The 140,966-nt window shown below is 39.0% G+C and overlaps 3 protein-coding genes across 3 annotated transcripts; 1 reads left to right on the top strand and 2 right to left on the bottom strand.

The window, feature by feature from the left end:
* Positions 1–27,094: 27,094 nt before the first annotated feature.
* On the bottom strand, positions 27,095–48,862 carry LOC149956613 (transcription initiation factor IIB-like). The gene is made up of 8 exons (XM_090164717.1): positions 48,711–48,862; positions 42,659–42,775; positions 39,916–39,991; positions 37,399–37,503; positions 34,612–34,698; positions 31,538–31,777; positions 30,387–30,481; positions 27,095–27,415 (listed from the first exon to the last, which is right to left on the bottom strand). The coding sequence occupies exons 1-8, from the start codon at positions 48,731–48,733 to the stop codon at positions 27,205–27,207; spliced, it is 954 nt and encodes a 317-aa protein (XP_090020843.1). The 5' UTR covers positions 48,734–48,862; the 3' UTR covers positions 27,095–27,204.
* Positions 48,863–50,882: 2,020 nt separating this feature from the next.
* On the bottom strand, positions 50,883–100,646 carry LOC149956611 (cathepsin O-like). The gene is made up of 10 exons (XM_090164716.1): positions 100,270–100,646; positions 74,503–74,614; positions 72,686–72,788; positions 69,908–69,964; positions 68,107–68,260; positions 66,606–66,676; positions 65,295–65,339; positions 62,003–62,169; positions 57,247–57,339; positions 50,883–51,028 (listed from the first exon to the last, which is right to left on the bottom strand). The coding sequence occupies exons 1-10, from the start codon at positions 100,420–100,422 to the stop codon at positions 50,955–50,957; spliced, it is 1,029 nt and encodes a 342-aa protein (XP_090020842.1). The 5' UTR covers positions 100,423–100,646; the 3' UTR covers positions 50,883–50,954.
* LOC149956612 (uncharacterized) lies at positions 76,742–92,474 on the top strand. The gene is made up of 6 exons (XM_090164715.1): positions 76,742–76,815; positions 76,888–77,077; positions 82,906–84,552; positions 86,284–86,490; positions 90,851–91,066; positions 92,314–92,474. Exons 2-6 carry the CDS (start codon positions 77,005–77,007, stop codon positions 92,388–92,390), a joined length of 2,220 nt encoding a protein of 739 aa, XP_090020841.1. The 5' UTR covers positions 76,742–76,815; positions 76,888–77,004; the 3' UTR covers positions 92,391–92,474.
* Positions 100,647–140,966: the final 40,320 nt, after the last annotated feature.

Here is a 140,966-nt window from a genome sequence, read left to right as displayed (position 1 = left end):
AACTTTGCGCAATCATTGTAAGTCTGAAACATAGAAATCTCATAGGTAACTAGAATGCTGCCGTGTAACTGGCAAATGGGCCAAATGCCGTGGCAGACGATAGCCAAATCTCAGCCAATCAGAGCTCAAAGAGTGGTTCTGCCAAGAATTTAATGTCACCAGAGAGAATGACGTCACCTATCTCCCGCTATAGTAGCGGATCCAAGGAGGATTATTATCCTCCTTGGCGGAACCACTCTACGGCCTCTCATTGGCTGAAGGTTGAAGGCGAACTGGCGTCAAGCTCGGCCATAGGCGACAGCATTCTAGTTACCTATGAGATTTCTATGGTCTGAAATACCACAAATCATCACAGTTTAACTAAATTTTAATTATTTCAGTGTGGTTTAAAATATGCCTACATGAGATTCCAAAATCTTGGTTTCAGTGTCTTTTAAACCATAGAAATCTCATAGGTAACTAGAATGCTGCCGTGTAACTGGAAAATGGGCCAAACGCCGTGGCAGACGATAGCCAGATCTCACCAATCAGAGCTCAAAGAGTGGTTCTGCCAAGAATTTAATGTCACCAGAGAGAATGACGTCTCCTATCTCCCGCTATAGTAGCGGATCCAAGGAGGATTATTATCCTCCTTGGCGGAACCTCTCTACGGCCTCTCATTGGCTGAAGGTTCAAGGCGAACTGACGTCAAGCTCGGCCGTAGGCGGCAGCATTCTAGTTACCTATGAGATTTCTATGTTTTAAACTATCATCAGTATTATTCAAGTCAAATTGAGTGGTTTCCGGTAGTTCACTTTTTCCGTAAGTTTTCGGAAATAACCTCTGATAAATAGAGAAACTAAATAACAATAGTTGATTTTATAAAATAAAAAGTGGTCTTGCCCAACTTGTTAAAATGTTGCTCTTACGTCACGAGACCCAGCTTTATTAGTGTATTCTTCGCACGAGCGATTTGTACGCGCGCTAGAAAAAGTTATTCTCCTCGCGACTCTAGCGCGCGCTAGTAGGCTTGTGAAAGTAAGAGACTGTGACGTAAGAGCAACATTTAAACAAGAAGGCCACGTTACTTTATAAAAAGATCTATTACTAAAATCAATAAATTGGCATACTCTAGAAGATGTAAATATGCTTTGTTCTGGAATAGATATTTTGGGAGCTCTTTCAAATTCTGGTTTTAATAAAGAAATTATACATATTTCAGTTAGTTTTTTATTTCAGAATGTATAGGGTAATTTTTACTTGTGTAGGTACAGCATTTGCTTTCAAATGGTGCCTTCCATTTTGAAAGTAAATTTCTTCCGGCAGAAAATGTTTACTACACACAAAGTCATATGAAGTAATTGAAGATGGAGTCCAATTTTCGCGATTTACCGCTAAAACCCATTTTCCTAGTAATTCAGCATTTCTCAGAGGAAATCTTAGTGAAAAAAAAATATCTTATTCCAAGATTATTATAAATTATTTACTATAATATTACATACTTATGAAATGAAAATTTTATTTCTTTCCCAGATCTCTCTTTACAATGTGAAAAAGCGCAGTTTTTAACCATTTTTGCGCATATTCTTTTAGACGCAAAAATTTAAACACGAAAAGATCGCCGCTGCGCACGACGTGATGCGCAGTGGATCGCCTTTTTTTTCCTCTTCGAAATTCGCGTCGTAGCCATGGCGACAATGTCTAATGCGTTTGTCAGATGGCGCGTACATGGCGATTCCACCCTTATGTCAGCCTTCTAGCTCGCCTGTTTCCCTTGGGATTGGCGGAAAGGGCAGTGCTTCTAGTCTAATTTCTATTTCTATGGCTGCAGCAGCCCTGCCGTGCAAAGCACAAAAGCATTAACGACCAAATTTTCGATTTACAGATTTTGGTTTTATTTCTCCGTATTTTATACGGTAAATTAAATTTTGAACTAATTTTCGAATTTAAAATTTTTGTTCTTAGAGAAATGACTTGTTACAAAACGCATTATTTTAAGTTTTTGCATTATTTTCAAACCAAAAACGCATGGTTTTAATGATATTTCTGAAATATCGTTTGGCCTGTAAATTGTTTAGTACCAGAATATAATTTGAGTTGAAAAATCCAAGTCTTCTATATAACTTGAAAGAAGTAAGTTGGGGTATCTTAAGGCAAAGAAAGTTTGAATTTCGCGGGTTTTCTCCATATTTTGGTTTTGGTCGGTAATGCTTTTGTGCTTTGCACGGAAAAGCCGGAGTGCCGAACTGAATTTTATTTTTTCGAAAAAATGGTGTTAGTTAGAGTCCTTAGACACCAAAACGCACATAACAACTTTAGAGTTAAAAGCGAAGGTAGTAAAAGACAGTAGTATACGAACAAAAAGTTCAAATAAAGAAATGTAAAACGACACAAAGACAGCCGGACTGATTATCTAATTTTCAACATGGGCAATTACTGTGATGCCTATAAAACAAAAAACGGTTTGTTTATGTAACAACCAAAGAAATAGAAACGAGGCCAGAACCACGATCGGATTGAGGGGAGATGTACCAGCTAGAAGGCCACCAGACTCACCATTAGAGTGGAATCGCGCATATGCGCGCCATCTAATAAAACAAATTGAAACTAAATATGATCATAACGTCGTAGGCAACGTCTTCTGGTTTGATTATGTTTTTCGAACGGTTTTCGTTGTAGAGTTGTAAAAAAAACAGATTTATTATTTCAACGACATTAAGTTATTTAAACAACTATGAAAAACATTCGTTCTCAAGAATCTACATTACCATAAATTACAGTTTTATAAACGATATAAATTAACTCGTCTTGAAATAAAATAGGCTTTGAAAGCTTATGTCAAATTGCTTTCCCTTTCATTTCCAGGTTTTCGTATCTGGCAATTTTGTTCAGGCGAACTTTGGAATATAGCACAATTAGTTTTCTAATTAAACTATTGCGATGATGGCCCATCCCCAACTCAAAGTCAAACATATTATCTTGAAGCTCTCAGGAAATGAAAAACACTTATATACCGAGATTAGTATAAAATAATTCCTATAATATTACATATTATGAAATGTGCATTTTATTTCTTTCCGAAATCGGTTAGTAGAGAGAGAAAAAAACGCAATTTTTTACCATTTTTAATTTACCACAGTTATGCTTATAGACGCGAAAAACGCAAACACAAAAGTACGCGATGCGCAGTGGATAGCGGCCTACAAAGTTTCCGCCAAAACAATGGCGACAAATGTTTGATACGTGAGTCAGACAGCGTAGATAGCCCGATTCCACCCTAATGACAGCCCGTTTCCTTTGTGATTGACGGAAATCGCAGTGGTTCTTCTAGTCTCATTTCAATTTCTCGGCAACCAAAGGCCGTAGACCAAACACAGTCATAGAAATAGCAAAAATAGTTTTCGAGTATTTAACCTCGATATTGAGGAAGATTTCGAATGTGGTCATTGTCGGTAAAGGTGGTGATGAATAATCCTCGTAGCGAGCTCCGAACGGATCCCCGCTAAACTACAATTTCTCTACAACGACGTTTTTGATAACATTTTAATGGTCATTAGTCAAAGGAGGTTTTCTGCTAACAAATTAAAATGCGAAGTTCAAACTTTGCAACGGCCGTCTTTTTATATTTTAGTGCAAAAGGGCTATTATAAAAATATCAAAGTAATTAAACAAAATCAATAAAAAATGTCCTATTCACATATTATATTTAGTTAAGTCCAACTGTCCAAACTATAATATTTACTTTCGTGTACTTACTTTACTATATTATTATCACTTGAAGTTGAAAGTTTTAGCTGTAGCAAAAACAATAATATAGCATGTAATCGAGTACAAATATTGATTGGACTATAAGCATATGTAACATAATTACTCATAAGTATGCCACTGTACCTTTATTCCATTCAAAAATCTTCACAAACGGTTTGTTTCACCACAAACCAGTAAAAAGGTGGACTACGTTAGATTTTAACCTTTTTATTCATCCTAGTAATTTTTCGAGTCACACTATTGGCTAGTAACATATTTATTTAAGCCAATGGAAAACCTCTAAATTGAGAATGAATTTTTTGCGTCGGAATTTTAGTCAGCCCAATGTAGCTTGAAATTTATAAACTCGCTCGGTTTGTGCGGATGAAGTTAAATTATGAGTAATTTAGAAAAATAAAAGGTTGGGGAAAATGACCAATAAGTGATCGCTTTCCGAAAATGGAACAAGTCGTCGAAGTGGGATATTCTATGGAACGCCATCCAGTTCAAAATTACAAATAAAAAAAATATGGACTTTTTTCCACACATTTTGCAATAAAATTAAAAAATATAGATATTTTTTATATTTCAATGCAAAAATTATTATTTTTAACGCCTTTCATTTCAAAATTAAAAAATAAAAAATATTTTGGGGTAAAAAAAATATTTTGAGATGAGAAAAAATATTTTGTGTTGAGAAAAAATATTTTGAGATGAGAAAAAATATTTTGTGTTGAGAAAAAATATTTTTTGTTGAGAAAAAATATTTTGTGTTAAAGAAAAATATTTTGTGTTGAAAAAAAATATTTTGTGTTGAAAAAAAAATATTTTTGGTGTTGAAAAAAAATATTTTTGTTGAGAAAAAATATTTTTGTTGAAAAAAATATTTTGTGTGAGAAAAAATATTTTGTGTTGAGAAAATATTTGAATTGGACAATACTCGGTACGATATGGCTAGGTACTGTCCTTTCGGTCGTAGTGCAGACGGCCCAGCTTGATTAGCAAGAATAGGGTTGGTGTGGCGCAGCGCGCCCCCAGCACGAGAGCGCAGTGATTGTGCGGCGCCGTAAGGCGCCAATACTTAGCGTACGATACCGTTTTGATAAGGTTACTTATGGATATCTTAGCTTTCGCGCTTGGTATAGGTTAGGTTGAGTTCGATAGCAGTGTATATTGCCGTGAAAAATACTAGCAATTATATCATTGGAATTTAGAAAAAAATCACAAAAAACTATATTTTTCCCAACGAAAATATTTTTTTCTCAACGAAAATATTTTTTTTCCCAACTAAAATATTTTTTCTCAACGAAAATATTTTTTTCCCAACGAAAATATTTTTTTCTCAACGGAAATATTTTTTTCCCAACGAAAATATTTTTTCTCAACGGAAATATTTTTTTCCCAACTAAAATATTTTTTGGCCAAATTTATATTTTTCCCTACAGTTTGTTTTTTTTTTATTCATAATTTTGACCTGGATGGCGTTCCATAATATTCCACCAGCGTTATTAAAACCCATATCAAGCCTAGAAGAGTTAGGCCTAGGCTCAAAAGAATCTGCAGATGGCGCTAGAAAATCTCAAAATGAATTTGAACTATTTTTTCCAATAAACTTGCTTCTTTTAATTGACAATGCAAATTTATTTTAGAACGTGAGTCTCCGAGAATTTCATTAATTGGCAAATTAATTACATTAACAGAACTTGACACTATATTGTAGTTCATTTTAGCTAGTAAACCTTGGTTGTTCAAACCGGTTTTTTACTAAAATAATGGCCGTCGGTTTATCAGACGTAGAGCTAATTATACGACGGCATTATCGGCATTTGAGATTCGATGACGTCAAATATGACATCAAATATGACGTCAAATATTACGTAGGGTACGGATGACGCAATATCTGTGAAAACAATCCGTTAGAGAAGAAATTGAGCTAGTGGCATACTAGTAATTATGTTACATATGCTATAAGGTTAATTTCCCGTAGTACTTAGTCTATACGGTGTCATCGTTTATTCAGTTTAGCCCAAGTATACTTACTGCGGGATTATTTCACTTTATTCGCTCCGTGTAGTGACGTTCTAATGGTTCAGAATAATAGAACGGTCTTAATTTGTTCTCAGTTTACATCATTTTAGTTTCGCTATCGACCCGCTTGAGATTAATCAGTCATTTCCCTAGTACTTAGTCTATACGGTGTTGTCGTTTATAAAGTTTTACCCAAGGATACTAACTGCGGCTCATTTCACTTTATTCGCTCCGTGTAGTGACGTTCTATGGTTCAGAATAATAGAACGGTCTTAATTTGTTCTCAGTTTACATCATTTTAGTTTCGCTATCGACCCGCTTGAGATTAATCAGACATTTCCCTAGTAATTAGTCTATACGGTGTCGTCGTTCATAAAGTTTTACCCAAGGATACTAACTGCGGCTCATTTCACTTTATTCGCTCCGTGTAGTGACGTTCTATGGTTCAGAATAATTGAACGTTCTCAATTTGTTCTCAGTTTAGTAGTTTACAAAATTTTAGTTTCGCTATCGACCCGCTTGAGATTAATCAAGTCATTGTTAGTCAAGGTTTGGATATATTTGTGGTAAATACTCAAAGAAATAAAGACCAAACTAAGCTGATTGGAAATTCAACTTCGATTTGCGTGTGGTCCTTTAAGCTCATTGTAAAGTAGTTATATCCTCATAAAAGGGGGAAAGATTTGCTACGATTGCCCCCCCCCTTGCGGGCACCCATGCCTGAGGTGTTATATTGCTCTCACAATTTTCGGTCCCCCCCTTAACGTTTCCGTTCACCCACCAGAGTTGCATGCGCAGATGCTGTTTTAATCTATAGAGTAATGGCAGTGCTACATGTACGTCACACGACGTCACCCATGATTTTTCCTATTCATAAAACATTCGCGCCCACAATGGCGGCCTTTACCAAAGCTACGGAGTGCTACTACTGTATAAGATAGGACACATTCATCCCCGTGCATCACGACTGGCGTTGCCATTTAAGAAAAGCAGATCGTATGTCCAAGCTCAGTAACACAAATACTATATTTGACTTGGACGGGGATTTGGTGAATACAATTATTGAGGCGTCGCCTAATAGGCGCTTAAATAAATCATCCTCCAAGAAGAAACATTTCCGAGAGCCAGGACCCGCAAGGTATTGTTTATAAAGTTCATGTTGAAATAATGGAAACTTTTCACGTGTAAACAGAACATCTGTTTTGCCAAGCCTTAATATGTCAAAAAAACTACCTGGTTAAAAGGGAACGCTTGTTGCTGCCGTAAAGGTGAAACATTTCCATTATTTTAACAAGCACTATATAAACAGAAGTTTCAATTAAACCAAGGAATACCTCTGCGTGTGGTGCCATACCAGAGTGACTGAGAAACTTCTAATTGTATAAATTCCTGCGCATTAACAAAAATAAATTATCATATAAACAGTGCTTCTTGACGATTGACTTGGAGGATGATTTATTGAAGCGTCTATTGTTATTAGCAATATTAGCATATGTAACATAAATACTATGTTAGATACATGAATGTTAATTATGTTACATACATGCATGTTAATTATGTTACAGACATGCATGTTAATTATGTTACAGACATGCATGTTAATTATGTTACATACATGCATGTTAATTATGTTACATACATGCATGTTAATTATGTTACATACATGCATGTTAATTATGTTACATACATGCATGTTAATTATGTTACATACATTAATGTTAATTATGTTACATACATGCATGTTAATTATGTTACATACATTAATGTTAATTATGTTACATACATTAATGTTAATTATGTTACATACATGCATGTTAATTATGTTACATACATGCATGTTAATTGTGTTACAGACATGCATGTTAATTATGTTACATGTATGCATGTTAATTATGTTACATGTATGAATGTCAATTATGTTACATACACGCATGTTAATTATGTTACATACACGCATGTTAATTATGTTACATACACGCATGTTAATTATGTTACATACACGCATGTTAATTATGTTACATACACGCATGTTAATTATGTTACATACACGAATGTTAATTATGTTACATACATGAATGTTAATTATGTTACAGACACGCACGTTAATTATGTTACAGACACGCACGTTAATTATGTTACATACTTGAATGTTAATTATGTTACATACATTAATGTTAATTATGTTACATACTTGAATGTTAATTATGTTACATATATTAATGTTAATTATGTTACATACATTAATGTTAATTATGTTACATACATGCATGTTAATTATGTTACATACATGCATGTTAATTATGTTACATACATGCATGTTAATTATGTTACATACATTAATGTTAATTATGTTACATACATGCATGTTAATTATGTTACATACATTAATGTTAATTATGTTACATACATTAATGTTAATTATGTTACATACATGCATGTTAATTATGTTACATACATGCATGTTAATTGTGTTACAGACATGCATGTTAATTATGTTACATGTATGCATGTTAATTATGTTACATGTATGAATGTCAATTATGTTACATACACGCATGTTAATTATGTTACATACACGCATGTTAATTATGTTACATACACGCGTGTTAATTATGTTACATACACGCATGTTAATTATGTTACATACACGCATGTTAATTATGTTACATACACGAATGTTAATTATGTTACATACATGAATGTTAATTATGTTACAGACACGCGCGTTAATTATGTTACAGACACGCACGTTAATTATGTTACATACTTGAATGTTAATTATGTTACATACATTAATGTTAATTATGTTACATACTTGAATGTTAATTATGTTACATATATTAATGTTAATTATGTTACATACATTAATGTTAATTATGTTACATACATTTATATGTTCTATATGGAATTAATAACACTTAGCAAGACGCAAAAATGTCGTTCTGCAGCATCCAGTTCTTTTCAAAGATTCTATTTATGCTCCGTTTAACCAGAGAGTGTATAGTATTCGCGAGCAAAAATTATCGTTACGCCCCCTTTGGTTCACCATTAAAACCTAGATAGGTGGTGGCTAAAGCAGACGCTATTAGGTTTTCCTCATCATTATTCGTAAATTTGACTTTATAAGTGATGATACTTGCATTTTAATATAATTTTTGCATCGTTTGCTTATACACTCTTTCATATCCTTATTTGTGAGAGCTGCCATTTTATTACAGGTCTGATTTCAAATAGTGCATGTAAGGCTGCTTCACGCGGTCAAGTGCACGCTACGTCTCGAGCTGATGAGCACGTGCAGGCGCCCTTGCCTGTACTATTTTAAATTTGGCCCGCAATGAAATGGCCGACTTCGTAAAAGAGTGTATAATTTGATAAGATTATTTAATAAAACATGTTCTTATGACTTTTTTATTTGTCTGTAGCAACCTCGGAGAAGGTAGCGCCGTTACGCCACCTAGACTCGTTTCGGTCACGAATAGAGAGGCGTCTCTCTTTCAAAAACGCGACGCTTGATTTTTTTCGTGAAAATGCCCACTAGTCCCGGACGTTTGATGGCGCTAGTAGTATCGCCATTCATAGCGGCGCGCGATCTAGAACGACGCAAAAGTGTACCAATTTGTTTTATGATATTTATAGGTTGATAAATCGTTTAAATATGTATTGTTCGGCGCGACATTGTTCATCAACCAAAAAATGAAATTCACGTTTATCTTTTTTTTTTAAGTTTCCGCAGGAAAAAGATCGGTGAATACGCGTTTTTATTAGACAAGCCTATTCAGGCTATTCTTATATACAGGGTGTCTTTATTTGATCAGCCCAGGCATTTTTCTCAAAAACTATACCTTCTAGATATGTGAAATTTTCATTATGTACTTAGAATTTGTATTTTTTGAACGCTAGGTGATAGACGAAAAGTTTCAATGAGTAAGTTGTAGAGCATACTCGAAAACCTTTAATGGAGTTGGTATAGTCAAAATTGACAAAGTCGGCGATGACTGTGTCTTCCATATTTGTGTTATGACGTCCAGGTCCGCGGAATCTGGGATTCACATTGCCGTCTCCTTCGAAGTCAGTCCTTATAAAATTGCACTTGTTCTAACACTTAATTTGTAAAAGTAAAACAATGATTTGGTTCAAAACATGTTCATTTTTCACAGACAATCATTACAATAACATGAGGCGTAAAAACATTTAGGTAGTACCAACTTGTTATTTTTCATGACCTATTATTTCAATGACAAAATGTACGATTTTGACCATACCAAACTCCATTAAAGGTTTGCGAGTATGCTCTACATCTTACTCATTGAAACTTTTCGTCTACCACCTAGCGTTCAAAAACTATAATTTCTAAAACCGTGAAAAATTTCACGATTTTTCTGAATTCACAAATAACAACGATCTCCAACGAGAGAGTACATACTGAAAATTGCACATTTCTAGAAGGTATAGTTTTTGAGAAAAATGCCTGGGCCGATCAAATGAAGACACCATGCATAGAGTAGTTCCAAAGAGAAAAATTGAAACGTCTTTCGTGAAACGTGACGTATTAGTGGAGGGGGGGGGGTGAGGATAAAAGATGGTATAGCCATCTATCCTTCTAATGGGAAATATTTTAATAAAATAAGGTTGTGACTGCGCCATTTTTGGCGCATTTTTTGTTTAAAATGGCTAGAAAGCATAAGCGCTGATGTGTTAAGGGTAAAAATGGGAGGAAAATAGAATTGAAGAGTCTCGCGAAATTCGTTTTTTTTCTATTCCTGGTGTAATCCGGAATCAAGGTACTCAAACTGAAGATTTATCAAGTCATAGGCGTAATCAATGGCTAATTAAGCTAAGGCTTAACGAAACCGAAGAGGTGCTATCTAAATTTAGGGTGTGTTCTAGGCATTTTTACTCAGGTTTTATTCCTAGATTTAATTATGTTTCATTAAACTGAGTATTTTAGCTGTATGACAAAACAAATCCAGATTGTTTACCGTCCTTTAATGATACTGGAAGTTCCTCAGACACAGTTACACTTCATACTCCTATTAACGTTACACGTTACCATCGAAGGATTAAGCGATCAAAACTAAATTATTCAGCATCAAACCATCATCCAGCTACAACATCAACACCAACAACTCTTTGCGTTACTTTTGGCAATAACGTATCATCTATTAGAGAAAGTGCATTTGAAACCACATTATCATTAGATGAAAATCATTTTAAGAGTATCTCTGCGAGTTATATAAGTATGCCAATAGCCTCGCCAAATGGTTCCAGCCATATTGAAGACATGATTAGCATTTGTGAACCAAGAAGTGGAAGTGATTTCAGCGGGGAAACTGAATCTAGTGAGCAAGCTAAACCTTGTGGAATAGACTTCTGCGGACAAACTGAAGAACCTGGTGGTGTAGACTTTTGTGCGCAAACGGAACCTGATAAAGCAGACTTCTGCGGGCAAACTGCAGCAACTGGTGGTGTAGACTTTAGTGCACAAACTGAACCTGATATAGCACACTTCTGCGGACAAACCGAATCTAGTATAGTAGTACCTGTTTCTGATGCATATTCGCAAACTATTTTAAGAGTTTGTCTAAAATTCGAAGCTGAGGCATTGGAAATTCAATTAAAAGAATGCGGACAAATGATCGGAACTCTAAATTCTCAACTAAGAGAGGTTAATGATACTATTAGTCGTTGTGATGCATCCGTCTTACTTTAGAGGAGATATGGACAAGGTTATGTTTTTCACAGGCCTCAAAAGCTTGGAACATGTTGAAATTATTTTAGAAGAACTAGAACCTTATTTATTTAAAAACGCTAAATTAAGCCCATTTCAGCAGTTGATTTTAACGATAATGAAACTTTGATTAGCCTCGACCTTACCGATTCTGGATTTCTGAAAGCTCAGTGGGGATAATTTTTTATGACTGCCTGAATACCTTGTATAATCGCCTAAATAAATTTGTAAAATGGCCTGAAAGAGAAGAGTTGCATGCGACAATGCCAATATGCTTTCGTGAAAAAATGGGAAAAAATGCGCTGTTATCTTAGATTGTTTTGAAGTGTTTTGGGACAAGCCATCTAGTGTAAAAAGTCGTGCCGAAACTTGGTCTAATTATAAACATCATAATACTGTCAAGTTTTTAATAGGAATAACACCACAAGGGTCTATAAGTTTTATCTCGCTAGGATGGGGTGGTCGTGTCAGTGATTAATTTTTAACAGAAAGTTCGGGACTATTAGAAAAACTTATACCAGGTGATTTGATCCTCGCTGATCGAGGTTTCGACATTGATGACTCGGTTGGTTTTTATTGCTCAAGCATTAAGTATCCAACCTTTGTAAATGGTAAAAAGAAATTAGACACCTATGATGTCGAAGCTACTTGGAAATTAGCTAACGTGAGAATTCACGTTGAGAGAGTCATTGGGCAGCTTCGACAGAAATACAAAATACTGCATTCCAAAATCCCAGTTGATTTTCTAAAGAAAGCCCCGGATGGAACAGTAGCTACAATTGACAAAATTGCAACAGTTTGTTGTGCTCTAACAAATGTAACGCCATCAGTTGTGTCCATTGAATAATTATTGCATAATTAAAATTAGTTTTGGTAAATTTTACGAGAAAATTATTATTGTTTTGTCTAACTTTAAAATCTGACATAGTTAAGGAATTAATTGTTGTTTTTAAAAATAAGATATTAAACTTATTTCAAAGAAAACTAAAATTGTAGTCTCTTGTTTAATTCCATTACACGTAAAACAACCTGGGCAAATCCATTTTCCTCTAGGGATTTTCTTTAATTTTACACACTTAATGTGAAACCATTTAATGCAGGGGCGGCTCCAGACAAATATTTTGGGGGGGGGGGGGGGCACCGTCGTAGATTTTTTTCAAGACATAGAAATCAGACACTTGTGGATTTGTATACCCATGCACCGTAATACTACTTACAGTATTAGAAAGGTGGTGTAGGGGAAAAAGGAATACTGGGCCTTGATTTAGGTCAAGAGAGTCCACCCATGGCACTGTAGGTATTAGTGCACCATAGGCATTCTATAAAACCATAAAACTCTATAAAGCTTTTCAGACATTTTTAGAATATTTTTATAAGAAAGCACTTGATATTCTAAAGTTCCCATAAAACGTATTGTTTGTCCCTTATATATAGGCCTACTAGGTTTAGTTTCGACGAAAATTACGACGCCATCGTTGAACGGTTGCACTACAACCGTAATTTCATAAACAGGCTTACTAAAATAATAGACCCATGCTGAAAGTTGGGGGGCCGAAAATTAACATTTTTACCTGGCAACTCAGCATTTGGACGGAACATCCGTTTCCTTACTTCTGCCTGTATATTTCAATGGCGGTCACATGGTTCAAAACGTCACACACCGGATGTTCCGTCCAGAGGTCTCACTTAAGCCTCGTCTGCGGCCCCTCTTTTCTTATGGGTCTATTTTATCACTAAGATACTTGTGACTTACCATAATCGCATAGCGGCATACGTGCACCAAAAACAAGTTGAAGCAGCGCCAAAAACGAGGTTTTGTAAATTGTAATTATAAATAACAATAACATTTCCTGAAGTTTAATAAAAAAAAACACAATGTATCGTACATTTTCCATTGGCCTGGCTCGCGCCCTTGCCTCCTCTAGAAGAAGGAATGGAAACGGCCCTCAACGCCTCGCCGTTAAGCGCTGCAGCTGCCGCGCAACGGGGGCGCATTCGAAAAAAAAGTTGCTCCTCTGGTGAAAACGCTCGTTCTTTCCTTCCTTCTTTTGCGCAGACGCGAGTGATGTCACTGGCTGTCGATTTCTATTTAGGGGGACCTTTTCGGTTTACCGGTATTTGTCTGTCACGTCCGTAGTCACGTAGCAGTCGTAAATATTAGACCGTTATTTGGGAAAATTTTCAAAGTTTAATTTTTTAATTAGAATAGAATAAACAAAGCATACATAAAATATTTAGCTTCAAATGTCTTAAAAATTCTGAGACCTATTTTAATTAGTTTGGACCATTTAAATTAAAAATAAAAACATGATATGTTGCCAAGACCATGTGTACGTTAGGTACCATGCTTTACAAATGCTACGATAGTAAAGTAAAATAAACACATCTAATCAGCACCAGGTTTTAGCAACGCTTTGCAATAGTTATATAATTAGTTTCAAAATAACTTAACTTCTTAAGCAATATTGACTTGATATACATAATTAATTGTAATTATTTTTAGTAATAACCTGCGATTATTGATAATTCGTAACTTTTTACCTCTCCGAGGGGACAAAGTCCCCTAGGAGGGGTTATACAACGACCGTGTCTGTCTGTGGGTCTGTGGGTGGGTCTCTGGGTGGGTCTGTGGGTGGGTCTGTGGGTGGGTCTGTGGGTGGGTCTGTCTGTCTGTCAGGACTGCGAACGCGTTCGCATTTTCGGTGCAAAGTGTAATCACTGCGTACGCAGTTTCTCAAAGGGTTGGCAAAACCACCGTGTGACGGTGAGCGTTAACGGATGCATTTGCGGTTTGGTTTGGATGGTGTTTTTTCGCTCACCGTCGTGACGGTTTGGTGTATTACGTTTTTGTAATGTTTATGCGTAGGTTGTGAGTGTTGAATTTGTTGTGTTTGTGTTCTGATGGTTGTGCATGTTGAGTCTGTTGTGTTTATATGGGCGTTTTCTCTCCAACTTCTTCTTAATGACTTTGGGACGGACCGAGTGCTGAGTGTAATGCTACCTCTCAACGTCCAATGGCAGGGTTTCCACCAGTTGTACACGGTATTCGTCTTAGTATCAATTTGCGATCGCATCGGGCGGGATTTGAACCCGAGACCTCCTGATTGACAGGCGGACGTTCTACCACAGAACCACCGACACTTGTTACGCCTTATTGAAAATTAGACCTTCAGCTTTATCGGAAGCGTATTTAATAGAGTAGGAAATTTTGGTTTAATTGAAATAGAATTGAAATTGAAATTATTGCATCGAAGAAATTCTAATTTAGCGTTTCTCTATTGATTAAAAACAAATGCGCCACCCAGGTTTCGAACCCAGACCATTCGGCTTGGCAGTCGAGCGCTCTACCACAGAACCACCGATAGCTGCTTAGATTCACTGAAATTAAGACAGGCATCGTAAGCATAATAGGTAATAAAGTCTTTTTTTATTAATGAATTTATGAAGGCCTAATCTGGTATTTTTTAAAGGTTAAATCTTGTTTTAGCGCAGTCAGCCGAGATTAGAGGGTTAAAGGGTAGACCCTGTGGGTGGTCCACTTTCTTAACGACCTATATATAGTTCTGTTAATTCAAAGGAGATAATTTAACGTTAATTGCTTTAAGAGCTGGCGGTTAGTCAAGTGGCTCTCTGTGCTTTGTTGGTGGTAAGGTTTTTGCTTCTTGTAAATACATTTGGTGTGGATATTTGGATATCTACGATTTCTAACGCAGTCAATGATTTCTTGGGTGTGCGAGTCATTATATGATATTGGAAATTGGACGGCATTGGTCTTTTTCATGTGGTATGCGTCACAACGTCAACAGGAAGTGAACGAGTCGTCCACTACCAGATATCTACGGTATCTTCATCAAGGGCGAGTGTTGAAATAAAATGAGCGTTAAAGATGCGGCAAGTATTTCGTAAGCGAGTAATTCCAAAAAGCCTCTGTAGATATTTCTTTCATTAAAATTTGCTTCGTATTATATTTAACTGATAAACTTGTTCTGTAAAAGGGTTTAATTCAATTGTGCATTGTTATAGTACGTCTAACTTACTGTTGTAACTACTTAACTTATGATATTCTGAATAAATTAAAATTGGTCGTTTCGTCTCAATTATTTTAATTATAATTAAAATTTTATACCGGGCGGTATAGAAATGGGTTAATATTTTTAACAAATAACTCTAAATTGCGGAGATATATCTTTAAGGGTTATCTCGAGAAATTAATACCACTAGGGACAATTCTTCCGAGGAGAGGTATATTTTGGCTTGCCAACTTGTTAGTTATAAGATTATTTTTAATTGAATATAAGTTTGAGTGATGAAGCACATTAATTTAAAAATAGAGCCAAATAGAAAAAAAAGTTCAGACAGATACCAGTAAAATTATTCAAATGATCATTATATTAACTTTGAAAGTTTCGGTTAAGAAATTTCAATAGGACAAATCTACAGATTTTAATTCAATTATATTTAATCGTGACTTAATAATTTGGAGATTTTTCTTAACAAGGCTAAATATCTATCAGCCCATAAAATTTAGTAACCCCTGAACGATACCTTGACCTTTTTCAAGTTAATTAATTAATTAATTCATAATTCATTTACCAAGTTAAATTGATGTATTTTTGATAAACGTTTTAAGTGTAGAATGTTATTTTGAAATTATTTTGACTTAATTACAACAATACTAAATGCACGGCTCCTGTAAATCAAGCCATAACGGCTAAATTTTAAACTTTACGCGAAGGAAGAAGAAACTAAGACTGAAACTGTTCCTTTTTCGAAACACTTTCTTGGGGCTAACAATAGAGGCAGATGTATATCTATTGAAATCGGTGACAAAGAACTTTTACATTTCTGAAATTCCGCTGTCAAGTGAACAGTGCTAGAAGTATCAAGAGCACCATTGTAAAGGAATCCCCCCTGCCAACAGGTTTTAGCCTCAGTGTGGCTGACTCGCACGTGCGCAGTCAAAGATTCCAATTCTTGTAAAAAAGGAACAGGGACGACTTGGGCTACGTTCAGCAGCAGTCAACGGAAAAAAACCCGATGGATTTGATATTTTCAACCGATGAGCTTTTTCGTCATAATGATGTCGTAAGTTGCTGCACGCTTTTATTCAGTCATCGGTGTTTTTAAAATGGCGTAGCATTTATAGTAGTTTTACGTCAGTAATGACGTCAGTCATCGGAAAAACCGACTCTTCCAGCCGATGACTTCGGTGAGTAACCGATGAGCATCGTGACTACTAATCGGTGAGTCCGATGAGCTCTGCTGAACCATAGACTGTAAATTTTAGAGGACGAGTAAAGCGTAGCCTTCCCCTGTAGAATTTTGGTTTCCCCGAGCATCAATCACTTCGAACTAGAGAGAGAGAGTCCGTCAAGGTCATTTGTACCACGCATAGAGATAGACCCCCCCCGCATGTTATCTGGAAATCTGGCCGACCGAAAGAAACGCGCTTTAGTTTTTTTTTATGACCTTGAGCGACTCCCGTCAGCCTGATCGGTGAACGGGGCGTAAAATACCTCGGGAATACCGGTCCTTCCTCTAAAATTTACAGTCCGTGGCTGAACGTACCCTTGTTGTGTGACATCCAGTGACGTTTCTTTCGGGGAATAAGTCGATGTCTTTCCCCTTTTCTCTCCTTCGCGAGTTTTTATATTTTTTCGTTTGAAAAGGGGCTTTATGCGCCAACCTAATTGTAAGCGAAGCTTTTTTCTAGGAACCTTGGCTGCCGCGGCCCGCGGCCTTGAATACGGGTCTCGATTTTCCAGAAGTGAGTCAGTGCACGGCCAACTTCGATCGCGCGTACCGCGCTTTAGCGGCCCCGTCAATCGCCTGAAATAACCGTGTATATATTTTCCCACCAGGCTTTCGCTACGACCAAAATTTAACGTTAGTCAGATAGGAAAAATCCACAAAAAACAATTATTTTTAAATAAATTTTAAAAAACATTGAATTAAACCGAATGTAGGTTAATATTTAACTAAAAGTATAATATTTTTTTCATGATTCAATTTTTTTAACGGTGTTTATAAATTATAAAAGAGTTAAACAGAAACCAAGAACATCCTCTAGATGCTGCCAGGAACATAGTGTTATTGTTTAATACTTGAAACACATGTAAATAAACAAATAAAACAAAAAGTGAAAAGAGGATTCACTGTAACTTCAGGGTAAATATATTATTTTAACATTTCTTATTAAATAATATTAAGTTAAAATATATTATAAGCGTAATAAATTATAATTTTAGGTTCAACAAGTTTTAAGCTTTCATCGTTTTAAACCTAGAATAATATTGTATATTTAGAAAGGGCCGGTTTGTAAATTTATTTGACTGAAATTTTTTTCCATAATAAAGGTACAAACCTGAACAGAAATCATCCTCCTTGAAATGCAGGCTGAAGACCATCTATCTTTTACCTATTTAGTTCCAAAGATGTACCTAAGCATCTTTTATCTTCAATTATATTAGTTTTATGATTTTTACTCTTAAAACTAATTAGATTTACAGAAAATACTACCTAAGAACGGTTATAAACTCGCGAATTTGCTATATATATATATATATATATATATATATATATATATATATATATATATATATATATATATATATATATATATACTATTAATAAAGATTTGTTATTATTAAAGATTTATAAATTTTAAGAGAGACATTATTTACGCGTCAAAACGCTCTAAGCACCGTTACCTCTACAGCCTTCAAAACTATGTATTCTAATATGGCGCCTTCGCGTAAAAAACGCGTCTCTTTTTCTTCATTTAATAGTTATACGGTAATATTTTTTTTAAATTATGAATTATACATAAATATATTGCGAAAAGATTGTTTAACTAACTATACCTTGTTATTTCTAATTAGGAAAGTGGAAAACCGAAGAAAAAACATTTTCCCGCGATTTCGCTGGTATTCCCCGCCTTCGGTGATAGTAGGTTTTTGGTCGTATGTAGCGCCCCTATCGGGATTATTCATACACGCAAATTAACATTAGATGCGAGGCAATTTACGGGGCCGCTAAAGCGCGGTACGCGTGATCGAAGTTGGCCGTGGTCAGTGACTCGGCGTGCAGCTGCAAGAGCTTTAGCATATAGTTGACGGCCGAAGTTCCGCTGTTAAAGCTCTGGCCATAGACATAATAAAGAAATAGACCCAAGATTCTACGGGGGGTAAATACGGGAGCGATAACTAGCAGACAACCGGTATTTGTTCCGTATTCCTGTGGTACCACGTTTAAGCGACGCCTGTCGATTAGGCGAGAAAATACAAAATCATCACGTGACACGTCACACATGTTCGTGTTTGTAATCTTTTAGGTACTCTGACGTGATTCGCGAATATTTTGGCTGTGAGAATTTAAAATAAAATACAAAATCATCACGTGACACGTCACACATGTTCGTGTTTGTAATCTTTTAGGTACTCTGACGTGATTCGCGAATATTTTGGCTGTGAGAATTTAAAATAAGGTAAATTTTTATTATAATTTTTAAATAAGTCAATTAATTCTTTCAAAACCCAAATAAAAAGCAGCAGATGATCAAAGGCTTAAGTATCTATCCGGTTTGTTGTGGTTGTCTTGTTATGGGAATATTCTGAGATTCTAAATTGTAAACAAAAGTAAATGGAATTTTGATGAAAAGGATGATTCTACCTTGGATTAATAATGATTCTACTAAAGGTATGTAGCTATTGTCCTTGAAATAAAATTTGCTTTGACAATTTAAGTCTGATGGCTTGACCCTTCATTTCTAGATTTTTGTCCTTCGCTAATTTGTGGAGTCTGAGCTTGCAATATAAATTAATAACTTTCTTAATTATGATGTTCGATTCCATCTTCAGCATCAAACATGTTCGTGGTGATCTGGTAAGATGTCCATGCCAACAATATTTCGTAATACAGCAAGTTCTAGTTCTTAGACTACATTTCTTTTATAGAGAGAGGAATATCTCTTCATAACAACTAAACAAAATTGGCTAAAAACCAAGGAGATCTTACTCAAATTTTGATAACATAATTAAACCTACACGAAATGATCCTTGGTCAAAATTTAAAGGTGAGAAGTTAGCATCACCGGTTTTTTCTATTTCACTTTCAACTGGATGTAATTTCTTTAAATTAAATAAAAAAATTATTTTGACTATTTTTACTTGTTTTAATTCTATGGAAACCAAACCAGAGTTGGAATGGCTTTTGGTGTGACCCACCTTTTGCCATTTACAATTTGTATATCCCGTTCTAAAAAGTGATCATTACAAATTAAATCATGATTTGAATGTGTCGCGATTTACAGCAATTGTCCATTGAGAAAGTATTGTAGGTTTAGATAAGGGAAACCTATAGTTATAAAAAGATTTTAAATAAGAATGAATATTCATTGAAATAATATGATAGTTTAATCCTACTTATAAAGCGCCACTAAACTTAAGTGGCGCTTTGGACTAGGCGCCCACTGGCTCTCTGTTTCGTATCCGTCCTGCCTTCCACAAGGCATTGTCTCCGTTACGAAGCAAAGGCTTGTGGAAGCCAGGACAGAGACGTTACGAGGAGTAGTGAGCGCTTGGCCTAGGCCATGTAGTACCTAACGCTTAGGAATATTTATCCGGTTTAAAATCAGACGCAAAAACTTTAGGGGTGAATTTGATAAACGGGTAGTACTTTTATGTTAGCTAACATGTTTCATAATTCGTTTTGGTGATTTTTTTATTAAAAAGTTATAGAAAAAGTGTTTTCTACTAAAAATCTTGTTTTTATTTGGTAAAAAAGGTTAATTTAGTGTTTTTATGCATTGCAATAACAAGTAAAACAATACCGGAAAAGGTTTCATTCCATAAGTAGGATTAAATTATCATATTATTTTTATGAATATTCATTCTTATTTAAAATCTTTTTATAACGAAACCTACAATACTTTATCAATGGACAATTGCTGTAAATCGCGACACATTCAAATCATGATTTAATTTGTAATGATCACTTTTTAGAACGGGATATACAAATTGTAAATGGCAAAAGGTGGGTCACACCAAAAGCCATTCCAACTCTGGTTTGGTTTCCATCGAACATCATCATTAAGAAAGTTATTAATTTATATTGCAAGCTCAGACTCCACAAATTAGCGAAGGACAAAAATCTAGAAATGAAGGGTCAAGCCATCAAACTTAAATTGTCAAAGCTAATTTTATTTCAAGGACAATAGCTACATACCTTTAGTAGAATCATTATTAATCCAAGGTAGAATCATCCTTTTCATCAAAATTCCATTTACTTTTGTTTACAATTTAGAATCTCAGAATATTCCCATAACAAGCCATAACCACAACAAACCGGATAGATACTTAAGCCTTTGACAAAATATCATTTCGCAATTAGAATGTTTTTGTTTTTAATTATAAGATCATCTGCTGCTTTTTATTTGGGTTTTGAAAGAATTAATTGACTTATTTAAAAATTATAATAAAAATTTACCTTATTTTAAATTCTCACGGCCAAAATATTCGCGAATCACGTCAGAGTACCTAAAAGATTACAAACACGAACATGTGTGACGTGTCACGTGATTATTTTGTATTTTCTCGCCTAATCGACAGGCGTCGCTTAAACGTGGTACCACAGGAATACGGAACAAATACCGGTTGTCTGCTAGTTATCGCTCCCGTATTTACCCCCCGTAGAATCTTGGGTCTATTTCTTTATTATGTCTATGGCCAGAGCTTTAACAGCGGAACTTCGGCCGTCAACTATATGCTAAAGCTCTTGCAGCTGCACGCCGAGTCACTGACCACGGCCAACTTCGATCACGCGTACCGCGCTTTAGCGGCCCCGTAAATTGCCTCGCATCTAATGTTAATTTGCGTGTATGAATAATCCCAATAGGGGCGCTACATACGACCAAAAACCTACTATCACCGAAGGCGGGGAATACCAGCGAAATCGCGGGAAAATGTTTTTTCTTCGGTTTTCCACTTTCCTAATTAGAAATAACAAGGTATAGTTAGTTAAACAATCTTTTCGCAATATATTTATGTATAATTCATAATTTAAAAAAAATATTACGGAACAAATACCGGTTGTCTGCTAGTTATCGCTCCCGTATATTTTTGGCAAATAAAACTCCGCGTAAGGTGTCTATTTCTTTATTATGTCTATGGCTCTGGCAAATTTATCTCCGCAGGTATACGTTACGTAGCTCTTCTGTAGCTGCAGTATCTCTTGCATGTAAAAGACCTTGATTGCATGATGTATTGATTTCTTACACGTATATTAAAATGATACTCATCGTAAATATCAACTATTTGGGGGTCATGGCCCCCATGCCCCCCCCCCCTGGAGCCGCCCCTGATTTAATGTGACAGCTTTGTGATTCGCAGAATATCATTTTGCCCGATTCAGGTTTTTTGCAATAACACCATAGTTCATTGTCTTCAGCTTCACTAACAACTTTATCATTCTCCCTTATATCTTTCTCATCAAGCGTTTCATCCTTCTTGCCCATATTACCTACATGCACGGATTCACTTTTATTGTGTTTTTTTTTTCTGGGGGGTTCTTCAATATATCTAGGGGCTTGTTCGCAGTAAGATTGAAATGATCTGAAGAAGTTGAAGGTACTACATTTGTCCCTACATCAACTGGATTTTGAGTTTCAAGCGTAGCAACTTTCTTTTTCCTCTCTTTCGTTTGGTTGATTTTCTTTGAGTGAGGGTTCTTCAGTGAAACATTTGCCAACCAATTGAGGTCGTACGGCTTCTTTGAAAAGAGCTTCAGCCTTTGGGCGTTCTGATTCCCAAAAACTGACATCGGGGTATACCCATTCCATATGACTATCTACATTCGTCCATACACAGAAGTCTACATAGAAGGTTTCAGTTATGAACATTTGGTTTTGAATTTGAGAATAGTATGGGTGTTTTTGATTATTTTTAGAGTTCTCTGTTAGGCAGAATTTGGTATTTGTTAGACCTTCCTTGTATGACTTGTCTTTTAAACTGTAAGGGCATTTTACCTCCAAAATCTAAACCGACCATACAATTGCAATGACCACACGCACGGTGACACGCTATTGAGTTGTTGGTGTGAATAATGATCCAAGGTCTAAGCGGAGTTTCATTGAGCCTCTGCGAATGCATAACCTAAGGATAAATATATTGAATCTAAGACCATTTACACCTGGACTGCAATGAAGATAGGCGTTGTTGTTAGGCTAGTGTCGCCGCTACCCCAACGCCACCATCGTTATTTAGAGGCAACTCTCGTCCACAAGAGAATTCGGGCTGAAAAAACGCGTTCACTTCGCGCTCCTTTCGTTCATAGCGTCGCCCTCCTCTCCCGACATTTTACTCGGTCGCCCCGCGAGTCGTGAACAATTTTCGCCCGCTATTTACGGCGTCAAGGCTTAAGGGGAAAACACATGGCAAAGTTTATTGAAATTCCCCCTAAAACATTTTGGGAACTTGTTGAAGGTATGTTTAATTATGAATTATTAATGCGACAAGCACACGTAAAATCGTTTAGGCTGGTTGTTCGAGTATCGACTCTTCAAATCTTTCATTGTAAGGTCTAACCATAGATATAGGAAACGTATATTAAGGTCTAGATAAAATATTTCAAAGGGAGTGAATACGGAGGTGACAGCTAGCAGAAACGCGTAATTTCTGCAGGTTATCCTTATAACCCGCTATCTATCGGTAAGAAAGCTCGTGCTATCGTCGCGAGAGCCATTGTCTCCTGCTTAAAAATTATACTAAAAGTCACCAACAGATGGTGTCTAAAGACTACGGCCTGCGGAAAGGTCAAGCACTTAGTACTAAAATGCTAGGAGAGCTCGCGCTCTTGGTCACGTGCCTTCCTCGGTGTCTGCTTGGTGTCAATTCCGTATTTTATGTTAGGCTTAGCCGTCCCGAAATGTATCTAGACCTTTATATACATTTCTTATATCTATGGGTCTAACCTACCACAAGCCTTGACCCACTTATCACATTTGGCACGTTCCAGTTTTACACTGGGAAACTTAATTAACTTAATATTGTCTTGAATATACCGCTTATCGTTTTTGCATGCACCATAAGAGCACCGAATAGCCGTCATTATTGTTGCCTAGGGCCCTAGGCTTAACCACTTAACGGCCGAGAAGTTGCTGACCACCGAAAATTTATTTAGACCCCCGCTAGAAATGAAGAGGAACCCCGACTCCCCGAGTCCGAGAAAAACAGCGGAAGAGAGCGCGAACCGTTCGCCTCAAGAAGGGGGATCAAAAAAGGGGGGGTTGCTGCATGTTTGTGGATTACTTTCGCGGATTTTCTCCACTTGGTGGTGTTTTATAGTGGACACTCTGAAATCGGAGTTATAACGTTGGCATTGTAGTCCAGGTGTAAATGTTCTTAGATTGAATGTAGATTTGAAACATGAATTTATTTCCAATAAGAAAATACTTACAGTGCCTTTGACTAATATGTAGGCGGATGTGTTAAATGTCTTGACCATAACATCGCGTACAAATCCGCTAACAAACTGGTTGCACCCTGTTAAGCTCTTATAGTTTTTTAACTGCTCTTTACTATACGGTGAAATGCCTTCTATTAAGTAGCGATAGATATCCGCATATGTAATTGCTGGCAAATACTGAAACGTGTCTTGTTATTCAGGTTTTACCAATTTTAAGTCTTTGTTCTTAATACAATAAGGATCGATGTCACTGATATGCGCCATTTTCGATTCGTACCGCTTTAAAATAGCTGTATTTATCCATATTTAAGGGATTACGTTTAAAACAAACTCGACGTAGCAGCTTTCTAATTGTAACCCATTCGAGAAACGCGCTCATAATGGCGTCCGAAAGAATTCCCTAGTAGCCCATAGAATATACACCCTCAAGTATAGCTATAGCGTCTTTGCTTTTCTGTTTAAGCAGACGACAAAATAGACCGCGCCGCAACTGACACTACTCTATTAACTTTCTTTAAAAATTTAGTTCGAGGTTGTGGCTGCAGAACGTAAAAAATAACCAGATCAAAAATAAAAATACCGAAAACTCTGCATTTTACAAATTATTGTTTCATGAATGTCAAAACTAACAAGTTGGCAAGCCAAAATATACCTCTCCTAGGAACAGTTTCTAACATTCAAGGAACCGTATCCGTGGTTCTGTGGTAGAACGCTCTCCCAGCATGTTGGAGATCTCGAGTTTGAATCCCGACCGATACTAAGGTAAATTGAAAAAAAGTTATACTACACCCAAAGACAAAAAGGGGGTTCCTTTGGACTAAACCTTTCCCCTAATTCCAAGAAACTGCGTACCCGTTTGCAGCCCAGACACACAGACACACCCACACACAGAGACACGGTGATTGTAAAACCCCTCCTAGGGCACTATGTCCCCCCGGAGAGGTAAAAATCTCTTGAAAAGTGTGAAGAACCAGGGCCGCCTTATCCATAAGGGCCTACGAAGGTCCGAAAAGTCGGTAATTGAAAGATTTTCGCCTAAAGCCTACGGAAAGGTTAAAACAGCAATGTGATGAACTATTTCAAACGATATCCAATTGAGGGGGATGGCAATGTAGTTTCTTGGACAGACTTTGAACATTTCTTTATATTAGACCAAAAAATTGGAAAGTTTCGAAGCGCTAATAAGTAGACGCATAAACGCATTAAATTAGTCAATTAAGTAGCTCAAAGCTTCAGTCGCGGTGTCGCCCAAGAGCGTATTTGAAACCCCCCACCCGGACGGAAATGCATCAAGAGGAGGGTGCTTAACGTAACATTATTCTTCAATATCAAAGGGTGGATGCAAATCGTAAGTTAGTTTTAGGTCCGAAAGGGGGGCGAAAGTTAGTAACCCCCGCCTAATAAAATTCTGGATACGCCCTTGGTGTCGCCAATTGCATAGGTGTGAAATAATAAGGCTCAATCTTAGAACAAATATTTCTTTAGTTTTATTTTAATAAACAATTACATTTAAACTTAATTAGCTCGTAATACTGTTTTATCCGAGGTTTTATCAGTTTTTTTAAACAAGTGAAATATATGTCTAGTCCGTAGCCTTAGTGCCATATATAGTCTTTGGTATACCCCAGTTGAGCGCCATCTAGCGTACAACGCCCGCAGATCCAAAATGTCGGGGGAAAAATACGTTTTCCCCTGTAAGTTGTTTAGGCATAGATTTTAGGACGCTATGATTCAGCTTATCGCGGCGATCGTCTCGCTTATGTCGACCAAAAGAGAAAAATCGACGTGCGCAGGAGTGTACTACGTCACAAGTTCTTGAGTCCTCTGCTGATCTAATAAAGCGGTAGGGCTCATATGATATTTACGTTTGTCTGTCTGACGCCTTATGTTTTGAAACCAGCATATAAATGAGGTAAGCATTTTTCGAACCTTTTTATAAAGGTATAGATTTAGTTAAATATATATTAATATATTTTATTAATTATAATAAATTTAGAAACAATCATTTATTTCAGACATTGTTTTGATCCATTTTTATTTTTTAAATAGATTAAAAATGGAAGTCACTTTATTCATTCGCGCCAAAAGTTAAAGGGATTAAAGGGAATCTTGTTTCTTCTCTCTCTGGAATTTGTGATGTCAAAAGCTCTTCTTCCCGCCCCAAAGGTCCCCCCCCCCCCTCCGAAACGGGCGCGTCCGAGTGAGACAATCTTATAATGCAGCAAGCATTTCTACGAACCTTCATTTAGCACTAGATATAAGTTGTGAACAAACTCTGCATTTTTATATCTTTTTAATAGGAGCCTGCAAATCTATGTATTATATTATCTTATTTATTATTTTGTAAACTTTGATTAAGCTTAATCCTAGGTCAAAGTTCTTTTTCTTCTGCTAAGACTTGGCAGACCCGTAACAATATCCCCTTTCTTTTGGTTTATTAAATTTACTGCTTAAATAATTGAAATGTTGAAAATAGTACACTTTCTTGTACTTCATCTCACATTTTTAATTATGCCAATAATTGGTTTGTTATTTAAAAGAATTCAACGTCGCAACCAGATGGCGATAGCGCTACCTTTGCCAATTAATTTAAAGTTTTTGCACTAGTCTGTACCTCTGCCGTGCAAAGAACAAAAGCATTAACGACCAAAACCAAAATATGGAGAAACCCCCGAAATTCAAACTATCTTTGCCTTAAGATACCCCAACTTACTTCTTTCAAGTTTATATAGTAGACTTGGATTTTTCAAAGTATCTAATTATATTCTGGTACTAAACAATTTACAGGCCAAACGATATTTCAGAAATATCATTAACAAAAATGCTTTTTACCACGTATTTGTTGGACTATTTATGTCTTAAAACGCGAAAACAATGCGTCTTGTTTTGACTTTTAAAGAAAATAAACACATTAACGCGTTTTTGGTTTGAAAATAATGCAAAAACCTAAAATAATGCGTTTTGCAACAAGTCATTTCTCTAAGAACAAAAATTTTAAATTCAAAAATTAGTTCAAAATTGAATTTAACGTATAAAATAAGGTGAAATAAAACCAAAATGTGTAAATCGAAAATTTGGTCGTTAATGCTTTACCTGCTTTGCACGGCAGACCTATGAATTTGACTTGAGTTTCTTAAACAACATCGCTTGAAACAAAAGAACATCATTTATTACGCATATAAACACTTTAAATTGACGCGTACACATAATTGTGTACATAACAACCAATTTACTTAAATTCAGATACTTCTACTGGTTATTTACGACATAGGGAGCTGTTCAATTGGAGTGTGAAATTGGAAATCTGCAGGGAATAAATCAGCGGCTCTTGAATACATCAGTTTATAGGACTGGCGGATGGTGACATCGGCCACACCAGCCACGTCCCCAATTTCCTTCTGAGATTTCTTGTCCGCAGAAGCTTGAGATGCCATATATATCGCTGCGGCTGCCACGGATATCGGACTTCTCCTGTTATTGAACACGTGCCATTAGTGCGTGATTTTTAATCTGTTTTCCCAATTTGCTTACAGAGAGACAACATTTAGAGCTAAGCCTTTAGAAATTTAGTTCTATTAGGCAGTTGGGCCTTATTCACTAGTCCGTTATGACCCTGTTCAAATATCGTTTTGATGGGCAATGTTTTTAAATTTGAAAAAATTAGCGAATAAGAACGTGATAAAAAAGCTAAACCCTAAATAAATTTGAAGAAATTAAAAAACTTACTAATAGCTCGTACCGATAGGTCTTCGAGCAAACAGAAAGACGCGAAACTCGGACCAAATAGATCTTCGAGTGAAACACTAAATAAAATTAAGTAATTGCAACGGTAGACCGGTTTCGTCCTATTTGGGACTCGTCAGTACCGTACGGGAAATCTGGCTTGCGACTATTACACCGATAAGAGAAACTAACATTTAAACTTTATCATCTTTCATACTTTGCAATGCAGTCCGTAGGTGGTTCCTTTTAACTTAACATTGCGTATATACTAATCTCCACCACTCTCCCCCTATTTGGCTTTCCGTTGCTAGGCAACGCATTTTGAAATTTTTTATGTTTATTCTTAGTTTCTCTTTTAGGTGTTATAGCCGCTAGCCAGATTTCCGAACGGTACTGACGAGTCCCAAATAGGACGAAACCGGTCTACCGTTGGAATTTCTGGATATTTTACTTAATTTAGTTTTTCACTCGAAGATCTATTTGGTCTGAGTTTCGCGTCTTTTTGTTTGCTCGAAGACCTATTGGTACTAGCTATTTGTAAGTTTTTAAACTCTAAACAAATTTGAAAAAGTTTATCTTTTTTATCCCTTTTCATAATGGACTAATTTACTTATTCGCTAATTTTATCATCCTTTGCAATGCAGTCCATAGCCGTGGTTCCTTTTAACTTAATGTTTTTAAATTTGCATAGTTTCATTAGAGCTAAATTTAATTTGAGAACTTTTAATACGCATATTTTCGATTGAACGAAAACAGGTATAAAATATTAACAGCATATTTTTATAATTATCAACTGCTTTTGTAGTAGTGGAGATATTTTTCTAAGAATTATAAATAATTGTTTTCGCTTGTTACATCGAGATCCCGAAACATTTTGTGGATCAAGTCAACGACTCCGGTCCCCTGAAGTGTTTACTTCAAACGCAGAAAGGCCACGGGCCCACGCCCATCGTAACCCCAGATTGTAGAAGTTAACAGTTCAATTTCCAAAATGCACATAAAATCAGGTCACATTTTCTTGAAATTTACAGATACACCAAAAGAAATTTAAAACAATACCAAACACTTCATTAGAAGTATTATTGCCTTCTGTATTATAAAAAATCCCCGGTAATTAGAAATGGCCATGAATCGATCAGATTCTTCGAACAACGCGACTTTACTGGAGAGAGCGTGGTGCCATCTATTTATGGCAACGGAAGCTAAAATTTAAAATATCCAAATGCTAACGTCGTAAGATAGCCATTGTAGAGTATTGTAGTGAGACAACTTATACTCTATTTAGTGGACTTTACTTCTAAATTATATATCCCACGTAAAAATATTGTTTATCATTGCTGTAATTTATGTTATTGACCAATTTACAAACGATCCAATCAACGGAAGGGGTACCTATAAGTACCGCCTTTTATATTTCGCCGCTAGCGACATCTATTGAAAAAAGAGTTACTACACGTCGAGCTGACACTTGCTTTATTTACTTTCGCCGCTCGTATTCTCGAAGCGCGTAGCAAAATAATCGAAGTGCGATGACCGCGACCTTATCACCGTACCTATAAAAGCGCAAGGTATATTAGAAGCTCATGAAAAATATTAATAATTTTTTTGTGTAAATATGTACTATGAAAAATTCATAAACTGCTTCATTTCTTTGCTTAGCAGATTATTTGCTATTACAAGACAGAAATACAGCAGTTTGTGAACGACTAGCGTTGGTCGCTATTCTAGCACTAGTTAAAAGGTCAACAAAAGCGGAGTGGGGAAAACTAACAGTTGATTTTATAAAATAAAGAGTGGTCATGCCCAACTTGTTCAAATGTTGCTCTTACGTCACAAGACACAGCTTTATTAGTATATTTTGCGCACGAGCGATTTGCACGCGCGCAAAAAAAACCTATCTTCCTCGCGATTGTAGCGCGCGCTAGTTGGCTTGTGAAAGTAAGAGACTGTGACGTAAGAGCAAAATTTAAACAAGAAGGTTACGTTAGTTTATAAAAAGAACTCTTGTAGGTGCTCAATCTGCACCGTGACACTGAAGCTAGTGCCTTTGGCGTTGTATGAGAGCGCCAAGGGTGGTTTTCCTTTGAACCAGATCATTCCACCTCTCGTCAGTGTCACGGTCAAGTTTCAGTAGATTCTGCCACCTAAGAGCAACAAACACAAGGAGAACGCAGCTAGCCTTGAAACACGCTAAGACAGTGTTGTGTACACATTTCATTGGACGAACCTTAACGATGAACGTTTTACGGAAAGGGGAAGACAATTTCAGAATTTTCCCCTTCGACGGCAACAGCGTCTAAAGTGTCTAGCCAATTAAAATTGTACGCAAGAAAATGCATGACTTTTGACGGGTTGGGTATCCTTGTGCTGTGTTTGTTGCTCCTAGCTGCCACTTACAAGGAGACGACCCGAGGTCGCTAGATTCGAAATCACTGCTTCGCGCATCAATAGCGTTTACCCACTTCATGACGAACCTCTGAAATAATTTTCGCCGTAGTTACCATGGTAACCAAGTATAATATTAGCTCATTACAGCAACCAATGAAGGTCGATTTTTCAGAGGTCTCTTGCCGGAAGCGGGAAATCACTTCGTTACAAAACCGTCAGTCGGAAAACAACCTGAATTCGAACATAGGGTAACTTTGGTTATCCCCATTCCACCTTTGTTGCCCTATAACTGCTAATATATTTTCGAGTTGAAAATAGTTTTCCATCTTACCCAGAAACAATGTCAAAGTCCACAGCTTTACGAGCAATGTGTGTAGCAGCTCGTTGAACAGCCGAAGTCAAACACAGGTTGGAACAGAATCGAGACTGCGTAAACAAAAGTGTAAAATTAATGGAATTGTGATACTTAACATTTAGCCAGGGTTGGCAAGAACCAGCCAGACTGCTTTAAACCACCCTGGTTTATTCAGCGAAAATAAATCCATGGTTAAAACCATTTTTTTTATTAAAAAAAATATTGAGAAATGAATTAGAAATATTGAAAATTTTAAATACTATTTATTTCAAATAAAAAATTCAGAATATAATAATCTGCATTTTTTATTTCAAAACGAAACTAAAACTTGACCTTCACTTTTTGTCGTCTGCTACGTCGTCTTACGAAGTAATGAGGGCTAGATATAAGCAATTGGGGGATCTTAAAATTCATTTTGCACGTGTAAATACCCCAAAAAACCGAGTGGGGCTTTTTGGACCCACCCATCTCAAAAAAACCCACTTTCAAATCTTAGATTTTATATGACAAACCTACTTGTTCATTGTGCAATGACCACTCTTATATATATCTTAGACTGAATTGTAATGTGATACCTAGGAGCAACAAACACAACACCCCACACAAGGAGAACGCAACCCGTCAAAAGTCGTGGATTTTCTTGTGTACATTTTTCATTGGCTAGACGCTTTAGCGCCTGCTGCCGTCGGAAGGGGAAAATTCGGAAATTGTCTTCCCCCCCGCCCGCAAAACGTTCAGCGTAAAGGCTCGTGACGCTCGTCCAATGAAATTCGTACACAACCCTTCGTTAGCGTGTTTAAAAGCTAGCCGCGTTCTCCTCGTGTTTGTTGCTCCTAGGTGATACCAACTTTAGAAAGTTAACTGGCTTGTTAACTTGAAACTTATAACTTGGTACTTCTACCAGTCCTTTGGTTCAGCTTTGCAGTATTTGTATACTTTAACAAATCGTCTAATACAAATATAGAAATTATATACTAAAATAAAAAACCCACTCAAATAAAAACCCATTAAGTTGGGCTTTTTGGAAAAAACCCTGGGATTTTTCGAACCAAAGGCAGCGTAGCGATAGTTTTTTTCGCGAATTATATAATTCTGGTTTAATGGAAATAAAAGATTAGTTGAATTACCATGAAGTCCCCGGTTGTGATGAGGTCCACACTCGTTTCCAAAGTCTTCAAGATTAACTTGAAACAACGGCCAATTTCCTTTTTGGACACTCGGGAAATAGCGCAGATCTCTTTGAAGGTCCTCGGGACGCCTTCCTGTCGACAAGCGATGTACAGGGCGGCTGAAGCGATGGCATCGTTGCTGCGGCCCTTCATCATTTTGCCCGTGTACACTTGCTTGAAAATGGTATTTGCTCTGTCCTGATCACATTCAAGCCAAATTAAGGTTACACCGAATAGAACCATTATATGGCTTAGATATTTCTGGCGCTAGTTAGTCAAGTCTTATTGTTAGATGTATTCCATGGAAAATGCGTTCAGGTTATATTCTGTTTAAAAGGGCTCGAAAGTTCGGTGGCAAAATGTGTGTAAAGTCAGTAAAGTGCGAAATTTACGGTTGACTCTGCCCGCCTCTGCCAAGGCCGAGTGAGGGGTTGGGGGAAAGAAAAGCACGCTCAATTTTGTTTTTTTTTTGCCACCGAACTTTGGAGCCCCTTTAAAGCCAGTGGCGGCATTATCATTGCCACCTGTATTATAAAAAGGCCCCTGATACGAGGGGTCGGACATTTAACAAAATCCCGAACACTTTGTCTGAAATCCCAAAATCTTTTAACTCTCTCTATGGTAAATTAACATTGAAATCCCAAAATCACTTCAAAAAGTAATTATAAAATCGCCAAAATCTCTACGAAATCCCGAAATCCCGTACAAAATAATGGCAAGTGTCCGACCCCTCACCCTGATATTAGCGATGGCCATGAATCTATCAGGATGATAAAATTAGCGAATAAGTAGCTTAGTCCATGATGAAAAGGGATAATAAAGCTAAACCCTAACCAAATTTGAAGAAATTTAAAAACTTACTTATAGCTCGTACCGATAGGGCTTCGAGCAAACAAAGACGCGAAAATCTGACCAAATAGATCTTAGTAAAAAATTAATATAAATAGTCAGAAATTCCAACGGTAGACCGGTTTCGTCCTACTTGGGACTCGTCAGTACCGTGCGGGAAATCTGGCTTGCGACTATAGAGTAGTGTCAGTGCTACATCACGCAACGTCACCCATGCTTTTTCCTATAGAGAAAAAAACGCGATTAAAAAGGAGGCCATGGCCAAAGCTACGAGGTGATACTACTCTATAACACCGAATAGAGAAACTAAGCCGAGTATCGTGTCTTTTTGTCTGCTCGAAGACCTATCGGTACGAGCTATTAGTAAGTTTTTAAATTTCTTCAAATTTGTTTAGGGTTTAGCTTTATTTTCCCTTTTCATAATGGACTAATCTACTTATTCGCTAATTTTATCATCCTTTGCAATGCAGTCCATAGCCGTGGTTCCTTTTAACTTAACATGAATCTATCAGATGCTTCGAAAAACGCGATTTTACTGGTGCTAAAATTTAAAATAGCCAAATGATAACGTCGTCCGAGAGCCATTGTAAAGTAATAATCAGCTAGGCTAATACCAAAGCACCACCTTAGGCCTAAGTCATCAACCGACTTTTAAAGCCATTAATCGGTATTATAGTTAGACAACTTATATCTTGTATCGTTTATAATGGCTGTAATGACTAATTTACAAACGATCCAATCAACGTGAGGGGCAGCTACAAGTACCGCCTTTTTTATTTCGACGCTAGCGACATCTATTGAAAAAAGAGTTACTACACGTCGAGCCGACACTTGCTTTAATACATGAATTTCTTTAGCAAGCGCGAAAATATCTCTTTGTAAGTTCGAATGTATCAGAACGAGTGGCCATGTGCAAAAGCCAGGTTCACACTTACCCCTAAAATCGCTTCGTTTTTGATAACTAGTTTTCAAAACCAGTGTGAGAAATCGCTTCGTGTTGATTCGGGAAGCAATTCGTCAAAGTCGGTTAGAATCGAGGGGTAAGAGTAAAGGCGGATGCACACATAAAGATCGCGAGCGAAATTTTCGAGCACGAGCTAGCTTTATTAGTACTTCGCGCACGAGCTTCTGTCTCGCGCTGCGAATATAGAAATATTCCTATTTTCGCGCGCGTCGCTTCGCTTCGCGAGTTATGTGTGCATCTGGCTTAAGACAGTCTCAGATAATCTGTACACCGAGTTCGTGCATTTAGCACTGTTAAAGGTACATATTTTCAAGAGTTCGCGAGTTCCATTTAGCACTGTCAAAGGTACGGCAGTGTACACAGAGTTCGCAGTGTCTTACCCCTCGGTTAGAATCGCTTTCAAAACGTCAAGGCGGGGAAGTAAATTTGCTCGTATTTTCAAAAATAACGGGGATAAAATTCTAAATAATATCAAATAATATTACTGTATGCATAGTAAACTTATAGTTTTGGAATACATTTTACTATTTTCAAGATTCTAGTCATAATTTGAAATGACGTTAAGCATTGGCTATTAGCGAACCCAGGTGAAGCGATTTCGCGCGTGTGAACCAAAAATTATCGTCGGCGGTCAAAATTGGCATTCAAACCGACCTAAACTGGGTTTTAAGCTCTAGTGTGACCGAGGGGCTTAACAGTCATTTGAATGTCTAAAAAATGGCAGTTCCTTGTGATACTTTCGCACATGCGCAGAGTGAGTTCCGCATTTTGTTTAAGAGAATCGAGGTGTCCCTATATTAAATAGACCAAGGAATCACCTTTCATAATGTTATTCATTACTACCATGATTATCGAACTGTACCAAACGCCACACTAAAAATTCCGTTAACGAAACTGTTAAAGTGCTTTTTAAATAATTATACCAAAAATATACGTATTTATTTCTATAATATTACCATTTCTACTATCTGGGGTTAGGATGGGCGGTGCTTTTCTGAGTTTTACGTAATCACTTGAACCATTCAGGAGACAGGCGATCCACAATTACTTTTAATTCTTAGAAAAATATTTGCACTGTTGATAATTATAAATAAAGGTATTTTCTGTTAATATTTTTCCCATATTAAATTTTACGAAATAATTGTCGCGATGTGGCATTTGTTATATTCGATCACCCCCACAACTGAAGACACCATGCAAGGAAAATAGGCTAGCTCACCATGATGGATTGTTGCAGGTTTATCCTATCAGCCATAGATGTTATTTCTTTGAAAGCACTCAGCAATGTTCTATCCGTGTGACTAGCCTGCACGAAATTCAATTATTACGTTGCGTCTTAAGAGCATAAGTGTATAATGACGTTTCGCATAAGTGTGACAGTTCCCAATTTAACGCGTTAGATTTTTACCGAACCATTATTCGTATGAACCCACATTTTAGTACATTTAAGTCTAAAAGGCGTTATTTTCATCGTTGTCATAGTGAATGCGCGCGGGTAACCGTTCCAAGGTCCACAACAGAGTTCATACAATTAATGGCAAATCGATTTCACTGATATTTTCTAGTTTAAAAGGGGAACGGTCAAGCTTTAACCAGTTAGATAGCCCTATAGCCCATTAAAATCTAAAATTTATGGCGAAAACCGCATTTAAAATTATTGAGTGGTTAATTTTACCTAAAATTAAGAAATTTCGGGAAATCGAAAAGCGCACGTCCGCCGCGACACCTGGTGAAAAGTCAGTGAGACCGAAAAACAACGTAAAAGCGCCCGTTGCTGAAGACGCAAAAAATTTGTTTTGCATACGCGGCGCGTTCCAGTTATAAGAGACCTAAGCCTAAATTGCGCAATTTTAAAAGTTAGGATAGTTCGCAAATCGCTCATACGGGGTTAGGGGCGCTAGCGGCAGCCCCTAAGATGGCGGCGAAAATTCAAAAACGTTATTTTTCGTTTCAACTTTTTGGGCCAAAAGCTATTTTTTTAAAACAAAAAAAAGGTACGTGTTAGTATATTGAACGTCTTGTTAATCTTTTGATACGGAAATAAGGCCATATTTAGAAAAGCTTGGCCGTTCCCCTTTAATCCCTGATTTATCCAGGTGTTTTTTTTCTGATTTACCCAGATGCAAGATATAACCATAGAAATCTCATAGGTAACTAGAATGCTGCCGTGTAACTGGCAAATGGCCCAAACGCCGTGGCAGACGAAGCCAGATCTCAGCCAATCAGAGCTCAAAGAGCGGTTCTGCCAAGAATTTAATGTCACCGGAGAAAATGACGTCACCTATCTCCCGCTATAGTAGCGGATCCAAGGAGGATTATTATCCTCCTTGGCGGAACCACTCTACGGCCTCTCATTGGCTGAAGGTTCAAGGCGAACTGGCGTCAAGCTCGGCCGTAGACGGCAGCATTCTAGTTACCTATGATATTTATAATAGTTTATGAACCGGTGTAATTCTCCTTGCCGGAACAGGCGAATAAAACGTTTTATGGTAAAAAGAGTACACTTTATTCCGAGAACAGGCGAATAAAACGTTTTAGAGTGAAACGAGTACACTTTATCCCGAGAAATTTCGGTCAGAATGTTACTGCCTTAAAAATAACAACAACAAAAATATAAAAAATATTATCGCGTTAGCTAGTTATTATATAAACAAGGGGTATTTAATAGAGACTAGATATTTTGCAAGATGATTTTCGCGTTGAACCTAAATGCCTTGTCGAAATAATTCGTAGTGTTATTTTGTTGCATTAGCTAAATCAATTAGAAGCAGCAGACGAATTTATACAGAGTACAATAAACGGCGGATTCAGGGCCACCGAGAGCGGACCAGGCCCCTGTAAACTACAAATTCCGGGCCCCAAGAGAGCCTTTACTACTGGAAGCGTATACTACGATATGAGGTGAAGAATCCTCGCGCAAACTATTCTGTACAGTGAACCTAAGACCATTTACACCTGGACTACAATGCCAACGTTATAACTCCGATTTCAGAGTGTCCGCTACAAAACACCACCAAGTGGAGAAAATCCGCGAAAGTAATCCACAAACATGCAGCAACCCCCTCCCCCTTTTTTGATCCCCCTTCTTTAGGAGGCGAACGGTTAGCGCTCTCTTCCGCTGTTTTTCTCGGACTCGGTTCTCTTCATTTCTAGCGGGTGGACGAGTATCTCACACGGTCACACCATGATAAAAATGATTAAAAACATTTCCTTAAAAAAATAGAAAATTCATAATTAAACATACCTTCAACAAGTTCCCAAAATGTTTTAGGGGGAATTTCAATAAACTTTGCCATGTGTTTTCCACTTAAGCCTTGACGCCGTAAATAACGGGCGACAATTGGTCACGACTCGCGGGGCGACCGAGTAAAATGTCGGGAGAGGAGGGCGACGCGACGCTATGAACGAAAGGAGCGCGAAGTGAACGCGTTTTTTCAGCCCGAATTCTCTTGTGGACGATAGTTGCCTCTAAATAACGATGGTGGCGTTGGAGTAGCGGCGACACTAGCCTAACAACAACGCCTATCTTCATTGCAGTCCAGGTGTAAATGGTCTTAGAGTGAACTGATAATCGTTGAAATTTACACTAGTCGATGTAAAACAATTATATAATTTAGCATGGTCCAGGTGTCATTTTACTCGATATATATTTACTCTGCGTTAGATATTGTGATTTCTACGCTTAATGTCTTGAGACTATAGTTTCGTCCAGCTATTATCTATTTACTTACTGTGTTCTACTATACCCGAGTTTGAAGAAATATTACTAAACACATAATAGAATGTCTAATGACTGAAGTGAAAATCTTATATTCGTATAAAGCACCTTCTTTGGTGTCTAAGGCCTCGGGCCGACACCACTTTGTAAATATATAAAAAAAATTATATATAAAGCACCTTCTACCAAGGATAGGATCCTTGCTTCTACGTAAATCATCCAATAACCGAGGTTAATTAACTTCCTGTGTCACCTACTGTAACTTTGAAAAACAAAATGCGCCATTACCGTCGTTCTATTCTTGTATTTTTGCTTTCCATTTTCGTCGAAACTAGCGCCACCTACCGGTGCGCTAATGCAAGTTGACAAATCTCCACCCTCGAGCAAAGTGTTCTGCAAATTAAAATAAAATGATGTAGATTTTTATACATTTTGTGGCGAAGTGGTTAGCATTTTCGCCTCGCAGCAATTGGAGCCGGGTTCGATCCCAGTTCGTGGCACTGGGTGAAAACTCCTATCAATTCCTTCCGCGTTGAGTTTGCAAGTTATCTCCCCGCTGGTTTAAGGGGTTTTCCCCTTCCATAAAAACTTGTTGAGGTTAACGGTAATAGTAAGTGCAGGGAGCTGTTGGCTCGCGTGGCTTGAAGGGCTTAAAAGTCGCTTAATGACTTAGGCCTAAGGTAGTGCCTTGGGTGATTAGCCTAGCTGATTATTTATTTATTTACAAAACTCTAATAGACCTTTCCATAAAATGTTCGTTACGATAAGAGGGGGAAAGATAACGTTAATTTATATCATCCTTGCAAAAACAGTTATGTATATTACTCCTTGTTTTAACCCTCGCTCGACTCTTGAGCTCGGTATGTCGTCTGCTACCGAGTAAGTATTTACAAAACACGGTGGATTAAAATGAATCCAAGTGATATTAATAAATTTGATATTTCAATTGTTTAAAGTGTCAAAGTATTTCGTTTACTTAACTAGTCATAAAAGGAGGATTTAAATATTTTAAATTATGAAAAAATTTGCACGGTTTCGATGACGTTTAACAGTTGATGTTTATAGCCTTACAGTAGTGTGCGAAGATTGTAAATTTGGATGAAGTATTATTTACACTTCGCGACCAACTCGCAATGGAAAATATAACGAACTGGCATATTATAAATTAAATGAAACACTATTAAATTGAAAACGCGTAATAAGCGATTAAATAAAACATCCTTCAAGGAAATCGCCAAGGAGTAATATTTCCGGGAGCTAAGACCTGCAAGTACTGTTTAAATAGTGCTTATTGAAATAATGGAAACTTTTCAAACAGAACGTCGTGATTTTGCCAAGCCTTAGTATGTCAAAAAAGCTACCAGGTTAAAAGGGAACACTTGTTGCATAATGTATAGGTGAAAAGTTTGCATTAGTTTAACAAGCACTATATAAACAATACCTTGCAGGTCCTGGCTCTCGGAAATATTACTACTTGGCAATTTCCTTGAAGATGTTTTATCGAAGCGTCTATCATCTAACTTATCATTACGCTTTCTACCATCTGGGGCTAAGATGAGCGGTGCCGTTCTGCGTGTTACGTAATAACTTAAGCCAATCAGGAGACAGGCGTTTATCATTGTCTCGATCCACAACTCGTTTTCCCGGTTTTTCGTTTAAACCAGCGAACCAAGTTACTAATAATTATTAGAAAAACATATCCTCTAAAACCGGTTAATTATAATCAGAAATAAAAGGTATTTGTTGTTAATATTTCTTATTTGCGTTTAAAACGGAAAAAATTAGTGTCCAAATTTCAAATAATTTTAGCTTTAGGCCTTGGCAATAGAAATAGCTAAAATAAAAAAAAGTTTAACGCTTTTGCCTCCAATAAAATTTTTGAGCGCGTGACCACACTACCGTTTATAACCAGTTGTCGTTGCGAGTTTCTCTCAAATTCATTGGTCAAAACTGCCATTCAAACCGACTTAAACTGAGTTTTAAATTACAGTGTAACCGTGACTATAACACGAATTTGTTGCATTAAGTACACGCAAAACAACGCCCGAGGTGTCTACGCCATTTTGAAGAATTTCAAATCAATTTATTTTCTCTACAACCAACGGTTGAGAAGTTATCGCGTTTCCAAATTGTCGTCGAAGTTGCGTTATTTGTAATCGCTTGATGCATTTTAGGTGTTTCCTAGTTTCGAGGAAAGTTTGGAAACGCGATAACTTCTCAACCGTTGGTTGTAGAGGGATAATTTTTCAACTTTTTAAATATGAATCGACCATTGTTAATTCAAAAACGCGCGAGTCAGTGCCGTAGAACCAATATTTAAAAAGTTGTCAAAAATGGGTTTTGACGGTTTCCGCCAAACTAATAATTTTTGGCGAACGAAACCAATAAATAACGAAAGATATTGGAAAATAAATAATAGTTGCAATTCGTTTCATCGATCTATCTATTATAGTTTTCTAGCAGAATTAAAAAGAGGGCCAAAATTACACCTGTCGAAGACTTTTCAAACAGAGTGTACAACCGGCCAAGAAAACTACTCGCCATCGAGACACTACACTTTAAGGAATGCATAAAAAGGCCGAATATTCTAAGTCCACCTCCGCATATTGCTAAGTGAATGTTTGTTCGCTTCCAATTTTCTCGTGGCACTATGATATCCATCTATGTTTACGTTTTGTGATTAAAAAAGGGACGTACATGTATGCTAAGAAGCACGCGAAGAGAGTACCAGAGGCTAATTTAATACTTCCATATTTTGGTACATAAATGCATTATTAATAAAAAAATAAAATTCAACTACATTACCTCGGCCGCACCAACTCGACACGGATCTGATTTTTTATCTTCGAAAGATCGCCATTCGGATCCAACATCGATCGTTCTTGACGGAGACGAAGATAGCAGGTAAATAATTATCGAATTACCAGTGACGGCGGAAAGGAAATATTTGGTGGGGTATAACTAAAATCTTATCCTTTTTGTTCAGTGAAAAATAACTACAATAAATTTATTAGGCTTGTCCAAACATTTACTCTTTTTCTTCGTGTACCCCAATTTACCAATTAATATTGGGTCAGAAATTTATATACCGGTGTCCACAAGCCCGGACAGGTGACATAAGCAGTCATGGGTAGCAGAACCCTACTTCTGACGGTCTCTCTCACCCTCGACACAAGCCACTCATCCCGACAAAAGGCGCAGCAATGGGTCGACCACTTCGCGCACAGCTGTGCAATAGAGTGAATGCTCTAGCAGCACAAGGTAAGGTGCCAAAGCCCTTAAAGGGGAACTGGCACCACCCTAAAATTGGTTAAAAACCATTTAAATGGATAGAGGACGTCCGAAAATGGTAATACAAAAAATTTCATATTAATATTTCCAGTATTTGATTTATTATTAGCAACCAAATTTCGTGTTTTATCCCCGCCGACTCGAGAATCTCAGAACCGCTTGGTTGAACCTACTTGCAGCGCCAACTCGTGAACGAAATATTATTTTCCCCGGTTTTATCGTTTTTCGGTCGGAACTGTCGTCTGCTACGACATTCTCCTCGGCTTTTTAACCGAGTTATATTCGTAGATGGTAGTTTATCCAGGGCCGTGCAGAGGTATCCTGAGGCCCAGGGCAAACTTACCCGCGGGCCCCTTCGGTTTGCACCCCCCCTTGAGCCCTGAAAACTTCTCCCAAGTTATCTTGATTTGCACTCCCCCCCCTTGAGCTTCTTCGATGGGCCCTACAGCTACGGGTACCGATCGTGGGCCCTTTTCACCCGGGCCCCGGGGATTTTGCCCCCCCCCCTCTCCACGGCCCTGAGTTTATCGTGTTTTTAAAATGCCTTACACGCCGCCCTTTCTCAAAGTTTTGCCGCTTCATTCTTTTGGCGCTGCACGAACGTTCAACCGCGATTTCTGAAATTTTTGGAGCCGTTTGGTGTAGCCATGAACACTGTATCTCTAACCGGACGGGAAAAGCTGTAGCTTCCACCATACAAAATCCCCCCTCGCCGCCACCGTCTTTCTGTAAAGGGGGGGGAGGTTCAAGAATTTTGAAAGTTTCGGGCTGTCAAGGCCATATAATTCGTCACGTGGGGGTTTACATTCTTTCGAATGACCTTGACGGCCCTGCAAATCGAGTACGGCCGACTATTTCAGCTAATACGAAGTAGGACGCAAACGGACAGTGTCCATGGTGTAGGTTGCGGAAACGTAGCGTCACTTTTTAAATACTTTCCTAATAACTATAAAATTTCAGGGACATAATCATTAATATATTTTCCGAGGGGTAAGACAGTCTCAGATAACCTGTACACCGAGTTCGTGCATTTAGCACTGTTAAAGGTACATTTTTTCAAGAGTTCGTGAGTTCCATTTAGCACTGTCAAAGGTACGGCAGTGTACACCGAGTTCGCAGAGTGTCTTACCCCTCGATATTTTCTATCATTCTGTAAAAAAAACCTCGTAAATTTTGGTTTTGGTGACAATTCCCCTTTAAGAAAAAGCTCCTAAAGGGGAACGACGGTCTGGGACGGTTAATCATTATCCATGTTAAAATAGATTTTTTTCGGTAAAAAAATGTAAACCAAAACATTTACCGGTTAATATTTCGGAAAATGATTAAAAAACATAATTCGTAAAATATGAGCTTTTTATCGAAAAAACGTCGTTTTTCCGATTAATTTTACAAATTTATCAAAAAATTAATCGGATAATACAGAAATATAAATTACTCGATCAAAACGTTTTACGAATAATTTTGGGAGCTTCATCTATTGAATAAAAGTTAACCATCCCCGACCTCTACCCAGCGTAACCCGGCACAGGTGGCACCGGAGATCCCGATGGGCTCCACAAGGCCGGGAAACAGGGCTGCGTTCAACAACTCTAAAAAAGCTCAGCGCTGAGCTCAACGGTCAGCGGTTTTTTGCTGAACGTGTTTTTTGACTTCCGGTCTTGACGTCACGTTGATCATCGGAGACTCAGCGGAAACATCGGCTGAGCGAGATGGTTTTTCCGTTGCTCATCGGTGTCGTGACGTCATTCGACAAAGTTAAAGGAGGGGTAGCAGACGATATTTTGTGCGTTAAGTCAGCGAACTATAAATCGTACAACTTTTAGATTTTTGTGACGTAGCGTTGTTTAAAAGAACTCAACGGTTTTTCTCCGTTGATAGTTGTTGAACGCAGCCAGGGTCCCTACGCCTCATACAGGGTTGCCAGTTTTTTCACAATCAAATTCCCCGACTTTTCCAAGTTTTCCCTGAACATCTCTAACTTATTTTGTGCTAAGATTTTGTATTTTTTAACCTATATTTTCGTAAAAGTTTGCTATTTGCAACCGAAATTAATTTCCCTGATTTTTATTTTTCCAGGAATTTCGGGTTTTTCGGGTACTGTAGTAACCCTGTCACACGGAGACCAAATAACAAATATCGATTAAATAGCTTTGTTCAAACAATTATTTTTCTCGCGTGGTTTTCGCGGTCCTTCCATTACCAAGTATTTCCGCCGCCACTCCAAAATACAAACTATAGTCAAGATTCGTAAAATCACCTATCTCCAACGACGAGTCCACATTCGGTACATATCATGTCTCCGGCGTGATAATCTTCCATTAGCGCCGCTTTTGGATGATATATGCAGAAAACCTGAGTTGACTGTAACTTGCCTCTGAAAAACGAACACTGCCTTTAAACTTACTTTTTCTGATAAATATCCCAAAGATAATATAGAAAAATATATTATCTTAGGAGATACCTAGAAGCATGAAACTATAGAGGTATACACTTGTTATGTCTAAGGCTCCATTGGGACGGTGATACGAAAGCGCGTCGAGAAAAAGGCGGGGCTTAACTACGTCAAGTGTAAGACGTAACACGACATTTCAAATTCATTGGCTCGAGGTTTGACGCGAAAAGAATGCGTCGTCATGGTAACAAATAGGCGATCTTCCCGCGCTAAAAAGGCTTATTAAACCATGGATTTAAAATCTCAATTTGACATCGTATTTAATATTTTGAAGTAATTATTATGTTCTTCGCGAAAGAAGTGTAGTGATACCTAATTTTAGGTATTTGTATGGTTATAAAAGAGATAGTCAGGTAAGCTAATAATATAATAACCATGACTAGGCTTAATGACGAGTTTTCGTCGAATTAGGCTAGCGAAGTAAATGAAACTGAAGAACTAATTAAAGATTAAATATATTATTGATATGCTTTTCAAATATTTGTCTTTTGGTATGACGTTAGTTAGTTGAGACATTTCCAACACTAATTCGGATAAAGTTCGATCATAAGTGTATAATATACTAGATCCCTATAAGTTCGGATCGCACATAGGCTGCGCGTTGACAGCGATTTCACCCAAGACGTCGAAGGCGAAAAATCGAAATATGAGCATGTCTGTGAAATCCGGTTTCGTTTCAACAACGGGATCGAAGCCTAACTGATGTGGGTACAGCTGATATATCGGCTATTCGTGGCAGATAATATTGGCGGTAATATCGGACGATATATCGGCTGATATTAACAAAGTTATCTATCATAACAGTAGTGTATGTGATAAAATAATTGTAAAAGACGGTTCAGTACACTGTCATACCATTCCAGGGTTGCTACAAAATTTGAGATTCAAATTCCCTTACTATTCCCTGTTTTCCTGACCATTTTAAGAGATTTTCCCTGACTTTTTAAGGCCGAATTTTTATTTTATATTTGACTTTAATCAGACGTTAATAAATTTAAATGGACTTATATTTAAGTAAAAAGGTTATTGCAATGTTGAAAAAATTAGCCAAACTTTCAAGGAAATAAATGATAATCATAGAATTTGTCATAGATTTGGTCTAAAAAATAACATTAAAAAAGTGCCAAGATAAAATTTAATTCCCTGAATTTTTACAAATTCTAAAAATTCCCTGACATTTCCCTGACTTTTTAGGTCCTTTCTCAAATTCCCTGATTTCCCTGACGTGTGGCAACCCTGCACTATATGGTAATTTTTATGGAAAAAGTTTGCAAGGGCATATCAGAATATGTTTCTTTTCATTTTACGTGATACATATTTACTATCACAAATCAAATAACGTTGATTTTATTTGCTAATAATCGTAACCCATGGTCTTAAAAAAAGGTATGGTCTAGCTTCTGAAGTCTGGCGTACGTGGCGCGGTCAAATCAAATATTATCATTAGTTAATTAAATCGATAATTTTCTTATTTTTAAAAATTTAAAAAAAAATTATTTTTCTAATAGCGGTATAGGCCAATATTAGAAAAATAGGCTGATATATCTGCGCATCCCTAAGCCTAACGCGAGTGGTCGCTAAGAGATAAGCTTTAAACTAAGAATATTTTACGACCTGTTAGTATTGAAATGAATAAAATATTCTTCCAAAATATTGACACATTTATTCTGTTTAAATTTCTACCCAATTAAAGGATTTCGCCAGCCAACCAACTCATCGTCACCCGTGTAAGATTTAAAACAAGCGTCGTTAGAACCACGGCCAACTTTGATCTCCCGCGCTACAGCGGCCAACCCATTCGCCGAAATTCCGTGAGCAAGGATTTTCCCCCTATAAACTGTACTATAACCTGCAGGAGTTCAGCGCCACGCTCGTTTTTATATTGGCTTCAATGCAAAAACTATTCGAAAAATAATATTCCGCTAGGGTCGCTGACGTCATACACGTATCTTTTGCTCATAGGTTAACATAGAACCCTCAACGAATGGGTTGGCCACTGTAGCGCGAACAGCGCGTTATCAAAGTTGGCCGTGTTGATCAAAGTTGGCCGTGTTGATCAAAGTTGGCCGTGTTGATCAAAGTTGGCCGTGTTAAGCTTGGTTTCCACCAGCGCGCGTCAAAAAGCGACACTCAGCTTTGAAACGTGCAAATGTTCTTACGCGCGACAAAAAATAACATTATGACGCACTCTCACGCGCGTTGGTGGAAACCAAGCTGTAGAACTAGCACCGCTCTACGTGCTAACTTCGCGCACTTCTGTTCGTCTCGTATCCATGGAGATAGCCATTTCCGCTATCGACGGAAGTTGAAGAAACTTAAAAGATAGGGCAAAAAGTCGCCGCAGGGAGTCACGAATACTGGTTCGGATTTTCTTTAAGTCAGAAATCGCTTTTAACATTAGATCAATGGCGGATTGTAACTTTTAGGGAGTTAGTATATTTTATAGACTCATGGTTCGATTCAACTTTCGACAACCATTGTACCAAATGCCTGCATTAGGTAGTTAGCAACGGGCCTTTGCCAAAATAAAAATGCCGTTTGCTAGTTCCGGCCGGATATGACGGTGTGAAGTTAGTTGCGCGCCACAGCCCCGGCTAGAATAGGGTGATGGGATGAAATTAAGGTTCACTTTGTAAAACGTGTTTCTACGCAAAAGCTCTGTCACCGCCACTCCCGGTATAGTTCCTCTAAGGTTAGACCTAGGAGCAAACACAAAACCCCACACAAGGAGAACACAACCCGTCCAAAGTCGTGGATTTTCTTGCGTACGTTTTTCATTGGCTAGACTCTTTAGCGCCTGCTGTCGTTGGAAGGGGAAAATTCGGAATACGTCTTCCCCCCCGCCCGTAAAACGTTCATCCAATGAAATTCGTACACAACCCTTCTGTGCGTGTTTAAAGGCTAGCTGCGTTCTCCTTGTGTTTGTTGCTCCAAGGTTAGACCCACCCCGACTCCGACTTTATTTTGACCCCGTACGAATACTATTAGGTGCTTTTACAGCTACCATTTTTATTCAACGAATGTGGCACTAGCAGCTGCCATAGGTAGAAACGCATACTTTTTAGTAGCCAATCAAAAGCTAGATATTCATAAGATAGTTTAAAGACTTAATTGCTAAGCAAGAGGCAGACTGCAATAAACCCGTTAAATATTCGTTGTTGTCAAATAATTTTATGTCGTAGATAGGAGTGTGCAAAATAGTTGGTTTCACTTAATAATTATATTGAATAGATCTTTAAAATATTATCGAATAGGCTTCGTGCGTAGTTTACATTTTGGTCATAAGTATCGCCGCCTACCGACCGAGTTTTAATTACATAATTAGTTAGCAGTTATTAAGGCAGATGGCGCTATATTTCCTAAGCTCGAAGCCTATAGTAGTTTTTCCTGATCAGATAGTAGAATATTCGAAAACGGTTGTGGAAAATATTCCGTAAATCAAACAGTTTATAAACCTTTCAACTGGTTTAATACCGCCCCCGGGGGGGGGGGGGAGCTTCTGATTTGTTTAGTTGCTAGGCCATCAAAAAAACGAATACGCTGTTTGCCTTGGTTTCTTTCCACACGCGCGTAACGGCGCGTCAGTCAACTTTGGGACGTATTAACGTTTCGATGCGCGTAAATATAAATGCATTATGACGCACGTTAGTTGAAACCAATCATTAGGCATATTATTAGCTGGTTAAATTACGCGAAAACGATAAAATGTCCATAGTAAATAGGGGGCAAAAAAGCTAAATCCTAACAAATTTCAAATCTTATGAAATACTCGGACCAATGTCATAAAATCCAAAAAAAATTTATAATGGAATTAAAATAGCCAGAATTTTCAGATAACTTTATCTTATTAGCTAGATTGTTAGAATTGGCATGTTTTATAATTTCCTAAAACTGAAACTGTAGAAGAAAATACGTAAAATTATTCAGTATTTGTTCAGTTAAGTATTCGGTCAAACTATTCGACGTTTCTAGAAAACCAATACTAGACTGTAAGTATTTTGCTTAATTACCATGATAATTTTGTTATTTATTTTATTTAATAAAAGTCCATGAAGTAGAAAATCTTTTGCTAGAAACAGTTATGTAAAAAGGGGGTATTTTCTAACCCCTACTCATACGTTTTAGATAAGTAGGACAAGGGTAATAACATATGAAAAATAATAACAATAAGTATGACAATGAACGAGATTGACAACTAAACTGATTTTCATAGTTATTGCGTAATCAAGATGTTTTCTCAGCACAGAGCCCTCTAGGGCCTAAAATATGCGAGACTTCCGCTAAGCCTAAATATCTTGGATAGGCGAAATATTAGGGTAAAATGATAAAAATTAAAAAAGTTTTTCTCGGCGCCATGAGCTCATTGTTTTTTTATCACGCGTGATTCGCACGCGGGCTTCAAAACAAAGCCAAAGCCCATCGGGACTCTAGAACGTGCTCTCCGATATTAGGCATACATTTTAATCAAAAAGTAGTCATCCAAAACGGTTAGTCGCGAGTCCAAGTCACAGCTTGAAGAGAGTATCAGTGCCGAAAAAAGGTTCGGTTAGAAAATTAGCATTAAAGCAATGGGAAGTGTCATACTTATTGTTTTTATTTTACTTATGGTAATAACTAATAGGACTTAAATGTTAAAACAGTCCCCCGTAATTATCGAAGCAGTTTTTAACGCCATCCCGGCTCGCGCATTTTTATTAATATTATTATAAAATTTCGTTCGTTAGCGCTAAGTTATCGTTTCGGCCGAAGTACTGTAGATTGTTTCCATAACAAGTTTCCCCCAAATCTAGTCTTTCGCAAACAACTCGGCGCTTTTTATGGATCGCTATCGCGATTTTTACAAAAACTTTTGGATAAGCCCTTCAATAAGACAACTTCAACGAAATCGGTACTATTCATTTGGTGCTTATTGAAATTATAATGTAAACTTTTCACCTGAAAACCGAACGAGGGGTAAGACACTCTGCGAACTCGGTGTACACTGCCGTACCTTTGACAGTGCTAAAAAGGAGACTACCCGAGGTGTTACACACCGATTTTGTTCAAACTCGATGCATTGGTAGACCTTCATGTAACTTGAAAAATCCTAAAGGGATTTTATTCAATGGGCAACGGTTTTGCCATGTCAACGAAAAATGTTTTTGACAACATCAAATGGAAATCTTCCCATTGAAAATAACACGGGATTTTGACCGATTCCAAGGGTCCGTCCCCCCTGTGGAACATTTTACAAAATTGAAAAAAAATGAAATGCCCAAATTATAAAAAAAAAATTATAAAAATTGATCACATTTTGATCCATTTTTTAAATTTTTTTCACAGGGAAATTGGTTATTTTCAATGGGAAAATTTCCATTTTATGTTGTTAAAAACATTTTTCGTTGCCATGGCAAAACCGTTGCCCATTGAATAAAATCCCTTTAGGATTTTTAAAGTTACATGAAGGTCTATCAATCCCCCGAGTTTGAACAAAATCGGTGTGTAACACCTCGGGTCGTCTCCATGTAAGTGAAACTCGCGAACTCTTGAAAAAATGTACCTTTAACAGTGCACGAACTCGGTGTACAGATTACCTGAGACAGTGAGACTGTCTTACCCCTCGAAACCGAACGTCATGTTTTAGCCAAAGTTTAATATGCCTTAGAAAAGCTATCTGGTTAAAGGGAAACAATTGTTGCATAACGTTCGGGTGAAAAATTTCCATTATTTCAACAAGCACTATATAAACAGCAACTTACAGATCCTTGTTCTCGAAAGCATTACTTGACATTTCCTTGAAGATGTTTTATTGTAGCGTCTATTAACACTATCCGTTAAATAAGAAAATATTAATAACATTACACGATTAAATATTTACCTTGGTTTTGTTGATGTTTCCATAATTGAGAGTACTGTAAATCCCAACTATTTCAACGAACTTGTCGCTTTGAAGCGTTGAGAAAAATAACGTACTTATAAAACTGGTAAGCTCTTATACCGGCGTCATTCCAGCGCAGCGGTTTTGTTTACAAAAAATTTCCTTTGGGTTCAAGTAGAACTCGTGACGAAGGAATTTACATTGTTATGACGTCGGAATAGCTCGTACTAATATTTTATATATAGAAAATATAAAATAGGAATAGCAACTTGGCCGATTTTACGTCTTCAGGTATTTTAAGCCTATTAATTTCCGGTAATGTTATTATTTAAGCCTCATCTATTATATTTACTGGAAGTATTCAGTACAAGAATCTTAACTTTAGAACCTCGAGATATAATTTAAAGCCCTGTCGAAGCTACAAATGCTAATTATTATCTAGGTTTATTAAATTCATACGTGGATGCAACGATTTAATTGTTCATTATTTTGGTCACTGCGCCTTAACAGCCCAACAGGCAACAAAAGTGGTGTGGGAATAGCTACCGGGCAAAACTTGCAAAAACTGCATCATGACAGGGAAGTTAGTAACTCTGTCGCTGTACAACAGCGCCACGGGTGGATTTTCTCTGAAATAATTCGTGGTGCAGTTTCCCCCTTTCTGCAGTGCCACGGTGCGGTTTGAGCAGATTTTGCAAAGTAGCTTACCCCCCGACACTTTTATTGCCCTTTATAAAATATTACACCATTGATAACCTGCGAAAGAACGATGAAAGTACCTTTTTTCTGAACCAGGAAATCTAGCAGTTAGAATTGAAATAATACACGCGCTCAGCAACTCATGAAAATGCCTAAACATGGACGTCTCCGATAGATTTGGAAAATTTCCGTCACGTAGGGAGTTCGGAATTCCGTCATATGAAGCAGAGGGCGAATGCATCCCATAAAAGGCATAGCCTTTGGGAATCCGCGTTGTTCTTATTTCCAACCGGCAGTTTTTGGAAGCTTGTAAGTGATGTCTGCTAAAACAGACTATTTTGACCAGGTTGCCATGCATTTTTAATTGTACATGAAAAATGTATAACAATTTGACCAAGGACAGTAGATACAGGGACGAGAAAGTGTATTGGCAACCTCTGTTGGAATATATCACCTAAAACGACCTAAACGCAAGGAGAGTTAATTGTAAACAAAAAAAATGGTGGTCACCTAATTTTAGTGGTTCTTGACGAGGCTTAAGTGTTCAAAACAAATGGCCATTTTTATATACGCTCGTAGTTTTATTATTAATTTAACATCAAAATGGTAAAAACTAACTACAATAATACTGTCCATGGTGAACGACATCTTAACAATGGCCGCGGTTTGTTTACATCTAACTCCCCGTGAATATGAAGACGTTTAATATCGAATTTTTTTTCCTGATTTCTCGTCCCTGTATCTACTGGCCTTGATTTGACAACCCTGTTGTATTCGCGACCCGAAGCTATCGCTTCACCAACTTTTGGCTGCCGTCGAAAACTAGATAGGTAGTATTCGTGTACTCTATTGAGGTTTTGCAGTCAGAACTTAGCATTGGACTTTTCTGGTACTCAGTCACCCGTATTTGAAGTTTATGATGGACGAAATACAATCTATTCGCCCCCTTTGGTTCGCCATTGAAACCTAGATAAATAGCGGCTAAAGCAGACGCTATTTGTTTTTCCTCATCATTATTAGTAAATTTTACTTTATAAATAATGATACTTGCATATTTATATATGTTTTGTATATACAGGGTGTGCACTAAAAAATTAACCAGGGCGAATATCTCAAAATCTGTTTTGGGTACGATTTGGAAATTTTCAAGTCGTATACAAGATGTAAGGGGAAACTTACTGCGAAAATGTCGATGACCTTGAACCATGACTTCAAGGTCATCAAAAAACTAACTCGAGAACCGTAAGGGTTAGAAAGTTGGTTCCAATTAGAAACCCCTTCGTCAACGAATCAATACAAACCAAACCAACTAGCAATTGAGTATTAGTACTGAGCTTACTATATTTGTGTAAAAATTAGGTGTTGAAGCCTTTAGAAGACCGTATAACTTCAAGTAATTAATTAATGAGTCATGTTTCTATTACACAACATTAAAATGTTTCATTTACAAATAAAGAATAATTAAAGAGTATTAACATAAGTCTTTATGCAGAATCAGCAACTAGATAATCATTTGAAGGAGAGACGTAACTTCTTATGTAGTTTTCATAAGGTATTGAAGACGTCATTTTCCGAATCGTCTACTTGAACAGATAACGCAGAAATTTCTTCAGCTATCGCTATAAAATAAAATAAAAATTTGTACGTGTGAATAAGACTTTTAATAGTCCGTGAGCCAGATGGGTGAAAATACGGTTTTCAATACCAACTCGGAGCACCAAAAAGCGATTTTTTTTTCTGGCAGAGGGTTAATTGGGATGACCAATAATATCGGGTGGCGGCCAATTCAAAATGGCGGCGCACCTCTACATTAAAGAGGTCATATCTCGGCTGCTATTACACCTATTGCGTTGTTCTATACATCATTCAATAGGCAACATGGCTGTCATCATTTCATGTTTGTAACAATTAGGCTGCGCCATCTAGTGGGAAAAAGTAAAACCAGGTTTTTCTTCGGTGTAAAGATATAGATAAAGGACATCGCACTTCTTCTATGGGATTTGGCTTTCGACCGAATTTTTTCAAACAGTAACATGTTGTTAAGCTTGCTCAAAGGAGCAAAATTGTCCGTTGCCATTTTTCTCTAGCTCTTATAGTTTGTCCAGTATCAGCGGTCAAAAGTGGACGTAACTTAGTATAGTCTATTTGTTAAAAGAATTCACGGCCCATCGGTTAACGTTCTACGTTCGCGCGTCGGTAGTCCGGTCTCACTATCAATAGAGTTTTCTTGCCAAGATTCGGGATGCTTCCCAAAACAGAGCGTCGAATTTGGTTTCGTTCTGATCGCACGATGAACGAACAAAGTAAATAAATAGTTAAATATTGAGTTTTAACTGTCGTGTGACCGTGACTTTAACCGACTGTGTGACTATAATCGATAAATAAGTGTTTGATTGGTTATGGTGTGACTGTTTCTTTCCTATCAGCGAGTGTTGAATGTGGGATTGAACGAAACAGTTAATCATATATATTCTGATTTCTTAAGTATTTCTTTTATGGTATGTTTTATTTTATTATTGCTCATAAAATATTGAATAATAAGTAATTCCACGTACGAAAATTCATCGAATAATTATTTGCGAGAAAAGAAATAATGAATAATGAAGTAGAGGTGTAAAAATCTTGGCAAGAAAACTCTATTTATAGTGAGCCCGGACTAGCGACGCGCGAACGTAGAACGCTAACCGATGGGCCGTGAATCCTTTTAAAAAATATACTATACTAAGTTTTGTCCACTTTTGACCAGTGATACTGGACAAGCTATAGGGGCTAGAGAAAAATGGCAATGGACAATTTCGCTCCTTTGATCAAGCTTAACAACATGTTTCAATTTGAAAAACATCTGTCGAAAGCCAAATCCCATAGAAGAAGCGCGATGTCCTTTATTTTTTAGATCCACGAAGCCATTGCTGGTCCATATTTTTATTACATCTTTTCCACAATCAAATTCCCTGACTTTTCCAGGTTTTCCCTGACCATTTCCGAACATTTTCCCTGACTAATTTTGTTCCAAGATTTTGTATTTTTTGACGTATATTTTAGTAAAAGTTTCCTATTTTAAATCGAAATTAAATTCGCTGACATTTCCCTGATTTTTAGACTAATTTTTAAAATTCCCCGACTTTTCCAGGAATTCTAGGTACTACGGCAACCCTGTTTTAGTACATTGAGGTCAGCTACAACAGACCCCGACTAAACTGCTAGGGATTCTGGGAGGCTTGCGTCTTATAGATGGGAGAAGAGAGTCTACGGCCTAGATATTACCCTTTTAAATTATCCGTGCGCCGCCATTTTGAATTGGCCGCCATCTTGGATAGCTTCCAGATATGACACGACACCTGATGTTTCCAGTCATCTCAAATAAGCCTCTCGTTGAATTTCGGATTCGCACCTAGTGGTTTTGGGCTTCTTACTATTAATAATTTGGGTTTATATATATTTCATTTAATAAATATTCGTATTTGTAATTTTGATATTTTAATAACATTTGAATCTTTGTAAAAGTGGTTTTGACCAATATGGTTGCAATATCTTGCGAAACTAGGCTTCTTCCAAATCCCGGGGGGGTTATCATTGAGTTGGGAATAAATAGAGGTACAAATAAATCTGGCTAGCGCGGGACCAATTTCGTTCAATATGGAGACTTTTTAAACTATATCGTTCAACCGTGGCGGCATCTGTCTCTAGTGGTGGAAACTATATTGCAATTGAATTTTTGCGCGAATCATATAACTTTACAAAATATAGATGGCGCTACCGCCCAATTATAAAGATGAATATCGTACAGTCTTGTCGGAACAGGTCCCGCGTAACCATGGCAACCGAAATGGTAATTGTAGCAGTATTATTCCCAATTCAATGGGGGTTATCTCTCGGCTTCTGAGGTACGCGACTCGCGAGAGCGGGCCACGCAGCGTTGCCAGATCGAACATCTGCAATTATCGTATCTAGGCCAAAATATTATCCTTTTTTCTTGAAAATTATCGCACATTTATTTTTGACGCCAAGTTTGAACTCATACATAAATACATTGAATTTATACGATTTTTTTGAAGCACTACAGGAGTTTTATTTCAGGGAAATAAACAAAATTACTATTATCATTATTAATTAAACTTTAAATATGTATAAAAAATGTTTGACAGCTAGGAGTAATAAACTTACACTCAGAACTACGCAGTACGTTCGACAGAAAACGAATATCATTCATTTTTAAGTAGAAGTTATATAATTTAATAATAAAATTTAAATCGTTTATAGGTTTTTCAAAAAATTTCAAAATTGTCGTACGTTGAGGCAGAATTATCCAAATAATGGTACGGCCAAAAATGTCGATGAAATTATCGCACTGCGCGATAATTATTGTACGTCTGGCGAGGCTGGGGCCATGTCTTTTATGGCTCTCTTGTCAGTAAAGCCAGAGACCGTAAAATCGCTGGTAAAGCCCTACCTTTTACCGGCCGCCAGGTAAAGAGTTCCCAAGCGACTCGAAGCGAGGCTAGTTTTTTTCTAGTGTCCAAGCGCGAGGCTATTTCTTGGAAATTTGCTCTCTCAACTTGTTAACCGGACATTCCACCACACCACTCTCAGAAAATAACATCGGTTATTGGTGGGGTCGCGCCAACCGTAATGCGAAAATCGCAATTTCATTTAGAGCGCCAATAATGAAGTTGTAGTTATAAAATATATATTAAACAGGGTAATTTAACTGGTAGACCTAAAAAAATTAAACTTATCAATATCTTTAAAATAAATCGACCAATAGGCCGATTTACACAGAAGAAAAACCTGTTTTTACTTTTTCCCACCAGATGGCGCAGGCTATCAAACATTGTTACAAAACATGAAATGAAGACCACCATGTTGCCTATCGAATTATGTATAAAACAATGCAATAGGTGTAATAGCGGACGAGATATGACCTCTTTAATGTAGCCGCCATCTTGGATAGCCACCAGATAGAACGCGACAACTGATGTTTTTGGTCATACCAATTAACACTCCACCAGAAAATAATACCGCTGAGTTGGTAATGAAAAGTTCACCTGACCCACAGACTTCAAAGGGAAATTGAAAAATCGTCTGATAACATACGCTATCACTTGTTTTAAACGTAATTATACTCAGTTGCAGTTTAAGAAAGGCAAAATATCCAGTATATTGAGCGGAAGGATACTAGCACCAATTTCCGGTAAATCGGCGGAAGGGATTTCAAATTTCGCCTATTTTCTGTTGAATTCCTAAAGGTTCCTACGCGTGTTATATTCACCCATTTAAGAAATATCTATTGCGTAAATTTAAAAGTGATCCATAAATATTTAAAATGTATATTATTATTTTTGATCTTCATTATAGCGTATTTTTACTATTATGTTCATAAAAAAATCATCAACTCGTGCGTTTATGTACGTCAACGTGGTAATCTCAGCATTTCGTGTTCTATACTTACCCTGGACTCGCCAAATGGAATTAATTTTTATGCCTCACTTGTAGTACTAAAAATAAATTATTACAACTGTTTTTAAATCTTATCTATGTTAATATATGAATTATCCATATAAGGCAATAGACGGTATTTTCAAAATTTATATAACCGCGGAGGTATACTTAGAAACGTAATTGTAAACAGGTCAAATTCGAAATTCCCGCCACCGATTTACAGGAAATTCGTGCTAGCACAGCACCTCACACAAAGAGACCGCAACCCGTCAAAAGTCGTGCATTTTCTTGTGTACAATTTTCATTGGCTAGACGCTTTAGCACCTGCTGCCGTCGGAAGGGGAAAATTTGGAAATTGTCTTCCACCCGCCCGTAAAACGTTCAGCGTAAAGGCTCGTCCAATGAAATTTTTACACAACACTGCGTTAGCGTGTTTAAGGGCTAGCTGCGTTCTCCATGTGTTTGCTGCTCCTAGGTGCTAGTATATATCCTCCAAATGTACTAGATATTTGGCCTTTCTTAACCTGCAACTGAGTCTGTGAAATCTGATGGAAGAAATATGAAATACTTTGATCCACCATAATTACAGAAAATAATACTCCCTTAAAGAACAACAAAAGTAGCGTAGAGTAAGCTACGTTGCAAAATCTGCTCAAACCGTACCGTGACACTGGAGAAAGGGGGAAACTGCAACATGAACTAGTTCAGAGAAAATCTTCCCGTGGCGCTGTTCTACAGCGCCATAGTTTCTAGATTCAGAGTCCCGGTGCAGTTTGGGCAGGTTCTGCCTCGTAGTTTTTCCACACTATTTAGGTTGCCCTTTACAGCAACCGTCGGTTCTATCATTGCCACCTGCATTATGAAAAGGCCCCTGTTATTACAGATGGCCATGAATCCATCCGAGTTTCGAAAAACGCGACTCTACTGGGGGGCGTGGTGCCATCTATTTATGGCAAAGAAGGCTACAATTTAAAATTTCCAAATTATAACGTCGGCAGAGCAATGAGAGCATGGGCATGGTCCGAGATCCACTGTAGAGTATTATAGAAAAACAACTTATACTCTTGTTAGTGGACTTTAACCTAAAATATATATCCCATGTAAAAATATTCTTTATAATTGCTGTAATTTATGTTATTGACCAATTTACAAACTATCCAATCAACGAGGAGTACATACATTTATAAGTACCTCCTTTTTTATTTCGACGCTAGCGACATCTATTTAAAAAAGAGTTACGACACGTCGAGCCGACACTAGTCTTGCCTTCCGAAGTATTAACGCGCAAAGAAAACCGTGACTATCGTTCAAACTCTGCTAAACCTGTCTATTGGCACCACGGTCCGTGAAAGAGGCTTAAGCTGCGTCAAATGTATGACGTAATGCAGCCGTTTCTATGAGAATCATCAATGAAACCCAGTAGCGGCGCTAAGGGTGGGCTGAAGTGGGCTTTAGCCCCCCTGCATTTCTGAGAGGGGCCACATATTTATATTAAAAGGGCCACATATTTATGATTAAGAGGCCACATATTTCAATTAATGAATTTTCTTTATCTCTAGAAATTTGTTTGGAAACGTTTTCTGTGGTAAAATATTTCAAAATCAATTCGTTTACTCAAGAAGATAGTATTAGTAGACCATAAACAGATAGAGGAAGGGAGCAGAAACTGAGAGAAAGTTAAATGGACAATAGAAAGAGAAGAAAGGGGCTGAAGGAAATTTAGGGAAATACCCCTGGCATGCACGTGTTCCCTCCAGGACGGATACAAGGTCAGTAGGGGGTCCAGTAAACGCGATGAGAGCCGCAACAATAAAACGACCTTGCTCTTCTCGCTTCCTGGAAAATTTTGGGTTTTTTCGATTTCACCACTTTTGCGAAATATGGTCAATCCAAGGTTCCCGCCAAAGACTATATAACTTATATCGTTTTAGTACACTTAATAGACTCGAATCATTTTTAAGAACAACTATGTCTGAAAATCAATTAACAAATTTAGCCTTGCTCTCTATAAATAGAGATTTATCTAATAGGCTGAGAGACAATCCTTTGTTGGTTCTTGACGAGTTTAGTAAAAAAAAGAGAAGAGTGCAATTTATACTTCGAGTTAAATTTTTAAATATGTATACGTTATAAGAGACATTTGGGAGGGCAAGCCCCAAAATTATAAGGGGTCACTAAAGTTGTAAGGGCCACAAAAGTCTTAGCCCACCTGTGAAAAAACCTTAGCGCCGCTACTGATGAAACCATAGTCTTAAAAAAATATGCCAAGTGCTTACAAATATGGATTTTCCTGATAAAACTTTTAAACTTAAAAATTTCCAGGATTTTCCTGATTTATAATTTCGTACTTGAAGTTTTACAGATTTTTGTATGTACCAAAGACAGATTATGTTCTTACCGCATAAGTCTTTTCCAATGGCGATTTTCAAATACCCATCAATTCCAAATTTTGTGCCCCACGAATTTCTTATGATGTAGTGAGGTATGTCTCCTAATTAAGAAAAAAGGTCAAAGTTAAAATCATTAGTGTCACATGTAAGAAGACGAAAGTCATTGCAGTTTTTTTTTTTGATAGACACAAATCGGTCTCGACCCAAGGCCTTAGACACCAGCACACAATAACTGATTAATCAGGGTGAGATAAGTATAACGGCCACGCCAACGGGGGAGACGTGGGGACAGGGGTGGGGGCACTCGTGGCGGAAGTATTCCGACCCCCCCCCCCTTGGGGGGATTGGTAGTCGTCCTCACACGGCCATGCACAAACTCTGCCTCCCAGACGCTTGGGATTACAGGAGTACGCCACTACTCCCGGCGAAGTCATTGCAGTCCAAATAAAATATTCCACAACCAGTTTACGAAAACGTCCGCCATTTTCGGTGTCGACTAGAGACAGCGCTGCCAGACAAAAACATTCTCTGTCGGCCCACGGCCAACTTTGATCTCGCGCTATAACGGCCAACCCATTTTCCGAAATTCCGTGAGCCAGCTATAAAAAGCGTGGCGCTGAGCTCATACAGTTTTTTATATTGGCTTCAATGCAAACGCTATTCTAAAAATAATATTCATACCGATATCTTTGCTCGTAGGTTAACATAGAAACTTCATCGAATGGGTTGGCCGCTATAGCGCGAGATCAAAGTTGGCCGTGGTCGGCCAAAAATGATGTTGTTGTCAGATTCAGATTATTTTGTTTTAATTACACCGAAAATGGCCAAATTTCATTTTCTAAGAGCCTCTTGGTTCAGATTTGAAGGTTAATTTAGCAATATTTGGTAAGAACACGTTGAGACCAATCGAATGATACCAATATCAGGTCATATCAATTTTCAAGGTCACCCGAAGTGACGTCACGTGGTTCGTATTTCCGGAAAGCCCCCACTTGAACCCGTAAGACAAACAGTTCTTTGTTACAAATCACTAACCTAATTAAAAAATACCTTGACCCATCGTGTACCTTATCACATGCTTATTTTGTCATGGGCTCTTGGACTATAGGAAAGTAATGTTTTCAAGCGTAATATCGACGACGGCTAGTTTTCTGATAAGATTCATAGAAAACCCCGAACCCGAAAACTGGGAATCCTTAACTCCGATTCTAATTTTTGAAATCAAACCGAGGTTTCTTTCTAGTTTAAAACTGTAGATAAAATTTTCAAGTTTTGCTGTCTTTAATAATAATAATTATCAGCTAGGCTTATACCCAAGGCACCACCACAGGTCCGAGTCTTCTAAAGAGTTTTAATTCTGTTATTCCAGGTGGCACGGGTTACTAGGTCATTATCGCCATCGAGTCTAAAAGCGGCAGTAAAAATTCTTCATCAATAGAGTAAAGGCACGGTGTCGTCCTAGTACGTCACTCTTTCCTATAGAAAAAAAATTTGCCACCAAAATGGCGGTCATGACCAAAGCTACGGAGTGCTCCTACTCTATTATTATCATTCCCAAATGGCACGACATCTCCGATGGTTTTCCAGTTGACTTATCCCTTGACCCAATTTTCTCTCTGGCTACCGCTGCTACTCCCTCATTGCCTCGCCCCAACTAGACGTCGCTACGTTGACTTTCTCTCTGGCTACCGCTGCTACCCCCTCATTGCCTCACCCCAACTAGACGTCGCCACGTTAACTTTATCTCTGGCTACCGCTGCTACCCCCTCATTGCCTCGCCCAAACTAGACGTCGCCACGTTAACTTTATCTCTGGCTACCACGGCTACCCCCTCATTGCCTCGCCCCAACTAGACGTCGCCACGTTAACTTTATCTCTGGCTACCGCTGCTACACCCTCATTGCCTCAACCCAACTAGACGTCGCCACGTTGACTTTCTCTCTGGCTACCGCTGCTACCCCCTCATTGCCTCGCCCCAACTAGACGTCGCCACGTTGACTTTATCTCTGGCTACCGCTGCTACCCCCTCATTGCCTCGCCCCAACTAGACGTCGCCACGTTAACTTTATCTCTGGCTACCGCTGCTACCCCCTCATTGCCTCGCCCCAACTAGACGTCGCCACGTTAACTTTATCTCTGGCTACCGCTGCTACCCCCTCATTGCCTCGCCCCAACTAGACGTCGCCACGTTGACTTTATCTCTGGCTACCGCTGCTACCCCCTCATTGCCTCGCCCCAACTAGACGTCGCCACGTTAACTTTATCTCTGGCTACCACGGCTACCCCCTCATTGCCTCGCCCCAACTAGACGTCGCCACGTTAACTTTATCTCTGGCTACCGCTGCTACACCCTCATTGCCTCAACCCAACTAGACGTCGCCACGTTGACTTTCTCTCTGGCTACCGCTGCTACACCCTCATTGCCTCAACCCAACTAGACGTCGCCACGTTAACTTTATCTCTGGCTACCGCTGCTACCCCCTCATTGCCTCGCCCCAACTAGACGTCGCCACGTTGACTTTATCTCTGGCTACCGCTGCTACCCCCTCATTGCCTCACCCCAACTAGACGTCGCCACGTTAACTTTATCTCTGGCTACCGCTGCTACCCCCTCATTGCCTCGCCCAAACTAGACGTCGCCACGTTAACTTTATCTCTGGCTACCACGGCTACCCCCTCATTGCCTCGCCCCAACTAGACGTCGCCACGTTAACTTTATCTCTGGCTACCGCTGCTACCCCCTCATTGCCTCGCCCCAACTAGACGTCGCCACGTTGACTTTATCTCTGGCTACCACGGCTACCCCCTCATTGCCTCGCCCCAACTAGACGTCGCCACGTTAACTTTATCTCTGGCTACCGCTGCTACCCCCTCATTGCCTCGCCCCAACTAGACGTCGCCACGTTGACTTTATCTCTGGCTACCACGGCTACCCCCTCATTGCCTCGCCCCAACTAGACGTCGCCACGTTAACTTTATCTCTGGCTACCGCTGCTACACCCTCATTGCCTCAACCCAACTAGACGTCGCCACGTTGACTTTCTCTCTGGCTACCGCTGCTACACCCTCATTGCCTCAACCCAACTAGACGTCGCCACGTTAACTTTATCTCTGGCTACCGCTGCTACCCCCTCATTGCCTCGCCCCAACTAGACGTCGCCACGTTGACTTTATCTCTGGCTACCGCTGCTACCCCCTCATTGCCTCACCCCAACTAGACGTCGCCACGTTAACTTTATCTCTGGCTACCGCTGCTACCCCCTCATTGCCTCGCCCAAACTAGACGTCGCCACGTTAACTTTATCTCTGGCTACCACGGCTACCCCCTCATTGCCTCGCCCCAACTAGACGTCGCCACGTTAACTTTATCTCTGGCTACCGCTGCTACACCCTCATTGCCTCAACCCAACTAGACGTCGCCACGTTGACTTTCTCTCTGGCTACCGCTGCTACCCCCTCATTGCCTCGCCCCAACTAGACGTCGCCACGTTGACTTTATCTCTGGCTACCGCTGCTACCCCCTCATTGCCTCGCCCCAACTAGACGTCGCCACGTTAACTTTATCTCTGGCTACCGCTGCTACCCCCTCATTGCCTCGCCCCAACTAGACGTCGCCACGTTAACTTTATCTCTGGCTACCGCTGCTACCCCCTCATTGCCTCGCCCCAACTAGACGTCGCCACGTTGACTTTATCTCTGGCTACCGCTGCTACCCCCTCATTGCCTCGCCCCAACTAGACGTCGCCACGTTAACTTTATCTCTGGCTACCACGGCTACCCCCTCATTGCCTCGCCCCAACTAGACGTCGCCACGTTAACTTTATCTCTGGCTACCGCTGCTACACCCTCATTGCCTCAACCCAACTAGACGTCGCCACGTTGACTTTCTCTCTGGCTACCGCTGCTACCCCCTCATTGCCTCGCCCCAACTAGACGTCGCCACGTTGACTTTATCTCTGGCTACCGCTGCTACCCCCTCATTGCCTCGCCCCAACTAGACGTCGCCACGTTAACTTTATCTCTGGCTACCGCTGCTACACCCTCATTGCCTCGCCCCAACTAGACGTCGCCACGTTGACTTTCTCTCTGGCTACCGCTGCTACCCCCTCATTGCCTCGCCCCAACTAGACGTCGCCACGTTGACTTTATCTCTGGCTACCGCTGCTACCCCCTCATTGCCTCGCCCCAACTAGACGTCGCCACGTTAACTTTATCTCTGGCTACCGCTGCTACACCCTCATTGCCTCGCCCCAACTAGACGTCGCCACGTTGACTTTCTCTCTGGCTACCGCTGCTACCCCCTCATTGCCTCGCCCCAACTAGACGTCGCCACGTTGACTTTATCTCTGGCTACCGCTGCTACCCCCTCATTGCCTCGCCCCAACTAGACGTCGCCACGTTGACTTTATCTCTGGCTACCGCTGCTACCCCCTCATTGCCTCGCCCCAACTAGACGTCGCCACGTTGACTTTATCTCTGGCTACCGCTGCTACCCCCTCATTGCCTCGCCCCAACAAGACATCGAAATTCTACTCTTATCGGCGGTCACGCCACAAAAACCGAGTAAACGTCATTTTTTTAAATTCGATATAATTAAGTTTATGGTTTCGATTTACATCACTTATCAACGAATATTACTGTACGTGTACAATTTGTACTTTGCATTTATACTTGAATTGGTGTTTACTAGGTTATCCCATGAGACAGTCGTGATGTTACCAGGTGGATTTTGTAAAAAAAAGGTTGATTGGATAATCCGTCTACCTGTCAGATCGTATCCAACTATCTGTACAGCGTGATTTCTTTTGGTGTCGCAGTGATATTGAATTATTCCTCCTAAATAGTCTTGCCAGCCAGTGGCATCGACAGCTGCCGTCACGGGTCCGTGTGTAGCCAACAGTTTCAGTATTTCTACCTCTTCACCGGTGAAACTGGAAATAAAATAATTTACTGATATATTTCCGATGTAAAAATAAGGCTGTGTTAGTTTTAGACATTTCGTCAGTTTTTGGTGATATTTTAATAGTCCAGCAATTAATCTACGGATGGCGCTACTTTTGCGGTTAGTTGACCGCCTTAAAAGCGATATATTTAAAGCAAAGGTCGGCTCAACGTGTAGTAAACATTTTTTCAATAGATGTCGCTAGCGTCAAAATAAAAAAGTGATACTTATAGGTACCCCTCAACTTGATTGGATCGTTTGTAATTTGGTCAATAACATAAACTACAGATATTAAAAAGAATATTTTACATGGGATAAATAATTTAGGTTTAAGTCCACTAAATAAAGTATGTTGTGACCATCGTCAATAGTTATTTGTCGATGCTCTGACGACGTTATCATTTGGCTATTTTAAATTTTAGCTTCCATTGTCGTAAATAGATGGCACCACGCTCTTCAATAAAGTCGCCTTTTTCGAAAAATAGGATAGATTCATGGCCATCTCTAATAACAGGTGCCATTTGATAATACAAATGGCCATGATAGAGCCGACAATTGCTTTAATGGTCCACAGAATCATTTGAAAAAAAGGGTCGAGATTCAGCTTGCTCATCCCTTTCCGTCACGTGACCTGGGCCAACCTTTTCGCTACATGTGATTATGTAGCCCCACCCTCAAAATTCAAAATATACTGTGACATTTTATACATCTATAATACAAGGTGGTTTTTTTTCGCTTGTCCGGGGACAAAAAGTGTAAACTTTTTACCCTAAAACGTTTTATTCGCCTGTTCTCGAGGTAAGATTTACCCTGTCCCGAATTTTGTTCGCTTGTTCCGGAGTATTAGGGTTACACTTTTTACTCCTCCTCGAAAGGAGGTGTAGAGGGAGTAATCTAGTTTTGTCGTCTGCTTAAATTTCGTTTCACGAAAATATGATGGGGAAACTTTTTATAAATAACCTTTAACCTTTAAATACTCCCTTTCTACTCCAACTCGTTTTTTTCGTCAAGACAGAATTGTAGTAAAATGACGTCATATAGCTACACTTTTTAACCTGCTCAAAAAACCCAGAACAGGCGAAAAAAACCACCTACAGTATCCCCTGGAAACTATATATGTACACACTTGGGATGTCTAAGGAAAACTACGGTAGCCCTGATGATTGTCTTAGAAATACTGTTGTAAGTCGGAAAATGACCGAGGCCTTTTTCCGGAAAATTTCCATCTCTTTCCGAAAAAAATAAAAAAACGTTTCATTCCATGATTTGTCTTATTGTTTGCAATTTTAAATAAAGCGGCATTTTCGCCTCATTTCTTCGAATCTAAAAGTAAAACTAAACCTCTAGACTAGTTTAAACTGATTAACAATGTAACACTATTAATGTTTTGTAGTATGTTTAATGATATTAGACATTTTATATCGATAAAAAGTTAAACATTAAAAACCCTTTAAAAGAAATTTATGTTTCAATTTTTTATTTTTCCGATTTGCGGAAAATTTTCCGCACTTCATTTTTTCGGAAAATTAACAACACTACTTAGAAACAAGCGTGGTTAACAAAAATATTTTCGCTTGCATCGTGCATGCTATACAGTGATTTCGGTATCACGTGACGAACTGAAACTACTCTATAATCACGTAGCCGACATTAAGCCTGGTTTCGAATGGAGGTTCACTTACCACTTGTGCTCTTTTTTTAACCATAGACAGTATATATCCCTTAGGGATATATACTGTCTATGTTTTAACCATCTAAATACGCAATTTTACGCGGAACTAGATCAGTTTCGTAAAGAACGTGACAAATTCTTCAAGACCTTCAATGTAAGAACTAATCTGGGTTTCTTGATTATCTTTACGTGGCGCGTCTTCTTAGCCAGCCAATGAATTTGAATAAACATTCGATTTAGTTTAAGCCTTGCCCGTTTCTCGAGTTCGACGGGTCCGACATTCGTACAAATCCCGTACACTCTAGAGAAAAATGATTTTGTAAATCAGGAAATCAACTTGAAAATCCCGAAATCTGGGCGAAAATCAGTTCCAATATATCGACATCAGTTTCTGATTACTGAAATCCCCTTGAGATTCAAAATCCCGTACGCAAAATGTCGGACCCCTCGCTCGAGTCCCTTTAGCAGCACGGTGTCAATGGATCCGTAGACAGTTAGACTCGATGGTTTGGCCTAAGTTGGCGTTTTGGGTATTAGACCATTGAGTTGGGAATAAATAGAGGTACAATTAAATCTGGCTGGCGCGCAAGGGCGTATCCAGGATTTTATTTCAGGGGGGGTTTTGAGGAAAAATTTCAAGGGGGGGGGGTGCTGACGGAAGTTTCACTGATTTTTATTAGGCACCTCCCCCCCGGTCATCAGAATTTCGGGGGGGTTTGAACCCCCAAAACCCCCCCTTAAATACGCCCTTGCTGGCGCGGGACCAATTTCGTTCAATAAGGAGACTTATTCAACTTTATCGTTCTACCGTGGCGGCAACTATATTGCAATTGAATTTTTTGGCGAATCTGATGCGAAATTGAAATGTATGATTTCTCGTAACAAACAAACCTTTGAAGTTGTTTAAAAATAATTTTTTTCTGTCAACACGATCCTTTTTAACTCAAGTTACGGTGAGTTAGCTAATAATTATTAATTTTTAGCCATCTAACTTTACAAAATATAGATGGCGCTAGCGCCTAATTATAAAGATGAATTTCGTACAGTCTTATCAGAACAGGTCCCGCGTAACCATGGCAACCGAAATCGTAATTGTAATTATTATTATTCCCAATTCCATGTATTAGACTAGCTGTTTATAATTATTATGCTAATTAAAATAAGACGGACAAGCTAGCCGTAATATTAGTTCCACAACAACAAAAAAATATAATAATAACTAAATATCTGATCCCCATATATTATCTCAAATTAAAATTGTGACCGCGAATTTTTCAGACCACATTTATCGACGTGTCGTGCATATTTAGCACCTCAGCCGTCGCTGAGAAATCAGGGTTCCGAATTCATAGGCCCCCAAGGGAACAAGCGTCTATGGCGTTCGATAAAGATTTTCATACCCGATAACTATTAATAACACTATGAAACTTTATGATACGTACTTGTAGCACGTGTAGTTGTGATGTATTTTCACTCCTATCTTCGGTCTGAACACAACGAAAAAAAATGTTAAAATGTGAGAAGTGGAAATTGACATTTTGAGGTTCAATGGAGACTTCTAACGACAATTTCTGCTTTGACTAGAGTTACATAGAACAGACTACTTACAAGGAGAGTACCGGAGGTGTTTATTGCCGATTTTGTTCAAAGTCGGGCGTAATGTAGACCTATATGAGGTATGAAATTTCCCAAAACGAGACGTTGCACTACCCATTCGATTTACCATGGCAACCGAAAATGTTTTTGACCACTTAAAACAAAACAATTCTCCATTTAAAAAAGCATGGGATTTGCTCGGTTTCATAGGGTACCCTGTACGAAAATTTAAAAAAAAAATTAAAATCACGAAATGGGTAATTTGGACCACATTTAGGTAAATTCCATCAAGTTTGAGTAAATTGGAACCTTTTTTTGGGGTAAAATTGTAACAATTGTTGGGTAAAATAAGGAAAAAATCTTATTTTTTTTAAGTGGTCAAAAACATTTTCGGTTGCCATGGCAAATCGAATGTGTAGTGCAACGTCTCCTTTTGGGAAATTTCATACCTCATATAGGTCTACATTACGCCCGACTTTGAACAAAATCGGCCATAAACACCTCGGGTACTCTCCTTGTTAGTAAAGGCAAAAGTGTCACTTTTGGTAAAGGCATAGACAAATAAAAGAAACTCCATAACAGCTACCTTGTATCTTTCCCCGTACTAAAGGTTTCGTCTCCTCAACGTCACCCTTCCCTTGGGGGTGGAGAATTGGGTATTAATACCCGACTAATTTTCCCGTTCGGTAACCGTAGGTCCAAAAATTATTTAAAATGTCCGTGACATAAGCGGTACCAAAAGTGACGTAATTCTGCGCTTGCCACATTTATTCAAAGGTAGCGCTAGTAGTCGAGGGTTACGTTGAAAATACGCCTTTCCTGGAGGATAGCTGTCCTGGATAATTGTTTATTTGTCTATGGTTAATGGCGATCTCAATCTTCAAAATCTTAATCTCGAAAATATTTTTAAAACCTTAAAATTAAAAATATCGACAATAATTTGGGTGATCGAGACCTTGACAATAGGATCTTGACCTTTAGAATTGGAAATTTGGGCACCCTTGATTTACAAGTAGCAAATTTATTAGAAACACCATTGCCAATATATTTTAAAAAAACTCATTAATATTTTTTGAAAGCTCCAAAATATTTTGTCTTTTTATATATCCTAATTAAATTAAAAACAAATGTGTGAAAAAATGTAATTGAAGAGTTACTTCATTCGGCAAATTTCATCAGTTTCGTCCCTGAACGGATAATTATCTTCCGTCGTGAGTGCCACGTCATTCTGGTAAAATAAAAATAAAAACAAGCTCTGAGATCTCTGGCTTCAGACGATCATATGTGTCGATCATAAGTCAATATTTAACATTTCTTGAATAATACCAAATAATAATTAATTGAGGTGCCTAGCCTCTAGTACTTCGCAGAGTAAATTAGACATATTTTTAAAAACAAAACGTCTGCGTGGGGTGGCGCATTGGCTAGCACTTTCTTAGCCTGCAACTCACTGTGAGTTGCAGGCTAAGAAAGACAAAATATATAGTACAATCGGCACAAGGATACCTCAGATCGTTTCCGGTCATTCCACCGCGCGAAATTTGAATTTGGCCATTTTACGGTCAAATTCGAATTTTGCTCTTTTTGTCGTCTTTTAGCGCCATCTAGAGACCGAAATTGGAATCTTTATTTGTAAATTTCATAATTGTGGTGGTGAGCAAATTTAAGGCATTCCTATCATTCTTAAATTTAAAATAGTATTTATAATTATTTAATTTTGTTAATTTATTTCTACGTCTTACCAGTTAAATCGGCAGTTTCTTTTAAAATAGTTACCACGCTTTCTTTGGGGTAACGTTGTCTTAATGAGCTATAGACGTTTAAAATTATGTTTTTATCTTTACTTTTTAACAATAAACCTTTATCGTGCTTTTTATAGTAACCTCTTGGGCTATTTAAAATATTTGGAGCTTCAATTATCGAACCTTCTTTAGCTGCATTCAGTAATTAAACTCATGACAACATGAAATTAAAAAATAGATTCCAATTTCGGTTCCTAGATGGCGCGAAAAAACGATGAAACTCACGAAATTTGAAATTGACCGGAAATGGTCTGAGGTATCCTTGCGCCGACTGTACTATATATTTTGTCTTTCTTAGCCTGCAACTGACTATAGCACTCCGGCGTTGATTTTGCAAGTTCTCTTCTCCCTGGTTAAGAGGTTTTCTCCCAGTTTTTCGGTTTCCATAAAACCTTTTTCAGGTTAATGGTAATACTTAGTGCAAGGAGCTGTTGGCTGGCGTAGCATGAAAGGCTTGCCACCACCCTCCTACGCGTAACGCATTATAGCCCGGCCACCTGAATTAATGGCATTAAAAAGATAATTTGGGCCTAAGGTAGTGCCTTTGGTATAAGCCTAGCTGCTTATTGGTTTTTATTATTTCTTAAGCTAGAAACATGTGATGTTTCATCTTCAAACGTTTAATAACTAATGCTCCCTGTAATCCAATTAAGTTTAATTTTAAGGAAATTAAAGATAGCCCCCAAATTGTTAACCTAATATTTGTTTTTGGGCCACCTTTCGAAGGATTTAGGAGCACCTTTAAAATTTGAAGTTAGGCCGCTACTGATATTCGTTATACAAGTAAGGCTTTATGGTCACAGAACTAATTAAGTTGTCGAACTACGAATAGAGATCAGGTTGAAACTGACTTTACATTGGTAAGCCATTCAAGAGCGCCACAAGTGTCTCCACCGTCGCAGCCGTGGTTGATGTCCGAGCAGTCGATCATCTGCTGAACGCTCAGTTCCTCCAGAACATCCGTCTTGAGTGCCACCATTGACTCGATTGTTGCGACTGTGCTAAAAGCCCTGAAAGTGCGCAATTATATTTAATTTCTTGAAATTTTCTTGCCTGTCCATAAATATATTAGGTATAAAATCTTTCGAAAATGAGGTGGTGCGCAGAGAATTTCACATAAGGTGGTAGCATAAGTAACATAATAACAATCACACTTCCTACTGCTTTAATACTAATTTTCTAACCGAACCTTTTTTCGGCACTGATACTCTCTTTAAGCTGTGACTTGGACTCGCGACTTACTGTTTTGGATGACTACTTTTTGATAACAATTTAAGCCTAATATCGGAGAGCACGTTCTGAAGCCGCGAGGGGTTTTGGCTTTGTTTAGAAGCCCGCGTGCGAATCATGCGTGATTAAAAAAATATGAGCTCGTGGCGCCGAGAAAAACTTTTTTAATTTTTATCATTTTAGCATAATATTCCGCCTATCTATCCAATCAGACATTTCGGCTTAGCGGAAGTCTCGCATACTTTAGACACTGGAGGGCAATAACTATGAAAATCAGTTAGGTTGTAAATCTCGTTAATTGTCATACTTATTGTTGTTATGTTACTTATGGTGGTAGGAATAGAGGCACCTTAAAAGGCAATCAACAGTCTTCCTAGCGGCAGAAACGAGAAGTACACTATCTACGGCCCAGTTGAAAGCAAAAATGAAATACGGTTTAGCTCTCCTTTCTCTTGAAGCCCAAAATTTTTGTTTTCTGGACGGCCATGGGAATGGAACCTAAGTGCTTTGGGTACCCAGTACCCAGGGTCTTTAGAGCCTGGATGAAAAACTCGTTTGGGGGCTTCTGCGCTTTAGAGGGGACGCAACAAAAATGAGGTAAAACAGAACTTGTAATTGTTAGGACAATACAAAAGCAAGATAATTTTAAGCTCATTTAGATGGAGTAGGAAACGCGAAGATGTCATTATTTAATTTTAAGGTATTACATTTTCCGGTTTCTTTCACTAGGGGGGAAAATATAAATATCACTGAATTATAAACCTGACGAAAGCTAGCGTTTTTATAAATTTTAACATTAAAATGTTTTAAACCATGAAGTATCCGTCGTGTTTCATTTATAATTTTTCACTATCTTTATACTCTTTACAGACGAGGCTTATAAAGCCGGGTTTAGATCCCGTTTTTGAAACCAGAGCTTATTTAGCTATACTGAAATGTGCTATAAAAATTTAACCTTGGTTTACTGAACCCAGTTTTATTAGCCTCGTCTGAATAGGGTATTAGGGGAACACTTCTTACCGTTGGGACCATTTATACTTAAAAACTTAAGTGGCCCCTTATTGTTGAGAGTCCGCTATTTACCCCACTGAGCGCTAATAAAATTGGAACAGGGTTGCCACAGTTTTTTCACAATTGAATTCCCTGATTTTTCCAGGTTTTCTCTGACCATATCCGGAGATTTTCCCTGACTTATTTTGTGCCAAGATTTTGTATTTTTTAACCTTTATTTTAGAAAAAAAATTCCTATTTGCAATCGAAATTAAATTCCACGACTTTTCCAGGTTTCCCAGCCTTTCCAGGCAACTCTTTTGGAACTTGGAAAATATGAATGAACAAGCCTCCGTTTTCCAATTTTTTAGGAAGGATTCAAGTGGATAACAGCTAAAATAAGAAGTGAAATTTTAATTCGTAGCTGAGACACTTACCAACAAGCGCCACATTTGTCTTGATTTCGTACTTTTCCAATAATGCCTTTGTCTCTCCTGAAAAAAATAAAGCTTATGAATACGGTACATTTTTATTGAAATATTGAACGTATCTGTAAAAGATTTTAAACTTGGGGGAAAATATGGGCGCTAAAAACGAAATATAACCCCGTTAATATAGTAGATAAATAGATCGCCTTGTGCGGCTGTCGTACAGGCAGGACTTAGTTTATGGAATTTTATGACGCTCTAAATGCCGCTTTCCGATTGGTCAGATAAAATACAAAAAAAACTTGATTTGGTTGTTAGGTGGTATTTTAAGTCTCACGTGATACGACGTCACACCATGTTTTTCTCATGAAAAAAACTACACTAAATGGTGGCCATAGCCAAAGCTGCGCATATATTACCAAAAAGGTACCAGTGCCCACCGGCAATATGAAAGACCCTTTAGGAATTACCAGAAGAAAATAGGGGGAAGTACGCTTCTAGTCAGCTTTGGAAAGGCGTCACTTTTCACGAATTTTCGCGCCAAAACGGTTTGGCGGGAAATCGCGGATGAATACATCGTTTAAAAAGTCATTTTTCTTAAATTGAACAATTGTAACATATTGCCCTTCTCATTCTCTGCTATTTGAGCTAAGGCGTATTTGCTTTCGTCGATTATAGCCGTGTTGAATCAAAACAAAAGTAGGACTACTTTTTCAGTTTGGTTTATTATGCGTAAAAAGGCGTTTTCGTGGGTCACACGACGACTTCTACGGCTCAAAGCTACAGATACGTACTTCCCCTATTTTCTTCTGGAATTACCCACCCGGCCCATGCAAGGGGTCGCTCGACACGTTGAAGTTTAGGGGCTTACGGGACTTTGCAATAAATAGTAAAGTATTTTATGAACTAATAAAAAACATTTATTTACACATTTTACTTCGGAGCAGAACTCTTAATTACTCTCTCGGTCTCAGTGTTGGGCATTTTTGTCAAAGAGCCGCTCAGCTCACTCACCGCTAGCACTCGCTAGCCTAATATCCGCTCACGCTCACGTATTTTTGAGCGATAAAATCGGCGCTCCTCTCTTTTCGCTCTTTTTTGAGCACCGAAATTGGCACTCCTCTAATTTTCGTTTCGCGTTCTTTAAAAAAAAACATTTTGCCGCTCACTTTCGCTCACAAAAACGCTCGCAATGAGAGGAGCGGTGCCCATGGCTGCTCGGTTTATCACTCGGACTCCTCTGTCTAAACTCTACCCTCTAACCCCCATTGAAATCTCTGTTTCGGCGTCAACCTGTCTCGCAACAGGGGAACGAAACGGACCATCCTTGGTTAACGAAATAAGAGGAGAACGGTTTCCTCCTCGGATAACCCCAAATACCGAAGTATGTATACAAAACAAGCTTTTAAGAGCTAACGAAAACGTAGCCGACCCTTACACCCGTATTTTCTAGAGTCATAATGAATATGTATAGACCAATAGTCATCTCAATAAACGCCGCTCTCCTTTCGCTTCTCCCATGACGTAGTCACTGATCTGAAATATTTTCTGTCGGGCGGTAACAGGGTTACCAATTCAAGCGGTAACCAACCAAATAAGCCTAATTCAATCCGACTTGTAAAATAGATTTTGCGTTTCACTTTCATCATGCTTTCACAAAAGAGACAAGCCTTTGCACACGTGTTCGTCCTGGTCGAAGTAAATGATAAATTTTATATGATATAACGGTAAAATTTTATCTTTTTTAAACTTTTATATAACTTTTACCGCCTAAAATGTGGTCTTATTTTCGGCACTGCTTCAAAACCAAGAGACAAGGACTAAATAAAACCTTGCTTGCCATTGTACGCTCTCAGTTATATTACTCCTTGGGGACTCGGCTTTGGCCCCGCCTACGAGATAAAAAATCCCCTTTGCGCGCGCTCTACTCTTACGTTGTTGTTTGTTAAGTTAGCATAGTGACGTCAAAAAAACCGTCAGCCACATCGAAACGAAAATCTGCCGCGATAAGCATTCCAAGTAGAGGTATGGATTCCTGATTTAGTTTATAGTTTTAGATTCGTAGCCTGCTTGTGGGTGTGGCTTATGTTCGTTGCCATGGTAACGCGTATCGGTCGGCCATGCCATTAAGACGCCCATGGCGGTCACGTGATTATTTCGCGGGGTCGTGTGGCGTTTTGCCTCGTGATCTGTAACGTGAAATTAATGCCGTTTCAAGGTGGGGCTTAGTTATGACGTATGCCTACGACGCTACGAGCAAGCACCCAATTCGTTCGAACAGAGTATAAATAGAATGTGTATAGATGAAGCCCACTTATTGATCACACATCTCTCTGTGACGTATGCAAAACAACATGTAGGTCAAAAATGGGTGTTTGACGGTAGGAAAAATGAGGGTGGGTTTCTTCGTGTTGGCCGCTATTTTGACCGCGGGTTGCCACCTCTAGGAGTGGTACAACCGAAGTGGGTCGATTTTACGAGCTCTTAAAATGTTTGTTTGAAAAAAAGGTTCCTAAAAAATGTCGTCTGAAACTTAATTTTTTCCAACTGGTCGAATAGATGGTAGGGCTCTCCATCCAACCGCAAAAGGACGTCCTTGATACGACTTTATCGACCTTGAAGAATTATCGCCATTTTACATGAATCAGGGTTGTCAAAAACTCGCAACAACACCTCATTGTGCAGTTTTTGTCTGAAAAAATACACGGTTTGTCGCACCTGCAGCAAAAACTTGCTAACTCTGATTATGACTAAATTAATTTAAAGCGATAAATTTGCTGTACTTACCAGTCAACCTTCTGCGGAATACCTTCAAGGTTTTTGAAATCAACTGTTTCACGTTTCCGGCGATTTCTGTGATCTTGTTTGGTGGGATTCCAAGCCCTTATCACTGCAAACAATTGCATAAAAAAATGGTAAACTTATGAAATTACAACCAATGACCAATATTAAAGGGACTTTTCCCCTTTCTATTCAATAACGGCGCGCGACGAACGCTCGATGGCCCCTGTTAATTGGAACGTGCCACCAAGCGTGCGTTGCGCGCCGTCAATGAATAAATTTAAAGGGACCCACTGGCATTTTTACGAGGGGCTAACCACTGTCAGATGGCCTGTACACCGTTTACGCGTAGTCAACACTGATAAAGGTACAGACTCTAAAGATTACGCGTAATATCATAGGTACAGTCGTAGTAGTAGCTTGTACACCGATTACTATAGCCCCTCGCGTTTTCACTGGTTTGCTGCGCGAGCTCCGGAAAAATTATAGAATATGATTAACCGGTCCTGCTATCACGTGGTACATAAGAGGTGGAGCTACTGGATTTTGACACCGATTTTTAAAACGCCGGTGTGGCCCTTTAATAAAAGGGGGAAAAGCCCCTCGAATGTACAGTTGTGAGCGCCATCTTAAACAGCTTAGCTTCCCAAGCTCAGATCTTTTTCAAAATTTCCCTCGCCGAATTCACGATTTATGCGTGCGACTAAAGCATAACCAGCAACATTCCCTCAGCTCACAGCGATCCCATAAAACCATTTTCGGGTTGGCATGCCTCAGACTTACAACCAGGGTCAGTGTCGGCGATCCCGTGGAGGCTCGAGCCCCAGAGCCTCCACAGGGAAAAACATACGGGGCCAGAGCCCCCACAGAAATTAAATTGAGGATAAATAGCAATCAGGGAAAAAATTATCATCTCACTTTTTCGAGCCTAAAATGCCGGAGTCAGTGAATGCAAGGACTGATCCCATTGAAAATCGTAAAAAATATTTTATGTCTAATATCCCCCGCTTATAGTGTTTGTAGCTATAATAACTATAGTCGTGGTGCTATAACCATAGTAATTTTCCACCATGTAACCACGGGCAACTTTGATCTCTCGCGCTACAGCGACCAACCCATTCGTTGAAATTCCGTGAGCAAGGATTTTCCCCCTATAAACTGTACTATAACCTGTAGATGTTCAGCGCCACGCTCGTTTTTATATTGGCTTCAATACAAAAATTATTCTAAAAATAATATTCCGCTAGGGGCGCTCAAACCGATATCTTTGGCTCATAGGTTAACATAGAAACTTCAACGAAAGGGTTGGCCGCTGTAGCGCGAACAGCGCGTGGTCGAAGTTGGCCGTAGTGTAACCCCCTCTTTCTAATTTGTTGCCATCTTTAATAATAATAGAAATCAGCTAGGCTTATACCCAAGGCACCACCTTAGGCCTAAGTCATCAGGCGACTTTTAAAGCCTTGGTGAATTAATATCGTTTTCGTTTAACAAGGGTTAGTAATACATTCCATACCGTACTCGTTATCCAAACCCGATACGATACGCGTTAAGAATTGATAATCAGCTAGGCCATAAGTTAATGATCATTAACTTATGGCTAGGCTAATACCCAAGTCACCGCCTTAGTACCAAGTCATTGAGCGACGTTTAATGGCTTTAAACGGGTTACAATGCGTAGGAGGGTGGTGGAAAACCCTTCATGCCACACGAGCCAACAGCTCCCTACACTTACTAATACCATTAACCTCTACAAGTTTTTATTATCCAGAGAGGTTGCATATTGATGTCTCGAACCTTGTTATGGAAAATGAAATCTTTCTTACCCAATTCGTTGAACTCCTGCGGAGTGAGGTCTGAGAATTGGGTGATTCCGTAAATGGCTCCGTCGTCGTGAGATCGATTCCTATTGAGCCATTCTACCCTTCGCAATGAATTCTGAATTATTTCAAAAGCTACGGTTAAACATTTCAATATTGCGTTTAAAATAAACCCGAGAAAACCACTACTTTATTTCTAGATAAACTGCTATTATGTTTCTTAAATAGGGGCAACGAAATTGTAAATGTGGATGCTGTAGTATCGTCCAATCATAATTTAATTCTTCGTTTACCCTGCATGATTAATGAAAACTGTTAATTAAAACCGCTTTTATAAGCTTCTTCTGCAGAGAGCGTATGCGGTCTCACACGACGAGTAAAACCTGTTAATTTCCCAGTATGAAACAAGCTATTGAATACGATTCTAATGCTAGTTATTGGAAGACGCTAGCTCACAACGACTTTCAATAAGGGGTTAGCCACTGTCAGATGGCCTGTACACAGATTACGCGTACTCAGTGGCGTAGGAACGGGGGTACAGGGGTACAATGTACCCCCCTTGAAATTGGAAAGGGGCGCCAAAGTGGTATGAAAAGGGCGCCAAATTGTTTTAGAAGGGGCGCAAAAAGGATGGTGATGAGGGGGCGCCAAATTTAGCATCCAAGCTGTACCCCCCTTAATCCAAAACGTTCCTACGCGCCTGCGCGTACTCAGCACTGTTAAAGGTACAGAATTTAATGAGTACGCATACTCTCATTAGTACAGTCAAAGGTACGGCCGTGTACAAGTATATCAAGAAGTAACTAGCCACTCAACTTTGAAAAACAAGCAGTATTCGTCAGGGTGGGCATGCTACTGCTATTCGCTCTTGAAGGCGTTGGAATGTTGTTTATTTCTGCCTCTATGATATTATTTGGTGTAGTAGGCGCCAACAATGCTGTCATGGTTTTTTATCATAGCGAATTTCTCTCCTAACCTTGGTTTTTAATATGTAGGCATTATTAAAGGCACAATTAGAAAAGTACCACAGTAAAGTAAAGTACACCTAAATGTTTAGATAATAATAAATTCTTGTTAACAGTTTACATTGGTTAGACGCTTTAGCGCCTGCTGCCGTCGGAAGGGAAAAATTCGGAAATTGTCTTCCCCCCGCCCGTAAAATGTTCAGCGTAAAGGTTCGTCCAATGAAATTTGTACACAACACAGCGTTCAGTGACAGATTCGGCTATTCGTGTGAAGCTTTCCAAATCTTACATCGTTTTTACAAGCAATTAAAAATATTCGCTAGATTGTATTTTCCATATTTTTCTTTAAAAGGATAATGAGCATCCATACTTTGGTCGATAAACGAAGAACTTCAATGAAAACACTCAACATTTGTGTGCCCCCAAACGTAAATATTTCAAGGTAGCCTACCTTGCCTATCACCTGACTGCGTAAGGACCTTGAGCAGACTTTTAAAAAAGGCGCATTTGGGTCGGCTGCCAACCATGAAAATTAACCGACTTTAGCATAGGGCGTTATAAATTAGGTTCCTACGTACTTTTCAGCCAAATGGTCAACTAACAGAGCATCTAGTGGCGAAAACCTGAAATTCCTGGATTTATAATTGAAAGTCCGACTTAAATTTCCCTTGGTTCAATTAACGCAACACGCTGTGGTCAGTAATCGTTTTCAGCGACACGATGAACCAGGGCTAAACTGAATTTATGTAAAAATATTTGTTCAAAAAACGAAAATATTTGCGTAGGCCAAATGTGTGCACAATATTTTTTGGTTTTTTATTTAGTTTTGACTGAGAATTCCTATCTCTATTTCAATGTTCAACCGTAGGTCTAATTGACACTTCCACAACCAGAGGGCACTACGTAAAAAACTCTATATTACTACAACAAAACATTTAAAACCCTGCCACTAGGTAGCGTCAATTAGCATTTTTAGTTTCGACGTAGCAGCCAACGCGAGAAGACTAATGGACATTATTTTTATTTCCTACGAATTGTGGAAGCTTATGATTTGGGGAAGCAGATAATATTTGAACAGGGTTTCCATGCATTTTTTGCTCTAATTTATTTACCACCAAAAATTTAAAGGCAAGCCTGTTTTCCAGTCATTGAAGAACAGTTTTTCCAAACATCTTTAACCCTGTTAAAATATCGTCTGCTTCGTCAATTATTTTCATAACTTTTAAACTTCCAGAATCTGCCGGTTGGAGGAAATAGGAATAGCGTCCATTGGGGATCCTACGATAAACAAATACAATCGACCAATAACTGTTTCATGTCTGAGCACAGATTGTTTTACCTAACACGTCATAAGGTTCTATTTACAACTATTTGAACTCAATATACGCTGCTACAAAGAAAAACGTTGACTTAATATTTTTTCCAGATTTCGGCTATCTGTGTGACTGACTGACTGTGCCTGTTGGTTGATTAGTGCAATCTGCGCGAACGAATAAATCTTAGTGGACTTTTAATAATCTTGTTCTGCGGGAAACTATCAAAAATGCTGTGGTACCAATATCTTTTACATTATTATTTTTACTGGATGCTGTTACGAAATTTGCGTGATGTTCTTGGTAAGTAAAATATGGTATTATTGTGATTGCGCTTGCCTCAATGTATACCCGGGTACCCAACGACGATATATATGTGTTTAGACTATTCTAAATGCGAGAGTCTAAATGTCACTTGGTACTTTGCAATAGCCTAGGTATCTTCACCCTTATTAATTTTAACCCTTAATTATTGCAATACGAAATGCATTTATGCTATTGGATACACTAAAGGAATACACTAGATTTTCGTTGGTGTCAATAGATAGATCTTAGCAAATTTAGAACGTAAAAATAATTCAGTCATAAGTTATTTGAAACACAAGTTACAATTTAAGGATTGGAAAATGAAATTTTAGAGAATTTAACGAATTTACGTCAGCTTTTTTTTAAATAAAAGTGACTCTTCAAGTTACGTTTTATCTATAAAAAATAAATTGTAATGTTTAAAATAAATTTAAATTCTAAGACGTTATCAAATTCTTAAAATTGCCCGACTTTTTAGGCCTATTTTTAAATTCCCCGACTTTTCATTGTTTTTCTTGACCTGTGGCAAGTGCAACCGGGTTTGTACTTTCATTGGGCCAGATCGGTCCGTGGCAAAGGAAAACGTCACCAGCGGAAGACGTTAGTTTTAGGGAACCAATAAGATATCGAGCTGTTTCGATTTTTTAGGAGTCAGGAGCAGTGTTCCAAGTTAAAAATAGTAGAGAAAATAGTTAATTTTTACAGACTAGCCAATGTGGAAAACAGTGAAAACTATTTTCAATGAAAAATATCTTAAAAAATATATCGGAGATATTAATTTAAATTAAAGACATTTCATTTTATATTTTTATTGTCTTATGACACATAAAAGTATAATATTACTTTTCTAAAGTAGTTGGAAAATTTCAACTAAAATAGTTACAATATCCTTTAACTATCCACTATTGGCATGAATGTATCATTTCAACCATGAATATCCAACTATATAATTATCCTTTCCACCATCTGGGGCTCAGATGGGCGGTGACTTTGTCATTGACCCGATCCACAAAACGTTTCCGGGATTGCGCGATTTAACCGACGAAGAAAATGATTCTTCCTTTATTCCCTTCACAATCAGCGATTATCAGCGCCGCAGGTGTGAAAAGACATGGGAGGCAGCGGACAATATTGGAACCCTCGGAGGGCGACAGAAATACCAGAGGTTTTATTCCCTTTCAACAAATTTACTTGATAATAGGGGTGTGCAAAATATTTGGTAATACCAAATAATTTGATCGAATACCAAATCGAATATTCGATTCGTCGAATCGAATAGCGCTTGGAAAAGTTCGCGAATATTCGTTTTTCCTGATCAAATAGTCGAATATTCGAAAAGGGAAGGAAAAAGTATTTGATATTTTCAAATAGTTTGCAAACTGGTCGAATAACTGCGGGTCTTTTTCTAATTTGTTGCGTTTCAAGGCCATCAAAGGAGAAGGCAATGAAAATTTCGAACTACTCCTTATTTCTGACACCTCTTTAGGCCACAGCGGCAACGACCATATATAAAGAGTACCTTGCAAGTCCATAGTCTGTGTATTAACACTTGGCGAAAGGCAGAAGCTATTTATTTTAGCACCTATAATTGGCTAGATTATTGACGTGTTTTCTGTTTTCGAATTTTCTAGAATAACAAAGTAAAACTTAAACGAAACTGGGCGAAAGGTGGTTAAAGCAACTTTGTGATTAAAAAAGTGCATTTTGTTTAACATTTTGAATTTATTTGAATGGTAAAGTCAAGAATTTACAGTAGCGTTGCTTCCACGGGGCTAGGCGGATACGTTTTCCTGGGGCCCTCAAGGTAAAGACCCCGAAAATCTATGAACGATAATAAATCTACTGTATAAATTTCATCTAAATAAAAGTAACATAATTCTACAAATTCGAGGGCGTCAACAACCTAGTATACGTAATCAATTTAGTACAGACGAAGCTCTACTTGTACCTTGGAGGAGGGAAGTATTCTGGAGTGGAAAATCCCATAGCGGTAATAAGAACGTCATTTCCCGCCTATTGCTGTTAGAATTACCCAGACTACCCCGGTTAAACCGGTTTTTGGTCGGACGTCAGCTTTATCTTCCATCATTCAGGCTTGATGACGTCCGACCAAAAAGAGCATGATGGGAATTTTACAAAGCCGCAGGTGGCGCCCGACTTTTCCACTCCAGAATACTTCTCTCCTCCAAGCTTGTACACTTATTACGGAGAATACTCAGCCCTCGGATTTTAGGTTTAAAAATGTTTGGATGAGGCCCCTTTATCAAATTCCACCCTGGTCCTCAATTAATATAGTTACGCTACTGAGCATTTAATAAATAAAATAAAAATTATCTTTTTGGTTTAGTATTTTGCTATTTTCTAGTAAAACGTCCTGTGATTTCAATAACTTTTTTAAATTTTTTTTTGACAAATATGCAAACTATTTGGGTATTTGAAAAACAAATTAGACGAATTATTTGATATTCGAAATACTATTTGGTATTTGATCAGTTAACTGGCTTGGATTTTTGACCTAAAATATTCGACCAAATTATTTGACGTTTTAAATATTCGATTTGGTATTTGACTGGCCTCGAAAAAAATATTTGATATCGATTCGATCCCCAAAAAATGGTAATTGCACACCTCTACTTGATAATCATAAATACACGAATATATTATTAATATTCTTACCCATTTTCGTTCTATCAAAAAGATGTGTATTAAAAGTTCGCGCTTAAAGCCCCATTTTCATGCTCGCTGGTAGCGGGTAAAAATAAAAAAAAAATCCGCTTCCGCTGCACACTTTTTCACTTTCCACGTCGATCTGTTTCAAACAGATATTTTAGCTTTATTTTCACGCTTGCGAGTGGCGGATGCGAATTTTGACGATTTTTTTCCGGTACCAGCGAGCATGAAAATGGGCCTTTAGACTTGGCACTGAAAGCTAGTCAAGTTTAAAACGTTGCCCTTTAATACAATTTTGAATCGGCAGCGAGTGACCAACGTCATAATAACTAAGCCCCTCCCATCCTAGCGACTGAGGCTATATACTCGTGAACTACTGCAAGGTCCGTCGATAAAACTACACTATTGGAACTACTGTAGTTCGTCCATGGTTGCAGGTTAAGAAAGGCAAAATACCTAGTACATTTAGCGGAAAGATACTTGTACGAATTCCCGGTAAATCTGCGGTGGCAGTTTCGAATTTCGACTATTTTCTGTTGAATTCCTAAGCGTTCCTACGCGTGTTATATTAATCCATAAATATTTAATGTACATCTTTTTTTACGTTTAAGTACGTCAACGTGCTAATCTCGGCATTACTTGTTCTATATTTTCCCTGGTCTCGCCAAACTGAATTTTGTAGGTTTGCCTCACTTGTAGTACTAAAAATAAATTATTAAAATTGTTTTTAAATCTTATCTTCGTTAATTATAACTTTGAAATATAATGCAATAGTCGTTATTTTCCAAAATTATATAACGCGCGCAGGTATACTTAGAAATTTCACAGTAAACAGGTCAAATTCGAAATTCCCATCGCCGATTTACGGGAAATTTTTGTTATCTTTCCGCCAAATGAACTAGATATTTGGCCTTTCTTACCTAATGCAGTCCGATATTCATGGTTGAAATTAATACTATTTTCATTTTTTTCTACTGGCCCCAAAATCTACTCAATATAATCCTTCTAACGAATTAGAAATATATACATTCAGGCAGAAGAAAATAGGGGGAAGTACGCTTCTAGTCAGCTTTGGAAAGGCGTCACTTTTCACGAATTTTCGCGCCAAAACGGTTTGGCGGGAAATCGCGGATGAATACATCGTTTAAAAAGTCATTTTTCTTAAATTGAACAATTGTAACATATTGCCCTTCTCATTCTCTGCTATTTGAGCTAAGGCGTATTTGCTTTCGTCGATTATAGCCGTGTTGAATCAAAACAAAAGTAGGACTACTTTTTCAGTTTGGTTTATTATGCGTAAAAAGGCGTTTTCGTGGGTCACACGACGACTTCTACGGCTCAAAGCTACAGATACGTACTTCCCCTATTTTCTTCTGATTCAGGGTAGAACTAGGAAACTATATGTATATACTTGGAATGTCTCTGAAAGAGTATGGTGGCCATGATCATTGAACGATTTTTGAAGAAGATTTCTGCTTTCCACCATTATGATTGATTCATTTTAAACGGTTTTGGAACGTTTTGGCGTTCAACAACCATTTACTTCACGATAAGCAATCGGATTATTTTACGATTTCAGTTATTGAACGCAGCCAATGTCCAGGTTTACACGGGAAATTTCGCCTTGTCTGGAATAGAAGTGCCCTTGCCTTCTGCGCTCTTTTTTAAATACGTCTTAATACGCGGATTTAGACAAATTATAAAGCCTGGTTTTCACTTGGCGGAAAATCACCGACAGAAAGTTTGACGTCGGCGATATGGTTTTCGACGTTTCGCTCACTGTCGGCGTTTTAGCATTTTCACTTGGCGTTTTTTTAGGGCGGAAATAAAGCGATTTCTTTCTGGCAGCGAGTTCGTCGGTTTTCGTCTGATAGTGGAGATTTAAGCCTAGGCCTAAAAATGGATGATTTATCTGATCATAATAGTGAACTATTGATTAAAGCTCATGTAAGCATTTTAAATTTAATGTTATTTTACATGATCTATCGTGTTCAAAGAAATATGAGTTATGAAAGATCGGTTTGTGTGAAAGAAACATACTGGAAAAGAAGACAACAAGGGTATCAAAAAAACACGTTCCAAAATTCACAGAAAAGCACGTGGCCGAGTTCCGGATGCAAGAAGCAGGAAATTAACCATCCCCCTGACGTCACAGTCACCTTTCGAAAATGGTTTTTGATTGGTTGAAAAAGAGCGAAATCGCCCAACTGAGCGAAAAAAATAGAAATGAAAATCGCCACACAAAACCGAAAACCGACGGAATTTCCGCCCGGCGGCGACGGAAATTTTCGCCCATTTTCCGTCGACGCCGGGCTTTTTCGCCCAAAAACCGCCAAGTGAAAACCAGGCTTTTCTCTCAAGATTTTCAGCGTGAGAACTAATCGGGGTTTTTTAATTTCATTTTCTGGTGAGTATATAGAGTAATTTCCTTTCGTAGCTTTGGCTATGGCCGCCATTTTGCGCGGGTTTTTTTCTCTGTGAACAAGCATGGATGACGTCGTGTCTCGTGAGACTGAAATCACTGAATTTGCCCAATTATGAATGTCTTTCACTTAGCGAAGGCAGATAATCAATAACTCTTAGTTTAAGCCACTTACGCAGACATAGCCAGTGTATACATATACAGGGTGTTTCAAATGGTTATGCAAAAAAATTAAGGAGATGTAGGGGGTGAGTTGAGAAGTATGCCTGTTTTTCCCATTTTCCTGCGATGAGTCAAAAGAGCGCCAGATAGCCTCAAAGTTTGGCCCCTGGAAGTAGGCTGCAACAAGCGTTAAGACAAGGTGCACGGAAATGCGAACATTAAGGTTTGGTTCGTGTGATAGGTAAAAAAATACTTCATTAACAAATCGAGGTAACCATCGTAAAAAAAAAGTAAACTTAAACAGTATTTAAAGTCCCTGCTGCTATGTTTTGTGCTTATTGCAGCTACTTCCAGTGGCTAGTAGGCCACACTTTGAAGCTCTCGGCCTCTCTTTTAACTCATCGTAGGAAAATGGGGAAAAAACAGGCATACTTCTCAACTCACCCCCTACAACTCGTTAACATTTTTGCATAACCTTTTGAAACGCTATGTATAATTTCCTGGTAGAACTGAATGATTTCAAATATTTTTTACTATTGTAACATAAATTTTAATTTTCGATTTAATTTAGGCGATGAAATTCGAAGCGACACAAACTCCCTCGAAGAATTTAGTTCGATTTTCTTAAACGTATCTGATGCGAGTTCACGTTGGGTTTGGTCATTGTCGGTGCACGAAATAGTAAATGACACTTACATCGAGAGTCTTCCTAACAAATTGCAACCTCTCCAAAGGGAAATAGCGTCGCGTGTACCAGTTGTTAAATCTACTACAAAATTTAATAAAACAATCGTCGCGTGGAGAAAAATGTGGATCGTGTACTGGCAACGGAACTCCGTACAAGTACGTACTGTATTTTCGCGTTCGGAAATATCACCGACCGTTCTGCGGAGTTCGGTAATGCTAAAACCTATTTTGAACATTAGAAGTGAAGGTCACGGTAATGCTCCTAACGTGTACGCTTCCATCGTTAGAGTTATGTCTAAACTACGCGATTTGGATGGCGAGTCGTATCTGAAAATCATGGAAGATCCTTTAAACTTGCTTTCTGCGTCTGCAACTAATGGTGCTAGTAGGTTTTCGATACCGAGTATGATAATAACGACGCCAAATCCAATAGCAGAGACATCGTCTGACATGACGTTTTTAGAAATTCCCGAAAACGTTACCATCGTGTTCGAGACAGACGGAAGCGAATCTCCGTTAGAATCTGAGAAGCAAGATGACACTTCAACTATAGGTTTTGATTCACGCATTGATGCAATAACCAAACGCGCAATTTTCGGAAATTCCACGGAGGGGGCTACAGTCACAGAGAACACTTTGGAAATCGCCTCCACAACCGACATAAGTACCACACAAACATGGACTGATAGCACGAACGTTACAACAACAACAACAATTACCAACATTCCGGAGGATGTTACCATAGTTTTCGATCCCTTTTTAGTCGATTCCGCCGAAGATTCTATCGCGGATGTTGAACCTATTATCGGAACAAAAACTTCTTTGGAAAGTGAATCTGTAACAAACGTAATTGTACCAGACACAAAGCCAGGAACCACAGCCACGGAGATTACAGACGAAATTGTTACGAATTCTAAGAACTTTGCGATTGTCTTCGAAAACCTTACTGACGTCGTTTCAGAAAATACAACTCATTTCAATTCCAACACGGAAGTAAGATCATCGCAGAGGGTCACTACAAATACAATAGCTACAGAAAGTGCAACAGCGGAAACCATTCTTTTGGAAACCACTATCGGCAACGTGCAACCGCCAACTAACGAAAATATCACTATACGTTTTGTAATTTTTGCGGGGAACGCAAGCTCAGATCAAATTGAATCGGAAAAGATTTCGTCAACTTCGGGGCCATTTGGTTTCGGGACCCCAACTGTAGAACCTCCCAATATGTTAGAAAATCAATTTCTAGACTTATCTTCCAGAAACTCTCCACATTTCCCCAAAAGGGAATTTCAAATGCCCACAGAGCCCAAGCATCCCTTACCCACTCGAGAATTTAATTTTAAATCATCGGTTTTATTCCCAACTAAGGAGAACTTAATTACTCCCAAATCAAAATATCCCAGTACCACTGTCCATGTGTTGTCGCCAGAACATGAAATCGCCATTTTTCGAAGCTCACCTGTTGGAAATTCCGTTCAGAAACCAATGATTGTTACCAGAAGTATTAAACGGAACACTTTCGAGAGAAGTATCCGCTTGGACTATAAAAATGAAACGTGTAACTTCGCAGGCTCGATGCAGTTTTCAATGGATGCAAACGGCATCATGGCTTAAAGGGAGAAGGAAATCAACCCAAAAATCGTCTGCTAACACGCGCCTCAACTTGTTTCTAACGTAAATAACACCAATCTCCGTCTAGCGTCTGTTATACCTGGTAGGATAAATGTGAAATTCTTTGATCCATCATAAATATGAGTGTTAACAATTACATGTAATATGCAGAAATTACACCACGTGGGAATATATATTTATATAAACTGTATTTTCCGGATTTAATAGTTTTAATAAGGCACCGTATGGAGTTTTTATTATTCTTTTGGAACGTATTTTGCAAAATAAGCAAGAGCCTGCGAAGGGACATTATCAGCAACGTTGGCGTTTGGTCTTCGGTTTTTGGGGGAATACCTTTGGGGTGGGTTAAAACGCGCTTTGACGTCACAAGCTGCGGAGAGATAAGGAGAGGAGAAAAGTAGGGGGAACAACAACCCCGCATCTTCTGACGTAGTGCGCTCTTGCTATGTTCCGAGTTTCACTCTCCTTATCGAAATAAATGCTTCAAGTAAATTGCCAAAAAGTAATATTTCCGAGAGCCAGGACCTTTAAGTCAGTTTATATAGTGCTTGTGGAAAAAATTAAAATTTTTCATTTAGTAAGTTATGCAACAAGTGTTTTTGACTTATTAAGGCTTAGCAATAACACGAAGTTCTGTTTACAGGTGTAAAGTTTCCACTATCTCAACAAGCACTAAGCATATACAGGGTGTTTCAAAAGGTTATGCAAAATTCTTAAGGAGTTGTAGGGGGTGAGTTGAGAAGTATGCCTGTTTTTTTTTTCCTTTTTCCTACGATGAGTGAAAAGAGCGCCAGAGAGCTTCAAAGTGTGGCTTACTGGCCCCAGGAAGTAGGCTGCAACAAGTACAAAACCAAGCAGCAGGGAAATGCGAACATTAAGGTTTGGGTTCGTGTGATAGGTAAAAAAGGACTTAGTAAACAAATCGAGGTAACAAGCGTAAATAGGTAAACTTTTAACAGTATTTAAAGTCCCCGCTGTTTGGTTTTGCGCTTGTTGCAGCCTACTTCCAGGGGCTAGTAGGCCACACTTTGAAGCTCTCTGGCGCTCTTTTAACACATCGTAGGAAAATGGGGGGAAAACAGACCTACTTCTCAACTCCCCCCTACAACTCCTTAAAAGTTTTACATAACCTTTTGAAGCACCCTGTATAAACCGTAACTGGCAGGAAATGTTATTTCTTGACGATTTCCTTAAAGTTCTATTGAAGCGTCTATAGTTCTTTTTATAAAATAACCTTGGCCATCTTGTTGAAATGTTGCCTCCCCGCTTCAGCTGTGGATCCGTTTTCTCTCCCACTAAAGAGCTTATGAACTCATTCTTAGGCATTGGCTGAACTATTCCAGGGCAACATTTCAACAAGTTGGGCAAGCGTAAAGACATTTTATAAAATCAACTATTGGAAGGTGGCAGCGCTTTACGACATGGCAATAGGTGGTATTCACGAGAAGATGGCGGCCATTGCTCTAAGGTTGATAGTTATGGGGGAAAGGGGGATGACACTAGACTTCCACTACAGCGATGATGACGTCACGAGAATACACCCTATAGCACTACGGCGAGGTGGATACTTCTCTGGTTAGGGATATAATTTAAATTTCTGTTGATAAATCTTTTTCAAAACCAATAGCGCACGCAACATTAAGGACGTCGTCATCCAGACAAGTCCAGCCACTGAAAACGTTTTGGGCTTCTGCACCAAAGCAATCACGAAGATGCAATGCAGGCAAGGATTGCGATAGTACCAAGAATGAACGTTGCATTACCAAACTGGGTGTGCCCGTTTGTGACTGTGGCAGGCAGTACAGAAGAGATCACAGAACCGGAAAATGTTTCGGTGAGTAGACCCAGGGACTGATGATTCAAGGGATTATGTATCTGATTACATATAATTAGCATTACCAAAGTCTGTATACTCACAAGGAGACGACCCGAGGTGTAACACACCGATTTTGTTCAAACTCGGGGTTTTGGTAGACCTTCATGTAATTTGAAAAACCCTAAAGGGAAATGTCTCCATAGGCACCCGTTTTGCCATGGCAACCAAAAATGTTTTTTGACAAAAAAAATTGAAATTTTCCCATTGAATATAACATGGGAATCGGACCAATTTTAAGGGGTGTACCCCCTGTAAAATGTTTAATCAATTTCGAACTTTTTCATTATTTGTTTATTTATATTTTCTATTTTTAGCATTTTAAAAAATTTAAATTGGTATTCACAATACACCCCACTCGGCCACTTTCACCATTTTCTCAAAAAAAAAAATGGTTGCGCATCCCTTTAAAATGATACTACCTAAAATAAAACGTGGGGTCAAAACTTCTACTCTCTCGCAAGATATACGCGTCCCCCACCATCCCCTCCGGCCTCGGAAGGCCTACGCCTGATCCCCACACCGACCTCGTTATGGAATTGTTAACTACGTACGTAGCAAACAAAAGGAAAAATAGACGAAGAAGCAAAGATTCAGAGGCGCGATTATGATAAACCGAAAAAGATTCCATCACTATAGAGTTCGATTCCCGAGGTGATTCCACGATTCCAAATCCCGGAGATGATTCAATGATTCGAATTTGGTACCCTGTAAGATTCCATGATTCGAATTTGATACCCTGTAAGATTCCATGATTCGAATTTGATACCCTGTAAGATTCCATGATTCGAATTTGATACTCTGTAAGATTCCATGATTCGAATTTGATACCCTGTAAGATTCCATGATTCGAATTTGATACCCTGTAAGATTCCATGATTCGAATTTGATACCCTGAAAGATTCCATGATTCGAATTTGATACCCTGAAAGATTCCATGATTCGAATTTGATACTCTGTAAGATTCCATGATTCGAATTTGATACCCTGTAAGATTCCATGATTCGAATTTGATACCCTGTAAGATTCCATGATTCGAATTTGATACCCTGTAAAATTCCACGATTCGAATTTGATACCCTGAAAGATTCCATGATTCGAATTTGATACCCTGAAAGATTCCACGATTCGAATTTGATACCCTGTAAGATTTCACGATTCGAATTTGATACCCTGTAAGATTTCACGATTCGAATTTGATACCCTGTAAGATTCCACGATTCGAATTTGATACCCTGTAAGATTCCATGATTCGAATTTGATACCCTGTAAGATTCCATGATTCGAATTTGATACCCTGAAAGATTCCATGATTCGAATTTGATACCCTGAAAGATTCCATGATTCGAATTTGATACCCTGTAAGATTTCATGATTCGAATTTGATACCCTGTAAGATTTCATGATTCGAATTTGATACCCTGTAAGATTTCATGATTCGAATTTGATACCCTGTAAGATTTCATGATTCGAATTTGATACCTTGTAAGATTCCATGATTCGAATTTGATACCCTGTAAGATTCCATGATTCGAATTTGATACCCTGTAAGATTTCATGATTCGAATTTGATACCCTGTAAGATTTCATGATTCGAATTTGATACCCTGTAAGATTTCATGATTCGAATTTGATACCCTGAAAGATTTCATGATTCGAATTTGATACCCTGTAAGATTTCATGATTCGAATTTGATACCCTGTAAGATTTCATGATTCGAATTTGATACCCTGTAAGATTCCATGATTCGAATTTGATACCCTGTAAGATTTCATGATTCGAATTTGATACCCTGTAAGATTTCATGATTCGAATTTGATACCCTGTAAGATTTCATGATTCGAATTTGATACCCTGTAAGATTTCATGATTCGAATTTGATACCCTGTAAGATTTCATGATTCGAATTTGATACCCTGTAAGATTTCATGATTCGAATTTGATACCCTGTAAGATTCCATGATTCGAATTTGATACCCTGTAAGATTTCATGATTCGAATTTGATACCCTGTAAGATTTCATGATTCGAATTTGATACCCTGTAAGATTTCATGATTCGAATTTGATACCCTGTAAGATTTCATGATTCGAATTTGATACCCTGTAAGATTTCATGATTCGAATTTGATACCTTGTAAGATTCCATGATTCGAATTTGATACCCTGTAAGATTCCATGATTCGAATTTGATACCCTGTAAGATTCCATGATTCGAATTTGATACCCTGTAAGATTCCATGATTCGAATTTGATACCCTGTAAGATTTCATGATTCGAATTTGATACCCTGTAAGATTTCATGATTCGAATTTGATACCCTGTAAGATTTCATTATTCGAATTTGATACCCTGTAAGATTTCATGATTCGAATTTGATACCCTGTAAGATTTCATGATTCGAATTTGATACCCTGTAAGATTTCATGATTCGAATTTGATACCCTGTAAGATTTCATGATTCGAATTTGATACCCTGTAAGATTTCATGATTCGAATTTGATACCCTGTAAGATTTCATGATTCGAATTTGATACCTTGTAAGATTCCATGATTCGAATTTGATACCCTGTAAGATTCCATGATTCGAATTTGATACCCTGTAAGATTCCATGATTCGAATTTGATACCCTGTAAGATTCCATGATTCGAATTTGATACCCTGTAAGATTTCATGATTCGAATTTGATACCCTGTAAGATTTCATGATTCGAATTTGATACCCTGTAAGATTTCATGATTCGAATTTGATACCCTGTAAGATTTCATGATTCGAATTTGATACCCTGTAAGATTTCATGATTCGAATTTGATACCCTGTAAGATTTCATGATTCGAATTTGATACCCTGTAAGATTCCATGATTCGAATTTGATACCCTGTAAGATCCCATGATTCGAATTTGATACCCTGTAAGATTCCATGATTCGAATTTGATACCCTGTAAGATTCCATGATTCGAATTTGATACCCTGTAAGATTCCATGATTCGAATTTGATACCCTGTAAGATTTCATGATTCGAATTTGATACCCTGTAAGATTCCATGATTCGATTACGATTCTAGATCTGAAGATGATTCTTGGATTCCGGAAAAATTTAAGATTCCCGCCCAAATTCCAGTGATTCGGAATAGGGGAATCAGGGCTTGTACATGATTCCTTGAAGTGGCGGACCCTTCGTATGGCCCCCTTTAATAGAGATGGCAATGGATTTATATGAAAGTGCCGATAAATGACGACTGACGATGCTGCGTACACGACGAAGCAAAAATTGACCGGGCAATACTCATGCGATGTTAATAGACTGCAGTCTATCATACCCATTTCGTCGTCGTGTACCCCAATTTACCAAAACAATTTAAGTATAAATTGGTGAATTGTTAGAAATTAAGCGGACGAATCAAAGTAACCGATCAAAAAGTGAGCAAGGTGTGAGATTTAGAGCCTCGCCAATTACGGAGGATTTCGAAGCGAGTGATTCCAAAAAACAATCTGAACTAGGTTCCCCTTTTGACCACACTTTTAAGGGAAATTGTTGCTTATTCAACTTGTTTCAATTTCTACGGTAGTGACATCTCATGACCGTTAATGCAACTAACTTGTAAGTAGGAGCCGACACTGGCTTTAAGTTATAAAAATTACACATATACTTTCGTAGGCTCGAACCAGTTTCCAATCGGAGTGATTTTATCAGCAAGCCGTGAATGTGTATTTCTATGGTTTTCGATGTAAAATGTACAAATTATACCGCGTAGGGATATAATAATAATAATAATAATAATAATATATATTTATTTTGACGCTATAATTAAATACAACATGATGGAGTGGCCAAGTCGAAAAACGACTTTTAGGCCTTTTGAACCCATCTGTACTCCTTGAAACCCCCTGTATCCAATGACTGATTTACTCTCATGACGAACAAATTAAAATACGCTCGTCCTTGAGTCCCGATTGACAGTGCGAAATTCGAGCCAGTGCGAAATCCGATCCGAAATTCCAAACTTAATGACCAAACGTATACTTGACTGAGTATTAAGGCGAAGCGCAACGACCGCGGGTTTTACACAGAGAAATTACCTTCGGCGATGTCACGTTAGACCCGATTTCTGAAATATGCTCAACGACCTAGTATTAAGGCGAAGCGCTAGGTATACCTTCGGTGTGTACCTCCGTGTACATGCGGCGATGCCACGTTAGAGTCGCGAATGAGAGTCAGAAAAAAATGTGACGAAAGGGGCTTAGTTTTATAATGTAGATACTTCTCTGGTAAGAGTGTATTTTAAACTTCTGCTGCTAATTCTTTTCGAATACCACTAGCATCATTAAGGACGTCTTCATCCAGACAAGTCCAGTCACTGCAAACGTTCTGGGCTTCTGCACCAAAGCAATCACTGAGAGGCTTCGGGCAACGATGCAATGCAGCCAAGGATTGCGATAGTGCAAAGAATGAACGTTGCATTACTAAACTGGGTGAGAGGGTTTGCGACTGTGGCAGGCAGTACAGAAGAGATCATAGAACTGGAAAATGTTTCGGTGAGTGGACCCAATATTTTGGCAATGACCGGGTTCTAACCAAAGTCTTGAAAATAATTAGCGAAAGAGCAGCCACCGTTTAGATGGCGCCACCTAGGAGCAACAAACACAGCACCCCACACAAGGAGAACGCAACCCGTCAAAAGTCGCTCATTTTCTTGTGTACAGTTTTCATTGGCTAGACGCTTTAGCGCCTGCTGCCGTCGGAAGGGGAAAATTCGGAAATTGTCTTCCCCCTTTCCGTAAAACGTTTAGCGTAAAGGCTCGTCCAATTAAATTTGTACGCAACACTGCGTTAGCGTGTTTAAAGGCTAGCCGCGTTCTCCTTGTGTTTGTTGCTCCTAGGTACTACTAAGTAGTAGGGTTTAAGCTATATCCACCAATGGGAAAGCGGAGTTCCTTTAAGAACATATCAATAACTGTAAATCGGCCAATCAGTTTTTAAATTCACTATCCCTTTAAGAATATAAAAAATAAACTCAGTTAATTTTAAAACTTGGATTTGGCGATTCTGAATTTTTTTTATATTCTTAAAGGTATAGTGAATTTGAAAACTTTGATTGGCCGATTTACAGTTAACTTTTTATGTTCTTAAAGGGATAGTGAATTTGAAAACTTGTAATTGGTTAAAATAAAAACCACTATTGTACAATAAAAAGTTTTAATTACAAAACTAAGCTACGTCGTCAGTCTAATTTACAATATTATTAATTATTGTAATTGTAAATTAGACTGACGACGGCGCTAGTATTGGCGCCGAAACGGCCGTAGCTTAGTTTTGTAATTAAAACTTTTTATTGTACAATAATGGTTTTTATTTTAACCAATTACAAGTTTTTAAATTCACTATCCCTTTAAGAACATAAAAAGTTAACTGTAAATCGTCCAATCAAAGTTTTCAAATTCACTATACCTTTAAGAATATAAAAAAAATTCAGAATCGCCAAATCCAAGTTTTAAAATTAACTGAGTTTATTTTTTATATTCTTAAAGGGATAGTGAATTTAAAAACTGATTGGCCAACTTACAGTGAATTTTCTATATTTTTTAAAGGGATAGTGAATTTTAAACCTAAATTATCCGACGCAGTTAATTTTTATATTCTTAAAGGGATAGTGAAAATCGCGCGAAAATACGGTGGTTTAGGACCGTAGAACAAACAAGACTAAGTTATTTTAGGGACCTGGTGAGAGGCGTGCAATTATACGAACAAAATGTTTCTTTTTTCAAATTGAAATTTGTTTCAGAGAGCCTATTCCTGCCGTTCTTCGTGACCCAGAATCCTCTGCCGTACATCTACACCAAGAGTTTTCAATTTCAATAGGTCCTAGAGTATTTTGTTTTATACTTGTTTTAAACAGTTTATTTTATAGTTTTGTTTATTTTTAAATTGTAATTAAAATAAATATTAATTACTTTTATTTGACAACTATTTTTAATTTATTATTACCGAAAAGAGGCTAGGTGGCGCTGCAGATCCACGATCTTTCAAGGTAGCGCTTATGATTTAGCGTCTGCTATTGTCAAATTAGAGATAATTGCTCTGTGTTACCATGGAGACAAGACAAAATAGTAAAATTATAATAAAATCCAAATATTACCGGGTTTCCACAGGCCAGGGAAAAGTTAGGGAATTTTAAATTTAAATACGCATACATTTATAAAAAATTTTTTTGGAGCGCGCGCTTCCTAATATTTCCGTGTAGAGGATCAACGCACGAGCTCATAGCGATTTCCACTGGGCTACTCTCAGAGCACCGTAAAATCGACTTTTACGTCACTGCCCGTGTCGAGATTTCCGAAGAACGCGGTCGAGCGGGTTTCCCAGTGTGTCAGAATTTATAGCCCGGTACACCTAGTAACAGAGACCATACCACCGGAGTCCTATCATCATAGTGCCCTACGCCAGCGTCCACCTAGCCCGGACAGGTGACAAATCCAGCATGGGTACTACTGATGATCGCACCTTTGACGCAAGCCACTCAACCCAGCAGAAGGTGCCGCAATGGGTGGACCAATCCCCACTTCGCACACAGCAGTGGGATTAAGAGTGGATGCTGTAGCAACTCCAGCCGAAACCCTACCTACGTAGGTAAAGAGTCAAACCCTTTGGAGAGAGCTCCTAAAGGGGAACGACGAGCACACAGCAGCCCAAGTAACCCGGCACAGCTGGCACCGGAGATCCCGATGTGACTCCATAAAGCCGGGAAACAGGACCGCCGACCCACATCAGGCTGCCCAATCCGCCGAGGCGGCCAGTTTGCACGGACCCTCTCCGTTAGTCTGAGCCGAAGCTCAGTATCCAGCCCAAACCTGACCGAAGTCGGAGGTGGAGATAGGACCATTTGATCAGAGCTACATGTAACATCTCCCAGTGCGCCACCGCCCTTATGGGTTACAAGAGCCGGACTCCGACTCCACGGTCAAGCCACCAGTTATTGCATACTCGATGCGAGAGCATATTCGCCAGTGAAAGACGCGGATCTGGTCACGAGCTGCTCGCGATTTCCCAGTGAAGGACAAAATCTCATCACGAGCACTCGAAAAGCGCTTGAAATCGCCCAGTGGAAATCGCTATCAACAGAAACAAAAATAGGCGCGCGCTCTCTAACTTTAACTGCACGATGAATCTAACATAATCACGTGACCTCTCGTATTTTATATAAAGAGCAGGGGCGGATTAACCCTTTTGGCGGCTTTAGGCACAGAAACATTTTTCACCCCCTGGGCATTGTCTAACGGCCTGGTCAACTAAGTAGGGGCAAGCCAAGTACTTGGACCGTGGGGCTTTATCGGAGTTTTGGCGCCCCTAGAAAAATTCCACCCTAGGCACGTGCCTACTCTGCATAATGGTTAATACGCCCCTGATAAAGAGCTATTAAAACTATAACTGGAATAGTCACCTACACTAAAATAAAAGTAACAAGATTTCACGGACATTTAAGTACACATATTCCCCCGATGTATTAAACACGTTTATTTTAATTAATTTTTAGACAAACCGAAATTTTCGAGTTACCTGGTTTTTTCGATGTCGCCTGTATCAAATGGCACGAAGTTCAAATATGACAATAGCGCGTACGCGAGTTGTGGTGTCCCGCGAATTGGCCAGAAATTTCTCTCACAATTAAAATTTCTTAATGCAACGCAGGCCCCTCTCTACCATTGGGATAGGTAGGGCTAAGCAGGGGCGCGGCGTCTCCCCGGAGTGGCGCCGTCTGGCCCTTATTTTTTTTTATTTTAATTCTAAAGTATTCAATAATATATAAAAGGGTGCCTAATATAATTAGCCCAGGGGCGCCTGAAAGCTAAAGACGGCCCTGATGCAACCGAAAACGTCGTTCAGAAATGATCAGTCCTAACTAAAAATATAATTTCCAACCAAGTCGGTCATAATTTAAAAAAAAGGACCCCGCACACAGCCTATGGAAAATGACTTTCGGCCAATGTTTCTGAAATTTGTTTATGTTGTACTTCCGGACATAGTGACCCAAAGTGTTGCTGGGCTCAACGAACAAAACTTTACATTTCGGCCGCTAGAGACCCATAAATATAGAGATATGTATCAAAATTCGATATTGTTTTTCTAAGAGTTACAACGCGAATTTCAAATCAAAGCTGGAAAAGAAATGTTTTCTATCGTATCCCGTTCCCCAACGTGTGTTCGTAGTGCTTTTCCTTGTTCTAATAGTTTCCTCGATACTTTTCTGATCACCTAACCTTACTAACTAACCTGATTTGCATGTACGACCGGAAGGGTTGGAAAAAAGCCGGCTTTTTTTGAAAAAATCCAGACCAGTGGCTATAACCGTTTTTTTTTCGGATATAACCGGCTAATATATAAACCGTACCTTTTACTTATGTAAGTAGAAATTGTCTGCAGTTATTGTCGTAAATAAGAAACTAAACAAATAAAGCGAAATAACTATATAAAATAACTGAATTCTTTTGATTTCCTCGGGAAATTCCCCCTAGTTTTTGTGTATGACAGAAGCGAGGCAGCGAACTTTAGAACTTTAAACCTACCGAAAAACTGGTAAAATTAAACCGGTTTCTAAATAAGAAACAAAAAATAAACTAAATTTCTAAATAAAAACTATTAATTTACTAAAATATTCATATTGTAATTTTTTTCAAAAAAAGCCACAAAAATCTGGATTTTTTCAAGTGGCTATACCCGGATTTAACCAGGTGGCTATATCTGGTATGGCGGGTTCTATGCCAACCCTGACGACCGGCCTCCTAGATTTGTAAAAATGACCTATTAATACACCTGATTAGGACATACGATTAATTAACCTAATATAGGTTCAACTAAAACAATGGCGAGCAGAAATCGAAGTTTATGTTGCACAATCAGGGCCGGCGTTAGGACAAGGCAAGTTTATGTTGCACAATCAGGGCCGGCGTTAGGACAAGGCAAGTTTATGTTGCACAATCAGGGCCGGCGTTAGGACAAGGCAAGTTTATGTTGCACAATCAGGGCCGGCGTTAGGACAAGGCAAGTTTATGTTACACAATCAGGGCCGGCGTTAGGACAAGGCAAGTTTATGTTGCACAATCAGGGCCGGCGTTAGGACAAGGCAAGTTTATGTTGCACAATCAGGGCCGGCGTTAGGACAAGGCAAGTTTATGTTGCACAATCAGGGCCGGCGTTAGGACAAGGCAAGTTTATGTTACACAATCAGGGCCGGCGTTAGGACAAGGCAAGTTTATGTTACACAATCAGGGCCGGCGTTAGGACAAGGCAAGTTTATGTTGCACAATCAGGGCCGGCGTTAGGACAAGGCAAGTTTATGTTGCACAATCAGGGCCGGCGTTAGGACAAGGCAAGTTTATGTTACACAATCAGGGCCGGCGTTAGGACAAGGCAAGTTTATGTTACACAATCAGGGCCAGCGTTAGGACAAGGCAAGTTTATGTTGCACAATCAGGGCCGGCGTTAGGACAAGGCAAGTTTATGTTGCACAATCAGGGCCGGCGTTAGGACAAGGCAAGTTTATGTTGCACAATCAGGGCCGGCGTTAGGACAAGGCAAGTTTATGTTACACAATCAGGGCCGGCGTTAGGACAAGGCAAGTTTATGTTACACAATCAGGGCCGGCGTTAGGACAAGGCAAGTTTATGTTGCACAATCAGGGCCGGCGTTAGGACAAGGCAAGTTTATGTTGCACAATCAGGGCCGGCGTTAGGACAAGGCAAGTTTATGTTACACAATCAGGGCCGGCGTTAGGACAAGGCAAGTTTATGTTACACAATCAGGGCCGGCGTTAGGACAAGGCAAGTTTATGTTACACAATCAGGGCCGGCGTTAGGACAAGGCAAGTTTATGTTACACAATCAGGGACGGCGTTAGGACAAGGCAAGTTTATGTTACACAATCAGGGCCGGCGTTAGGACAAGGCAAGTGAGGGGACTGCCTAGGGCCCCGCGCTTCACTGTGCTTTCCCGGGGGCCCGCTTAGTGTGTGAAACAATTTTTGGGCCCCTATTTCATATCTTCCTGCCTAAGGTCCTGAACACAATCAGGTCAGGTGGTAAGAGAACGGGATACGCTAGAAAACCTTTCATTTTGCAGCTTTGATTTGAAATTCGCGTTCTAACTCATAGAAAAACAATATCGAATTTTGAGATATTAAACATAGAAAAATTACAAAAAATGGCAAAAATGGCCTTGAAATCGGCAAATAAATATCTAAATTAAAAATTATCCGATTTTATTGAACCAAACCTTCATTGAATGACATAATTCATTCGCATCTCGATTTAATCGATTCGAAGCTGGATTTAATCTATTCGTATCTCGATTTTTTCGATTCGCAACTAGATTTTTTCGATTCGCATCTAGATTTTTTCGATTCATATTTCGATTTTTTCGATTCGCATATAGATTTTTTCCATTCGCATCTAGTTTTTTTCGATTCGCATTTCGATTTTTTCGATTCGCATCTAGATTTTTTCGATTCACATTTCGATTTAATCGATTCGCATCTCATTTTTTTCGATTCGCATTTCGATTTTTTCGATTCGCATCTAGATTTTTTCGATTCACATTTCGATTTAATCGATTCGCATCTCATTTTTTTCGATTCGCATTTCGATTTTTTCGATTCGCATCTAGATTTTTTCGATTCACATTTCGATTTAATCGATTCGCATCTCATTTTTTTCGATTCGCATTTCGATTTTTTCGATTCGCATCTAGATTTTTTCGATTCACATTTCGATTTAATCGATTCGCATCTCATTTTTTTCGATTCACATTTCGATTTTTTTCTATTCGCATTTCGATTTTTTCGATTCACATTTCGACTTAATCGATTCGCATCTCGATCTAATCATTCAAACCCACTCACTTCGCAAACTGGGTTAAATTTAACTCTGTGTGAAATTGGGAATTTGTTCTTAAATTTACTGTCTCGACAATTTGAGTTGCACGCCCCTGCCTGTCATTTAGGTGGTTATAATACGAAACCAACATTTATTTTAAGCGTAGTACTACATTTCCTTCGCCTGTTAAGAGGCAAACGCCAATTAATTATCCTTGTTCAAACTGAAACGTTTAAACATATTAGTCCCCTCAAAGACACATTTCACGCTACAAGTATTTTAGTTTTCTTAGCCAGTTAATATTACTTAAAAGAGCCGCCCATGTACTCAAGGCCACAACAGTTTCTAGGCAGTTTTGACAAAGCGGTATCTTTCTTCATTTTTTTTTGTTTTGCGACTCTACAGATTAAAGATAATAAAGGGACTTTCAGACTTTACAACTTCTAAAAAACAATTAGTTTGACAACCTAATTTTTCCAACTAATTAAATTGAGATTTGAAATGATTAAATCGAGATTTTAAAATGATTGAAGCTGGATTTGAAAATGATTGAAGCGGGATTTGAAGATGATTAAATCGAGATTTTAAAATGATTGAAGCGGGATTTGAAAATGATTAAATCGAGATTTGAAAATGATTAAATCGAGATTTGAAAATGATTGAAGCGGGATTTGAAGATGATTAAATCGAGATTTGAAAATGATTAAATCGAGATTTGAAAATGATTGCAGCGGGATTTGAAGATGTTTAAATCGGGATTTGAAATGATTAAATCGAAATTTGAAAATGATTAAATTGAGATTTGAAAATGATTAAATCGAGATTTGAAATGATTAAATCGAGATTTTAAAATGATTGAAGCGGGATTTTAAAATGATTGAAGCGGGATTTGAAGATGATTAAATCGAGATTTTAAAATGATTGAAGCGGGATTTGAAAAAGATTAAATCGAGATTTGAAAATGATTAAATCGAGATTTGAAAATGATTGAAGCGGGATTTGAAGATGATTAAATCGAGATTTGAAAATGATTAAATCGAGATTTGAAAATGATTGCAGCGGGATTTGAAGATGTTTAAATCGGGATTTGAAATGATTAAATCGAAATTTGAAAATGATTAAATTGAGATTTGAAAATGATTAAATCGAGATTTGAAATGATTAAATCGAGATTTTAAAATGATTGAATCGAGATTTTAAAATGATTAAATCGAGATTTGAAAATGATAAAATCGACGTTTGAAATGATTAAATCGAGATTTGAAAATGATTAAATCGAGATTTGAAAATGATTGCAGCGGGATTTGAAGATGTTTAAATCGGGATTTGAAATGATTAAATCGAGATTTGAAAATGATTAAATCGAGATTTGAAAATGATTAAATCGAGATTTGAAAATGATTGAAGCGGGATTTGAAGATGATTAAATCGAGATTTTAAAATGATTAAATCGAGATTTTAAAATGATTAAATCGAGATTTTAAAATGATTAAATCGAGATTTTAAAATGATTGAAGCGGGATTTGAAAATGATTAAATCGAGATGTGGATGATTAATGTGGCTGAAGTAATTGATCCTTTCCCTCCCCAGAACTATTTTTAATTCTAAAAGCATTTTGAAAAGTCAGCGAGAGCCTGCGAAAGTGCATGTTTCAAGTCATTATTATCAGCAGTATAGGGTATACTTCCTACGCAAGAGATACATCATACACTTTTGGTATAAATAAATAGTTCATTGTTGGAAATTTTGTTTGAGCCATTGCAAAGCAGGGTCGTTTAGTTTATTTTTCGGTCTGGTAATTGATTTCCTTCTAATAGGCTTTTCCACATTTCAGTCACGAGCGCCGCGTGACTCGGTCGGCACGTGACTCGGCCGGCGCGTGATTTCCATTTCTCACACGACGTATTTTTTTCCCGTCAGTCATTCAAGTTTTACGATGAGAAAGTAAAATATATTAAAGAGAGTATAAATTGGACATTAATGGTGGCTCACCTAAATACACATTTCTTCCACCAGGTTTATCAAAGGCTAGGGGAGCTAGTACTTTTCGTTTTTCGGTATGACGTCAATTGTACGTCACTCCACGCACAGCTATTAGTAATTATTTAGTCTAACTAAAATGCTTATTAAATGTAGATTTATGATAAAAGTTTAACATCCTCAGCAGACGAGATAGATTGAACCTAAGTTCATTAAACCAAATAAACATGGCGGCCACAGCCAAAGCTACGGAGTGTTAGTTCGCTATAGAAAGTGTCATACTTATTTATCTTATGTTACTTATGTTATTGTAACTTTATTCTACTTTAAATTTTACTTATTTATCTTATGTTACTTATGGTATTGTAACTTTATTCTACTTTAAATTTTACTTATTTATCTTATGTTACTTATGGTATTGTAACTTTATTCTACTTTAAATTTTACTTATTTATCTTATGTTACTTATGGTATTGTAACTTTATTCTACTTTAAATTTTACTTATTTATCTTATGTTACTTATGGTATTGTAACTTTATTCTACTTTAAATTTTACTTATTTATCTTATGTTACTTATGGTATTGTAACTTTATTCTACTTTAAATTTTACTTATTTATCTTATGTTACTTATGGTATTGTAACTTTATTCTACTTTAAATTTGTTTAGACAATAAGCGTTAAAACAATACTAAGTGTCATACTTATAATGTTATATTATTTATGGTAATACCGTATTCAGTATTTATATCTATTTTATTTAAATAGCATTAAAACAATTACTTATTTATACTGAGTATTCAGTCAAAATAAAATTCTATTTTTTTATATATACTTTTGCCAAAAATGTTTTCTCACGTGATTGAAAGTGAAAAAGAGTCAAAAATCCTTACCATGAAAATGGCCCTCCTTCGGAAATACTCGGCCGTGGCGGGATGGTATCTTTTGGCGTGCATCTTGACGAAATCCTCAAAGGCATCTTCGGTATTGGTCGAAACGTTCGAGGCGACGTAGGTCAACAAGGCTATCAACAATACGACGGACATGGTACAGTTACGATTCTATAATATTCGCGATTTAGCTAGAGAGCGCAAAAATAGCTTATTTTCGTTTATCGTGAAAATAGGAGCATAGTACGCGGACGTAATCTTGACTTTCCAGCTGAATGTGACTGTATTTCTAATCTTATTGATACCCTTCAACAAATACAACTAAACTCTGCATTTATTCGGCGCAACATAATACGCCAGAGGAAACGGCGTCTCGTGACTGAACCCCTGTCAGGAACCAGTTTCGTTCCCCGCATCCAATGCTCTATCTATTTCGCTATACCTCCGTTTCGCTTCGAGCTTATACATGTATCTTTGTACGCTTTTCGGGAGATAGAGGGGAAAGTAAAAAGTTTGAGGGAAATTAATGTAAGTCACTGAGACTATACTGCCCTACGTTTCAGAAACGCATTATCTCCAAAAATGGCATTTCGAGATAAATCGATTTTTGTAATTCTTATGAAAAATAACAATACTACAGTATTTACAAGAATGTATTGAAGTTACTAAGAATATTTCAGCATAGTATTGACCCCTGGTACCATCCTCGCAGCTTTTGTGGAGAAAGCTCGTCTGCATTTAAGGCGCATTCAAGGTCATACCATATAGCAAATTTGAATGAGAAAGCAGACGAATTTAAGCTACAAAGGCTGCAAGGATGGGAATCAGAATCCTGTAGTCCAATATTATTAGTAACTTCATTCAAAAGTAGCATAAGACCCAAAAGTGTGTCAGCTGTACCTTCGCGCCTATTTAAATTTGTAGTGAGACCTAGTCACACTATAGACTATATAACCTACTAGTAGGAATAGTACTAGCAACTTTATATTTAGTCTATAGTCTGGCGCGATTTACTCGCCCGTAGACATACGTTCTAAAACGCCTCACTCGGAGGGTGACACGGGCGTGGCGGGAAGTTTGAATTACAGTGTGGGGCTACACAACTTTTACCGATGGCCAGTTTCAGGTCTGTCAGGTAAACACGGGGCACAATTTCGACCCCCCTTTAATAACAATACGTTAAAATCAACTCTTTAACTTAGGATGGCACTTTTTATATCAATCGATAGAACGCGCAGTGCCGTTAATTTCCGCCCTCTTATACCAACCCCTTAAAGGGAGAGTGACCGAAAAAACCAGTTGGTCTCATTCGATAGAACTTTTTGACGCGCAGGCAGTGCCGTTAATTTCCGCCCCCCTCCGACCAACCCCCTTAAAGGGAGAGTGACCGAAAAAACCAGTTGGTCTCATTCGATAGAACTTTTTGACGCGCAGGCAGTGCCGTTAATTTCCGCCCCCATCCGACCAACCCCCTTAAAGGGAGAGTGACCGAAAAAACCAGTTGGTCTCATTGGATAGAACTTTTTGACGCGCAGGCAGTGCCGTTAATTTCCGCCCCCCTCCGACCAACCCCCTTAAAGGGAGAGTGACCGAAAAAACCAGTTGGTCTCATTGGATAGAACTTTTTGACGCGCAGGCAGTGCCGTTAATTTCCGCCCCCCTCCGACCAACCCCCTTAAAGGGAGAGTGACCGAAAAAACCAGTTGGTCTCATTGGATAGAACTTTTTGACGCGCAGGCAGTGCCGTTAATTTCCGCCCCCCTCCGACCAACCCCCTTAAAGGGAGAGTGACCGAAAAAACCAGTTGGTCTCATTGGATAGAACTTTTTGACGCGCAGGCAGTGCCGTTAATTTCCGCCCCCCTCCGACCAACCCCCTTAAAGGGAGAGTGACCGAAAAAACCAGTTGGTCTCATTGGATAGAACTTTTTGACGCGCAGGCAGTGCCGTTAATTTCCGCCCCCCTCCGACCAACCGACTTAAAGGGAGAGTGACCGAAAAAACCAGTTGGTCTCATTGGATAGAACTTTTTGACGCGCAGGCAGTGCCGTTTATTTCCGCCCCCCTCCGACCAGCCCCCTTAAAGGGAGAGTGACCGAAAAAACCAGTTGGTCTCATTGGATAGAGCTTTTTGACGCGCAGGCAGTGCCGTTAATTTCCGCCCCCCTCCGACCAACCCCCTTAAAGGGAGAGTGACCGAAAAAACCAGTTGGTCTCATTGGATAGAACTTTTTGACGCGCAGGCAGTGCCGTTAATTTCCGCCCCCCTCCGACCAACCCCCTTAAAGGGAGAGTGACCGAAAAAACCAGTTGGTCTCATTGGATAGAGCTTTTTGACGCGCAGGCAGTGCCGTTAATTTCCGCCCCCCTCCGACCAACCCCCTTAAAGGGAGAGTGATCGAAAAAACCAGTTGGTCTCATTGGATAGAACTTTTTGTGGCGCAGGCAGTGCCGTTAATTTCCGCCCCCCTCCGACCAACCCCCTTAAAGGGAGAGTGAACGAAAAAACCAGTTGGTCTCATTGGATAGAACTTTTTGACGCGCAGGCAGTGCCGTTAATTTCCGCCCTCTTATACCAACCCCTTAAAGGGAGAGTGACCGAAAAAACCAGTTGGTCTCATTGGATAGAACTTTTTGACGCGCAGGCAGTGCCGTTAATTTCCGCCCCCCTCCGACTAACCCCCTTAAAGGGAGAGTGACCGAAAAAACCAGTTGGTCTCATTGGATAGAACTTTTTGACGCGCAGGCAGTGCCGTTAATTTCCGCCCTCTTATACCAACCCCTTAAAGGGAGAGTGACCGAAAAAACCAGTTGGTCTCATTGGATAGAACTTTTTGACGCGCAGGCAGTGCCGTTAATTTCCGCCCCCCTCCGACCAACCCCCTTAAAGGGAGAGTGACCGAAAAAACCAGTTGGTCTCATTGGATAGAACTTTTTGACGCGCAGGCAGTGCCGTTAATTTCCGCCCCCCTCCGACCAACCCCCTTAAAGGGAGAGTGACCGAAAAAACCAGTTGGTCTCATTGGATAGAACTTTTTGACGCGCAGGCAGTGCCGTTAATTTCCGCCCCCCTCCGACCAACCCCCTTAAAGGGAGAGTGACCGAAAAAACCAGTTGGTCTCATTGGATAGAACTTTTTGACGCGCAGGCAGTGCCGTTAATTTCCGCCCCCCTCCGACCAACCCCCTTAAAGGGAGAGTGACCGAAAAAACCAGTTGGTCTCATTGGATAGAACTTTTTGACGCGCAGGCAGTGCCGTTAATTTCCGCCCCCCTCCGATCAACCCCCTTAAAGGGAGAGTGACCGAAAAAACCAGTTGGTCTCATTGGATAGAACTTTTTGACGCGCAGGCAGTGCCGTTAATTTCCGCCCTCTTATACCAACCCCTTAAAGGGAGAGTGACCGAAAAAACCAGTTGGTCTCATTGGATAGAACTTTTTGACGCGCAGGCAGTGCCGTTAATTTCCGCCCCCCTCCGACCAACCCCCTTAAAGGGAGAGTGACCGAAAAAACCAGTTGGTCTCATTGGATAGAACTTTTTGACGCGCAGGCAGTGCCGTTAATTTCCGCCCCCCTCCGACCAACCCCCTTAAAGGGAGAGTGACCGAAAAAACCAGTTGGTCTCATTGGATAGAACTTTTTGACGCGCAGGCAGTGCCGTTAATTTCCGCCCCCCTCCGACCAACCCCCTTAAAGGGAGAGTGACCGAAAAAACCAGTTGGTCTCATTGGATAGAACTTTTTGACGCGCAGGCAGTGCCGTTAATTTCCGCCCCCTCCGACCAACCCCCTTAAAGGGAGAGTGACCGAAAAAACCAGTTGGTCTCATTGGATAGAACTTTTTGACGCGCAGGCAGTGCCGTTAATTTCCGCCCCCCTCCGACCAACCCCCTTAAAGGGAGAGTGATCGAAAAAACCAGTTGGTCTCATTGGAAAGAACTTTTTGACGCGCAGGCAGTGCCGTTAATTTCCGCCCCCCTCCGACCAACCCCCTTAAAGGGAGAGTGACCGAAAAAACCAGTTGGTCTCATTGGATAGAACTTTTTGACGCGCAGGCAGTGCCGTTAATTTCCGCCCCCCTCCGACCAACCCCCTTAAAGGGAGAGTGACCGAAAAAACCAGTTGGTCTCATTGGATAGAACTTTTTGACGCGCAGGCAGTGCCGTTAATTTCCGCCCCCCTCCGACCAACCCCCTTAAAGGGAGAGTGACTGAAAAAACCAGTTGGTCTCATTGGATAGAACTTTTTGACGCGCAGGCAGTGCCGTTAATTTCCGCCCCCCTCCGACCAACCCCCTTAAAGGGAGAGTGACCGAAAAAACCAGTTGGTCTCATTGGATAGAACTTTTTGACGCGCAGGCAGTGCCGTTAATTTCCGCCCCCCTCCGACCAACCCCCTTAAAGGGAGAGTGACCGAAAAAACCAGTTGGTCTCATTGGATAGAACTTTTTGACGCGCAAGCAGTGCCGTTAATTTCCGCCCCCCTCCAACCAACCCCCTTAAAGGGAGAGTGACCGAAAAAACCAGTTGGTCTCATTGGATAGAACTTTTTGACGCGCAGGCAGTGCCGTTAATTTCCGCCCCCCTCCGACCAACCCCCTTAAAGGGAGAGTGATCGAAAAAACCAGTTGGTCTCATTGGATAGAACTTTTTGACGCGCAGGCAGTGCCGTTATTTTCCGCCCCCCTCCGACCAACCCCCTTAAAGGGAGAGTGACCGAAAAAACCAGTTGGTCTCATTGGATAGAACTTTTTGACGCGCAGGCAGTGCCGTTAATTTCCGCCCCCATCCGACCAACCCCCTTAAAGGGAGAGTGACCGAAAAAACCAGTTGGTCTCATTGGATAGAACTTTTTGACGCGCAGGCAGTGCCGTTAATTTCCGCCCCCCTCCGACCAACCCCCTTAAAGGGAGAGTGACCGAAAAAACCAGTTGGTCTCATTGGATAGAACTTTTTGACGCGCAGGCAGTGCCGTTAATTTCCGCCCCCCTCCGACCAACCCCCTTAAAGGGAGAGTGACCGAAAAAACCAGTTGGTCTCATTGGATAGAACTTTTTGACGCGAAGGCAGTGCCGTTAATTTCCGCCCCCCTCCGACCAACCCCCTTAAAGGGAGAGTAACCGAAAAAACCAGTTGGTCTCATTGGATAGAACTTTTTGACGCGCAGGCAGTGCCGTTATTTTCCGCCCCCCTCCGACCAACCCCCTTAAAGGGAGAGTGACCGAAAAAACCAGTTGGTCTCATTGGATAGAACTTTTTGACGCGCAGGCAGTGCCGTTAATTTCCGCCCCCCTCCGACCAACCCCCTTAAAGGGAGAGTGACCGAAAAAACCAGTTGGTCTCATTGGATAGAACTTTTTGACGCGCAGGCAGTGCCGTTAATTTCCGCCCCCCTCCGACCAACCCCCTTAAAGGGAGAGTGACCGAAAAAACCAGTTGGTCTCATTGGATAGAACTTTTTGACGCGCAGGCAGTGCCGTTAATTTCCGCCCCCCTCCGACCAACCCCCTTAAAGGGAGAGTGACCGAAAAAACCAGTTGGTCTCATTGGATAGAACTTTTTGACGCGCAGGCAGTGCCGTTAATTTCCGCCCCCCTCCGACCAACCCCCTTAAAGGGAGAGTGATCGAAAAAACCAGTTGGTCTCATTGGAAAGAACTTTTTGACGCGCAGGCAGTGCCGTTAATTTCCGCCCCCCTCCGACCAACCCCCTTAAAGGGAGAGTGACCGAAAAAACCAGTTGGTCTCATTGGATAGAACTTTTTGACGCGCAGGCAGTGCCGTTAATTTCCGCCCCCCTCCGACCAACCCCCTTAAAGGGAGAGTGACCGAAAAAACCAGTTGGTCTCATTGGATAGAACTTTTTGACGCGCAGGCAGTGCCGTTAATTTCCGCCCCCCTCCGACCAACCCCCTTAAAGGGAGAGTGACTGAAAAAACCAGTTGGTCTCATTGGATAGAACTTTTTGACGCGCAGGCAGTGCCGTTAATTTCCGCCCCCCTCCGACCAACCCCCTTAAAGGGAGAGTGACCGAAAAAACCAGTTGGTCTCATTGGATAGAACTTTTTGACGCGCAGGCAGTGCCGTTCATTTCCGCCCCCCTCCGACCAACCCCCTTAAAGGGAGAGTGACCGAAAAAACCAGTTGGTCTCATTGGATAGAACTTTTTGACGCACAGGCAGTGCCGTTAATTTCCGCCCCCCTCCGACCAACCCCCTTAAAGGGAGAGTGACCGAAAAAACCAGTTGGTCTCATTGGATAGAACTTTTTGACGCGCAGGCAGTGCCGTTAATTTCCGCCCCCCTCCGACCAACCCCCTTAAAGGGAGAGTGACCGAAAAAACCAGTTGGTCTCATTGGATAGAGCTTTTTGACGCGCAGGCAGTGCCGTTAATTTCCGCCCCCCTCCGACCAACCCCCTTAAAGGGAGAGTGATCGAAAAAACCAGTTGGTCTCATTGGATAGAACTTTTTGTGGCGCAGGCAGTGCCGTTAATTTCCGCCCCCCTCCGACCAACCCCCTTAAAGGGAGAGTGACCGAAAAAACCAGTTGGTCTCATTGGATAGAACTTTTTGACGCGCAGGCAGTGCCGTTAATTTCCGCCCTCTTATACCAACCCCTTAAAGGGAGAGTGACCGAAAAAACCAGTTGGTCTCATTGGATAGAACTTTTTGACGCGCAGGCAGTGCCGTTAATTTCCGCCCCCCTCCGACCAACCCCCTTAAAGGGAGAGTGACCGAAAAAACCAGTTGGTCTCATTGGATAGAACTTTTTGACGCGCAGGCAGTGCCGTTAATTTCCGCCCTCTTATACCAACCCCTTAAAGGGAGAGTGACCGAAAAAACCAGTTGGTCTCATTGGATAGAACTTTTTGACGCGCAGGCAGTGCCGTTAATTTCCGCCCCCCTCCGACCAACCCCCTTAAAGGGAGAGTGACCGAAAAAACCAGTTGGTCTCATTGGATAGAACTTTTTGACGCGCAGGCAGTGCCGTTAATTTCCGCCCCCCTCCGACCAACCCCCTTAAAGGGAGAGTGACCGAAAAAACCAGTTGGTCTCATTGGATAGAACTTTTTGACGCGCAGGCAGTGCCGTTAATTTCCGCCCCCCTCCGACCAACCCCCTTAAAGGGAGAGTGACCGAAAAAACCAGTTGGTCTCATTGGATAGAACTTTTTGACGCGCAGGCAGTGCCGTTAATTTCCGCCCCCCTCCGACCAACCCCCTTAAAGGGAGAGTGACCGAAAAAACCAGTTGGTCTCATTGGATAGAACTTTTTGACGCGCAGGCAGTGCCGTTAATTTCCGCCCCCCTCCGACCAACCCCCTTAAAGGGAGAGTGACCGAAAAAACCAGTTGGTCTCATTGGATAGAACTTTTTGACGCGCAGGTAGTGCCGTTAATTTCCGCCCCCCTCCGACCAACCCCCTTAAAGGGAGAGTGACCGAAAAAACCAGTTGGTCTCATTGGATAGAACTTTTTGACGCGCAGGCAGTGCCGTTAATTTCCGCCCCCCTCCGACCAACCCCCTTAAAGGGAGAGTGATCGAAAAAACCAGTTGGTCTCATTGGATAGAACTTTTTGACGCGCAGGCAGTGCCGTTAATTTCCGCCCCCCTCCGACCAACCCCCTTAAAGGGAGAGTGACCGAAAAAACCAGTTGGTCTCATTGGATAGAACTTTTTGACGCGCAGGCAGTGCCGTTAATTTCCGCCCCCCTCCGACCAACCCCCTTAAAGGGAGAGTGACTGAAAAAACCAGTTGGTCTCATTGGATAGAACTTTTTGACGCGCAGGCAGTGCCGTTAATTTCCGCCCCCCTCCGACCAACCCCCTTAAAGGGAGAGTGACTGAAAAAACCAGTTGGTCTCATTGGATAGAACTTTTTGACGCGCAGGCAGTGCCGTTAATTTCCGCCCCCCTCCGACCAACCCCCTTAAAGGGAGAGTGATCGAAAAAACCAGTTGGTCTCATTGGATAGAACTTTTTGTGGCGCAGGCAGTGCCGTTAATTTACGCCCCCCTCCGACCAACCCCCTTAAAGGGAGAGTGACCGAAAAAACCAGTTGGTCTCATTGGATAGAACCTTTTGACGCGCAGGCAGTGCCGTTAATTTCCGCCCCCCTCCGACCAACCCCCTTAAAGGGAGAGTGACCGAAAAAACCAGTTGGTCTCATTGGATAGAACTTTTTGACGCGCAGGCAGTGCCGTTAATTTCCGCCCCCTTCCGACCAGCCCCCTTAAAGGGAGAGTGACCGAAAAAACCAGTTGGTCTCATTGGATAGAGCTTTTTGACGCGCAGGCAGTGCCGTTAATTTCCGCCCCCCTCCGACCAACCCCCTTAAAGGGAGAGTGACCGAAAAAACCAGTTGGTCTCATTGGATAGAACTTTTTGACGCGCAGGCAGTGCCGTTAATTTCCGCCCCCCTCCGACCAACCCCCTTAAAGGGAGAGTGACCGAAAAAACCAGTTGGTCTCATTGGATAGAGCTTTTTGACGCGCAGGCAGTGCCGTTAATTTCCGCCCCCCTCCGACCAACCCCCTTAAAGGGAGAGTGATCGAAAAAACCAGTTGGTCTCATTGGATAGAACTTTTTGTGGCGCAGGCAGTGCCGTTAATTTCCGCCCCCCTCCGACCAACCCCCTTAAAGGGAGAGTGACCGAAAAAACCAGTTGGTCTCATTGGATAGAACTTTTTGACGCGCAGGCAGTGCCGTTAATTTCCGCCCTCTTATACCAACCCCTTAAAGGGAGAGTGACCGAAAAAACCAGTTGGTCTCATTGGATAGAACTTTTTGACGCGCAGGCAGTGCCGTTAATTTCCGCCCCCCTCCGACCAACCCCCTTAAAGGGAGAGTGACCGAAAAAACCAGTTGGTCTCATTGGATAGAACTTTTTGACGCGCAGGCAGTGCCGTTAATTTCCGCCCCCCTCCGACCAACCCCCTTAAAGGGAGAGTGACCGAAAAAACCAGTTGGTCTCATTGGATAGAACTTTTGACGCGCAGGCAGTGCCGTTAATTTCCGCCCCCCTCCGACCAACCCCCTTAAAGAGAGAGTGACCGAAAAAACCAGTTGGTCTCATTGGATAGAACTTTTTGACGCGCAGGTAGTGCCGTTAATTTCCGCCCCCCTCCGACCAACCCCCTTAAAGGGAGAGTGACCGAAAAAACCAGTTGGTCTCATTGGATAGAACTTTTTGACGCGCAGGCAGTGCCGTTAATTTCCGCCCCCCTCCGACCAACCCCCTTAAAGGGAGAGTGACCGAAAAAACCAGTTGGTCTCATTGGATAGAACTTTTTGACGCGCAGGCAGTGCCGTTAATTTCTGCCCTCTTATACCAACCCCTTAAAGGGAGAGTGACCGAAAAAACCAGTTGGTCTCATTGGATAGAACTTTTTGACGCGCAGGCAGTGCCGTTAATTTCCGCCCCCCTCCGACCAACCCCCTTAAAGGGAGAGTGACCGAAAAAACCAGTTGGTCTCATTGGATAGAACTTTTTGACGCGCAGGCAGTGCCGTTAATTTCCGCCCTCTTATACCAACCCCTTAAAGGGAGAGTGACCGAAAAAACCAGTTGGTCTCATTGGATAGAACTTTTTGACGCGCAGGCAGTGCCGTTAATTTCCGCCCCCCTCCGACCAACCCCCTTAAAGGGAGAGTGACCGAAAAAACCAGTTGGTCTCATTGGATAGAACTTTTTGACGCGCAGGCAGTGCCGTTAATTTCCGCCCCCCTCCGACCAACCCCCTTAAAGGGAGAGTGACCGAAAAAACCAGTTGGTCTCATTGGATAGAACTTTTTGACGCGCAGGCAGTGCCGTTAATTTCCGCCCCCCTCCGACCAACCCCCTTAAAGGGAGAGTGACCGAAAAAACCAGTTGGTCTCATTGGATAGAACTTTTTGACGCGCAGGCAGTGCCGTTAATTTCCGCCCCCCTCCGACCAACCCCCTTAAAGGGAGAGTGACCGAAAAAACCAGTTGGTCTCATTGGATAGAACTTTTTGACGCGCAGGCAGTGCCGTTAATTTCCGCCCCCCTCCGACCAACCCCCTTAAAGGGAGAGTGACCGAAAAAACCAGTTGGTCTCATTGGATAGAACTTTTTGACGCGCAGGTAGTGCCGTTAATTTCCGCCCCCCTCCGACCAACCCCCTTAAAGGGAGAGTGACCGAAAAAACCAGTTGGTCTCATTGGATAGAACTTTTTGACGCGCAGGCAGTGCCGTTAATTTCCGCCCCCCTCCGACCAACCCCCTTAAAGGGAGAGTGATCGAAAAAACCAGTTGGTCTCATTGGATAGAACTTTTTGACGCGCAGGCAGTGCCGTTAATTTCCGCCCCCCTCCGACCAACCCCCTTAAAGGGAGAGTGACCGAAAAAACCAGTTGGTCTCATTGGATAGAACTTTTTGACGCGCAGGCAGTGCCGTTAATTTCCGCCCCCCTCCGACCAACCCCCTTAAAGGGAGAGTGACTGAAAAAACCAGTTGGTCTCATTGGATAGAACTTTTTGACGCGCAGGCAGTGCCGTTAATTTCCGCCCCCCTCCGACCAACCCCCTTAAAGGGAGAGTGACTGAAAAAACCAGTTGGTCTCATTGGATAGAACTTTTTGACGCGCAGGCAGTGCCGTTAATTTCCGCCCCCCTCCGACCAACCCCCTTAAAGGGAGAGTGATCGAAAAAACCAGTTGGTCTCATTGGATAGAACTTTTTGTGGCGCAGGCAGTGCCGTTAATTTACGCCCCCCTCCGACCAACCCCCTTAAAGGGAGAGTGACCGAAAAAACCAGTTGGTCTCATTGGATAGAACCTTTTGACGCGCAGGCAGTGCCGTTAATTTCCGCCCCCCTCCGACCAACCCCCTTAAAGGGAGAGTGACCGAAAAAACCAGTTGGTCTCATTGGATAGAACTTTTTGACGCGCAGGCAGTGCCGTTAATTTCCGCCCCCTTCCGACCAGCCCCCTTAAAGGGAGAGTGACCGAAAAAACCAGTTGGTCTCATTGGATAGAGCTTTTTGACGCGCAGGCAGTGCCGTTAATTTCCGCCCCCCTCCGACCAACCCCCTTAAAGGGAGAGTGACCGAAAAAACCAGTTGGTCTCATTGGATAGAACTTTTTGACGCGCAGGCAGTGCCGTTAATTTCCGCCCCCCTCCGACCAACCCCCTTAAAGGGAGAGTGACCGAAAAAACCAGTTGGTCTCATTGGATAGAGCTTTTTGACGCGCAGGCAGTGCCGTTAATTTCCGCCCCCCTCCGACCAACCCCCTTAAAGGGAGAGTGATCGAAAAAACCAGTTGGTCTCATTGGATAGAACTTTTTGTGGCGCAGGCAGTGCCGTTAATTTCCGCCCCCCTTCGACCAACCCCCTTAAAGGGAGAGTGACCGAAAAAACCAGTTGGTCTCATTGGATAGAACTTTTTGACGCGCAGGCAGTGCCGTTAATTTCCGCCCTCTTATACCAACCCCTTAAAGGGAGAGTGACCGAAAAAACCAGTTGGTCTCATTGGATAGAACTTTTTGACGCGCAGGCAGTGCCGTTAATTTCCGCCCCCCTCCGACCAACCCCCTTAAAGGGAGAGTGACCGAAAAAACCAGTTGGTCTCATTGGATAGAACTTTTTGACGCGCAGGCAGTGCCGTTAATTTCCGCCCCCCTCCGACCAACCCCCTTAAAGGGAGAGTGACCGAAAAAACCAGTTGGTCTCATTGGATAGAACTTTTGACGCGCAGGCAGTGCCGTTAATTTCCGCCCCCCTCCGACCAACCCCCTTAAAGAGAGAGTGACCGAAAAAACCAGTTGGTCTCATTGGATAGAACTTTTTGACGCGCAGGTAGTGCCGTTAATTTCCGCCCCCCTCCGACCAACCCCCTTAAAGGGAGAGTGACCGAAAAAACCAGTTGGTCTCATTGGATAGAACTTTTTGACGCGCAGGCAGTGCCGTTAATTTCCGCCCCCCTCCGACCAACCCCCTTAAAGGGAGAGTGATCGAAAAAACCAGTTGGTCTCATTGGATAGAACTTTTTGACGCGCAGGCAGTGCCGTTAATTTCCGCCCCCCTCCGACCAACCCCCTTAAAGGGAGAGTGACCGAAAAAACCAGTTGGTCTCATTGGATAGAACTTTTTGACGCGCAGGCAGTGCCGTTAATTTCCGCCCCCCTCCGACCAACCCCCTTAAAGGGAGAGTGACTGAAAAAACCAGTTGGTCTCATTGGATAGAACTTTTTGACGCGCAGGCAGTGCCGTTAATTTCCGCCCCCCTCCGACCAACCCCCTTAAAGGGAGAGTGACTGAAAAAACCAGTTGGTCTCATTGGATAGAACTTTTTGACGCGCAGGCAGTGCCGTTAATTTCCGCCCCCCTCCGACCAACCCCCTTAAAGGGAGAGTGACCGAAAAAACCAGTTGGTCTCATTGGATAGAATTTTTTGACGCGCAGGCAGTGCCGTTAATTTCCGCCCCCCTCCGACCAACCCCCTTAAAGGGAGAGTGACCGAAAAAACCAGTTGGTCTCAGTGGATAGAACTTTTTGACGCGCAGGCAGTGCCGTTAATTTCCGCCCCCCTACGACCAACCCCCTTAAAGGGAGAGTGACCGAAAAAACCAGTTGGTCTCATTGGATAGAACTTTTTGACGCGCAAGCAGTGCCGTTAATTTCCGCCCCCCTCCGACCAACCCCCTTAAAGGGAGAGTGACCGAAAAAACCAGTTGGTCTCATTGGATAGAACTTTTTGACGCGCAGGCAGTGCCGTTAATTTCCGCCCCCCTCCGACCAACCCCCTTAAAGGGAGAGTGATCGAAAAAACCAGTTGGTCTCATTGGATAGAACTTTTTGACGCGCAGGCAGTGCCGTTATTTTCCGCCCCCCTCCGACCAACCCCCTTAAAGGGAGAGTGACCGAAAAAACCAGTTGGTCTCATTGGATAGAACTTTTTGACGCGCAGGCAGTGCCGTTAATTTCCGCCCCCCTCCGACCAACCCCCTTAAAGGGAGAGTGACCGAAAAAACCAGTTGGTCTCATTGGATAGAACTTTTTGACGCGCAGGCAGTGCCGTTAATTTCCGCCCCCCTCCGACCAACCCCCTTAAAGGGAGAGTGACCGAAAAAACCAGTTGGTCTCATTGGATAGAACTTTTTGACGCGCAGGCAGTGCCGTTAATTTCCGCCCCCCTCCGACCAACCCCCTTAAAGGGAGAGTGACCGAAAAAACCAGTTGGTCTCATTGGATAGAACTTTTTGACGCGAAGGCAGTGCCGTTAATTTCCGCCCCCCTCCGACCAACCCCCTTAAAGGGAGAGTAACCGAAAAAACCAGTTGGTCTCATTGGATAGAACTTTTTGACGCGCAGGCAGTGCCGTTATTTTCCGCCCCCCTCCGACCAACCCCCTTAAAGGGAGAGTGACCGAAAAAACCAGTTGGTCTCATTGGATAGAACTTTTTGACGCGCAGGCAGTGCCGTTAATTTCCGCCCCCCTCTGACCAACCCCCTTAAAGGGAGAGTGACCGAAAAAACCAGTTGGTCTCATTGGATAGAACTTTTTGACGCGCAGGCAGTGCCGTTAATTTCCGCCCCCCTCCGACCAACCCCCTTAAAGGGAGAGTGACCGAAAAAACCAGTTGGTCTCATTGGATAGAACTTTTTGACGCGCAGGCAGTGCCGTTAATTTCCGCCCCCCTCCGACCAACCCCCTTAAAGGGAGAGTGATCGAAAAAACCAGTTGGTCTCATTGGATAGAACTTTTTGACGCACAGGCAGTGCCGTTAATTTCCGCCCCCCTCCGACCAACCCCCTTAAAGGGAGAGTGATCGAAAAAACCAGTTGGTCTCATTGGATAGAACTTTTTGACGCGCAGGCAGTGCCGTTAATTTCCGCCCCCCTCTGACCAACCCCCTTAAAGGGAGAGTGACCGAAAAAACCAGTTGGTCTCATTGGATAGAACTTTTTGACGCGCAGGCAGTGCCGTTAATTTCCGCCCCCCTCCGACCAACCCCCTTAAAGGGAGAGTGATCGAAAAAACCAGTTGGTCTCATTGGATAGAACTTTTTGACGCGCAGGCAGTGCCGTTAATTTCCGCCCCCCTCCGACCAACCCCCTTAAAGGGAGAGTGACCGAAAAAACCAGTTGGTCTCATTGGATAGAACTTTTTGACGCGCAGGCAGTGCCGTTAATTTCCGCCCCCTTCCGACCAACCCCCTTAAAGGGAGAGTGACCGAAAAAACCAGTTGGTCTCATTGGATAGAACTTTTTGACGCGCAGGCAGTGCCGTTAATTTCCGCCCCCCTCCGACCAACCCCCTTAAAGGGAGAGTGACCGAAAAAACCAGTTGGTCTCATTGGATAGAACTTTTTGACGCGAAGGCAGTGCCGTTAATTTCCGCCCCCCTCCGACCAACCCCCTTAAAGGGAGAGTGACCGAAAAAACCAGTTGGTCTCATTGGATAGAACTTTTTGACGCGAAGGCAGTGCCGTTAATTTCCGCCCCCTTCCGACCAACCCCCTTAAAGGGAGAGTGACCGAAAAAACCAGTTGGTCTCATTGGATAGAACTTTTTGACGCGCAGGCAGTGCCGTTAATTTCCGCCCCCCTCCGACCAACCCCCTTAAAGGGAGAGTGACCGAAAAAACCAGTTGGTCTCATTGGATAGAACTTTTTGACGCGAAGGCAGTGCCGTTAATTTCCGCCCCCCTCCGACCAACCCCCTTAAAGGGAGAGTGACCGAAAAAACCAGTTGGTCTCATTGGATAGAACTTTTTGACGCGAAGGCAGTGCCGTTAATTTCCGCCCCCCTCCGACCAACCCCCTTAAAGGGAGAGTAACCGAAAAAACCAGTTGGTCTCATTGGATAGAACTTTTTGACGCGCAGGCAGTGCCGTTATTTTCCGCCCCCCTCCGACCAACCCCCTTAAAGGGAGAGTGACCGAAAAAACCAGTTGGTCTCATTGGATAGAACTTTTTGACGCGCAGGCAGTGCCGTTAATTTCCGCCCCCCTCTGACCAACCCCCTTAAAGGGAGAGTGACCGAAAAAACCAGTTGGTCTCATTGGATAGAACTTTTTGACGCGCAGGCAGTGCCGTTAATTTCCGCCCCCCTCCGACCAACCCCCTTAAAGGGAGAGTGATCGAAAAAACCAGTTGGTCTCATTGGATAGAACTTTTTGACGCGCAGGCAGTGCCGTTAATTTCCGCCCCCCTCCGACCAACCCCCTTAAAGGGAGAGTGACCGAAAAAACCAGTTGGTCTCATTGGATAGAACTTTTTGACGCGCAGGCAGTGCCGTTAATTTCCGCCCCCCTCCGACCAACCCCCTTAAAGGGAGAGTGATCGAAAGAACCAGTTGGTCTCATTGGATAGAACTTTTTGACGCGCAGGCAGTGCCGTTAATTTCCGCCCCCCTCCGACCAACCCCCTTAAAGGGAGAGTGACCGAAAAAACCAGTTGGTCTCATTGGATAGAACTTTTTGACGCGCAGGCAAGTAGGAGTGTCCCTAATCTTTGCCAGTTTTCAATGTAGAGGTAGAAAGGGGGTCGGCAACGGAAATCCCCGCTTCCTTCCCCCCCTGTGTGTAAACTAGGTCACTTCCGGCAGGTGGCGACATTGTGGGCGTGGCCACGGGTGTCAGGTTACTCCCACCAGGTGGCGCGCGCGCTGATTGGCGCGGGGACCACGTGGTAACTACGCGGCGCGGATACTGCGCGCTAATTGGTTGGGGCGAAATTATTCAAAATGGCGCTGATTGGTTGCTGTTTTGGTGCTAAATTATTCAAAATGGCGCTGATTGGCTGGTATTTTGGCGCGAAAAGGGGTCAGTACTCCTTTAAAGGAATTCCCAGGTTGGCTATACTCGGGCATTGTTAAAGTGGTGACAGTTTTGATTGATTGAGCAGGTGTTATTCGGCGTAGAAATAACTGAGCGGCGCAAATACCTTTAGTGACAATACCGAGAGAATCACCTATTAATTATGTCATCGAACTATTACGTCGAAAATTTACGTAATTTGGCCGCCATCTTTAATGTCGCATATTCAAACGGGTAGGGTGGCCATCTTTATTTTTTTAGGAAATTTACCATATTTACGACAATTTTTTAACGCTTTTTAAACAAGTTGTTCCTAACGGATTTTTATATCGTTACGTACCTAGATGACTTGAACTTGATTATTATGACATATGTATCATATATTACCGTCACGTAACTTTTAATAACGACGCGAGGGAAAGCTTTCTAATTTATATTGAATACATTACCACTATACGAAATATTTACATAAATTAAACAAGGTCGGTTCGCGCTCATGAAATTTAAATAAACGTTAATAATGCGGTAAAAAGCTAAGCCTAACAAATACTTTGTCGTCAAAACTACTGTTACACTTTTTGTTATAATCTCCCGCGTATTGACTTAATAATAATGGTATTTTATAGCGTCATATGAAATAACGGGCGGAAATAACTTACTTACGTGTTTAAGGTGAATCCTACGAAGCAAGAATTACATTTGTATAATAACCAACAAAACATTTACTAATAAAAAAATTATAAACTGAAAATGTTTTTGAAATATATTACGTCATTTAAACAATGACCAATCAAATCCCTTACGTCAAATGGACAATGTAATAGTATTATGTCAATTTATAACGCTACCAAGTAAAAACGGTTTTAAATGTGCGGTAGATGCCCAAGTCAAACAGCGATTTATAGTCCTCCTGTATTCATCCATATTATAAATATAACTCTTAAAATATAACTTAACATTTTTAAATACAAAAGTAAATTAATTAAAAAACGCAGCCGATACATTTAAGCGATCATACAAAATAGTAAGAAATCAATTTCATTACACGAAACATTTGTTTGATTTATAATACATTTTTAACGGTCTGCTACGTTTTACATTCTGTGATGTTAATATGTTTGGGTTTTAGTTCTTTAACAATTAAACTATTTTACATCTAAAAAACCAATGTGTTGCTTATTTGAATTGATAATAAAACTTTTTTACAAAACTCAAAAATGAATAATACAATGTTATAAAATAATTTTCAACTCTGAACCTGAAATTAAATGTGTTTGTCAAATTGTTATCACTTTTCTAAATTATCTTACATCCTTCTATGTTTAAAATAAAAAACTCTGATTTAAATTTAAACTTTATTTTACAACATTTGTTGTTGACACAAAGGAACTATCGTTAATAACATTTAACACGCTATCAATAAAAACCACTAACTCGTCTATCGCCTTTAAGAATCCAGTTTTTGGGGTCGTTCCAAATGCATTTCGTGAGAATTATGCTCTTTTTGAAAATATATCATTCTTTGTGCAATCAAATCCATTTCAAGTTGACGATTAATTTTTTCAATTCTTTATTTATATGTTTAATCAGTTCATAGTCCTTGTTTTCTTTATAAGTCATTATTCCACAACAAAAACAAAGCGAAACTAGTTTGTATAAAACGCGATGTGGTTAGTTCAGTACAGGTCGGACACAAAGGAATCTGATTACCGCTAACTATCTCTCTACGCCGTTAGAGCTCCTCTGATTACCGCGAACTATCTCTCTCTCCACGGCGTTAGCGCTCCTCTGATTACCACGAACTATCTCTCTCTCCGCGTTTATCTCCATTGTTGATTTATTTAGAACAGGTGTTGAGCGGAGAATCCCCCGTTGCTATGGTGACTTCGGCGCGACGTTTATTTGAGTATCAACAAACTTAGCAAATACCTTTAGATTGTTTCAATGTTAAATTCGTTAACCTCGCAGTTTGAAACAAGTTGTCCCTATATTAAGAATCAGCTTGGTATACAATTTGCAGATCTGGCCTTATAAATGTTTCACTGTATACAATGTCTTTACCCACATTGTGTACATTTAGTAATATTAGTTTACGTATAACCGTAACCTTTAGTTATACCAATCGACCATGGTTAGGTAAATATAATGCATTTATAAGTTCGCGTGTTGAACACATAATAGTATTCAGAACTTTCTAATTAAATTGAATACATTGCCAATATACGAAATATTTACATACATTAAACAAGGTTGGTTCGCGCTCATGAAATTTATATAATAGTAAACTTTGTAGGGTAAATTACTTGACTTTGTAATGGATATTTCAATAACCGTTCATCATTTTAATAGACCAATGACGGTATAATTAACAACGTCTGAATTTTCGTCGCTAAAAGATATGTCCATAAAGATTGATTATAAAAAGTTTAATACGCAGGTATCTATGGATTCGGATTACCTAAACAAGTCGCCCCTATATGAACTTTTAAACGGTTATTCGTGTTAAACGTGTACATTAATACTATAACTTTTTCAAAAAGCAGCAGTCGATAAGTATGACATTCTAATTACCGTCAAATACAGAGCTAGAAGTTACTTGGTTAACCATTTTTAGGTTATTTTTATGGTCAGTTATTGAGCGTTTTACTCCTATACGGTTCAATGGGAATTATTATTGATCGCTATTGTCAGTTATAATAAGAATGAAAATAGAGTTGCAATTTATTCCGGCGATATGTACTTTTAAATTTTAACAGATTTGACATACATTATAAAGTCTAGCACCTTATATCCTATGAACAATATTTTTGGAAAAAGTACAGCTAGATAAATGGCCAAAAAAATTTTACATAACCGAAATACTACATTATTATTATAGATAATAAATAATACTATAAATATAGAACTCAGTTAATCAAGTTATTTTTTAACGAAACATGCAAACAATTACCAGCTTATCAATTTGATATTTTAATTATTGTTATTGGCAATTAAACTTTGGGGTAATTTCACCGAAAATCATGTTTTGTTATCACAACAACTTGAACACAAGTTTTTTAACTAATGTTTGATACCTATTTAATGTAAAAGTAGCTTCATGATTTGTGGCGCTTTGGGTTTAATTTAATAGACTAGTTTCTTAATCTTTCAGGACTCTTTTGTTAGTAGATTTCTGTAGTTATTTGTCATAATATCGCGGTAAAGAATACGTTTCTCAGTATAATAAGCAAATAAGAAAAAAAATCGTTGTGTTTTACGACTACCTATCGCGGACTAAAGGAGTAGAATCTACAAAGTATAGCAACCTTGTAAATTAATCCTATAATTCTTCTCTCCTACTTCAGTCTTCTGAATTGAAACGTCGTTGTCCTGTTTCTTCAACAGATAGCTATCGGGATCGGCCAGACCAGACACGACCGACTTCGAAGGACGATAAAGAAAACCATATATAAATAATGTAAAAAACTTGAAATATTCCCTAGGCTGGTTTATTTTTCCAAGACAGAAAGGGCTCTAAATATAGTTTATATGAAACTTAAGGAAAATTTAAATATAGTTTATATGAAACTTAAGGAAAATTTAAATATAGTTTATATGAAACTTAAGGAAAATTTATTAACACTCAACATAAATAAAACTAATTACATTTGTTTCTCCGCGAGAACGACTATAGATTTGTTACATGAATAAAAAATTCACGAAAATAATAATTGTAGAAACTGCACTGGAAAATGTTTAAAGTTAGAAAGAGTAAATAAACTAAAATATCTGGGGGTAATAATAGACAGTATTCTAAAGTGGAATGAACATGTGACCTATATCACTAATAAAATTCGACTATGTATAAATTCCGTGAAATTAAAAACTTTTTAGAAATACCGTGGTTAAAAACAGTATATTACGCCCTAATTCAATCAATTATATCATACGGAATAATCGGCTGGGGTGGTACTTATGATACTACAATCGTACCATTAGAAATATTACAAAGAAAAATTCTACGCATATGTACGAAATTATTATTACCCAAATCAATTGCTAAATGATGAATTTAAAGTTTTTCTGCTAAAGAAATTTTATTATACCCTTTCAAAAACAAACAACTTATCGACTTGACTAAAACTTACGACAACAGATATGTAGAAGTAGGAAATTTATTTACGCCAAGATCCTATAAAACTATCGGTCAAAAACATGCTCGCTATCTAGGCCCTAAAATATATAAGGCAAAAAGTTTTGATAAAGTGTAACAAAAGATGATAAATTTGGCTGTTATTTCCATTGTTAACAGGGTTTGATTGAGTGATAAGGAAAATAACGAACTGAGGTACGATATTACCCAAAGGTACGACTCATATAGCGGTGAACTCTTTGTAGCGCGTGCTACGAAAAAGTGGTCGAAAATTACAATTTGAAGGCGGATAAAAGACTGTTTTCGTTGTACCCATTTTTGAATTGCGAAAATTTATCTACCGGTATAAGCATTCAATCATTAGCGTTTATATCTCTTCCGATTTTAGTCGCTAACGGTTGAGTATTGTACGCGGTCTTACTATTAATTAGTACTCTTTTAATATTATTACTATTTAGTAAATATATATTTAGCAGGACACCCTATCAGCATTGTCGTCATATTTCAAAAAACATCATGAATTCGGATACCAGAGAGCCTAACAAATGCGACGTGTGTAAAAAAAATACGACTTGCACAAAAAAGGATCGAGATGACGATGGACAGTGGTACGATTTGTGTTGCAAATGTAGTTCTATTCATCAGTATTACTGGAAAAGAAAGGCTCGCGTAGTAAAGTGCGAACATCAAGTGCCGTAGTGGTGGGAATGACGCGTCGGTCATGGACACGTTTTCTCCAAGCGTCTCCGTCGAAAAGACTGCGATATTTTTTTTATGGTCTTGACATTATAAATCCAGCGCCTGTAATTATTACTGGATATGTATGAGTTTTCTTTTTCTTTGGTTAATAAAATATTTGGATCCCAGCAGTTATTGTTTTTTTTTCCGTGGGGGAAAATTTTCGAAAAACTTACTAACAATATATTTGAAAACATTGCATCTGAATTGTTGTCTGTTTAGCGTGAAACTTATTCCATCAATGGGCACTTTACGCTGTAACGTGTAAAGGAACTAATAATGGAAGAGCGCAAGGGCGTTATTATTAGACAACTCGAAATACATCTCCAACGTATTTTGCAATGGTTTAATTCGTACGTTACATCAACCAAACCCAACCTAAACTTGAGTTTTTAGAGTGGCATTGTTATTTTTCACCACCAGGGGTAAATTGTACTTTTTTAAAGTACCAACGTTATTTAATTCGTTGACCGTGGGTATGAAAGACCATTATTGTTTTGCCATTTTAAATTAAGAACTTAGTGGCACTACACTGATTGTAACGACTGCATTATTGAGAATGTAAGCATTGTTTAAATACTTATCTTTTAGCCAAAGAAATGCCCCTTTTAGTTTAATGTTGATATTTCGGTAACCCTACGAAGCCAGAATTACACATTTCATTTTACAGAACAAAATTGGACGACAGTTGGATAATGAGTGATAAGGAAATTAACGAACCGTGTACGGAACTATTGAAAAGTATCAATATATTGAAAAAACAGAGACGAAAACTTCAAGCGGAATATATAGCGGCGAGAATAGAACTTGAAGATTGTTTTCCTACCATACGAACGGAACCTTCTTACGAGTCTTTAAAAATGTTTTCGGAAAGAGAAAGATTACTCAGTTTTAAAAACTGGGTTAATTATGCAACCGAAGATTTGGCCGCCTGGGGATTTTATGCGCTCGGTAACGGCCTAATGGTCGAAGAATGGCAAGACGGAGATATACCGTTAATAGTTCATTACCGTCAAATTCCATTATGTCCATTCATTCGAGGATGCCAAGTTGGAAATATAACAATATTACAAAAGTCGTAAACATATTTTAGAATTTCAAAGTGTAAATATTACAATAAAGTGTCAATTTTCCAATGTAAAAAAAAAATATGTATCCGAGTTTTTTTAATGTCGCCTTTACATAAAATGTCAGAGTAGTTACACTTTCAGTTACGTTAGCTTAATATGAAAATAGTGCTAAAATCCCCTTTAAAATTTGATAAAATACATTTCAGATATGTAAGTAGGTAGAATAATACTATAAAATTCCTTTTTCTACTTTTAATACGGCAAAACGCAACTCCGATACGCAAATATAGACAGATAATACAAAAAAATCTTTACTCTACGTTCGATTCTTTAAAATACATATCCAGTAATAATTACAGGCGCTGGATTTATAATGTCAAGACCATAAAAAATATCGCAGTCTTTTCGACGGAGACGCTTGGAGAAAACGTGTCCATGACCGACGCGTCATTCCCACCACTACGGCACTTGATGTTCGCACTTTACTACGCGAGTCTTTCTTTTCCAGTAATACTGATGAATAGAACTACATTTGCAACACAAATCGTACCACTGTCCATCGTCATCTCGATCCTTTTTTGTGCAAGTCGTATTTTTTTTACACACGTCGCATTTGTTAGGCTCTCTGGTATCCGAATTCATGATGTTTTTTGAAATATGACGACAATGCTGATAGGGTGTCCTGCTAAATATATATTTACTAAATAGTAATAATATTAAAAGAGTACTAATTAATAGTAAGACCGCGTACAATACTCAACCGTTAGCGACTAAAATCGGAAGAGATATAAACGCTAATGATTGAATGCTTATACCGGTAGATAAATTTTCGCAATTCAAAAATGGGTACAACGAAAACAGTCTTTTATCCTCCTTCAAATTGTAATTTTCGACCACTTTTTCGTAGCACGCGCTACAAAGAGTTCACCGCTATATGAGTCGTACCTTTGGGTAATATCGTACCTCAGTTCGTTATTTTCCTTATCACTCAATCAAACCCTGTTAACAATGGAAATAACAGCCAAATTTATCATCTTTTGTTACACTTTATCAAAACTTTTTGCCTTATATATTTTAGGGCCTAGATAGCGAGCATGTTTTTGACCGATAGTTTTATAGGATCTTGGCGTAAATAAATTTCCTACTTCTACATATCTGTTGTCGTAAGTTTTAGTCAAGTCGATAAGTTGTTTGTTTTTGAAAGGGTATAATAAAATTTCTTTAGCAGAAAAACTTTAAATTCATCATTTAGTAATTGATTTGGGTAATAATAATTTCGTACATATGCGTAGAATTTTTCTTTGTAATATTTCTAATGGTACGATTGTAGTATCATAAGTACCACCCCAGCCGATTATTCCGTATGATATAATTGATTGAATTAGGGCGTAATATACTGTTTTTAACCACGGTATTTCTAAAAAGTTTTTAATTTCACGGAATTTATACATAGTCGAATTTTATTAGTGATATAGGTCACATGTTCATTCCACTTTAGATTACTGTCTATTATTACCCCCAGATATTTTAGTTTATTTACTCTTTCTAACTTTAAACATTTTCCAGTGCAGTTTCTACAATTATTATTTTCGTGAATTTTTTATTCATGTAACAAATCTATAGTCGTTCTCGCGGAGAAACAAATGTAATTAGTTTTATTTATGTTGAGTGTTAATAAATTTTCCTTAAGTTTCATATAAACTATATTTAAATTTTCCTTAAGTTTCATATAAACTATATTTAGAGCCCTTTCTGTCTTGGAAAAATAAACCAGCCTAGGGAATATTTCAAGTTTTTTACATTATTTATATATGGTTTTCTTTATCGTCCTTCGAAGTCGGTCGTGTCTGGTCTGGCCGATCCCGATAGCTATCTGTTGAAGAAACAGGACAACGACGTTTCAATTCAGAAGACTGAAGTAGGAGAGAAGAATTATAGGATTAATTTACAAGGTTGCTATACTTTGTAGATTCTACTCCTTTAGTCCGCGATAGGTAGTCGTAAAACACAACGATTTTTTTTCTTATTTGCTTATTATACTGAGAAACGTATTCTTTACCGCGATATTATGACAAATAACTACAGAAATCTACTAACAAAAGAGTCCTGAAAGATTAAGAAACTAGTCTATTAAATTAAACCCAAAGCGCCACAAATCATGAAGCTACTTTTACATTAAATAGGTATCAAACATTAGTTAAAAAACTTGTGTTCAAGTTGTTGTGATAACAAAACATGATTTTCGGTGAAATTACCCCAAAGTTTAATTGCCAATAACAATAATTAAAATATCAAATTGATAAGCTGGTAATTGTTTGCATGTCTCGTTAAAAAATAACTTGATTAACTGAGTTCTATATTTATAGTATTATTTATTATCTATAATAATAATGTAGTATTTCGGTTATGTAAAATTTTTTTGGCCATTTATCTAGCTGTACTTTTTCCAAAAATATTGTTCATAGGATATAAGGTGCTAGACTTTATAATGTATGTCAAATCTGTTAAAATTTAAAAGTACATATCGCCGGAATAAATTGCAACTCTATTTTCATTCTTATTATAACTGACAATAGCGATCAATAATAATTCCCATTGAACCGTATAGGAGTAAAACGCTCAATAACTGACCATAAAAATAACCTAAAAATGGTTAACCAAGTAACTTCTAGCTCTGTATTTGACGGTAATTAGAATGTCATACTTATCGACTGCTGCTTTTTGAAAAAGTTATAGTATTAATGTACACGTTTAACACGAATAACCGTTTAAAAGTTCATATAGGGGCGACTTGTTTAGGTAATCCGAATCCATAGATACCTGCGTATTAAACTTTTTATAATCAATCTTTATGGACATATCTTTTAGCGACGAAAATTCAGACGTTGTTAATTATACCGTCATTGGTCTATTAAAATGATGAACGGTTATTGAAATATCCATTACAAAGTCAAGTAATTTACCCTACAAAGTTTACTATTATATAAATTTCATGAGCGCGAACCAACCTTGTTTAATGTATGTAAATATTTCGTATATTGGCAATGTATTCAATTTAATTAGAAAGTTCTGAATACTATTATGTGTTCAACACGCGAACTTATAAATGCATTATATTTACCTAACCATGGTCGATTGGTATAACTAAAGGTTACGGTTATACGTAAACTAATATTACTAAATGTACACAATGTGGGTAAAGACATTGTATACAGTGAAACATTTATAAGGCCAGATCTGCAAATTGTATACCAAGCTGATTCTTAATATAGGGACAACTTGTTTCAAACTGCGAGGTTAACGAATTTAACATTGAAACAATCTAAAGGTATTTGCTAAGTTTGTTGATACTCAAATAAACGTCGCGCCGAAGTCACCATAGCAACGGGGGATTCTCCGCTCAACACCTGTTCTAAATAAATCAACAATGGAGATAAACGCGGAGAGAGAGATAGTTCGTGGTAATCAGAGGAGCGCTAACGCCGTGGAGAGAGAGATAGTTCGCGGTAATCAGAGGAGCTCTAACGGCGTAGAGAGATAGTTAGCGGTAATCAGATTCCTTTGTGTCCGACCTGTACTGAACTAACCACATCGCGTTTTATACAAACTAGTTTCGCTTTGTTTTTGTTGTGGAATAATGACTTATAAAGAAAACAAGGACTATGAACTGATTAAACATATAAATAAAGAATTGAAAAAAATTAATCGTCAACTTGAAATGGATTTGATTGCACAAAGAATGATATATTTTCAAAAAGAGCATAATTCTCACGAAATGCATTTGGAACGACCCCCAAAAACTGGATTCTTAAAGGCGATAGACGAGTTAGTGGTTTTTATTGATAGCGTGTTAAATGTTATTAACGATAGTTCCTTTGTGTCAACAACAAATGTTGTAAAATAAAGTTTAAATTTAAATCAGAGTTTTTTATTTTAAACATAGAAGGATGTAAGATAATTTAGAAAAGTGATAACAATTTGACAAACACATTTAATTTCAGGTTCAGAGTTGAAAATTATTTTATAACATTGTATTATTCATTTTTGAGTTTTGTAAAAAAGTTTTATTATCAATTCAAATAAGCAACACATTGGTTTTTTAGATGTAAAATAGTTTAATTGTTAAAGAACTAAAACCCAAACATATTAACATCACAGAATGTAAAACGTAGCAGACCGTTAAAAATGTATTATAAATCAAACAAATGTTTCGTGTAATGAAATTGATTTCTTACTATTTTGTATGATCGCTTAAATGTATCGGCTGCGTTTTTTAATTAATTTACTTTTGTATTTAAAAATGTTAAGTTATATTTTAAGAGTTATATTTATAATATGGATGAATACAGGAGGACTATAAATCGCTGTTTGACTTGGGCATCTACCGCACATTTAAAACCGTTTTTACTTGGTAGCGTTATAAATTGACATAATACTATTACATTGTCCATTTGACGTAAGGGATTTGATTGGTCATTGTTTAAATGACGTAATATATTTCAAAAACATTTTCAGTTTATAATTTTTTTATTAGTAAATGTTTTGTTGGTTATTATACAAATGTAATTCTTGCTTCGTAGGATTCACCTTAAACACGTAAGTAAGTTATTTCCGCCCGTTATTTCATATGACGCTATAAAATACCATTATTATTAAGTCAATACGCGGGAGATTATAACAAAAAGTGTAACAGTAGTTTTGACGACAAAGTATTTGTTAGGCTTAGCTTTTTACCGCATTATTAACGTTTATTTAAATTTCATGAGCGCGAACCGACCTTGTTTAATTTATGTAAATATTTCGTATAGTGGCAATGTATTCAATATAAATTAGAAAGCTTTCCCTCGCGTCGTTATTAAAAGTTACGTGACGGTAATATATGATACATATGTCATAATAATCAAGTTCAAGTCATCTAGGTACGTAACGATATAAAAATCCGTTAGGAACAACTTGTTTAAAAAGCGTTAAAAAATTGTCGTAAATATGGTAAATTTCCTAAAAAAATAAAGATGGCCACCCTACCCGTTTGAATATGCGACATTAAAGATGGCGGCCAAATTACGTAAATTTTCGAAGTAATAGTTCGATGACATAATTAATAGGTGATTCTCTCGGTATTGTCACTAAAGGTATTTGCGCCGCTCAGTTATTTCTACGCCGAATAACACCTGCTCAATCAATCAAACCTGTCACCACTTTAACAATGCCCGAGTATAGCCAACCTGGGAATTCCTTTAAAGGAGTACTGACCCCTTTTCGCGCCAAAATACCAGCCAATCAGCGCCATTTTGAATAATTTAGCGCCAAAACACCAACCAATCAGCGCCATTTTGAATAATTTCGCCCCAACCAATTAGCGCGCAGTATCCGCGCCGCGTAGTTACCACGTGGTCCCCGCGCCAATCAGCGCGCGCGCCACCTGGTGGGAGTAACCTGACACCCGTGGCCACGCCCACAATGTCGCCACCTGCCGGAAGTGACCTAGTTTACACACAGGGGGGGAAGGAAGCGGGGATTTCCGTTGCCGACCCCCTTTCTACCTCTACATTGAAAACTGGCAAAGATTGGGGACACTCCTACTCAGGCAGTGCCGTTAATTTCCGCCCCCCTCCGACCAACCCCCTTAAAGGGAGAGTGATCGAAAAAACCAGTTGGTCTCATTGGATAGAACTTTTTGACGCACAGGCAGTGCCGTTAATTTCCGCCCCCCTCCGACCAACCCCCTTAAAGGGAGAGTGACCGAAAAAACCAGTTGGTCTCATTGGATAGAACTTTTTGACGCGCAGGCAGTGCCGTTAATTTCCGCCCCCCTCCGACCAACCCCCTTAAAGAGAGAGTGACCGAAAAAACCAGTTGGTCTCATTGGATAGAACTTTTTGACGCGCAGGCAGTGCCGTTAATTTCCGCCCCCCTCCGACCAACCCCCTTAAAGGGAGAGTGATCGAAAAAAACAAGTTAATAAATTCATCGGTATTTTTTTTATGAATTTGCGAATTTTCATGACTTTTGGTGCCTAAACTACCCAAATGTTTGATATATATTTCCAAAAATAAACTCATTTGAATCCCGGTTTAAGAATTTCTATAAATCATATTTCCACTAATTTCAATAGGCCTAATTTAAAAGAATTATGTTCGTCGTGTTTTGCTTACCTATTTCACCTTTGATGCTTTCCGTCTATCAAACGATAGGAAATCATATGGCCTCAACAGCTTTTGTATTGGTTAATTTGGTTTGCCCACCCGTGTATCCTGAGGGTGGGCGGTGGCCACTCTTTAACATAGGATGGTAAATTATATATCAAGCTATAGGAAATCACATGGCCTCAACAGCTTTTGTATTGCTTTGCCCACTTGCGTATCCTGAGTGTGGGTGGCGCCCAAGTTTTAATCCTTCAACTTAGGACGGAATTTTATATATCTAACGATAGGAAATCAGATAGCCTCAACAGCTTATGTATTGCTTTGCCCACCCACGTATCCTGAGTGTGGGTGGCGCCCAAGTTTTAATCCTTCAACTTAGGACGGAATTTTATATATCTAACGATAGGAAATCACATGGCCTCAACAGCTTTTGTATTGCTTTGCCCACCCACGTATCCTGAGTGTGGGTGGCGCCCAAGTTTTAATCCTTCAACTTAGGACGGAATTTTATATATCTAACGATAGGAAATCACATGGCCTCAACAGCTTTTGTATTTTTTTGCCCACCCGCGTATCCTGAGGGTGGGCGGTGCCCACTCTTTAACTGATGTGGAACTAATATTACGGCCTGGGCCGACTTGTTTACTTCGCGACAAACTCTCACTAACTACTATACCGATCTGACACACTTTTGGGTCTTATGCTACTTTTGCTTCAATACATTCTTGGTATTTAAGTAACGGAAAACTAATTGTTAGGGGCAAATTTAAATAAATCTCAGAATAATTTTACGTAATGCGTTTTGTACGCTGGAAGCAAAGAATATATTCTTTGCTGGAAGAAACGCATTATGTGGTATAATAATACTGACAAGGAGACATCCCGAAGAGTAACCCACCGATTTTGTTCAAACTCGGGGGATTGGTAGACCTTCATGTAACTTGAAAAATCCTAATTCAAATCCTTATTCAATGGGCAACCGTTTTGCCATGTTTTTGGCAACAAAAAATTTTAATTTTCCCATTTAAAATAACATGGAATTCTGACCGATTCATAGGGCCATGTGAAAAATTTTAACAAATTTCAAAATTTTAAAAATGCCAAAAGTAGACAAAATAGAAAAACAATTGACAAAAAAAATTAAAATTGATAAAAAAATGAACAGAATGGCTGAAATTGAAAAAATGTGAGGGAAAATTTAAAATAGTACCAGGGAGTACAGAACGGGAGATGAAAAGAGGGTTTTTTTGGTTCTGCTGCAATGAGCTACACTTCAGCCGGCGCCTCTGCAAAATACGGGACACCTCGACTATTTAACGCCATCTATTATCAGCGGCCATGCGGTTTTTGTTGAGAAATTCAAATTTTACACACGTGGTGAAAATAAGCATTGACCATTGTTACATAAATAGACTTTCAAAAGTCAAAAGATAAAAGAATTGTAATTATTTTAACAGATCTTATAATTATTTTATATCATTTTATACAATTTATTTTTCTATTTTAGAGAATGTGTTTAAAAAGGCCATGTTAAAGGCAAAAATGGGAAATATATTAGCCAATCATTGCAAAGGCTTAAGGTTTGAAATATGATACAAAATTATATTTACATTGATTTAGTACTATGATTTTAGTTGTATTATATCCTAAAAATGATACGCTTTACTCAAGAAACTTGGAATATTGCCAGTCGTAAGATAATTTAAATATTTACAATTAGGATCTACGTTATCTAATGAAAGACGGCTGCATCCACTTCCTCCATAAACAACAAAGCCACAAAAATTAGGTAGATGGCGCAAAAAGCCGTATCTTGTCCCGTATTTTGCCATCCTTCCCACCCACTTTCAACCCACCCCACCTCGATTCTCTGGCGTCTTGGTTGAGAACCCTAAAAGATCTGTCAAAACGACTCCCGTTCTGTACTCCCTGATAGTACAAACATTGAAAAAATATTTCAGAATTGTTTGAAATAAATATTTTTTTCGAAACTGAAATAAAAATAATAAATTTGATCAAAAGCAGTAAATTTGATCAAAAACGATTATAATTGATTGGAATAGATTATTTGTGAAATATCGGAATAATATATAGATAAATTGGTGTATTTCAAAAAGTAAATAACTTTGGTCAATTTGGTCAACAATGATCAAAATTTGAATTAATAGGTCAAAATGGGCAAAATTTTAATTTCTTAAATGTTTTTGCTTTTTTTGATTTATTTTTCCAATTTTGGTCAGGTTTGACCAAATTGATCAAAATAAATAATTTTTTAATTATTTTGAAAAAAAAAATTTTGAAAAAAAAAATAATTTTGAAAAAAAATTTGAAAAAAAAAAATAATTTTGAAAAAAAAAATTTGAAAGAAAAAAAATAATAATTTTGAAAAAAAAATAATTTTGAAAAAAAAAATAATTTTGAAAGAAAAAAAATAATAATTTTGAAAGAAAAAAAATAATAATTTTGAAAGAAAAAAAATAATAATTTTGAAAGAAAAAAAATTTTGAAAGAAAAAAAATAATTTTGAAAGAAAATAAAAATTATTTTGGAAAGAAAAAATAATTTTGAAAAAACAATTTTGAAAAAAAAATAATTTTGAAAGAAAAAAAATAATAATTTTGAAAGAAAAAAATTTTGAAAGAAAAAAAATAATTTTGAAAGAAAATAAAAATTATTTTGGAAAGAAAAAATAATAATTTTTAAAGAAAAAAAATAATTTTGAAAGAAAAAAAATAATTTTGAAAGAAAAAAAATATTTGGAAAAAAAATATTTGGAAAAAAATAATTTTGAAAATTTTGAAAGAAAAAAAATTAATTTTGAAAGAAAAAAAATATTTTTTTTGCATATACCACACATAGATGGCTCTACTTTACGCTTGCAGGGACTACTAATACTGTCATGGGATTATTTTGATTGTGAATTCAATGCATATTTTTGTACACCGCTCCCTTTTGACGAAACCTAAAGAAGCTCGATATTAATATACAGGGTGTTAACTAAAAATCGATACAGAGGCAATTACTTAAAATGTGTTTTATTTAAGAATTTGAAATTTGCAGGTTACATAGAGGGTGCAGGGGGACAAATGACAATGAAAATTTCAATGACCTTGAACCAGGTCTTCAGGGTCATTCAAATTTTACGTCGAGAACCGTCAGGATTAGAAGAATGGTTCCAAATATTTTTTTTCTTTCAAAATTATTTTTTTTTCTTTCAAAATTATTTTTTTTTCTTTCAAAATTATAATTTTTCCTTTCCAAAATAATTTTTATTTTCTTTCAAAATTATTTTTTTTTCTTTCAAAATTATTTTTTTTTCTTTCAAAATTATTATTTTTTTCTTTCAAAATTATTTTTTTTGAAAATTATTTTTGTCTTTCAAAATTATATTTTTTTTCAACAAAAATTATATTTTAAAATATTTTTTTTTTGGAAAAATATCCAATTTTTTTTTCAACGAAAAACTCCGTTTTTTTTCTTTTTAATTTTGACCGGGATGGCGTGCCATAGCCACCCGGTTTAACGTTGGGAAAGGTACGAGTGATATATCCATATACTTCATTCATCCAAGGTACCATAAACTCAGATCCTACAAACATCGTTACACGTACAGTCATATGAATTTAAAGAGCTACATAAAATCAAGCGACAAAATATTTAAAGCAACACGTGACTATTTTCGGGGTATTTTAAATATGAGTAAATAGTGCCTGTCTTAGTATGGTTTAAATTTAAAATAGCTTTTCTTTTGGTCATGTACCCATTTTACCTCTCAATTTCACGTTATAGACTCTTAAACGCGCCTTCCCAAACGACCACCATTACCTTCCAGTCTACGGGGAGGGTGATGAAAAAACCGGTTTTGGGAGGATGAAATTTCTGCGGTAGAGGGCTGGCTCGATGGTTGTCTGTACGATAATGGCGGCGTCCAGTAAACGTTTCTAAAATAGCCGGGATTAGTGGCGTACTCCTGTAATCCAAAGTTCGTACACGACCTGGAAAACCTGGAAAAGTCAGGGAATTTGAAAATGAGCCCAAAATGTCAGGGATAAATCAAGGAATTTAAAAATGGTCCCAAAAAGTAAGGGAATTTTAAAATGACACCAAAAAATCAGGGAAATAAATATTTGAAAGAAAATCTTTTTCAAGATTTTTACCTCAAACCATTCTTTTCTTCTGAAAAATACGCAGGGGAAATTTGGCAATTTTGTCAGGGAAAACCTAGGGATGTCAGGGAATTTAATTCCGGGAATTTTGTACGAATCCAAATCCCAAGCGTCTGGGAGGCAGAGTTTGTGGATGACCGTGTGAGGACGACCACCAATGCCCCAACGCGTGGTTGTCATGCTTCCGACACGGGTGTTTCCAAAGTCAGAACATCCTCTCTTATTCCCACTGCTGTGTGCGAAGTGAGGGGTTAGTCGTCCCATTGTCGCACCTTCTGCTGGGTTGAGTGGCTTGCGTCTAAGGTGAGACCATCAGAGGTAGGGTGCTGGATTTTGCACCTGTCCGGGCTGTGGACGCTGGCGTAGGGCACTATGATAATAGACCTCCGGTGGTGTGGTTTTAATCTTACCGGTACACCGGGTTATAAATTCTGACACACTGTCCTCACGTATCACCCCGTTGGCGTGGCCGATAAACGTATCTCGCCCTGATTAATCAGATGGACAAGCGGACTCTATTGTCTCACACGTTGCAATCGCAAAAAAAGCGACTTGCTTTAACGCCGTTGATTCTTGATAACTTAGATATTTATGGGGGGCCTCCATAAGAATTTTAAGCACAGGGCCTACAGTAGTCTAAATCCGGCACTGGGCCCCCTTACCGGGCGGTGTGGAGGTATGGAACAAAAATCTAAATGGTTATTTATAGGACAACAAATAACTTTTAAAGTGTTCTAGTTTCTACGTGAACATCAATTTGAAACGTCAAACGCGTCTAAAGGACCTTTAGGAAAAATTTATTTTAAGCAATTTGGGACCCCTTGAGCCGGGGCCCTCGGCGATCGTCAACCAGCTGACCTGGCCAGTCCGGGCCTGTCGGTTGTGTGACTTCAGTACACGGTTGAGGAATGAAAAAACTTGCTCTTTTAGCAACCGATGTGCAATGTGACGTTGGGATCGGAAACTAAGAAATCGGACTGAACGTTTACTCAATATTTCCAATATATTATTTAAATTATAGATGGCCCTATAGTCCGTTAAAAACTTAAAATTTATGGCGAAAACCACATCAAACAATATTAAGCGGAAAATTTTTAATAAAATAAAGAAATTTCGGGAAATTGAAAAGCGCGCGACTTCTTGCTTGATTAAAATTGAGAAACAATATAAAAGCGCGCCCTGCTGAAGACGCGAAAGATTTGTTGTTTTTTTTAAATTTTTGCACGTGCGGCGCGTTCCAGATATACGAGACCCAACCCTAAATTGCGCGATTTCAAAAGTTAGGCCAGTTTGCAAATCGCTCACTAAGGTCGTGCTGGCGCTGGCGATAAACCTTATGATGGCGGCGAAAATTCAAACCCAAATACTTGGCGTTATTTTGCTTTTGAACTTTTTGGGGCAAAAACTATTTTCAAGACAAAATAAGGTACGTGTAAGTATATTGAACGTTTAGGGCGATATTTGGAAAAGCCGAGGGGTAAGTCACTCTCGGATGACCTGTACACCGAGTTCGTGTACTTAGTTCTATTAAAGGTACGGATTTTAAAGAGTTCACGAACTCTTATTAGCACAGTGACCAACCCCTCGGGAAAAGCTTGGCCGTTCCCCTTTAAGCAGCGCGTGCTTTACAATATAAGGCTTTTACAAGTATGCTCTGGCTCTCTGTATTACTACTTCAAGGCCAATCGCTGAACAGGTTTTATTTAAGCGTCTATTGCACCGTGACACTGAAACTAGTACATTTGTCGTTGTATGGCAGCGCCACAAGCGGCCTTTCTTTGAATTAGACATTTGCACCCTTTCGCCAGTGTCACAGTGCTGTTTCAACAGATTCTGCCCCTTTGGTTTCCCCAGTTTGCGTGAAAAGAAATATAAACCTTAGTCATTGAGAATGTATCGATTAATCGAATCATTTTTAAAGCGAGAACTTATAAAGTATTATATTCGATGGTGGATTGAGCGAAATTCGCGTTTTTGCTACTAGGAGCGCTGTTGTTTGTTTTTAAAAAGTTGAAAATTAATACCAAGAATGTATTTATTTATACTCAGGGAGAATGAATTTGTCGAGATTATTTTTAGCGTTTCTCCAATTCCACCCGTTGGGGCCCCGGTATGCTCCGCCGCCTTAATAAAATCAAATAATACTGCAATCTCATTGGTTCTTAAAAATTACGTTTTTCGACGCGATTAACGCTGCTGCCAGGACGCAAAAAATAAGACCGCCTCCTCCCCCCCTAGCGTGAAGGGGGTAGGGCCTCAACGTGTCTGTCGATAGTCTCGACATATTCATTCTCCCTGAGTATAAATAAAAAAATTCTTGTTAATACTAAGTTAATAAATATAGTTTAGTTTATTTTAATAAATAATTAAAATAAATTGAAGTTTCTTTTACTGAGATAACAGTTTTTCATTTACTTGCTTCCTAAATTACTGATTGATCACTTTTTGTCTGGTTTAATGGGAATGTAAAGTGTTGGTTGGTTAACGAAATTAATGTTTTCGCCACTATGAGCGCTGTTGATCCTTAATTTAGCGTGAATAGTCTATACCAGCGGTTCCCAAAAGGTGTTCCGCGGAACCCTGGGGTTCCGTAAAAGGGTCACAGGGGTTCCGAGAATTCGCAGCGCGGCCATCTTTGTTTGTGTCAAGAGTTTAAGATGAGTAAAAAAAATGAGTTGGGGTTCCGCCAGAATAGGCCTTTCAATGAAACCTGTTCAGCACTCGCCAAGGAGTATTATCATTCCGCGCCTGGACTAACAGATTCCTTTTTGTATAGTCTTTGTCACTTGTGGTCGCTTGGTGCGTGAAATAAGGAAATATTTTTAACGCTGTAAACGTTAAGCCTAAGTTGGAATTTTCCTTCAATATATTCGGAGATTTGAGCATTAACTGTACTTTTGCTGGTTTTGGGGTTTTATTACTGTCTAGTGGCTCCATATGTTCTCTATTTAACTGAAAACTAGAAATTATTATGTTATTTACATGGGATTTATTTCATTTAATTAAAATTTTAACTGACCTAACGTTAAATATCTTAACGAAGGACCACCAAGAAGCAAGAACGGTAACGCCGCTAACGCGTGTGCCGAGGCTTACAGTCAGGCTCCCCGCCAGCAATAGGCACAAGTAGGCACGTGCCTACGTTGAAAAAGTGTAGGCCTACTTGGGGGCCTCCAAATTTTTAAAAAGGTGTCTATGATTGGGCCTCCAAAATCGAAATAAACTTTCAGTTCGTAAGATTTTTACATTTGGGCCTTCTAAAAATGCTTATTTAGAAAGCAGGTTTCTTTGCCAATTTCAAGAGGGTTAGAATGAATGACCGCGATTCCAGATTTTTCCCTTAAAAACTTGATCTTTTGAACCGACTGAAATACTACATGCTAGGCAGAAAGGTTCACCTGACACCTGTTTGCCGTGGTATCAGTGAGAAGCTACAACACACTGTGTTACACCGATAAGCAACAAACACAGCACCCCACAAAAGGATAACGCAACCCGTCTCTTATAGCTTCTACATATTTAAAAATTTGAAAATTTAACTGAAAGTATAAATTGCACTCTTCTCTTTTTTTTTACTAAACTCGTCAACAACCAACAAAGGATTGTCTCTTAACCTATTAGATAAATCTCTATTTATAGAGAGCAAGGCTAAATTTGTTAATCGATTTTCAGACATTGTTGTTCTTAAAAATGATTCGAGTCTATTAAGTGTACTAAAACTACGCTCTGAAATAGTATTAGCAACAGGTATGCATAATACAATTTGGAAATATTTTACGAGATCTGGGAATGCCTGCTCGTATGTCAATAAATATTTATAGCAATCGGAAACATTTTGCAAATTTTGAGGTTTAAGATATTCATTGGTTTCAAGCTGCGTTTGCAAACTTTCTGTGTTTATGTTTTCACCGCTTTTGGTACTAAATAACATTTTAGCAACGTTGACCTGATTTTTCAGAGACTCCATTTCAAAATTAAATCTTTTGTAGTTTTGACAAAACGCAGTAATTTTTTCAACGTTCAAAAACTCGCTCGAATTTGGGTCTGATGCGCAAAGTTCTTCATAAATAGAACAATTTTCTAACAATCTTTTTTTCATTTCTAATACGAATCTATCTAAAATTTCAAAATAAGTTGCTTTAAGTTGGTCGCCAATAGTTTTGAACTCCGTTTCCCGACTTCCTATAGTACCCGTTATTATGGTACCTTTTAACCTTTTGTTTTGAATAATTTTTCTTTTCATGGGTACTTTGACGGAACTATTCTTTTCTGGTACTGGAATTGAGGCCGAGAGAGCTAATTGTTTCGCAACATCCCAAATTTGATCGAATCTTTCAGAATTTCGGTCTGTTTCTAACTTTTTTATTGTGGCACCGCAAATTGCTACGGCTTGAGTTATAACTACTTTTGGATTTGCCACTTTCAATTAAGTTTTCTAAAACTAAAACTACAGCATTGTATCTAGTTCTAAAAAAATTTATACATTTTTTTTTACTGGACCATCTAGTGTCACAACTCTGGGGTAATTTTAATATTACATCGTATTCAAGCTCTTTTTGGGCCTCTTGAAAATACTCACTTCGAAGTGACGAATTACTTTGAAATGTATAAATTGCCTGTAACAAACCAAGTGTTTCACGAATTATTGGTACATTCTTACAGGTATCCACCAAAACTAAATTTAGGCGATGGGCGTAACAGTGCACATATGGACACATCCCACCCACAGCATCCTTAATCCTAATGTTCACTCCCGACTTACTTCCACTCATTACACTCGCTCCGTCATATGTTTGCGCTACACAGTTTGATATTTTTAACCCATTTGATAAAAGAATATTAATAATCGCGGAAGATAAAGATTCAGCGTCAAATTTATGTAAATCAACAAAAGACAAAAACCTTTCAAGAACCTCTCCCTTAGTGGTGGTAAATCGAACACAAACACTTAGTTGTTCTACACCGCCTTTGTCCCTAGTTTCGTCAGCAATTATTGCGTAAAAACCACCCGAATCATTAATATCCTGAATAATCATTCTAAGAACAAGTGCACCACTAGTGTTAATAAGCTCGTTTTGTATTGATCCGTGGGTATATTTTGCATGCTATCTACTTTTTTCTTTAAGTCAGGTGAAATGCGCTTTAACAATTCTAGGATTTCAATGAAATTTCCACGATTTTGCTGATCGTCGTTCTCTCGATGCCCTCTTAACGCGATATCCTGTTGAGCGCATGTTAAAACAATTTGCACATGGGCGGATAAAACTTCTCTGTTTCGAATAGTATCTAAACGGTGTTGCTTATTTATCTGTGAAGTTATAGCTCCTCGTTTCTTAGACTGTAAAAAATGTATGTACTTCGTTTCCGCTAATTGGTGGTCGATTTCTCGGAAGTAAAATGTTCGTGAAATTTCTCATTCATATTTTTCCAATTTTTAAAACCAGTTGTGAAATATGTTTTTTTACCACTGCTTGGAAAATAACGGCAGCAAAAACAGTATACCATGTCATTTTCTACAGAATATTCCAAAAAGGGATATTTTACATAATAAATACTATTGAAACTTCGTTTTTGACCCCTAATAATTGTTTGGGGAAATGATAAGAGCCTTGGTTGAGCGAGTGGAGAATCCATGTCGATACTAATGTCAGGAATAATTTGAGTTGCATTTAAATCAGATAGAGCAGGAGTTAAATGGTGCACGATACTGCTATTCTCATGGAGTTCTCGGGAATTCCTGGAAGCGACAAATGAAAGTGCAATGTCATTTGAATTGTTTGATTCACTTTCACTAGGAGCTCCTATTAAGATATTATCAATAACTAATTCTTCAATGCCTTCTACAACTTTATCGAAAACATTTTGACTCGTTTGCAACATAGAATGTTTATTTATAACATCGTTCGATTTATTAGTTGAAAGATTACTTTCAACATGAACCCCTATAGCGTCCTTCAATAAGCTTATTTTATTGTCAGTACTATTTTGTTTTGGTTCGGATTCTAGCGATTTGTTTTCGTTGTGGGAAAGTTGATTTTTTAAAGATTCAGTAGTGGTTGGTAAGTCAAGTTTGTTCGCAATTGCATTTAATTGAGTTTGTTCTAAGACTGGAATTGATGTTTTGAAGTACTTATTTAGAGCCTCTTTTTGAGAATTTAAAAATTCTTGACTGGCTTTTCGCTTTTTGCGACTTTGGCTTCCGGACGGAAATTTTCTCCCACTCATTTCTACATTTTTTTTAATTTGTCAATACTTAAATAGTTAAATTTACCGGATATAATTATCTAAAATGTATCTCTAAAATCCTTCTAATTCTCGAGGAATATTTATCTTAGTAAATAATAAGACTAAGTTTCTAAGATATTAGAAAAATAACTAATAATAGTAATTTGCCTTGACAAAGGCGGTTTGGAAAATATATATCTACTAATAGTTAGCTAGCCCTGAAAAATGCTTTTTGGAAAAATTAACTATTAATAGTTAATTAGCCTTTAAAAGGCTGTTGAAATAATTTGAAATAAAATCAAACTATCAACTAGTCATTTAGCTAAGTGTTTATATTTTAAACAAGCGCATTAGGGCTTCTTTAAACCTCGAGGAGGTAGAAGTCCGCTCTTGCTAAAATATTAGAACAGAAAAGACTAAACTACTTATAATTCGAGAAATACTTTCAAAATATGTATCTACTAATAGTTAGCTAGCCTTGAAAAAGGCTGTTTGGAAAAATTAATTATTAATAGTTAATTAGCCTTTAAAAGGCTGTTGAAATAATTTGAAATAAAATTAAACTATCAACTAGTCATTTAGCTAAGTGTTTATATTTTAAACAAGCGCATTAGGGCTTCTTTAAACCTCGAGGAGGTAGAAGTCCGCTTTTGCCAAAATAATAGAACAGAAAGACTAAAGACTTAAAATTCGAGGAAGACTTTCAAAATAGACCTGACTCGTTCTGGAGCTCAAGACGAAATGGAAAGAAATGTTTTAAAAAAAAGCAGCTTAGCGGTCGAGCCTGGCATTGACCATATTTCGCAAAAGTGGTGAAATCGAAAAACCGCAGAATTTTCCAGGAAGCGAGAAGAGCAAGGTCGTTTTATTGTTGTGGCTATCGTCGCGTTTACTGGACCCCCTTCAGAGCTTGTATCCGAGCGTCGGATTCCGAGCATTGACGTGCATGCCCGCTGGGGTATTTCCCGAAATTCCCTCAAGCCCCTTTCTTTTCTTTCAATTGTTCATTAAACTTTCTCTCCATTTCCGCTACCTTCGCCTCCCGAATCTATCTGTTTATGGTCTACTATCTTTTTGAGTAAACGAATTTATTTTTAAAGATTTTTCCCCCCGAAAAACTTTACTTGGCAATAAAAACATAAAGAAATTTCAAATATGTGGCCTCTTAAATATAAATATGTGGCCCTTTTAATATAAATATGTGGCCCCTCTCAGAAATGCAGGGGGGCTAAAGCCCACGTCAGCCCACCCTTAGCGCCGCTACTGCGCACAGCTATGAAATTAGATATAAGAAAGGTATAAATCATTCTAACACCAGGGATTGGTGCAAACAAAGCGATTAGCCAAGACCAAAGTTTGGTGGTCAGAATTGAACACCAACATTGAGGACATAATTAGAGCACGTTCAAGTTGTCAGCAAAATGAGGAGATCCAACCGAGGGCTCGTGTCCATATAGACTTTGCCGGACCGGTAAATGGGAAATATTTATTATTATTAGTGGACTCTACCTCGAAATGGATGGAAATTGGAGTCACTTCAACAACCAGTTCAGCCGTAGTTATCACATTCTTACGACAAAATTTGGCACGTTATGGAATTATGAAGATCCTGGTGAGTGATAATGCCACTTGTTTCACAAGTAACGAGTTCCAAATCTTCACGCAGAATAACGGCTTCAAGCATTTGACCATTGCACCGTATCACCCTGCTTCAAATGGTCAGGCTGAAAGGGTGGTGCGTACTGTGAAGACATCATTAAAAAATAGATGGTACTTCTAACTCTGCCATTGATGTCATTGACGAAGGTTTAAAAAAATTATCAAATGGATCTCTAGACGTAAGACTAGCAAGATTTCTCATAAACTATCGCCGCACTCCGCAAATTAGTGGTAAATCTCCAGCGGAAATCATGTTTGGAAGAGAAATCCGCACCAAACTTGACATGGTCCATCCAACGAACTTTAAAGAGGAGAGAGGTAATGAGAATATCAACATCGATAAACCTATAATTGAAATGCTAGAAGTAAATAATAATAACGATAAAACCATTAGTAAAAATTAGTGATGTTACCTATAAGTTTCATCCTAATCAAAAAGTCTTTGTAAAAACTATGGTAAGGGAGAAAATTGGATAGAGGGAACTGTAAAAAATCTATCGGAAATATGATGTATGGGATTGATATTGGGAGAGGTATTATTTGAAAACATCAGAACCAATTGAGACTAAGGAGTGAGAAGTTATTAAAACCAACCGTGTCTGAGACATCAACAACTGGAGCCAGTAAAATGAATCCAAATCCAGATGCAGGGTACAAATCAGTATTACAACCACTGATCCAGAGTCATCAACAGCCACCGATCCAGAGTCATCAAAAACCACCGATCCAGAGTCATCAGCAACCACCGATCCAGAGTCATCAGCAACCACCAATCCTGAGTCCT

This window comes from Leiobunum rupestre, chromosome 2, assembly GCF_980474605.1.
Source record: "Leiobunum rupestre chromosome 2, qqLeiRupe1.1.hap1, whole genome shotgun sequence".
NCBI lineage: Eukaryota > Metazoa > Arthropoda > Arachnida > Opiliones > Sclerosomatidae > Leiobunum > Leiobunum rupestre.
The sequence above is the reverse complement of the archived record's forward strand: the minus strand, read 5'-3'. Positions and strand labels throughout refer to the sequence as shown.

Bases quoted from the DNA above. Each gene is read 5' to 3' on its own strand.
- LOC149956611 (XM_090164716.1), bottom strand. From the start codon at position 100,422: ATGTCCGTCGTATTGTTGATAGCCTTGTTGACCTACGTCGCCTCGAAC. The intron at 66,677-68,106 runs GTAAAGTCAGTT...TTATTTTACCAG, and splicing joins CTCTTGAATGGCTTACCAAT to AATGACGTGGCACTCACGAC. The intron at 51,029-57,246 runs GTAAGAACATAA...TTTATTTTATAG, and splicing joins CATTGGAAAAGACTTATGCG to CGATAGCTGAAGAAATTTCT.
- LOC149956613 (XM_090164717.1), bottom strand. From the start codon at position 48,733: ATGGAAACATCAACAAAACCAAG. The intron at 39,992-42,658 runs GTGATTTTACGA...GTCTCCGTCAAG, and splicing joins GGACTCGTCGTTGGAGATAG to AACGATCGATGTTGGATCCG. The intron at 37,504-39,915 runs GTAATGTAGTTG...TTTAATTTGCAG, and splicing joins GTCGAGTTGGTGCGGCCGAG to AACACTTTGCTCGAGGGTGG.
- LOC149956612 (XM_090164715.1), top strand. From the start codon at position 77,005: ATGCTGTGGTACCAATATCTTTTACATTATTATTTTTACTGGATGCTG. The intron at 77,078-82,905 runs GTAAGTAAAATA...GATTTAATTTAG, and splicing joins AAATTTGCGTGATGTTCTTG to GCGATGAAATTCGAAGCGAC. The intron at 86,491-90,850 runs GTGAGTAGACCC...GAATACCACTAG, and splicing joins CAGAACCGGAAAATGTTTCG to CATCATTAAGGACGTCTTCA.